At 43.4% G+C, this 144,179-nt stretch overlaps 3 protein-coding genes and 1 long non-coding RNA gene across 8 annotated transcripts; 2 read left to right on the forward strand and 2 right to left on the reverse strand.

The window, feature by feature from the left end:
* Positions 1–21,954: 21,954 nt before the first annotated feature.
* Positions 21,955–25,349, reverse strand: OXSM (3-oxoacyl-ACP synthase, mitochondrial). Its single transcript, XM_019953604.2, has 3 exons — positions 25,256–25,349; positions 23,584–24,592; positions 21,955–22,393 (listed from the first exon to the last, which is right to left on the reverse strand). Exons 2-3 carry the CDS (start codon positions 24,561–24,563, stop codon positions 21,991–21,993), a joined length of 1,383 nt encoding a protein of 460 aa, XP_019809163.2. The 5' UTR covers positions 24,564–24,592; positions 25,256–25,349; the 3' UTR covers positions 21,955–21,990.
* A 3,867-nt stretch (positions 25,350–29,216) lies between these two features.
* Positions 29,217–35,215, reverse strand: LOC139180141 (uncharacterized). Its single transcript, XR_011564449.1, has 2 exons — positions 30,136–35,215; positions 29,217–29,442 (listed from the first exon to the last, which is right to left on the reverse strand). It is a non-coding gene; the product is annotated as an uncharacterized lncRNA (long non-coding RNA).
* A 248-nt stretch (positions 35,216–35,463) lies between these two features.
* Positions 35,464–93,909, forward strand: NGLY1 (N-glycanase 1). Of its 5 annotated transcripts, none has more exons than XM_019953481.2 (12): positions 35,464–35,642; positions 43,467–43,581; positions 49,293–49,538; positions 64,645–64,810; positions 72,742–72,964; positions 76,070–76,191; positions 77,337–77,482; positions 79,138–79,248; positions 81,380–81,544; positions 87,050–87,235; positions 92,433–92,610; positions 92,990–93,909. In XM_019953481.2, exons 1-12 carry the CDS (start codon positions 35,503–35,505, stop codon positions 93,163–93,165), a joined length of 1,974 nt encoding a protein of 657 aa, XP_019809040.2. In that variant the 5' UTR covers positions 35,464–35,502; the 3' UTR covers positions 93,166–93,909. The 5 variants fall into 5 exon arrangements, with proteins under 5 accessions (XP_019809040.2, XP_019809042.2, XP_070637634.1 ...); XM_070781532.1 differs by lacking the exon at positions 35,464–35,642 and adding an exon at positions 36,371–37,054; XM_070781531.1 differs by lacking the exon at positions 35,464–35,642 and adding an exon at positions 37,374–40,851.
* Positions 93,910–113,736: 19,827 nt separating this feature from the next.
* Positions 113,737–115,695, forward strand: LOC139180167 (uncharacterized). The gene is made up of 2 exons (XM_070781621.1): positions 113,737–114,099; positions 115,002–115,695. Exons 1-2 carry the CDS (start codon positions 113,737–113,739, stop codon positions 115,362–115,364), a joined length of 726 nt encoding a protein of 241 aa, XP_070637722.1. The 3' UTR covers positions 115,365–115,695.
* Positions 115,696–144,179: the final 28,484 nt, after the last annotated feature.

Consider the following 144,179-nt stretch of genomic DNA (forward strand, 5'->3'; position numbering starts at 1 on the left):
GGGGGAGATCATGAGAGAGGAGTAATCAAGGACCTCACCTTGGAGCTGGCACTAAACTTGACCTGAACTCAGGAAAATGGGGCAGGCAGGGATTCAGATAAAGGGCGAGTGAAAGGAAACCTAAAGCACGTCTGTCTTTATAACACCTATATAAAGGTGTGTAACACTTTTTCCCAAGGCAGTCCCCTCTTGCCAGGAAGTCTAAGGAAGAGGCAGCGGTTCAAGACTTCAGCTGGGATGAGAATTCGCCCAGAACTCTTGGTCTCTCTCCTGTTCCAATTTCTTTTTATTCATTGAACAGATGTCTACTGAGTTCCTATTATGTGTCAGGACTGTTCTAGGTGCTAGAGATAAAGCAGTGAGCAAAATGCAAACATTGTTGCCCTCACATTCTTCATAGAAATATTTCTTTTCTCCGCTTAATGAGTCACTTAAAAAAGAGACGATCATATGAGTTGCGTTCTTCAGTGACCAAGCTCCAGGACTCCAGAAGAAATCCAAAACATCACCTGAAATCTTTAAGGGAAAGGCTTTCTGTTTGTGAAACCTACCAGTAAGAGTGAATACACAAAAACGGCCTGGATTCTTCATGTTCTCATTGGCCCTACAGAGAGGCTTGATGGAAGCTGAGCCCCTGGTAAGCCAAAATGACTGATGCATTTATTCAGTGCTTATCTATGCTAGACTCTGAGGTCACGAAAAAAAATAACAGCTCTGCCCTCCAGGAGGGATGGGAGGTGAACTGTGAATGGAACAGTACAAGTCCACCACATCCGAGAAAACTTTTCCAAGTAGATTAATAGATTTATCAGTGTAAATCGAAGCAGTGTGAGGCATCCTGCTGTATCTCTTGTTTAGCACAGATTTCACTTGTGACACAGTCCCCATTCTTTGGACAGGCTAAAACCAGCACTCCAATAACAATAGTACACAAAAAATTAACTAATGAAACACATCCACAAAAGTGAAGGGGAATCTAGTAGCATTCAGCTATGAGCAGAAAAACATTGATAACAAAACACTAAACCACAGAAAATCTACAGTGGAATTGTAGATTAACTGCAAAGATGGAAAGTTCCCCTGATACCTTCATAGACTGATAATTTCTTCAAATCCCAAAGATCATGGCCTTAATTATGTTTGATAACTGCAAAAGTCTGCCACACTTACAGCTTCACATTTTTCTCTTTATATTGTATTTCAGGGCTTGTCAACTACAAGTTGGCACTTGCCATGGGCACTTGCCATCTCCCTCTGATTTGCAAGGATTTACAAGGATTAAATCATGAGCCGCTGCAGTCATGCAGTCAAAGCCACTGACCTTCAACACCCTCTGAAAGGAACTCAAGGTGGAGAACAGAAATGAGGCAATCGGTGCTCTGGGGAAAATGGGCATAACAGGCCTTCAGATAGTTATTTTCAGGAGAAGATTTTAGGAGCCCAATTCTTGCATCTCCTCTCATCTAGAAAAGCACTAAACTCCTTCATGGTGACATTTGCTCCTCAGGACTGACAGAAACCTTCCGCAAAAAAAGTGTGTGTTTCAATGCATGTACCGCCCCCCCCCCACTTCACCAAAATCACATGCATACTGCTCTTCCCTCCTGCATCTGCGGAGCAGTTTCTCAGAGCTATCTGAGGTGCTCTCTCCCAGGCCACAGTCTTCTTTTTGCCCCCAATGAAACTCAACTCACAACTCTTACATTGTGCATTTTCTTTAAGTCGGCATGCTGATATAAAATAGGGAAGAGAAAAGCAGAGCTTTGATATCAGGCCTCTTACCTTTTTGATCTCAATCCCAATATAACATATTTCTAGAAATACACAATAGTGCATAATAGGCTTCTCTATCTTGGATTGGTATTGCTGTACATTAGCTATCATTGCAAAATTATTGTCTCCTACATGGAGACTAAAATTCCAGACAACGGTTACTGACAAATTTCTCTACAGTTCACTGATTCCTCAAAGAGAATGGATTTTCTACCCAGCTACAATTAATTATCATTGTTACAGAAATCAGAATGCATCAGACAGCTTGAACAGAAAACCCTGCAAGCTTCCCTTTCCATTGTATTATATCAGTAATTACATTCTCCAAAACCAATTTGTATCCTAGAATCTTTCTAAAGAAATAGCTACCCACTATATAAGCTAACTGTGGAAAAGTCAGGCACGAAAAAAATCTCCTGAACTGTGGGGAATGCAGTTTTGGGCAACAAGAGACAGCATCAGCAAACAGCAAATGTTTTATCACCTCCTGTTCGTTCCAAGAATGTGGAGGATCTGGGAAAGCGATGCTGTGGTACCAGGTAGCCCAAGATGGGACGATCCAGGGTGTTTAAGTTAGTACTTCTGCCTAACACGCCACCCAAAACTTGATGCCTTAAAACAGCAGCCATAACAACAAAGTCCTACTGTAGAGCACAGAGAACTATGTTCAATATCCTATGATAAACCATCATGGAAAAGAATACCAAAAAAAAAAAAAAGAATATATAGAGTTATATATATAACTATGTATATTTATATATATAAAGAATATATATATACCTGAATCACTTTGCTGTGCAGCAGAAACTAACACATTGTAAACAACTATACTTCAATTAAAAACCAACATCTGTGTATTATTCCCATCTGAGCACACTCCTGTCTGCCGCCAGCTGGCGGGCCGGCTGTGCCCTGGCTGACTGGTAGTGGCTTCAGCAGAGACTCTGCTCCACGTGGTCTTCTCATCTTGCAGCCCGCTAGCCTGGGCTTGTTCTCATGCTGGTGGCAAAGTGAGAACAGAAGCATGCAAAGCCCATGATGACTGGGATTGGCCGAAGCAAGCCACCAGCCAACCCAGATTCCAGGGACAGGGAAACGGACCCCACCTTCAGAAGAGAAGATCCTCAGAGTCACTGGCAAAGGGCTACAATACAGGGATAGAAAATTATGCAAGTGTCTTGGCCGGAAGTCTAACATCCCTGGGAAACCCCGGGTAGCCTCCTTAGATATTACATTTCGACCTAGCACATCCTTGGGCAGCCATCCTTCCCGAGACTTTATCTTACGGTGACCCCATCTTGCAGTTGCTCAGTTGCAGTTACCCTCTAAAGGGCAAGTCAGAAGAGTCAGGGCAAGAGGGGAAGAGGAAGACACTGCCTGTGTCTTCAGGGCTTTACCACCTCTCCACTCGCACCAGCAACACATCCAAACCCGTGCTCTGGCCCTCTGACGGGCGGAGCAAGCTTCCCTGTCCCTCAGCTTTGGGACGGCAGTGTGCCTTGCTTTGGCTGATGAGATGAGCCGCCAGCAAAGACTGAACACGTGCTTATGCATTATGCTTATACTATCGTGCTTGAGTCTTTGCCATGAGAAAAGCATACCCTGGGTAGACACTGCCCCTTCAGCATGGAGCAGACCAGCCCAGATCACCCAGAGTGTAGGAGCCAAAAACAAACGTTTGTAGTTGCATGAAACTGAAATTGACTGAGTTATTGACAAACTGAACTGAGTAGAGAAGTTGATTTACAATGTTGTGCCAGTCTCTGCTGTATAACAATGTGGCTCAGTTATACACATATAAACATTGTTTTTTTAATATTCTTTTCCATTTTGGTTTATCCCAAGAGATTGGATGTGGGTCCCTGTGCTATACAGTAGGACCTTGTCCATCCATTCTCAATGGAAGAGTTTGCATTCACCACCTTCATGAAAAGACCCACCATTATTAAATCTACCACTTTCCACGGGGTTGCAAAGAGTGGGGCACAACTGAACATCACTTTCACTTTTTTATTTAAAAAAATAATAGAAGAAATGAAGACGACAAGGAGGAAAACAGGAATTCTGAAGGCAAGAAACCAGCAAAGAGGTGATGAAATCACCATCTTTAATCTGGGTTTATTCAACACATGAATTTTCTGGAAAGAAGTCATACAGAGTTGTTTTTGCTCACTGAACATTGCAAGCATTAAACCAACAGCATCTTTTCTATCTCTGTGTGTGTATGTGTGTGTGTGCATGTACTTCTTATTTTAATGGTTAAGTGCTGCTTGTGACTAATCATTAAGAGAGAACTTTCTATCATTTTCATAAGCATAACGGGTTACACTGGTGTTTGTTAAAGATCTGTCCCATTTTCCCCCATCTGTGAAATAGAGACTAATATGCTAAGATGCCTCAGGGGTTTTATTTTCTGGGGATTTTTTTCCCCTAAAGAATAATGGAAAAGATAATTGAAAAAATTTAAGGAAATACAAAGTGTTATAAACACTAAATAATAATTACTTGGAAGAATTGAAATGAGAATTGCTTTGCCAAGAATCTTGAGTAAGATTATAGCTCCATTATTTGCAAGGAACAGCTAATGAGAATCCTCATTAAAATTTCTAATTTTCTACTGACCGACTCTTTACCAGGTCGAAATTATTAGCAAATCTCTATCAAGCATCATGAAACAAAGATATTCAGGGCAAGCAGCTTAATTTCCTTTTGGGATACAGTTGACCAGGGTTGTCAGAAGTCACATAGCCATTGCAGAAAGACACAGTACTTCCAGTTAGAGAGGAAAAGGATCATTCCCAGCAGATAAGGCTCCACAAAGATACTAGGGTGGGACGTCTAGTTAGTTAGTTGGAATGCTAACTGATGTGATATCTACCACTCCAGAAGACTCACTGCTGATTCACTCATGTATACCAGTAATTATAATGACAATAATAATTGCTACTATTTATTCAGCAGCAAGTATATGCCAGGAACTTTAAACTATCATATCCTTGATACTTAGCATGTATACTTCTTTGTGTATAAAAGATGCCAATAAATGCTCCAAAAATGAATGAATATTTATAAGTACTGTTGGCGCCTCAGCTCCTTCTTATGGACAGGAAACAAATAATTTGGGTGGTAAATGACAGAGCCACTTTTTTGAATCCAAAGCCTGTTCTCTCCCCATTACATCTCACTTCCTCTCCCATGTGGACAGGAAGAGCAGAACGGCAATAAACAGAATCCTTGCTCTTTAGACATTTCCCATCTCAACCAGGTGGAGACATTAGCTGCCACATCCTGAGTCAGGCTGAGTCCGTCCGGCAGGCGAGGTGGGAGGCCACAGCCCAGCACGGGTGACTTTCTCCAGCCCCAGCTCCAGTGCCTCTGAGGCTGTGCCCTCCAGAAATCAGTGTGAGAAAAGGTACCCAGGTGCTTCCAAGGTCCAGCCCGTAGGGCTCCCGACATCACCCCTGCCCTATCTCTTCTCATGTCCCCCACCCCGCCAAAGGACTGACCTGCCCCTGGTAATCAAACAGGGCCCTGTTACCCCACAGCAGGAAAACACCTGGGCAAGTCTGGGCCTCCAGGATCCCTTCCTTTTCCTGTTCAATTCTCCTCTTATCTACCAGGCAGAACACCCCCACCCCCCATCATCCCCACCCCATCCCACTCAGCGCACCAGGTGCTGCTCTAGTGGTAACTAAGAATCATGAGCATAAAGTTTGAAGCCAGAAATCCTGGCTCTGCCATTTACTGACTTTCAGAATGTCACAAAGTCATCTAAGGCTTCATTTCCTCATCTATAAAGTGGGGGCCAATCTAAACATTTTTAGAAAGTACTTAAAGGCAGGCCTTTCAAATCTCACCAAAGGTGGCATTAATCCAGGTACTTCGGATGGGCTGTCAAAACAAGTTTGGGTGAAGAAGAATTATTTTTTTTTTTAATTTAATTGAAGTGTAGTTGATTTACGACATTGTGTTAATTTCTTCTGTACAGCAATTGCTAGTCCCTCAGTTGTCTCTGAGTCTTTGTGACCCCGTGGACTAGAGCCCACCAGGCTTCTCTGTCCGTGGGATTTCCCAGGCAAGAACACTAGAGTAGGTTGCCTTCCTCTTCTCCAGGGGATCTTCCTGACCCAGGGATCGAACCCTGGTCTCCTGCATTGCAGGCAGATTCTTTACCATCTGAGCCACCAGGGGAGGCCCTGTACAGCAAAGTGACTCCGTTATCATATGATCATATACATTCTTTTTCATATTCTTTTCCATTATGGCTTATCACAGGATACTGCATATAGTTCCCTGTGCTATAGAGTAGGACCTTGTTCATCCACTCTGGGTATAATGGTTTGTATTTGCTAACCACCCTTTCCCCACTTCGCGCCCCCTTGCCCACCAGAAGCCTGTTCTCTCTGTCTGTGAGTCTGTTTCTGTTCTGCAGACACGTTTACTTGTGCCATGTCAGGTTCCACATATAAAGGAGAGCGTACATTTGTCTCTCCCTGCCCGGTTCTGCAGACACGTTTACTTGTGCCATGTCAGATCCCACATATAAAGGAGAGCATACATTTGTCTCTCCCTGCCCGTCTCATTTCATGTAGTCTGATCATCTCTAGGTCCATCCATGTGCTGCGTGTAACAGCATTTAATTCCTTTTGGTGGCTGACAAGTATTCCATGGTCTGTATGCACCGCATAAGAAGAGTGGTTTTATGTGAAGGGTGTTCTCTATGGCCATAGACCCACAGACCCTAGGACGCGGCCTGACTCCCCCCACATTAGCCCGGAACTGGAGCTTTGAAAGAGGTCGGTGAAAGGAAAGTGCAGAGGGCAAGGGTTCTTGTTTGGTCCACTGATGTGTCCTAAGGACCTGACGCAGTTGGTGCTTAATAAATACCTGTTGAATGAACGAATGGAGAAACTGCCATAAATGACTAAATTTAGAGCAATTCCACCCCCCGGGGAAGGAATGACCTAGTGGCTTAAAGCAGTGATGTAGGTGTCTCTTGGATTTTATTTCCAGCTCTCATCCTGCAGGTTATGGCCAGGAGCTGAGTTTTCCTAGGCCTGATTTTCATCATCTGAAGATGCATACTGTTAGCACCTATTTTCTTAAGGGTTGTTTGAAGGATTAAATGAGACAAGACTGGAAAACATTTAATACAGTGCCAGGCACACAGATGAATTGCCAAGAGGAAGAAAAGGAAAAAAAAAAAAAAAATGGGGAGTGGATGGTCACATGAGCCAGAGGTCCTTTGGCTCATGGAATGCACTTACGTTCTCTTTATAGGGATAACTGACAGAAATTCAGCCATCCATCCAGCAAGTGTCTTCTAGGCAGTTTCTCTGTGCCAGACATTGACCGAGACACACGGGATGCTTCAGTGAACAAAACAAAAGACCATCAGGAAACTTACCTTCTGGAGGAACAAATACGTAAGCAATGGACAAGTAAATGATAAGGTACATGAGCAGGCAACTAAATACCTTAGAAAATTAAAAAGAGGAGCAGGGTGAGAATGATCAGTAGTGTGGGGGCAGGAGGTAGAGTGCAGTATTTAAGAGTGGTTAGGCTGCGGGTTCTTGAGAAGGTGATGTTTGAGCAAAGGCTTGAAGAAGGTAAGAGAATTGGTCATGTGGGAGTCTGGGAGAAGAGCACTACCGGCAAAAAGAACATCCAGAGCAAAGGCCCTGTGAAGGGATATGACAGGTGCATTTAAAAACCTGCAAAAGAAGCAACCTAAGTGTCTGAAAACACTTGACTAGATGAGGAAGTGTGGTGCATATATATACAATGGAATACTGGGGGAAAAAGAGTGAAAGTGTTAGTTGCGCAGTTGTGTCTGACTCTTTGCAACCCTATGGACTGTAGCCTGCCGGCTCCTCTGTCCATGGGATTTCCCAAGCAAGAATACTGGAGAGAGTAGCCATTCCCCTCCCCAGGGGGTTTTCCCATCCCAGGGATTGAACCCTGCTCTCCTGCATTACTCTTGCCTGGAAAATCCCATGGATGGAGGAGCCTGGTGGGCTGCAGTCCATGGGGTCGCTAAGAGTCAGACACAACTGAGCGACTTCACTTTCACTTTTCACTTTCATGCATTGGAGACGGAAATGGCAACCCACTCCAGTGTTCTTGCCTGGAGAATCCCAGGGACGGGGGAGCCTGGTGGGGTGCCGTCTGTGGGGTCGCACAGAGTCGGACACGACTGAAGCGACTTCGCACCAGCAACAGCAGCTCCTGCATTGCAGGTAGATTCTTTACCATCTGAGCCACCATCAACAGGATAAAGGATCAAGAAGATATGGTACATATATACAATGGAACACTACTCAACTGCAAAAAAGAAATAATGCCATTTGCAGCATATGGATGGACCTGGAGGTTATCATACCAAGGGAAGTAAGTCAGAAAGAGAAAAACAAATGTCATATGATATGGCTTACATGTGGAATCTAAAAATATGGTACAAATGAACTGATTGACAAAACAGAAATAGTCACAGATACATAGAAAACAAACTTATGATACCAAGGGGGAAGAGGAAAAGGCATAAATTAGGATTGGGGACTGACATATACACACTACTATATATAAAACAGAATAACAAGGACCTACTGTACAGCACAGGGAACTCACTCAATAACCAGTAATACCCCACATAGGAAAAGAATCTGTAAACGAGTGGATATATGGATGTGGATGCGTGCTTCACTTTGTTGTCCACCTGAAACTAACACAACAGTGTAAATCAATTATATCCCACTAAAAATTAATTTAAAATAATAATAAAGATCTGCCAAGCACGAAAATAAGGCTGGAGTAGAGTGAGGTGAAGTGGTGCAGATTATTTAGAAGCTTTTAAACCATTGCAAGGACTTCAATACTTATTCTGAAAGGGTTTGAGCAAAGGAGTTGTGTAAATGGCTTAGGTTTTATAAGGGTTATTCTGGCTGTTGGGTTTGAGAACAGGCGGCAGGGACTCAAGGAGAGAATCAGGGAGACTTACTACAAGGGCCGCTACGGTGACATGGACAGGAGAGGGCAGTGGCGTGGGCCAGGGTGGTGGAGCCTGGGAGAGGACAGAATGTGGACAGATCCAGGTGTGTCTCAAGGTTATCAGAATGGGCAGGAGCCTGCAAGGTGCGGCCAGGAAGAAAGAAGCAAAGCAAAAAGGAACATGATTCAAAAAGGCGTCTTATCTTTATAGTCTGGGACTGATGAACCTTAATAGGGCAAGAAGAGGAGAAGAAAGGGCACTTATGGGAAAACAAGTGACTTCTAGGAAAGATAAATGGCCCCCCCAGGAGAACAGATGATAGGTATGGTTTTGTGACAATGTCTGTGTAGATATGGCTCCAACTTCTCGGATGAGTGATGAGTCCGTCTTCCCTAGTTATACATTCCTGGAACTTTTACTACCGTTGAGTTCTTCTGAGAGTCTCTGCTCTTAGGCAGATAAAAAGAGTTCAGGGGAAAAAGAAGTTTATTCTCAAATGACTTCATTTCAAAATAATATTTATGTCTCAGTGGCATATTCTGAACGCTGCCACTGTGTTCTGCTACCTTTATTTTAGAGATACATACTGGAATATTTCAAAGTAAAATATATGAATGTAATCTGTTTCAAAATAATCAAGAAAAAGTAAGAGAAGTGAATGGGCATTGGGTAAGACAAGATTGCTCGTAAATGGGTAACTGCTGATGAATGCATGGGGGTTATTATATTTCTCTCCGAATATTTTTAAAATTTTTAAATTTTTCCATCATAAAAAGTACAGAAGGACTACCCTGATAGTCCAGTGGTTAAGCCTCCACGCTTCCATTGCAGTGGGGCTCAGATTTGATCCCTGGGATAAGATCCCACAAGCCTCATGGTGCAGCAAAAAAGAAAAAAAAAAACAAAGCAAAGAAGCAAAACAAAAAGGAAACAAAATAAAGCACAATAGTACGTATGATTTTTAATTAACTGCTATTATTGAGCACATATTCCAGGCACCGTGCTAGCCACATTACATTTATTACCTCTTTAATCTTCCCAACGACCCTGAGAAGTAGGTTCTATCATTATTCCCATTTTATAGATGAGAAGCACAAGATACATTGCCAAGAACACAGAGGCCATCAGAGGTCAGAACTGCTGGTGTCTGAACCCTCCTACGCCGGCTCCAAAGCCTATTCTCCCAAAATTCTAGACGAGTTACTTATTGGATCCACGCGGCTTACCAATCTGGGAACTCTATTCTCATCTACAAAGCCTCTTTCCTAGTTAATATGCTGCTCTGGTGATATCTTACTGGGGGGTCACCTCCTGGGTCTTTGTATTCTACATTATTATTCATTCCTTTTTCTCACCCACAATATAAAAATTAAGCTTAGTTAAATCCTTCTCTATCTGAATGCATTTTTTATCAACCTTCTCTTTCTGCTTTAGTCCAAAATATAACAATAACAAGAAATCTTTTTGAGGAGAAGAAAAAGACCCAATGGCTTGTATAAAACATGAGCATTTGAGTCCTGTTAATCTCCAGCATACAATTTTAACTCGGCAGGGATAGATTCAGGTCAGGAGCCAGTATTTTTAAGCATCACTGTGTACAAAGGATTTTACATCAGCAGTATTAGCATAATCTTTAAACAGACATCAGAAAACAAAACCAAAACTACAAGGAACCTTGAGAGGTCATCTCATGCCCCGCTGCTCTAGGAAGGGGTGGGCCTGAGCCAGCCAACAGGGGCAGCTTTCTAACCTTTCGTCTCTTCAGAAGGAATGTTTTAAGGTTCTTTGTTAATGCTTTATGGTTTACACTGCTTATTTTAGGGGAATTAATATCTGGATATGGCATTTTTTACCTTGACAAAGCTTTTCTCCTATTTACTAACAGGTCACATGGATGACACTATAATAGTAACTGTAATTATAATAGTATTAATAAACCTATATAGATATAGAAATATGAAATCCAAATCAATTGAATTCTCTGGACTTAGCAACCAAGCTCCTAGAGAATTCATTAATATGGAAAAGCCCACATTCATCTCTCAACAAAACAGCCACTCTCTGTATAGAGCAGGCAGTTAATATATTGATAACTTTATTTGAGGCTCAAAACCATTGTTGCATAGATAATATTACTGACTCTGAAACCAAGCAGCACCCTGTGGGGCCCTCCTGGGTACAAAAGCTCCTCTGTGTGCCCATTTGTTGTTTATAGAAAAAGGCTTTAGTCTCTTAGACCTTCCCTAAGCTCCAAAGAAAAGGCAGGTGCAGTTACTAATTACGGAAGTATGAGATTCAAGAAGGAAAAGAAAGCAGGTAAAGACGAAAAAGAATGACAACACTACAGTGATGAAACAGCCCTGCGTTCCTCCTCAAGAAAAGTACACAACGATCTGATGCATACTGATGTTTCTGAACTGTGGTGCCGGAGAAGACTCTTGAGAGTCCCTTGGACTGCAAGGAGATCCAACCAGTCCATCCTAAAGGAGATCAGTCCTGGGTGTTCATTGGAAGGACTGATGCTGGAGCTGAAAATCCAATACTTTTGCCACCTGTTGCAAAGAACTGACTCATTGGAAAATATCCTGATGCTGGGAAAGATTGACGGCAGGAGGAGAAGGGGATGACAGAGGATGAGATGGTTGGATGACATCACCGACTCAATGGACATGAATTTCAGCAAGCTCTGGGAGTTGGTGATGGACAGGGAGGCCTGGCATGCTGCAGTCCATGGGGTTGCAAAGACTGAGCGACTGAACTGATGCGTATCTCTGAGTAGTTCTGCAGGAACTAAGACTTCCCCCCAACCCAGGTGGAGGATGGTCACTATAGCCTGAGCACAAGCACAAGAGCCCAGATTGGCTGGAACCAGAATGCTGATGATTAAGATTCCTGAAACATCACCCTGTCACCTCCCACAAACCAATCAGAAGAAAGTCAGGCACCCTTCAGCCCGCCCCTCAAAGGCTGCCTTTAAAAGCCTTCTCCTGAAGCCCATCAGGGAGTCTGGGCCCTTTGAGCATGAGCTGCCCATACTCTCTGCTAGGTGCCCTGCAATAAACACTGTCTTTTTTCTTCCACCACAATCCAGTGTCAGTAAATTGGCTTTGCTGCGAGGCAGAAAATGGACCCAAGTTTGTTCCAGTAACAACTCCAATTTATGGATAAGAAAAAGGAGGGTTTTTTCCTCCTTTTTCTTAAATAACAATTTAAACCAATCAGAGGATGGTTGATGAGCCATCAGAGGCTCATCAATCATGACCTGATTGATCACAAAAACAGCAACTCCCCTCCCACACCTGACCTTTAAAAATGCTTTCCTGAAACCCAACAGGAAGTTTGGGCTTCCAGAGAACTAGCTGTCCCTGGATGCCTTGTCTAATGCCCTGCAATAGAGACTGTACTTTCCTTCACCAGAGCCTGGTGTCAGCAGATTGGCTTTAACTGGGCACTCAGGCAGGTGGACCCAAGTTCAGTAACATCGTGAGGATGAAACTAGAAGACGTTAAGAAAAGTACTTGAAATACTCCCCCACATACTACCTAAGCATTGTTTGTTGTTGTTCAGGCACCAAGTCATGTCCAGCCCCGTGACCCCATGGACTGCAGCACTCCAGGCTTCCCTGTCCCCCACCATCTCCCGGAGTTTGCCCACGTTCATGTTCATTGAATCAGCGATGCCATGCAGCCGTCTCATCCTCTGTCACATCAGCTACTGCTATTACAATTATTGTTACTCTTCTAGTCCCCAAATTCAGCTTTCTAAATTTATGCTGCAAAGTTTCTGGATCCCCTACTGGCACAGAAAGACTAGCTGGCTAAACATCTCTGAAAATGTACTTCCTTGAAGACTTAGAGCAGGAATTATGCAACTACAGCCCACTGACCAAATCTGCCTCCCCATTTCCAACTCCCGAGCCAGGTCACGCCCTGCCACGGCCGCTTGCTTAAGTATTGTTTATAGCTGCCTTTGCACTAGAAGGGCAGAACTGAGAAGCAGCAACTGAGACCATATGGCCCATAAAGCCAAAAATATTAACTCTCCAGCTCTTTACAGAAAAAAACTGGCTGAATCACAAGCTAAAGTCATTTTTGTTCAAAACAACATAATTAGGCTTTTAAAATTCAAGGTACACTGCTTTCATGCAATTCTAAAGAAATTACCAAGATATCCATGACCCTCCTTGGTCCCAGAGATCAAAGCTGAGCCTCAAATAACTAGACAGAGAAAAGCATTACAGCCTCTGCTAACCACAGCCAAGAGTTCCACCCCCTGTACTTACTGGTGACGGTAAAAACAGCTCTCTTGGTTTTTCCAAGGTCATGAACAAACTGCTCTTCATTGCTGTCTTCCTGAAACAGATATTTTAAGTCACTATCAGCGCTAAGTCACTGTTTGTATTGGTGTGTGTGTGTGTGTGTGCGCTGACATGCGTGTGCCGCGTGCTTGGCTGGATTCTGGGAATATGATTTTTGTTCCCAAGAACAATAAGATTTCTTTTCTCAAAAAGTTTACATTCTAACAGAGGGATTTAAAAGCTCAGAAAAAAATATTTCTAAAAGGAGATCATTTCTAATAGTGATAAGAGATATGAAGGAAAAAAAATTGCTCTGGGATGGAGAGAGATAGGGGGTCTCCTTACAATTGGGCGCTAGGGAAGACTCCTTCAGGAAGAGGCGTTTTGCTGAAACCTGAGTGACAGGAGGAAGCCAATTTGCACACACATGAAAAAGGACAGAGCAGAGCAAAGACAGCGGCGGAAAGGAGCTTGATACGCCTGAGGAAGAAAAAGAACACAGTTTGGCTTGCAAGTAAGCAGTACCAGGTGGGCCAGGGCGGGGCCCGCGTCTGCCTTTCATCACTATCAGGTGGGCAGCCACAGGCAAGCCGAGAAAAGACATGATCTGATTTACATCAGAAAAAGATCAATTCCGTCAACAGTGACTAAAATTGTGGCAGGCCCTTTTGGGGCCCCAGAACGAGCTACTATCTAACACTCAGAAATTAATTTTCTGAGGAGGCACACATGCTGACAAAGCAAGAAAGTATATTGGGAAAGGGCACCCAGGTAGAGAGGGTAGGGGAGCCCAGGAGAACCCAGGAGAGGGTAGGGGAGCCCAGGAGAACCCAGGAGAGGGTAGGGGAGCCCAGGAGAACCCAGGAGAGGGTAGGGGAGCCCAGGAGAACCCAGGAGAGGGTAGGGGAGCCCAGGAGAACTGCCCTGCCACGTGGCTCGCAGTTGCAGGTTTAATAGTGATGGTTTAGTTTCTGGGTTGTCTCTGGCCAGTCATCTTGCTTGGTCCATATTTGTTCTGACTCAGGGTCCTTCCTGGTGGCGAGTGCTTCTCTCAGCCAAGGTGGACCCCAGCGCAAAGGATTCTGGGAGGTTGGCAGGACATATTATGGGTTGGCATCTTCTCCCTGCTTTTGTTCCCTCTGAATCCTCCCAGGAGCAGCACCATGCGTCTTGTTGGGGCCTTCTGTTGGGAGACAACTCATGCAAGGGGCCATCATCATGCCTGAGCAAGGCACTTAGTTTCAATCAACAATTCCCTAACAAAATGGACGGTGCTTGGGAAGCAATGAAAAGTGGAGGCAGGAAGACCAGAGATTTGCCTCTTGCAGACACTCGGGGAGACTGTCAGCTGTAGTGGAGGTGAAGGGCAGCGCTGTGCAGGGGATATTTGGAGAACACCGTAAGTTAAGCTTTGGAAGGAGGGGCTGTGGGAAAGCAAACAGGGTAAGATGAGTGCTTCCAACCAGTCTTACGGGTTTTCTGAGACCCACTCGTTTGTTCATTCAACAAATGTTTATCGGGAACACACATTGTGCCAGGTACTGTTCTAGACACCAGGGATCATAGCAGCAAAATTAGCAGCAAAAATCCCTACTCTGGGGACTTTCTTGGTGGTCCAGTGGTTAGGAATCTGCACATCAACTGCCATTGGCCCAGGTTCGATCCCTGGTCAGGTAACTAAGATCACGTATGCCAAGCAGCACAGCCAAAAAAAAAAAAAAAAAATCCTACTCTGATGGAATTTATACTCTAGGAGGGAATAGAAAATTCAGAGTATTAGAGGGGAAGACTTTGGGAAGGAAGACAAAGGGAATCATTTACCAAATCCTTCAATTCACCCATTCTGTCTCCTAAACATTCCTTGCAGTGGTTCAAGCTGAAAACAGATGGCAGCTGCATTAAAGCCGTATTCAGGGTGTTAATCAAATAGGAGGCTGTTAGACTGATATGGCTCCAATGTCCTGGCAGCCTGAGTCAGCAAACCAAAATCTAAGGCTGAAATGCCTCAAGGTTATTAAAGCTAAACTAAGGACAGCCAATCACATTCACCCAGCTGAGCTTTAAGCTATATCCAACCAGTAGGTCCCTGCCTTGCTTCCTACAAGCCAGTCTCTGAGCTCCAGCTGGTGAAGCTGCCTCAACACAGTTTGGTGCTGGCTGATTTGAATAAAAAAATGTCCAAATAAACTCTTAAAATATTTGAAATGCCTAAGTTTATCTTTCAACACGGAGCATACCCGAAAGACACTGAGAGGGGACACCCCCCACTGGGCAGATCTGCAAACAACGCCTCTGGTCCTTCACTTTGGACAGAAGTGAGACTGTATCAGTATTCCTGGACAGTAGCCAAAGGTCTGGGCTTTAGTCAGGGGTCTGGAACGAAAAAATCTGGAAGATCAGAGATGAGATGATCTGGAGTGGAAGCACGCAGAGGCACACACAGACCCTCCGTGGAGAGGACGGACTTGCGTGTCACACGTTCACACCCACGAGAAACACTCACATGATACGCGGGTTGTGCATCCACTGAACAACCCAGGAGACAAAACGACTCGGTCAGCTGACGCTGTCAGCCATTGTCACTGGCCACCCAGAACTTAAAAGGTGCGTGACGGAATAAGTCATCGTGCCAGCGATGGGGGCCATAGACAGCCCAGCACTGTGGACTCCCACTGACCAAGGTGGATCAGCTGCCGCTGCCTCTGTGTGTCCCAGCAAGCTGCAAAGGGAGAGCCTGTGGCCCATCCTCACAGGTGTCGGGACTTCCCTCGTGGTCCAGTGGTTAAAACTTAGCGCTGTCTACAGACGGCACATGGGTTTGATCCTTGATCAGGGAACTAAGATCCCACATGTCGTGCAGCATGGCCGGAAAAAAAGGCAGCGTCACAGGTGAGGATTCCAATTCCAGGCGTGGGTTTGCCTTTCCCGCCAGCTCGGCGGTCTGCGGGTCCCCAGGCACGGGACCCCTGACAACGCAGCTCCTGAGCGCTGGCTTAAAAACTCAGGAGATCCCCGGAGGATATCTGAAGCTGGCCCCCCAAACACTGAAGGCAAGGAAGAACCAAAGCCAGGCAGGTAGGTGGCAGATTTAATAAGCAAGGAAACTTACACAGGAGGACTGGCTTGGGCCAGTCCAGGAGGCATCTCCACCCTCCCAGCAGATCTTAACGTTCATACAGAGCCCTTACCCAGTTCAGTTGGGTGTTCCGTCCAGAAGTCTCAACACCTCGTTGCTCTCTCTCCAGGCTGCGTCCTTGAAAATGGGACTGTGGGAAAGGAGGGCGGAAGGTACAGTTCAAGGTTGGGGAGGGACTGAGGAGCCTCCGATTGCCTGGGGCCAGCTCAAGGGTCAGTCCAAGGTCGCGTCTTCTTTAAAACGTCCCTCCACACTCCAGGCCTCCCCACTGGCTCCTCCAATCACACTTGCACCCTTGCTCCCTACAACGGGCTCTGAGAAGTCAGCAAGCCTTTCACCAGCATCAACATGGCTTGTGGCTTGTTTGGCAGCAATAGGCACACGAAGAGAAAGCAGAGATCAGAACGATTCCCAAATTAAGTAACATCTCCCCATCAAGAGCCGCATGACCCAAACCACGGATTTACCAAAGTTCCCTTGGCTGGGGGTGGATCACTCAGGGTGTTTGCTTGTGTCTCCATGTGACTTTAACAAAGAAGACATACTCACAGATCCATCAGGTGTGAACATGCAACATCGTGTTTAGACAACAAACACACAGGCGCCTCCTTGTGAAGCAAGCAGAGAGAACCCTCCCAGGCCATTTTAACTTGGAGGACGGCTTTTCTCCCTAGAGGCATTTCGGTGTACAGGGAGGGCTGGCTTTGCCAGCTATTCAAGGCTTGCTGGGTGAACTGGGGGAGGGCTTCTACGTGGGCTAAAATAGCATCCAGGCCAATGGAGGGATGAAGGTGGTGGCCAGGTGATGGTACCAGCAGAAAAGAGAACAGACCCGCCTGTCCTCGAGGAGCAGGAGTTGGGCAGCTTTAGGACCTGACCTGGTTGAGCACACCACACATGCTGGCTGGGAGAGGCAGCCCTGTCAGGTGTGAGATGGACTGGGGTGGGGTCCACCAGACCAGGACCCCTCTCTCAGTGGGTGCACAGTCCACTCCAGGCATACTGCATTTCCACAGGCAGCTGGCAGCACCACAAGGGGTCCGGCGGAGACTGAGCAGTTCCCCCGGAGTAGGAAGCTACCCTCCTACCTAGGTGGGACGTCCCACTGCAGCTTCCCGTGGACGCCACCTGTCCCGGGCGTGGGGGCTTGGTGCTCCCAGCAGCACAGCACATTGCCCCGCGATGAGAAGCAGGGCACTGCTGTCTGCTGACACTTCAATACTTCATGGGGTTGCGATTTTTGGCAGGGCCCCCAGGCTGGCCTAGGGGGCAACAGTCCCTGCCGGTTGATCACTCAAGTGCATAAAGTCTGGGACAGCTTCTTAGTCCACCCAGGCAGGCTGGTTGGACCTGTTAGTGATTTAATCTGCTGCCTGCAGGTTTGAGGGCAGAGGGAACCTCCTTTGAACACCATGCTCCTTTGCTAGTCTCACACATCCCAGCCTTTGACATGTGACCCCCATCACTGTTTGACGAGGGAGTCAGTTCATGGCGCTCTGCTTCTCTGATCAACAGAGGGTGGCGGCCTGGTTCATGTGGTGATGGGAAAGCTTGAGTTAGGCCAGAAGCAGTGTCCACGCAAATCAAAGCATATTTAGAACCCTCACTTAGTTGATATGATCCGGTTGCTGACCCGTCGTTGGTGGGGAACTCCTGGGGGTGGCCCTGGACTCCTCTGGCAGCTGCCGTGGGCACTGTTTAGAACAGGAGGTGCTGCTGCTGCATTAACCAACTCACTGTATTCAAGGGCAATGCAGGGTCCTGGCAACACGTCACCCCATCCAGGTGCTGCGGCGGATGCCCTTCCTGTGCATCCCACCTACTGATGATTCTACTGAAGGGCCAGTAACCAGGGCTGGTACCTAGACTGGGGCATCAGCCTCCTGATCGCCAGGGGTGTCAGCGCCTCATGAGTGGGGACATGGAAGACAAGTGAGGTGCCCAGTCTCCTGCAGGGGGGACGCAGACGTCTCTCCATACATCCTGACCACACCAGGGGTTATTCATGAAAATCCACTTTCGGGTCCCTGTTGGCTAAGCCATCAGGTTACTCCCTTGAGAACAGCCCGGCTGTCAGGACAAAGGGCAAATGGCCAAGGCTCAGGAGGGACCACCAGCTCAATGCTGGCTTCAGCCCTCAGCTGCTACAGTTCAGCCCCTTGACAAGAACAGATTCTTATTGAATTTATGCAAATAACTGTATTGCCATGAAAATAAGACTACTCATTCTAAAATTTTCTCAGTTCTGGAGAAATAAAGTAGGGAGAAAAAGATAAATGTTTCATCTTTGATCCCAAGGGTATAAGTCAGCAAACTGCTGGTAGTTTAAAAGACAAATGGTTTTCTTAAATCTGGAGAAAACAAAACACTAAAGAATCAACAATGTTTCCAATAAAGGGTTATAAAAATTTTAGTCACCCTCAGCAGTTTTCCGTCAGAACTCTGTGAATCCGTATTCTGTTCAGTGGTGTGATCTTAGTTCTCAGAAAGCTATGACGTGAAGTGAAAGTGAAAGTCACTCAGTGGTGTCCTACTCTTTAGGACCCCATGGACTATACAGTCCATGGAATTCTCCAGGCCAGAATACTGGAGTGGGTAGCCTTTCCCTTCTCCAGGGGATCTTCCCAACCCAGGGATCAAACCCAGGTATCCTGCACTGCAGGCGGATTCTTTACCAGCTGAGCCATAAGGGAAGTCCAAGAATATTGGAATGGGTAGCCTATCCCAACTCCAGGGGATCTTCCCGACCCAGGAATTGAACTGGTGTCTCCTGCAATGCAGGCGGATTCTTTACCATCTGAGCTATCAGGGAAGCCCTTTGGAAAGCTATACTTTTCCACAAACCTTGAAGAAATGCTTCAAGATTCTTCTTAAAGGAACACTTTTGCAAAAGCATCAGAGCATGACAAATGTCCGTAAATGACAGAAGGACTTTAAAATGGCCACGGATGAAGATCTGATGAGAGTTCATTATGGCACAATTGGCAAGGAAATCTGGTCACCTCTGTGATTTGCATCCTCCTGACGACCTCCTCCGACACTGAGCAGGGGCCCTGCTTTGCAGCAAAGACAGGCCGTGGGCAGAGGCCAAGGGCATGGGACCCCTGGGTTGTGCGACACACCCTGCCCCGCAGAAGCAGCCGGCCTCCCAGAAGGCCAGACTGCCTTCCAAAGGGACCCTAGATCACCAGCTTAGAGGCAGCTCCCGAAGGGATGTGGCGCCCAGCCTCAGGATGCAGCGTATGCTTAAATCAAAGACTTCTCTCTCTCTCTTTAGTTGCTAACTCGTGTCCGACTCTTGGGACCCCATGGACTGTAGCCCACCAGGCTCCTCTGTCCATGGGATTCTCTAGGCAACAATACTGGAGTGGGTTGCCGTTTCCTTCTACAGGGGACCTTCCCAGCCCAGGAATCAAACCTGGGTCTCCTGTATTGCAGGTAGATTCTTTACCAACTGAACGATGAGGAATTCTGTATGGGGCTAAGTCCCCAGTAAGAAAAACACCTGGGTACAGAAAGGGGCATGGGGAACAGGAGTGACCCACTCACCATCAGTCCCACTGATCTAATCAGGATGAGGAAGTGCATGCTTTCCATCCTTGCCACCCTGAGCTCTGCAGGGTTAAAGCTCTGAGCTCCAAAGGAGACACACTCTCTGGCCAGGGCACACAGCCAGTGTATTATTAGAGCCAGGACACTCTGGCCTCCCAGTGCCCCAGGGACCAGAAAGGCAGCATACTGGCCGTGGGATTTGACCCCGACCAGCTATGAGAGGCGATGCTTCTTCACAGTGGGACGGGGAGACAAGGATGCAACCCCAGTGGTCCACTTGGGTACCTCCTGGTGCCCCCAGGCTTCCTGATGCCAGGGCTCTCTGACCCCGCAGCAACTGTTGTCTGAGAAAGATGTGTGGTGGGACTGCCAAGGGCTGGCTTCCAGGAGTAAAGGTTTGAGCCACCAGGCAAGCCGCCAAGTCCTGCCAAGAGAATGGCTGAGGGCGAGGGGAATTTAGAAAGAACAGTGGCTTAGGGAGAGGGTGGCTCCTGACCAGGGTGCGCCAGAAACAGACGCGGGGCCAGGGGCTGCTGCTGATCCCACTGACTGTCCTCTTCCGAATTTTCCTGCAGAAAGGGCTGCCCCATAAACCAGCTGGGAGTAGACGCCTGCGGTACAAGGGGTGCAGCATAGCAGCCACGAGACATGCGCAGTCAGGAACCAAGGAGCATTCATTCTATAGGAGTACACGTATATAAAATTCTAGAAAAGGCAAATCTTATCTACAGTGATCGTAAGCTCTTCTGGAGGTAGGGCGACTGACTGTGAAGGGGCACGGGGAGATTTTTAGAGTGATGGAAATGCTCTATGCTCTTTTATCTTAAATCCTCAAGATTCTCTTTATTGTTTTGGGCTGTGCTGCATGGCTTGCAGAATCTTGTTTCCCCAACCAGGGATGGAACCCACGCCCTGTGCAGCTGAAGTGTGGGGTCCTAACAACTGGACCACCAGGGAATTCCTGGAAACGCCCTACATTCTGATTGAGGTGGCAGTTCCACAAGTGGAACTATTTTTATCAAACTTATTTGACTGTACACTTGAAATGGGTGCAATTTACTGCATGTAAATTATGCCTCAATTTACAGGCTTGGGCCACCGCCTCAGCACAAGGTTGTCAGCCAGCAAAGCCACAACCCATGTGAGCTACAAAATCATTGCTGTTTCCCCTGCACCTTGCAAATTGCCTACAAGAATCTCTCAGGGCCAGCCCTGACCAAACATAAGGGAAAGTGAATTCTGGGAAATGTATTCCTATTTCAGCCTGGCCAGCTTGACAGCTTAGAGAACCATCATAACACTCCAAACATTCAATGGCTTCCAAATACTCTCAGTGCTTTAACAAAACTTAAAAGCTTCTGGGACTTCCCTGGTGGTCCAGTGGCTAAGACACTATGCTCCCAATACAGGGGGCCGAGGTTCAACCCCTGCTCAGGGAACTAGATCACATGCTGCGGCTAAGATCTCACATGCTGTAACGAAGACCCATTGCAGCCAAATAAATAAATAAAGTGTATATATATATATATATAAAATGTATATGAAAGAACAAAATATATAATATAATTTATAATACATATGAAAGAAGAACAATATTATTTTTAAAAGTGAATTTTGTGACCTGATTTCCACCAGACCTGACTTTCCCTCCTGCCCGCTTCTCAGGTTACATGTATTGACATTCAGTGCTGGTGTCTTTCTAGATCTCCCAGTCTTTCCACACTATCCTTGGTGGCCAGTACACAAAACCGCATCCGCAGCTGGCTCCTAATAAACATCAACTGGACGAACTGTGTGCCAGTGAGAATTACGACTGAGGCTCAGTGCACGAATATGGCTGGAGATGGGCACATAGGCGATAAAGTGCTACGGCAAAGGCCGGCGGGAAGGGAACACACGCGGCCCGTTAGCATCTCCCTTCTGTGCTCCCGGCCTCCCAGGAAACCCGTGGCAGTGCCGAGATATTTTTGGTTGTCACCGCTGGGGAAGGAGGGGTCACTGGAATCTAGGGAGCGGGGACGCGGAAGCTGTAAAGCATCGTATGATGTACAGGACAGCTCCCCTTTCCCCAGCAAAGAAGTACCCTGCACAAAACATCCACAGTGCCAAGGCTGAGAAACCCAGATAAGAATAAAGGGTGCCTGGGTATCATTATACAAAAATATGCATTTATATAAATGTATTATTTCTCAATGAAGTTTACAACAGTTAAAAACATCAATATTTAATTACAAGTGATTTGTCCTACATGCCAGCAATACAAAGTGTTGCATTAGTACCGCCGAAACCAAAGGAATTGGTGAGTGCAATTCGTCTGTTCTCAGCTTTCCATTCCTGTGCCTTGAGTGGCACGTAATTGAGATCAAAGTGCGGCTCTGTGCAGTCCAGGTTTAGAGTAGGCGGCAGTTTCCGATGGTAACAAGCCAGGGCAGTAAAGGCGGCCTCAGCTGCCCCGGCAGCCCCCAGGAGGTGCCCTGTGGCTCCCTTGGTGGAGGAGACCGCAAGGGCGTGTGCGTGGTCTTTGAAAAGCTGTTTGATGGCTTTGTTTTCAGCAGCATCTCCCAAAGGCGTGGAAGTAGCATGTGCATTGATGTAGGATACCTCTTCAGGTTGGATGCCTGCATCTTTCACAGCAGCGGCCATGCATCTAATAAATAAGAAAAAAGCAGTTGAACTCATCAGAACAACGCTTCATTTTAACAAGCCCATCATCTGTGGGCTTCTCCAGTGGTTCAGTGGTAAAGAACCCACCAGCCAACGCAGAAGACATGGGTTCAATCCCTGGGTTGGGAAGATGCCCTGGAGAAGGAAAATGGCAACCCACTTCAGTATTCTTGCCTAGAGAATCCCCATGGACAGAGGAGCCTGGAGGGCTACAGTCCATGGGGTCACAAAGAGTAAGACATGACTGAGCGACTGAACACACACTCATTGTCCATAGGACTACAGATAATGGCTACAGAAATATCCAAGTACACTGGATGAAAAGAACCCTTTTCGTTCCCATAACAGAACAGCATCTTGGATTACCACGTGTACTAGAATGCCATCTGCATGGGAATACCAAGGCACCCCCAGTACCCTGGACTGATTCATCACTGTGACATAAACATATAAGCCTATGGATTTTATAATCTCTAATAAAACATATTTCCATTTTATTTGAACTGTCCTTTTTTCCTGGAGGAAAAAGCCATGTAGACTCAGCCTCAGAATAATTTTTCTTTGGGGAATTTCTTATCAGTGGGGTATGCATACAGAGTTAAAATAAGGAGAAAAGATTTATAACTATGATTTAATTTTTTCTTTCACATTTAAATGTAAAACTTTGCATATTTCCCAATAATCTAAAAAAAAAAAATCCACACAAAAATGTGCCATTATCTTAATGCTTCAAATATCTTTCAAAACCTTCTTATTCAGGCCATAAGAATTCTAAGTGAATGAAGAAGTACAAAGCCAAACCTCCAAACAGACAAATTTTAAAATAAAATATTTCAAAAAAATAAATAAAACATTTCTCTGGGAAAACCTTTGAAAATCTCATGGATGTTAACACTTTTTTCAGTTCTGGGTGCCTCGATTTCCTTAAGAGAAGGAAATATAAGAGTATAATCTGAAGTGTGATGAAGGGCTTCGACCATCTCCTCATCCAGCTGGCTGCTACGCTTGACATTTCCAGTACCAGCAACTACTCAATAAAACTCAAAAGGATATTCAAACGTTTTCAAATATTTCAAACACGGTCAAACACCAAGGCCAGATACTACCATTTCCCCTAAGTTGAGCCTCCAACAGTCTTAGCTGAAGAAACGGGAACAAACGAGCAGTCTTTACCTGAAGGCACCCTCTCCTCCAGGGTCGGGGGCGGTTATGTGGCCGGCATCCCCGGAGAGTCCGTAGCCCACAATCTCTGCGTAGACCCGGGCCCCTCTGCGGAGCGCATGCCTGTGTTCTTCCAAGACCAGCACTGCCGCGCCTTCTCCCATTACAAACCCGTCCCTCTGGGGGTGAAACGGTCGACAGGCGGACTTCGGATCCGTGTTTGTGCTCAGAGCCCGGGCTCTGGCGAACCCAGCAAGGGACAGGGGGCTGATGCAAGAGTCCGTCCCCCCGGCCACCATCACGTCCGCATCTCCGTGGGCTACGAACCTGAACGAGTCTCCCACCGCATGAGCCCCGGTGGTGCAGGCCGTGGAGACCGCGTGGTTGGGGCCCTTAAGCTTATGGCGGATGCTGACTTGGCCTGATGCCATGTTGACCAGAATCTTAGGGACGAAGAATGGGCTGACTTTACTGTAACCTTTGGTCTGAAACGTCAAAGCGGTTTCGGAAATCACTTCGAGAGGAACCATTCCCATGCCGATTGCGACGCCTGTAGCTGCCTGGTCAGCTTCTGATTGAGGGTGCCAGCCCGCATCTTTTAAGGCTAACTCAGCGGCAGCGATGGCCATCACCGTGGGAGGAGACATGGACTTGGTATCTGACTTGGGCACAAAGTTTTGCTCGTTGAACTGCCCTTCATCACAACCTCTTGGCACGTAAGCAGCAACGCTGCAAGGGATGCTCTGGTACTCGTCGCCAACCAGGGAGACGATTCCACTCTCTCCCCGGACAAGGCGGTCCCACACCAGCTGAGTTCCAACGCCAAGAGGGGTCACTAAACCGATGCCAGTGATGACGACCCGCCGACGCAATCCCGGTGCTGGTGCGGTTGCCAAAAACCGCCTTTCATTTACTAATCGCTGGCATGATCTTGCATGTATCAGATGACATTTGGTAATCCTTAGGAAAATTTGCAAGCCGTCGGACAGCATGGTTGAAATTCAGAGGCTCAGCACCTTTCCTGGAACAGAACACAACACGCCCAACAGGTATATTCACTGTGGTTTAGAACACCTTAAAAGGTCTAAGAAAACAACATCCAGGGTGTGGTTTTCAGGCGTTCGGTTGTGAGCTGTTAAGGAAACTTAGGGAAAATAACGTTACTTCATTTTAATTTATACTTATTATCGAACCACTGTTTGGACGCAGCCCTTTTCAGACTCCAATTACCCTAAGATATTCGAAGACAAAGGGGTGAAACGACAATTCATTCGAATCACAGAAACAGAACTTGACTATGAAACACATACGGGCACTCCTGGCCTGATACGGCTGCGGAAAGCATCCTTTTTCAGGATGGCCGAGACCGTATTACATTTAATGCTTCTGGTATTAACGGAGTAAAACACATTTCGGGGCGTAGTCTTCGAAGTAGGGGTGAGAGGACTTTTTGGATCCTCAACACGGAGAGAACCAGGATTTCTGCGACCGCGAAGGTCAAGGGCGAGGGGAGGCCGGGGACAAGGGACGGTGGCCAACTACCAGCACCGCCCCAGACACCCGGGGAGGGCGTGGAGAGAGGAACAGACAGCAGCCCCGGGTCCTCCACGCCGCTCTCCGCACCCGCCCCCGACCCGACGGGGCGCCGGAGCGCGAAAGCCAAAGAGGGGCGAGCGGCCACTACCTGCACCTGGTGCGGCCCGCGCAGCCGCGGTCCCCAGAGCCCGGCGGGCGATGCGCACGCGCACAGGCACGTCCGGGCTCGCTGGCGCACGCGCACAGGCACGTCCGCGAGAGCGCGCACGCATGAACGCGAGGGCGCGCGCGCCCGCTGGGCCGAGCGCCCTTCCCCCGCGTCCCCTTGGCGGAGGTCAGACCTTCCTGGAGGCGGATCCCGGCTCCGGGCTTTAGGCCACCTCGGCCGCTCCAAGATAAGCTGGAACGCTGGCGAAACGCAAGGAGAGAGCCCGTCAAGAGGGGATTTTTTTTTTCTCCCCTAATAATGCCCAAATAGTCTTCTGTTGTGGGGAAAAGGGGCACCGTCAGAATTCTGCTAGACTCCTAGGGAAGAGTTAAAGACGTTCCTGTGTCTTTCCAGTAATTTCTGGATCGCCCACAGCTGTTTGTAGTAGCAAAACAGGCCGAAATAAAATGCCCAACAGCAGGAAGTCGGCTGTGAGTTTTGTTGTTCAGTGGCTACATCCTGTCCGACTCTGCGACCCCATGGAGCACAAAGCTGTGGTACATCTAAATGCTCTGCGGCCACTTAAAATAATTGTGTGTGTGACTATTAATGTAGGGCTCCCCGGGTGGCTCGGTGGTAATGAAAGGCTTGCAGGTGCAGGAGACAACGGGGTTCCATCCCTGGAGATGGAAATGGGGCAACCCACTCCGGTGTTCTTGCCTGGGAAATCCCAGGGACAGAGGAGTCTGGACAGCTACAGTCCATGGAGTCGCTAAAAATGGACTTATTTATTAATGTGGAAAGCCATTGATACTTTGTTAGAAGATCCAAGTCGTAGCTTGTGGTTTTACTTTTTAAAGGGGATTTTTTTTGGGGGGGGGGGGTTGTCTGCAAAGTATGTACAGTAATGGTGATGTCCCTCCCACACACACCTTTTTTTCCCAGCGGTGCAGAGACTTGAGGAATCTTAGTTCCCCCTCCAGGGGTGGAACCCAGGACCACCCGCAGTGGAAGCGCTGAGCCCCACTGGACCTCCAGGGAATTTCCTCTCACCCTTATTTTTGCTTAGTTTTGTTTCCTATCTTGTCTACAGTATTCAAATAAGCCTTTCTAATAATAAACTTATGTTTACTTTTACAATGTATTTTCAGATCTTGGAGACAGGAATAGAACAAAGAAAAATGTAGACATTTATTTCTAAGTCTTCGAAAAATTCAGCAACTTATTTGCTCAGAGCTGACTGAATTTATCAAGGGAAAAATAACATGAGTGTATTTTTTAAAATGCAAGAAGTCAGCAAGGTAGTATTTAATGGAAGAGCAAACTCATTGGAAAGGACTCCGATGCTGGGAAAGATTGAAGGCAAAAGGGGAAGGGGGTAGACAGAGGATGAGATGGTTGGATGGAATCATCGACTCAATGGACATGCATTTGCGCAAACTCTGGGAGATAGTGAAGGACAGAGGAGCCTGGTGTGTTGCAGTCCACAGGGTGGCAAAGAGTCAGACCTGACTTAGGGACTGAACAACTACAGCTCATGTGCTGTCCCAGGTGAGTTTTGTGTCCTTTTTCCTTTTTTAGTTTTTGGTCCTGCTGGGCAGCTTGCAGGATCTTAGTTCTCCAACTAGGGATTGAATCTGCACCCTCATCCCTTAGCAATGAAAGCATGGGGACCTAACCACTGGACTGCCACTGAATTCCCTGTCCTTTTCTCTCCTTTAGATAAAGGGTTGACTATATACCTGTCAGCATATTTGTATCTTTCTGGGCAATGTCTCTTGAAGCATTTTTTTTCCAAGTAGAGTGCTTTGCCGTCTTTCCTAGCTCTAGAGGATTTGGGAGAAACTTAGCTTTTCCTGGTTAGTAATGGATTTAAATGTGTCTGGAAATACACTTTTTCTAAAATTGTTCCCTAATATGACCTTGAGTCATCCTTGATCCAAGGCCTAGTCCATCACTTCTTAGTACAACCTTCTTTCAATGATAGTAGAGTTACTTTAAGAGAAATTAAAACAAACATGTGGTTATAAAATACAACTAAATGAGTGAGAAGTACCCAAATTTGCTCTCTCCTCTCTTCATTGATACACAGTTTTCGAGTCACAGTGTGAAAAGACCTAAAATATATTTTATGAAGCCAAACTCATATGTAACATACAGTTTTAACACGCTGTTCTTTTTTCTTTCATACATCACAAAATTATCTTGGATAACAAGTGACAAGTTGATTAAAATATTGTAGAAAAGTAAAGCCACTGATAAGTCATTTCATTTTCATTTCTCCTTCTGATCTTCCCTTTGGTCTGGAAAGGGGTGAGAAGTTTTATGATATTCTAATAGCTGTCTATGGTTTAGTACCATGCGTGCGCATGTGCTTAGTCACTCAGTCGTGTCTGACTCTTTGCGACCCCATGGACTGTAGCCCACCAGGCTCCTCTGTCCATGGGGATTCTCCAGGCAGGCATACTGGAGTGGGTTGCCATTCCCTACTCCTCAGGATCTTCCCAACCCAGGGATCAAACCCAGGTCTCCCTGCATTGCAGGTGGATTTTTTACCATTTGAGTCATCAGGGAAGCCCTTTAGTACCATATTCCTTGCCAAAATACATTGGTATTTTATCTAAAATAAAAAACTTCAAAATGGCCCCACTTACCATAGTCTCTTGTTCAGCCATAGATTTACTTAAATTTTTGTGATTTGGTTCAAAACTGTATTTTGAGGTATAGTTCCCGTTCTCTGTTAAAACATTTCCACCCAAGATGACTGTTCTCTTGCTCTGCTCAACTAGAGTCTGCTTCACCTACATCTGTTCACATGACTGACCTTCCTACATACTTGCCCCAGCCCCAGTGAGTGATTGTTCTAATCTTTAGATCGGAACCCCCCTAACGTGACAGTTCTTCGAAGGGGCCGTGAGGGGTGTGCCCCTCTGCTTGCTTCTCCTGGTAACCTATGAGCTAGCCGGATGTCAACGTGGGCCCCCTCCCACCGGAAGCAAAGACCCCTGCCATGGTCCTGCCCACCTGCCCACCGTCTGCAGCACACATGTAAGATCCCTCCGTCCATTAAACCATTGATGTCTCTGGGCTCTTTTTTCAGTCTTGAAGTAAGTACAGGATTTACAGGCCTACAGGGTGCAGACCAACATCCAGCAAAACTGAGCTAACTTCTAGATGGACTTCAGCTTCTCTTTTTGCTTGTACGTTCTTTTCTTCAACATTTCTGCCTAACCTGAGCCAGAAACTGGCGTATGAAAATGAATAGGGTATGGTTCCTGCTTTCAAGAAGTTCATTGTCTAGTAGAATGAAATACCTGTGAAGACAAATATGTGCAAAGTACTGAAACAGGTGCTATAATAGAAGAATATAACAGAATTATAATAATATGAAAGAGACAATATAATACTATGGGTCAATACCACCTTCCAAAGTCAAGAAAGTCTTCCAAAAAGTTGACCTTTGAACTGCATCTTGAAGATGCGTAAATGTCTAGTAATCTTGGTGGGAAAGGGCATCGTGCCGGGCAGAACAGAACAAATTCTGAGACCTGGTGTCTTCTACACGTGCTGGTAGTAGTTCAGTGTGGCCAACACTGGATTTGAGGTTGGGACAAAGCAGCAGGGAAAGTCTGAGAGTGAAGAATGGGCTGATGGGAACAAGTCTTGGGTTTTGTGCAAAAGACTTCGGATTACTCCTGTAGGTCAGAGATGGTATGTGGGCAGCCCCAGTCTGCAACCTGTGGTCTGCAGCCTTCTTTTATTGACTCTAAATTCCTCTAGGAAGGAAATGGTACACTCTCTCATTCCCTACCCCAGGCCCTCTGCTTCTTTTTGTCTTGAACAAAGCCAGTTACATTCAAATTTCTTGCCTAATTCCTGATATCACTTGACTGTAGAGAGTGTGCTGAATTGCTAAAATTTGGTCTTTGTACACTAGTGCTGGATTAAATCTCAGACAAGATTCTGAGTGAAACAAAAATAGCTTTATTGCTTGGCCGGGCAAAGGGGGTCATAGCGGGCAAATGCCCTCAAGGCTGTGTGTCCTGCCCTAGAAGGCGTAGTGAGGAATCATGGTGTTCAAGGATCAGGGCATGGTCAGCTTGTGGACGTCCTTCTGAATGGCTGGTGGAGAGGTAATCCGGAGTCAGCATCATCAGCCTTCTGGTTCCAACTGGTCTGGGGTCTACCTGCTTGTGGGCAGCATGCAATTAACTTCTCCACCTGGTGGGGGTTTCAGAATCTGCAAAACAGCTCACAGGCCAAGACTCAGAATATTATCTATAGTCCTTGAGAAAGAACTAAAGGTCCTTGACTTTGTTTAATGGCCAAAGTATTGTTTTGTCCTGCTTGACTGATTCCCTTTGACTAAAGTCTTTCTACAGACAGAAGGCAGGCGGAGGACATGGGTGGGGGGGTCTGTTCCCGGAAGTCTTTATAAGGGTCTTGCTTAGTTACATGTGGGCAAGGGGTAGCCATGGAAGACTTCTCAGTGAAGAATAACATGATCAGAGGGGTGATTTAGAAAGAGCATCATTGCAGTATGTGCAGGGGAGTTGGAGGATGTGGGAATGGCCTTGGGGAAGAGAGTGCAGACTGGTGGGGCCTGAACAAGGGCAATGGTGAGGAGGAGAGATTGCTAGGATGCTGTCCTTAAGTGTGTGTGTATTTGGTGGGGGGCGGGGGGGGGGGATGGTGATCTCCCATAGCTGGGATGTTCGCCCCTTCCTCACTCCATTAACCTCCAAATTTAAGGGTTCTGTTCAAATTCTTCCTCTTCCATGAAATTTCAACAACAGTGGAATTTTCCTTCCTCTAAATGAATACTTCTCAAACTTTACTGGGCACCTGAAAGGCTTACTGCACAGATTGCTGGGTCTCACCTGTAAAGATGGGGCTTGAGAGCTTCCCAGGAGGCTCAGTGGTAAAGAATCCGACTGCCAATTCAGGAGACGGGTTCAATCCCTGGTCCAGGAAGATCGCACATGCCCCGAGCAACTCAGCCTGTGTGCCACAACTACTGAGCTTGTGCTCTAGACCCCATGAGCCGCAACTGCTGAGACCCGAGCACCCTCGAGCTGTGCTCTGCAACAAGAAAAGCGCTGCAAGGAGAAGGCTGCACCACACAGTGAGGGAGGAGCCCCCACTTGCCACAGCTAGAGAGAAGCCTGCACAGCAGTGAAGACCCAGCACAGCCGAAAATAAATAAAATTATATATAAAAAAAAAAAAAAGATGGGGCTTGCGAACATCCTGATGAATTCCCTGGTGATGCTGCTGCCGGTCCAACCAGTGAGCCGACTCACAGGGACTCCCGTGAAGCCAGCGGGCCCGTGCTCATCCCCACTGCCTCTGTGCAGCACAGCAAGCACCTTTAGTAGCCACTGCATAACTATTTGGTGAGTGAATGAATTACGGAATGAATGAATAAACACATGCGTATGCAGATGCCACTTTGTACATTTCTTACCGTGGTTTTTTCACAGTGGCTCTTTTTGTTTCATCAACTAAACGGCTATCTGTGTATAAGGTATTATTATTAATTTTGTCCTTCCTACTAGATTAAAGGTTTCTTATGTCATTCATCTCAGGCTGCTTTGCAGAGTGCGTGCTCGATAAATAGTAATTGGTTATATACATGATACGATCATACAATAGTGAATCATCACATACTCCTGAAAGGCTTCAACCCCTCTCCTTGCCATTGGCCTTCATTTAGGTCAACATTTTCATTTTTTATGACAAAACCTGTCCCAGGGAAATTTTAGTGAGTCGTATCTTTATTTCATCTAAGAATAGTGCCACCATATGTCATTTGTCTTCTAAAGATGGTGTTCTTAATAAAGCCGGAATCCTAAAAGGAAATTCATTACTCTGAAGCAAAAAAAAAAAAAAAATCAAGTGAACGGAAAGTTCAAACCTGATTTAATACTAGAATATCCTTTTATGTGTTTGAAGCAGTGGTGGGTATAAAGAGATTAAGAGTAGCTTAATATCTTCGATTTTTCTACAGGAAATTGAAAAATCAAAATATTTTCACCTTACGAAAGTAGAAGAAGCAGACAAGGAAAAGAATGAGTCAAGTCCCTTATAGTAAATTCCTTAATAGCTCCATAAATGGTATCCTAGAGAGATTTTAGTTACTCAAAGTAAAGGGTAATTGGGAAGGAGTAAAATTTCAGATGAATTAAAATAAACAATAACTCAGTGAATTACCTTGAAATGAGGATTTTTATGACGTTATGGACTGTATGATATTATAATAGCATTAATTTTGTAGCACTGGTTTTCACACTACGATTGCATGTTTCCCACAGAAGCACCCCCAAGACCAACACCTGTCAAGGGAAAAGCTGAGTTGCTAATACTCTATTCGTCCCCACACCACATATGCATTCCTGCTTCAATCCTAGAGTGCCTCCACTTCGGTGTTTTATATATACTAGGTTTTCTCTTAAGATTTTATTTGGGGGAAAAAAAAAAAGATGTTCTAGATCTTTAAAAAAAATCCTGACTATTAGATAGTATATGGTAACCTTATATGATTATTATAGAATAAATACGTTGATGGAAAAAGAAACTCCAGGGGAATACAGTTTGTGATGGAGATAGCTAATCACAACCCCAACCCCCACCCCCATCCTCCCTGCTTGAGGGTTGTGGGTGCTCCCTGTCCAGCTAAGGACTACATTTCCCAGCCTCCCAACCTCCCCAACTCCGGCGGACTTTTACCTGGTCAGGGCTTCCTTTTTACCAGTGATACAGTAAAGAAAACGCTGTTTGTCATTTCTGGGCTCGTGAAGCAGATATGCCTTCTTTGTGCCCAGCCACTAAGTAAATGCAGAAGTCTCTGAGGCCATATAGCAGTAGTTAACAAACCACAAGCTAAATCCAGAAGGGTGCTTGTTTTTGTAAACGGTTTCATTGGAACATAGCTACACCCATTCATTCTAAAGTACAGTTGACCCTTGAACAACATGGGTTTGAACTGCCTGGGTTCACTTAATATATGGATTTTTTAAAATATTAAATGCTACAGTGCTACATGGTCTGCTGTTGGTTAAATCCTCAAATTCAAAACCACTCAATACAATCTACGAGCTACAGTGGAACCTCACATATATACAGAGGAAGTTATTCACAGAATTTGACTGCCAGGGAGTGTTGGTGACCATAACAGCCCATGCTGTTCACCCTAACACCCCATGTTAGGGGTGTTAAGAGCAAACTACTGTTTGCTGCAGAGACAGAGTAGTTAAACAGTTGAAACAGAGATGGTATGGCCAGAAAGCCTTAAACATTTACTAAATGGCAACCCATTCCAGTATTCTTGCCTGGAAAATTCCATGGACAGAGGAGCCTGGCAGGGCACAGTCCGTGAGCATGGGATTGCAAAGAGTCAGACACAACTGAGCAACGGAGCATGCATGCACATGGCCCTTTATAAAAAATGTTTGTTGATCTCTATGCTATGGGATAAAGGAGCCTGGGGCCCTGAATCATTACACGGAGGAACTGACAAATGAGAACTGCACTATTAAACTGTTGTGTGAACAAGAAAGATATTTATGTTAAATCATGGAAATCTTTAGTTACAGTAGCTAACAACAAATTATCAGTTAAACACACTATGCTTGGAACCTGGTCCAAGAATATTATATTTATTAATATATAAATATTATATTTATTAAATCTTCTCACACATATCTGGCAATTGAACAATAATTGAAGTAGATAGTATAGCTCAGGGCCTTGCTCAGAGATACTGGAAGAAAATTTCAAAAAGCAAACTGAAGATAAGGCATCAAGAAAATTTAAAGCAACTAACTTAGACAAAAACTAACCTATTTAAAATCTATCATCAAGAAATAATATTTGTTGAGGTTTGGAAAGGAGTTTCTGCAAAGAAAGGAGGCATTGGTAAAGCACATTTTCAAAGGCATGGAGAGGCAAAGCATGGATTAAAGAGGTTAGGATCCATCTTCTAAAAGGAATAGAGGACACTCATCACAGCCTTTACCTGCACACCAAAGTCACAAATCGATCCATGCCCTTACTATATGGTATGCATAACTTGCTGTCTCCCCTTTCCCCTCTATCCTATTGTCATTATTGGGTCTGTGTTTTATTTTGGTCAATAGAGTCCCCCACCTACAACCTGCACTTTTGAAAAACACTTCTTTACAGAAGCACAATACTATCTGGGCTGGGAATGATGCAAGAGATTTTCAATCATTTATCTAGTTCTAAAAGGAATCCATAGAGGGGAATCCCAGCAGAGTTCATAGCCATGCCTTTGGTTTTGAAAACTGTTTGCTCCTTCCTCCTGGGGTCTTTCATCCCCATTTATTTAGGAAGGCCTGACAACCTACAGATGACACCACCCTTATGGCAGAAAGTGAAGAGGAACTAAAAAGCCTCTTGATGAAAGTGAAAGTGGAGAGTGAAAAAGTTGGCTTAAAGCTCAACATTCAGAAAACGAAGATCATGGCATCCAGTCCCATCACTTCATGGGAAATAGATAGGGAAACAGTGGAAACAGAGTCAGACTTTATTTTTCTGGGCTCCAAAATCACTACAGATGGTGACTGCAGCCATGAAATTACAAGACGCTTACTCCTTGGAAGGAAAGTTATGACCAACCTAGATAGCATATTCAAAAGCAGAGACATTACTTTGCCAACAAAGGTCCATCTAGTCAAGGCTATGGTTTTTCCAGTGGTCATGTATGGATGTGAGAGTTGGACTGTGAAGAAGGCTGAGCACTGAAGAATTGATGCTTTTGAACTGTGGTGTTGGAGAAGACTCTTGAGAGTCCCTTGGACTGCAAGGAGATCCAACCAGTCCATTCTGAAGGAGATCAGCCCTGGGATTTCTTTGGAAGGAATGATGCTAAAGCTGAAACTCCAGTCCTTTGGCCACCTCATGCGAAGAGTTGACTCATTGGAAAAGACTCTGATGCTTGGAGGGATTGGGGGCAAGAGGAGAAGGGGACGACAGAGGATGAGATGGCTGGATGGCATCACTGACTCGATGGACGTGAGTCTGAGTGAACTCCGGGAGTTGGTGATGGACAGGGAGGCCTGGCGTGCTGTGATTCATGGGGTCGCAAAGAATCGGACGCGACTGAGCGACTGATCTCTGATCTCTGACAACCTGTGAGGAGGAAGCTGTAAGATATTTTCATTTGGGAAAAAGCTGGCGGTTGGAGTACAGTTTCCCCACCATCTTGGCTGGATCTATTGAGGCCAGCCTTGGGACACAGAGGAACCCAGGTTTCTGCCATGTACCAGCCAGCACCCTCTAGCCCTGCCCAAAGCCCGCAGCCCCGTGTACCAGCCCTTCCACCCCACCCCTGGCCCAGACTACTGAGTCAATTTCCCAGGCAGGTTGATAAGAGGCTTTCTCTGTCTCCTTTCATACTTTAATGAGACTCTGTTACACAAAAGCTCTTGAGTGATCAAGCCTGGTCCCTGGTCCATGGTCCCGAAGCTAAGTCTTCTTCGGAGATGACGAATCCGACATGTTCACTGGAAACTATCACTACCAGACTGCTACTGCTGCTGCGAAGTCACTCAGTCCTGTCCGACTCTTTGCGACCCCATAGACTGGGAGGACCCCATAGACTGTATCCTGCCAGGCTCCTCTGCTCATGGGATTCTCCAGGCAAGAGTACTGGAGTGGGTTGCCGTTTCCTCCTCCAGGGAATCTTCCCAACCCAGGGATCGAAGTCGCGTCTCCTGTACGGCAGGCGGATTGTTTACAGCTGAGCCACTAGGGACGCCCAATACCCCTGGGCAAAGCTCCTCGTTCTAGAGGATCAAGACACCGTCCCCGTCTGGTGGAAGCTCCTTGAGTCCTGACCACCAGGTTTCTCTCTCCGTCCAAAACCTCAAAGCTCCCAAACAGCCCCCAGCAGGCGGGGACAAGGCCCCCGCCCCGGCTAGACGACCCAGTCCCTGGAGACCAGTCCCCGCTCTGGAGACCAGATCCCCTCTCCCCGCCCCGCCCCGCCCCGCCCCATCTCCCCGCCCCGCCCCGCCCCGCCCCGCCCCGCCCCGCCCCATCTCCCCGCCTCTCCCCGCTCCTCCCCCCGCCCTCCCCCAGCCCTCCTCTCCCCGCCCCGCCCCCCGCCCCGCCCCCCGCCCGTCGGGCAGGCCGCGGGCGCGGCGCGCCGGGGCGCCTGCTCAGAGCGCGCGCGGCGCGGGGCGGGAGCGGGTGGCGCGGGGCGGGGCTCGGCCGCGTTCGAGCATGGCGGCGGCAGCGGCGGCGGCCCTGGGCGGCTCTGCCGGGTCCGCGTCCCCGGCCGTGGCCGAGCTCTGTCAGAACACCCCGGAGACGTTCCTGGAGGCGTCCAGGTTGCTGCTCACCTACGCGGACAACATCCTTAGGTGCGGGCCATGGGGGGACGCGGACGGCAGGGGGGGCGCGGCGCCCGCTCGGCCCGGGCTCGGGGGCGGCCGGCCGGTGGTGCCGGGGACGGGGGCAGGGTCGCCGGTGTCGGGCCCCCCAGGACGGAGACCCGGCCTGCCCAGCCCCGCCCGAGGGGAGGCGGCGTCCCGACCTGACCTGGCGTCGCGTGGGGCGGGGACGGGAGACGCGCCCGGAGCTCCGGCCGTTGAACCGTCTTCTGAGTCCGGACAGAAGCGGCCACAGGCGTCTCACGCCCCCCGGGCGCCTTCAGCTGCCACGGGCGGCTGAGAAGTAAGTCCGGGGCGCGCCGTTCTCCGGCCGGCGTCGGGTCCGCCAGGGCAGTCCTGGCCGGGGGCGCTTTGTTCACCCCCAGACCCTCGAGGGACCTCGCGGCTTGGGGGCGTCGGGAAGTGGAGTTTGGACGACTTCCCTCGGCTCCTAGCTCCCACGACGTGGTGCCCAGAGGGACCTGAGGTGGGGGTGGGAGACGGACCTGAGGTGAGGGGGGCAGAGGGCACCTGAGGAGGGGGACAGAGGGGGACCTGAGGTGAGGGGCAGAGGGCACCTGAGGAGAGGGACAGAGGGGGACCTGAGGTGAGGGGCAGAGGGCACCTGAGGAGGGGGGCAGAAGGGACCTGAGGAGGGGGGCAGAGGGCACCTGAGGTGAGGGGCAGAGGGTTACCTGTGAAGGCTCTGCCTGCCGTCCCCCCCTCCCCCTCTTTTCCCTCTCCCCCTTCTCCCCCTTGGATCTTCCCGACCCAGGGGTCGAATCGGGGTCTCCCGCATTGCGGGCGGAGTTTTTACCAGCTGAGCCACCATGGAAGCTCTTCATACAGGTAACCTTAATAACTTTACAAGTGAATCGAAGGAACAACACATGGAGCCCTTGTCCTGAGCCAGGTGCTCCGAGGGGTGCAGTGTGCACAGCGGCACGATTGTGACCTATGTGGGGGCTGTCTCCCTCCTCTGTGACACCTTCTCGGCTCGCCTTCCCTACCCCAGGAGGTCGAACAGTTCTTCAGAGCTCAAGGCTGGTGCCGGAGGACTCTGCCCTGAGTGAGCCCGAGGCAGTGTTCTCCAGAGCCCATGCCCCGCAGGGACCTCCCGCCTGGGGAGCCACCCAGCTGTTCAAACCCCGTTATTGGGAACAGGGAGTTGGCCTTACAATAAGGATTCACTTCTGCTTTCAACCCAGTGAAACCACAGATGCTGAGATCAAGGTGTTGTGAGGAATGAAATCCTTTTGCATCACAGTCATCACTACGAATGTTTACCAAAGTCATAGAAGAAATTTGTCATGCTGTTCGTGCATGTTAGATCTTTACCGTGGCTTATGTTTTCTATCTTAAAAAATGTTTGTCTAAAAAAAGAAGTTAGAAGTTGAACTCATGTAAGTGGAGATGGTGTGAAAAACGACCTGTTCTAGTTTGTCTTAAGTAGTAATATTAGTTCCCTCATATTCTTATAGTTCAAACTCCTTTCGTCTTGGTGGGGCTGACCCACATTTTCTTCCCCTTCCAAGTCCATTTACTAGCTTACTTGTTAACAGAAAAGCCCCAGACTTCTTCTTGAGCCCTTAGCCTTTCTACACTGCAGATATGCTAGAGAACAGAGGAGACCACAGTTTTCTGTTTTGATGCTTTAGGAAATCCTTTAACCTTAGAGATAAGGGGGTGTGGGGGGGGGGGTTGTCTTGATATCCCTTACACCTACCTCACGGTAGTTATAGTATTTTATAGGGTGAATGCTGAATTGAGAATTTCATTTGAAGTTTGTTTTTAAATAGCAATATTTGTCACTGCACACAGGTGAAAATAATACTTTGGGTTAAATTTTAAATTTCTGCTTCAGATGATGCTTATCCTGTTCCCCAACTAAGAGTCTTAAAGTTCGTGAAATTATAGAATGAAGTATATGCTAATTTGCATGCACAATATACCATGGGTTAGAACCTTTTTTTTTTCCAGTTCATTAACTTCTTGATAAAAATCCACTGTCTTCAGTATCTACCTTTCAAAAATCTGTAATAGTTTTACTGACATTCCACGTGGGCTCCCTGGAAAATTGGCTTCATTTATTCTTTAAAAAAAACATTTTATTTCCCACTAATTTCCTTTGCGAACTGCACACAGTTACTGGCTATGAACTGCACTGGGTATGATTGGGAAGGGCTAAGAATGGAAAGTGGTTTCTTCCTTCAAAGAAAACATGTCTAGGAGAAAGACACAGATACAGAAAATAGCCATAGCATAATACCTGGAGGACAATTCGAGGATGATGTTTAAAAGCTTACATATTTATATGAGAGGAGATAGCAGGGACCTGATGTGGAACGGTTTTGAGAAGAAAGGTTTGATAAGATGACATATATTTGACGTGATAGGCAACAGAAAGCACTTGTAGTTTCTAGACTCAGAGCATAATGAGAGATTCATGTAGAATGATGATGTAAGAAGACGTGGGCATGGGTTTCACGTTTGAAGTTATTGCAGTCAGCATGTGCGTAACTGGATGAATGGAGAGGGAACTGTAGGCAGGGGTTGGCAATCCTTGATGACTGAGTGCCAGGGGTACAGCTGGTAATGGGAGGAGACAGAACGCCTGAAATAACTTCAGATTTCTCATCTGGGTTACCACTGACACCTGGAGAAACTGAGCCAGGCAGTTAACAGAGAATGGATGAGTTTGTTGGCAGCTGTATGGTGGAGAGTGTTTGTAATCAAACCAGTGAGTGGGTTTACGTCCCAGTCAGCCGTTTCCTAGAAATGTGATTATAGGCAGTTTATGTAAACTCTGGGTATCAATTTCCTCATGTTTAACAACTTATTGACCAGAAATGTATTAATACATCTTGTTACCATTAATACATCTTGTACCAAATACAATTTGTTACCCAGATGTTATTGACCAGAGTGTTTCAGTACTCAACTACATAAATCATTGGCCACCGGTCTTAGTTTCTACAAAAATCCCCTGGTCAATAATGTGTTAACAGAAAAGAACAACACTTAAATTATAAAACTGTCACAGAAGTTAGAAATAAATAAAGGACATGGCACACATGTTTGTTTCTCTTATTCAGGTTTTCATGTTAAGCTGGGTTACGTGCACATGTTTCCCATGTTGTCAGCTACAGAGATTGGTAAAGTTAGAGCCAGAGATGGTTCCCAGATGATTCTGAAGGCAGAGAGATGTTTTTGAAATTCTTCATGTACATCAGAATAACAGTTTTTCAGAAGGACTAAGAAATAGTGTTTCAAATGACCTACAAAATCACTTCTGTGATCAGTGATAAAAATACAAGATTATAGAATTCACTCATGTACTAAGTTTCCATTTGTGAGAAGTCTTTCTGGGATTGTGCATTCCAAAGAAAAAGACAAGTAAATTGCTCAGATCAGATCAGTCACTCAGTTGTGTCCGACTCTTTGTGACCCCATGAATTGCAGCACGCCAGGCCTCCCTGTCCATCACCAACTCCCGGAGTTCACTCAGACTCACGTCCATCAAGTCAGTGATGCCATCCAGCCATCTCATCCTCTGTCGTCCCCTTCTCCTCTTGCCCCCAATCCCTCCCACCTATACTTAATTCCTAGCATTTCAGAAATTCTGAAGTAGAAACATTTATGTTTTCCTTTTCTGAGAAAAGGAAAGTTGTGACTCAGCGGGAGGCTTTTTGCTAGTACATCTTAAAATCTTAGAAATATGGTTGATTATGACTTTTAGGGTGAAAAGCAGGGCTTTTTCTAACTATACAGTTGTAAGTTGTTGTTCAGTTGCTGAGTCAGCAGGCTCCTCTGTCCTCCATTATCTCCCAGAGTTTGCTCAAATTCATGACCACTGAGTTGGTGATGCTATCTAACCATCTCATCCTCTGCTGCCCTCTTCTGCTCCTGCCTTCAGTCTTTCCCAGCATCAGGGTCTTTTCCAATGAGTAGGCTCTTGCATCAGGTGGCCAAAGTATTGGAGCTTCAGCATCAGTCTTTCCAATGAGTATTCCTGGTCGGTTTCTTTTAGGATTGACTGGTTTGATCTTGGACTCCAAGGGACTCTCAAGGGTCTTCTCCAGCATTGATTCTTTGGCACTCAGCCTTCTTTATGGTCCAGCATCCATAAGTGACTACTGGAAAAACCATAGCTTTGACTGTATGGACCTTTATTGTCAAAGAGATGTCACTGCTTTTTAATACACTGGCTAGGTTTGTCATAGCATTCCTTCTGAGGAGCAAACATCTTTGAATTTCATGGCTGCAGTCACTGTCCACAGTGATTTTGGAGCCCAAGAAAATAAAATCTGTCTGTTTCCACTTTTTCTTCTTCTGTCTTCCATGAAGTGATGGGACCAGATGCCATGATCTTAGTTTTTTTTTTAATGTTGAATTTCAGGACAGCTTTTTCACTCTCCTCTTTCATCCTCATCAAGAGGCTCTTTAGTTTCTCTTTGTTTTCTGCCGTTAGTGGTGTCATCTGCAGGTCTGAGGTTATTGATACTTCTCCCAGCAATCTTGATTCCAGCTTGTGAGTCATCCAGCCCGACATCTCGCATGAAGTTATCTGCATATAAGTTAAATAAGCAGGGTGACAATATACGGCCTTGACAATATACGTACTCCTTTCCTAATTTTGAACTAGTCCATTGTTCCATGTCCAGTACTGTTGCTTTTTGAACTGTGTGCAGCGGACCACGTTTTGTGAGAACTTTTCACTATGACCTCTCTGTCTTGGGTGGCTCTGCACGGCATGACTCAACTTCATTGAGTTATGTAAGATCCTTTGCCATGACAAGGCTGTGTGATACATGAAGGGGTCAGTTGTAAATACAAAGACTAATTTTTATATAGATGAAACAATTTGGTAATACCTGTGGGTAAGACAACTCACAAGATACCAAAATGTGTTCAGAGTGATGGTTGAGTGAGATTCAGGAAATTTTGCTGCCCTTTGAAGCCCCATCTCTTCAACAGCATCATCTAGCAACCAGAAGAAACCTCAAGCTAAGGTGCAAAGTAATTGCTAAACAAGCAAGATATATACTGGAAGTCATAGAAAAAATTAATGCTCAGCAGAGATAGGAAGAAAAACATCAAAGAGTTACAGCACAGAAAACTTGAGAAAAATCTGCAGAGAATTAATGGAAGATCAGACAAAGCTGAAGGTGATCCTTAGAGCTGCTTTAGACACCACAGGGTAAGGAGAGTAGTAATGAGCTCAAGGAGAGTGGCTGCACAAGGCTTAAACTGTGAAGCTAGAGTCTAGGCATGTGTGTGTCTGTGTGTGTGTGGTGCTTTTCCAAAGGCAGGAAATGGGAGCTGATGGATTTGAGGGCTTAAGAGGTTGACTTTCACATCAGTCTATACTCACGACTATAGCTGGTCTGCTCGACACGTTTTAAAAGAGGAAGACAGGATTTGGGTAACTGGACGTTATTGCCATTTTTTTGTTTGCAATATGCATTGAATGAGAAAAACAGATGAATAGTATGTGAGGTTCAAAGATAGTGTACAAAGACAGGAAATTGCCTATTAGATGCTAGAGAGGAAAATCTAAAATATACAAAGCCCATATCAAAGATGCTGCATCGACAGTTACTTTGAAACACATCAAAATAATAAGCTGTATCAGAACAGCTCGTGTAAGTTTTATAAGAATTTTTAAACACTAGTGGAAAGGGGAAGAAAAATTAGAAAAGTAAGCGCAGTAAAAGACTTTGATTATGTAGAAATCTGGGAACTGTTGGGAAAAAGTAGATAAGAGCTCTGGCACTTGCACCAGTAGACTGTACCATCCTGGTGGTACTGCTTTGTTTATCACCCTGTGGGACGTGTTGAGAATCATGAAAAGATGCCTCATTTATCTGTAACCAGCTTTGATAAAGGTAGGGTTATGCTGTCATTTAATGTTTACAATGTAAGAAAGAGTGGCACACTTGTGACATAGTGTAGCAGAGAAGCCAGGGGTGCTCAGCGTTTTGCTGTGTCCAGGCAGCCCCCACAACAAAGGCCAAAGGTCAGTATTGCCAAGATTTAGAAACTCTGATCTAATACACAGAATAAAATAGTAAGGCACCTGTCTCTCCTTGTGTTTCTGTCATTTTATGGCAGTGACCATTTTATGACCTTCAGTGAAGAACAGTGCTTTTGTTTTTAATTTCCAATCCTTTGTGGACCTATAACTTCTGTAAAATACAATGAAAATTTCATGGCAGTGTCAAGTTACTATAATAATAGTAATTGAATGCTCTCAATTTCTGTATTCCTCATGGATGAATAACAAAGAATAGATTAGCACCAATCTGGACACTTTAAAGAACACTATTTTAGAGCTTTTGTCTCTGAATATTCTGTAATAAACTTGTGCAGTTTTTGAAATTAAGGAAAAGAGGTTTAAAAAAAGTTTCATGTGTTTATGACAGTTTTTTAGCAACAGGAGCTGCTCGATGGAAAAAAATGTGAAATAGGTTGAAACTTCCACAATTAAAAATCCCTATCTTGGCTTTGTTTTTATATCACAGTATCTAGAGAACATGTATAAGTTTAGGACTAAGGTGGCTGGTTATCTGCTAGCATTTGTCCACCCTGCCATTCCAGACCCCAGACTGATGGCCTCAGGACTTCCTCTGTGGACACCTGACACAGCCACAGAAACCGTAGTGTCGTGCTGATGGAAGCCACTGCCATTGGACTTCCCTGGTGGCTCAAGACGGTTAAGAGTCTGCGAGCAGTGCAGGGGACCTGGATTTGATCCCTGGGTCAGGAAGATCCCCTGGAGAAGGGAATGGCAACCCATCCCAGTATTCTTGTCTGAAGAATTCCATGAATGGAAAATACAACCCATGCGATCACATAGAGTCGGCAACCCATGTGATCACACAGAGTCGGACATGACTGAGTGAATAACACTTTAAGTTTCACCATTTTTAAGGATGTCACTGTCAGATATGAAACCTACTTATCCTAAATTATGTTCAGAAGGCCTTTTTGAGTATAATACCATGGTTGTCTGTAACTTTTTTTTTTTTAATAATCTCTGGTTTATCAAGATTATTAAAAATCTCAAAAATATTTCATGTGCTTATCTCACCCCATGTGTAATATTCAAAATCTTAATTATTGTGAAAGAAATTGATATCTTCATTTTATATCATTACCATACGTATTGTGACAAAAAAATATATCTTGAGCTGAAACAAGACTTGTAGTAAAAACAACCATTGGCCTAAGGAAGGAAGAAAAGTCAAATGACTGTTAAGTTATAACTAGGTTCTTGTTTGTCAGAAGTAAAGTCTTTAAGGAACTTTGGTTCATTTTTATGTAACTTCTTAGTTTCTTGTATTCATTCATTTCATAAGCATTTGTTAATTTTTAATAAACTATAAATTATTAATACCATCTACGTGTCAGGTTAAGTTATCCTTGATGATTGAGATCTATCAGAACAAAACAGGCAAAACTTGCTGCCCGTGTCTGGAGCTTACTTGAGTTTTTTTCTTAGCAGTCCCAAAACTCATAAAGGTCTCTAATTTTAACAGCACAGAAATAGAAAGTTGTATGTATGTTCCCTCCTGGCAGCATTAATATGATCAGCTGTGAAGGTAAACAGTGATACTGTGCTAAATGTGCCCTGAGGGAAGAATCACCAGATCAGGGTGTCCTTCCACACCGGCTGTCTGTAACGTCTCTGTAAAGTCAGGCTCTCTCCTGCCTTGAGGGAATATAGCCAGTATAAAACGTAGAAAGAATATAAAAACATGGTGAAAATTATAAATTGTTATATATAATCAGACTTTTTTTTTTTTAAATCAGAAACCCTAATGATGAAAAATATAGATCTATCCGGATTGGAAACACAACTTTTTCTACTCGACTCTTGCCTGTCAGAGGAGCTGTTGAATGTTTATTCGAAATGGGATTTGAAGAGGTAAGTGTGTTCATGGCTTTCTCTGCAGTTTATGTACAGAGCATTCATTGTAGTGTTGACCAGTGATTTCTAAACAAGATAATGTTTTTTAATTGATTCGTTCAGGAAAGCTGTGGAACTAGTTATTTCTTCACTTATTGGACATTGAAAAATCGCAGTAAATATACTTTAAAATCACAGTAAAATATAACTGCTCTCCCATGGGGAGAATTCTTACCATCTCCGTCCTTTAGGGAGGTCAGACGTGCAACCCAAGGACTAAATTCTGGCTCATCTTAGACTTTTAGCCAAAATCTGCTATGTGAGCACAGAAGAATGGCCTCCGACCCCCTGTCTCCAGGAAGAAATGAAAAGGGTAAAAACAGAAAGGTCGAGTTTAGCTGCCACACATAAGGGTTCTCTTCTGTGACAGAAGAGAAGACTCTCAAGAGTTTTGTGTTTGTTTTTATTTTTAGGTCAGACAAAAAGTTTGGTGTTTCCATCTTGTGGAGTCTGTGGCATAGTTTAATTTTATGACACAGGAAAGGAGCTGTCCAGATGATGAGCTTTCTGTGTGTACGCCTGTGCTTAGCCATTTCTAGTTTATGGAGTACTGAAAGACATCAGACCTGGATCTAAAGACTGAGTGGTCAGTAGCAGTCAGGGCTGGCAAGGCTGTGGCCGCTGTTCAGGAGGTACACTCACTGAGTGGCCCTGGGTGCACTTGCCTCCCCACCTCTCTGCTTCCCTTCCCCCGTCAGCTTCAGGCCTTAGGAATCCAGTGGTGAAGAGGTAACAGATCCCATCTCACTTGGAGCTTGAATTCCAATAAGGCAGACAGACAGATGTGAAAACATATGAAGTACGTCTTGAAAAGACATCATAAGCCACCGTAGGTGGGGGCAGCCATGTAAGGAAGAGTGGTCGGCAAAGCCCCGGAGATCACGTTTGAGCTGCTGAGTGAGGAGAAGCAGTTCAGGTCTCTGACGCTCTCGGGTGAGGGCTTTCTGGTCGCAGAGAGTGGCCTGTGCAGAGGACTTCTGGCAGGTGTAGCTTTGCCACAGAGGCAGGCAGAGGTGTGGGCATGGAGTTTGGGGAACTGTGGTAAAAACGACTTGGTGACAAGTGGGATGGGAAGCCAGTGAAAGGTTTTAAGCAGGGAAGAATATTTTTAAAGACTGCTCTAGCCATTGTACAGAGAATATTCTGAATGTTCTGCATGAGGGTGAGGGCTGAGCTCCGGGGCCAGGTAGAAAGCTTATTGTTTTTGTCTGCCTGAGAAATGGCAGTGGTTTGTGTGAGTTCTGCGAGGGCGGGCTTTCTGTCTGTGGTGTGCTCTGGCTCCTGGGGAAGGACCAGTACACATAGGTACTCAGTAAACATTTGTTGGATTAAAGACCGACAGCAATGGGAGTGAGGGAGTGGAAGGATCCAGGATTTGTTTTTTGAAGCAGAGTCTGTGGGACTTGCTGATAAATTAGATGTGGAGTATGAGGGAAAGGAAGAAGTCAGGGTGACATCTAGGTTTTGGTTTGAGCAACTGAGTGGATGGGAGTTCCATTCACTGAGACAGAAAAGTCTGGAGGGTAGCAGGTATCAGAGGAAGAAAAACTACTAGCTGTCTTTTAGATAGTTGTAACTGGTACACTGTTAAATATTCAAGTAGAGGTGTCAGAGAGTGAAGAAGGCTATGGTGATTGCAAAGGAGAGGGCCAGGGTAGTGTCAATTATTGTGTCATCTGCTTGTAGCTGCTCACAGGCATCTGAACATAAAGAAGTTAAAAGTATAGACAGGGAAAATTGAGAAAATAGCTGATTTTGTTCAAGGAAATGCAAATTTTTGAGTCAAATGACAGGAAAATTAAGTAAATGATTCTTGGGTGGGGAAGATCCCCTGGAGAAGGGATAGGCTACCCACTCCAGTATGCTTGGGCTTTCCTGGTGGCTCAGTTGATAAAGAATCTGTCTGTGGACAAAGGATTAATTTCCAAAATATACAAGCAACTCATACAACTCAGTACCAGAAAAACAACCCAATCAAAAAATGGGAAAAAGACTCAGACACACATTTCTCCAAAGAATACATAAAGATGGCTAACAAACACATGAAAAGATGCTCAGCATCACTCATTATTAGAGAAATGCAAATCAAAACTACAATGAGATATCACCTCACACCAGTCAGAATGGCCATTATCAAAAAGTCTACAAACAATAAATGCTGGAGAGGGTGTGGAGAAAGGGAGTCCTCTTGCACTGTTGGTGGGAATGTGAATTGATACAGCCTATATGGAAGACGGTGTGGAGATTCCTTAAAAAGCAGTAATAAAACCACCATATGACCGAGCAATCCCACTCCTAGGCATATACCCTGAGGAAACCAAAATTGAAAGAGACACTGTATTCCATTGTTCAATGTATTCCATTGTTCATTGCAGCACTATTTACAATAGCTAGAACATGGAAGCAACCTCAATGTCCATTGACAGATGAATGGATAAAGAAGTTGTGGTACATATACACAATGGAATATTACTCAGCCATAAAAAGGAACACATTTGAGTCAGTTCTAATGAGGTGGATGAATCTAGAACCTATTATACAAAGTGAAGTAAGTCAGAGAAAGATAAATGTCATATAATCACAAATTATATGATATATATAAATCATAAATATTATAATGCATATATATGGAATCTAGAAAAATGGTAAGAATTTATTTACGGGGCAGCAGTGGAGAAATAGACATAGAGAATAGACTTAGGGACATGGGGAGAGGGGAGGAGAGAGTGGGATGATGGAAAGAGTAACATGGAAACTTACATTACCATATGTAAAAGAGATAGCCAATGGGAATTTGCTGTTTGGCTCAGGACACCCGAACAGGGGCTCTGTATTAACCTAGAGGGGTGGAATGGGGAGGAAGATGGGAAGGAGGTTCAAAGGGAAGGAGATACACGTATACCTATGGCTGATTCCTGTTGAGGTTTGACATAAAACAGCAAAATTCTGTAAAGCATTTATCCTTCAATAAAAGTAAATTAATTAAAAAAAAAAAAAGAATCTGCCTGGGATGTGGGAGACCTGGGTTCGATCCTTGGGTTGGGAAGATCCCCTGGAGAAGGGAAAGCCTACCCACTCCAGTATTCCTGCCTGGAGAATTCCATGGACTGTATAGTCCATGGGGTCGCAAAGAGTAGGACATGACTGAGCGACTTTCACTTTCAAGTAAATGACAACTGGAGACTACTAGTTAAAGTTTATTGTTAAAGAGTCAGTGGAATCAGATTTATCTTTCAGCAGATATTTGAGTTCCAGGAGAGGTGGCCAGCTGTTGCAATTGCCTGGGAATGTACTGGTTTCAGCAGTGAAATCCCACACTGCAGACAACCCCTCCACCCCAGGCAGACTTGTTGTAGTTTGGTTATACCGGTGCCAGGTGACAGCCAGGTTGAGAGTTGGAGTAGTATTCGACACAAATGGAATCACAATCTCAGAAAAGGTTATCGTGTTTTCAGACTAATTTATATTTAGAGTTACTGGCTGGCTTTGGACTTCACACTTCAGGACCTGTAGAAGTAAATGTTTTATCAGTGTTAGCCAGTAGAACTGAAACTGAACTTTGCTTCCAGAAAGAGACTTGGTGGGCTTCGAGGTGCAGTGGGAATCCAAGACCTATCCTGAAATTTTCAGACTATTCTGTTTTATGAAAATTCTGAGGAGGAGGTGGAGAAAGACTGGGATTCACAGGATGGGTGACCCATTAGGCCAGCTTAGTGGAGTGGTTCTCACCAGGAGCCGTACCCACCCCCAGGGAGGAGTGGGCATCGTAGTTTTAGTTGTCTGGGTGACTGGAAGATGTCACCAGCATTTATTGGGCAGGGACTGGGTTGACTTACACCCAGCAGTGAGAATCATCTCAGCAAGAATGCATTGAGAAACATAGATTTTGTCAAATATTGGAATCCTGGTTGGTTTCTTAAAATGTTGTTTGATCTCATGCATTAAGCCTATAGTTTTGTCCTTTTGTGAAAATGCAGTGCTGTTGATTAAACTTTTTGGTACGGACACTTCGTTCATAATCACACATTCTTTCAGGACTGGTCCTTAGAAGATGGAAGGGACAGCCTCCCCCCCACTGTATTAGGGGGGCCTCTCTGAGCTGTTGACCAGGCAGACTGCTGCCTGTGGGGCTCCCTGTTACCTGTCCATGGTGTCGTCTGCTTTCCTCTGTGTTGCCTGCTTACCATGTGAGATCAGAGGCCTCCTTGTTTGGTTTTAAACCAGGCGTCTGGTTTCTCTTTCTAGACCTTGTCATAGGTAGTAGGTGGTTCCTTTCTCATGTTGGAAAATCCAGCATGTTCCATTTTGTGCCAGTCATCGTGTGTGTGATCATGGCAACAGTCATTAATACTTTGCTCTACCCTTCCAACTGTTTGTACAAGCTTGTGGGATTTGATCTCTGTTCAGTCTCGGATGGAGGTAGTTACAGCGTAGCAATTACGGTTATGTGAATCCTTTCATTGAGGTTATTCAGAACATCAAGCAGGTTATTTAACTTCTGAGCCTTCATATTTTCATATGAAAAGCGGGGCTAAACCTAGTACCTACCTTTCAAGGTGGCTATAAGAATTCTTTAGGTAATGTGTGCACAGTACCTAGAAAGACATAAATGCAATAAATGATAGTAATCTTTTTTAATGGCTGTTTTGGGTAATATATGGAGATCGCTGACCTCTCTTGGCTTTTTAAAAAGGATTCACTTGGGATTGATCTTCATGTCGTTATCGACTAAGGTCTTGGTCAGTTGATTCCTGTAGATCCGCCATCAGTAGGGAAATATAGTCATTCTCAATTGTGGAGTTTAATTTAAATGCTCAGGATCTGCAGGTTGGTCTGCTGCACTTTATAACTGTTTTCTCCCATTTGCAGTTGGGGGAATTACTGTTTTAATACTGTTGGTTCTCAACACCTTAAACCTCGATTGAATAAATTCTCATTTTACTTTTTGTTTTTGTTTTGTAATTTGCCGACTGTTGTACATTGTGAGCTTTGTTGTAATGTTTATTGTACTTTAGAGCACTCTGTATTATGTGAATTCATTAACTGAATCACTTCTTAAAGAATTGGATTTTTTTGTTTGTTTGGTTGGTTGGTTTGTATCACCTTTGTATTACTAAATAGCAATCTGTAGTTTTGAAATGACCATCAGGGTGTAATTTTTGTTACCTTGGAAGAATTAGTGGACCCCATAGACTTCTAATCATGCAGCTATTCTTAAAGACTTGAGAAGATTCAAAGGTTGGTATAGAACTTGGTATTGGTTTTATGTGACCAGTGGTCATTTTGAATGGCCGTATCTATAGTATCATTATCTTGTAGGAAATTTCATGGAGAATAGTTTTATCAAATCCTGTTACAGAGAAGATAGAAATGTGCTTTTTTTTTTGCAGTTTTTAGGAGGCTTTCTGACTTACTACAGTATTCCTAAAAGATGGAATGTTTTTAAAGATCTTTTGAACCAATAAGATAGGCTAAACATTTGATGCTAAAAAAGAGACAGATTTTCTTAATTTTCTGGTATACCTTTTCCTGTAATTTTTTTTAAAAAGTGCCATAATGGTACAAAGAGAATGATTGTTAAAGTATGATAGTATTGGCTATAGAGACTATAAAGTATCTATAGTATTGGCTCCATTTCATATATATTTTCCTAATTTTTTGAACTACAGGGAGAAACACATCTTATCTTTCCTAAAAAAGCTTCAGTGGAGCAGCTGCAAAAAATCCGTGACCTGATTGCCATAGAGAGAAGTAGCAGATTGGATGGATCAGAGAAGAGCCATAAAACAGAATTATCTCAGCACCTTGCAGCCAGCTCCCAGCTTCCTACAGCACCATCTTCACACCCTGATGGGGTGACCCAGCCTCCAGGGAACAGTGAAGGGCAGGCACCCAGACCCCCCGTGGCTCCAATGGTAATGTTAGAGTTAACCCTTCCTTGACTTGTTCTTTTCAAAGTGTTGAAACAGCAGAAGCTTTACTTAGATGACTTCATTTAATAGGAAATTATCCTACTTACAAAAATCCTTTTTAATAAAGGTCCTTAAGCATTCTACTCGTAAATTTTCACTGTCAGAAAAATTGTCATGGTTTTTCTGTAGTACTTTTGTCAGTAGCCAGCTTAAACTCATGTCCTGTTTTAATTTTGTAAAACACCTTGTCACTTTCCTCAGTACAATAGAACCTTACATATGCAGTCAGTTGTTAAATCTCTTTTGCTCCGGCTGAATAATTCCAGAGCCTTTAACCTCATTTCCCTGGTATTCAGGTAATGGCAGTCACCCCTCAGTGTGGGCTAGGAGTGTCCTAAGCTTGTCTCTGAAAAATAAAGAATAAAGGTGGTAGGGGCCGACAGAGAAAGAGACAGGGTAGAGACTCTTTTTATATAATTCCTGATGAGTGGTTTCCCAACTTTTTTTTCCAAGAAGATAACTCTTCTAAAGCATATTCTTTTATGCCTCAGTTGACTTAGGTTAACCTTTAAGTCTTTATAATATTTTCCCCTCTCATTAGCATCACAGCTAATATTTATTTATAATAATAAACATAACTTTGTTGATGAATGCTTCCAAGAAATGGTTACTGTGTAGTATTGAATTAACTAGTAATGATATTAAGTGGTTGTGGGAGTCAGGTGATATGGCATGTGTGAAAGCTTAATAAACTGTGAAGGGCTTAAAAATTTGCCCTTGGTAACAATGCTGCTGCTGCTAAGTCATTTCAGTCGTGTCCAACTCTGTGCGACCCCATAGATGGCAGCCCACCAGGTTCCCCCGTCCCTGGGATTCTCCAGGCAAGAACACTGGAGTGGGTTGCCGTTTCCTTCTCCAATGCATGAAGGTGAAAAGCGAAAGGGAAGTCGCTCAGTCGTATCCAACTCTCAGCGACCCCATGGACTGCAGCCTACCAGCCTCCGCAGTCCCTGGGATTCTCCATGCAAGAACACTGGAGTGGGGTGCCATTTCCTTCTCCAATGCATGAGAGTGAAAAGTGAAAGTGAAGTCTCTCAGTCGTGTCTGACTCTCAGCGACCCCATGGACTGCAGCCCACCAGGGGCCGCTCTCCAGTCATGGTGCAGGGGCTGCTCATCGCGGTGGTTTCTCACGAGGAGCAGTAGCTCTCGGGTGCACGGGCTTCAGTAGTTGTGGCACACGGATCTTCCCAGACCAGGGATCAAACCCATGTCTTTGGCATTAGCAGGCAGATTCTTTACCACTGAGCTGCCAGAAAAGCCCTAGAATGAGTCTTGTTTTTTATAGATCCTAGTTCTGTGGATCGCTGAAACACAGTATTTTTAAAAGTATTTTGTTACTTAAGCTCTATCACTGTTAATGGCTCTACTACAGAATTTGATAGTTATGTTCTCCTGCCTTTCTCATTTTGAGTGTGGATATTAACTGAATTAAAACAGACCAAGTCAAATAGCAGGAGAGAGATTAACAAAGGATTTAACTGCATATAAACTAGATATGTGCTGGGCACTGGTGAGCTTCTTAACTAATAGAATATTTCTCTGGTTGAAACTGTTATCAAGTAAAAATTTTGAAATATAAGGCGACGTGATAGTCACTAATGTTGTAAGATGTAAAATACTGGAGTATATTGGTGCTCAATGTCAGTAGTTTACTTAGAAACTTATTTCGCTGCTTTTTCTGGATATTTTATGTAAATGGAAGTATGCACTGTGTATTCTTCTGCCTCAGGCTTCTTTTAGTTTGTTTTTGAAGTTGATCCATATTGCAGGCTGTGTCAGTATTTTCTTCCTGTTTATTGCTGAATAGTATTCTCTGGAGAGCATTTGGGTTTGCCCTGTTTCCCTTGTTAGTGGGCAGTACTGCTGCAAATGGCCACAGACCAGGCTTCATGTAGACATACGTTTTCACTTCTCTTGTATAGATTCCTAGAAGTGAAGCCATTGAGTTATATCCCAACTTTTATGTTTAATGTTTTAAGAAAGTGCAAGCTGTTTTCCAGATCTATTACAGCGTTTTACATTCTTACCAGCAGAGTGTGAAGGTTCTAATTTGTCAGTGTTCTCACTGATACTTGTTAATGTCTTTTTTAGTCTCCCCTGGTGGCTCAGTGGTAAAGAATCCACCTGCCAGCGGAGGAGACTTGGGTTTGATCCCTGGGTCAGGAAGATCTCTTGGAGTAGGAAATTGGAACCGGCTCCATTGTTCTTGCCTGAGAAATCTCATGGACAGACACGTGGCATGTTCTTTATCCATTCCTCCATTGATGGGCATTTAGGTTCTACATCTTGGCTGTTGTAAATAGTGCTGCAGTGAACACTGGGGTGTTTGTGTCTTTTTGAATTATGGTTTTCTTCAGACGTATACTCAAGAGCAAGATTGCTGGGTCTTATAGTAGTTCTATTTTTAATATTTTTAAAGACTGTGTATGCCATTCTCCTGGAGAAGGAAATGGCAACCCACTCCAGTATCTTGGCTGGAGAATTCCATGGACAGAGGAGCCTGGCGGGCTACAGTCCATGGGGTTGCAGAGTCAGGCACGACTGAGAGACCATCACTAACTCACTCATGCTGTTCTCCACAGTGTGTGCACCAATTTACATGCCCACAGACAGGCTAGGAGGGTTCCTTTTTCTCCACATTTGTTCTTTGCCGACTTTGACGATGGCCATTCTGACCAGCGTGAGGTGATACCTCATTTTTAGTTTTGATTTGCAGTTCTCTAATAATTAGCATTCTTGAGCATGTTTTCATGTGCTTTCTGGATATCTGTATGTTTTCTTTGGAGAAATGTCTATTTAGGTCTTCTGCCTGTTTTTTAATTGGGTTGTGTGTGTGGTGTTTTTTTTTTTTTATCTACACGAGTTGTTTATATATTTTAGAGATTAATCTTTTACTGGGCTTTTCCTTTACAAATACATTCTTCCATTCAGTAAGTGTTGTCTTTTCATCTTGTTTATGGTTTTCTTTTCTGTGCAAGAGCTTTTAAGTTTAATTAGGTCTCATTTGTTTGTTTTTTTAAAATTTTCATTAGTATGTGGATCCAAGAAGACATTTGCTACAGTTTCTGTCAAAGGATGTTCTGTGTTTTCCTCTAAGAGTTTTATAGTGTCACTCTAAATTGAGGTCTTCAATCCATTTTGAGTTTATTTTTGTGAATGGTGTTACAAAACGTTCTTGTTTCATTCTTTTATGTGCAGCTCTCCATTTCCCAGCACTGCTTATTGAGGAACGTGTCTTTTCTTCTTTGTATTTTATCCTGTGGCTTTGTTTCTGAGCGTTCTCTCCTGTTCCATTGGTCTGTATTTCTGTTTTTGTGCCAGGACCATACTGTCTTGATTAGTGTCACTTTGTAGTATAGTCAGAACCTGTGGCGGATTCATTTCGATATTTGGCAAAACTAATACAATATTGTAAAGTTTAAAAATAAAATTAAAAAAAATAAAAAAAAAAGAAAGAAATCAGGGACCTGATTCCTCCAGCTCCATTTTTCTTCCTCAAGATTGCTTTGGCTATTTGGGGTCATTGTGTTTCCTTATAAATTAAAATTTTCTTTGTTCTCGTACTATGAAAACTTCCATTGGTAATTTGATAGGGATTAGGTTGAATCTGTAGATTGCTTTGAGTAGTTATTTTAATAGTATTGATTCTTCCAATCCAAGAACATAGTATATCTTTCTATGTCATCTTCAATTTTTTTTTAAGCATCTTATAGTTTGCTGAATATAGGACTTTTGCCTCCTTAGGTAGGTTTATTTCTTGGTATTTTATTCTTTTAGATACAATGGTAAATGGGATTGTTTCCTTAATTTCTCCTTCTGATCTTCTGTTGTTAGTGTATAGAAATGTGTAGATTTCTATGTATCCATTTTGTATCCTGCAACTTTACCAAATTCATTGATGAAATCTGGTCGTTTTCTGGTAGCATCTTTAGGATTTTCTATGTGTAGTAGTATTTCATCTGCCAACAGTGACTTTTCCTGTCGAAGTTTTCCTCCTACTTTCCCAACTTTGGTTTCCTTTATTTCTTTTTCTTCTCTGATTGCTGTGGCTAGGACTTCCAAAGCTTTGTTGAGTAACAGTGGCAAGAGTAGACACCCTTGTCTTGTTCCTGATGTTAGAGGAAATGCTTTCAGACTTTCACCGTCGAGTATAACGTTAGCTGTAGGTTTGTCATATATGGCCTTTTTTATGTTGAGACATGTTCCCTGTACACTCACTTTCTGGAGATTTTATCTTAATGTTGAATCTTTGCAAAAGCTTTTTCTGCATCTCTTGAGATGATCATATGGTTTTTATTCAGTTTCTTATTGTGATGTATCCTACTGATTAATTTCCAGATATTGAAAAATCTTTGCATCCCTGGAATAAATCCCACTTGATCATGTTGTATAATCCTTTTAATGTGTTGTTGGGTTCAGATTGCTAGTATTTTGATGATTTTTGCATCTGTGTTTGTTCATAGTGATGTCGGCCTTTAATGTGTGTGTGTGTGTGTGTGTATGTGATCTTTGGTTTTGGTAATCAGGGTGATGGTGGCCTTATAGAATGCATTTGGAAGTATTCCTTCCTCTGCAATTTTTTGGAATAGTTTTAGAAGAATAGGTATTAACTCTTTTCTAAATGTTTGATAGAATTCTCCTGTGACGCCATCTGGTCCTGAATTTTTGTTGGGAGTTTTTTAATCACAGTTTCAGTTTCGGTACTTGTGATTGGTCTGTTAATATTTTCTGTCTCTTCCTAGTTCAGTCTTGGGAGATTGTACCTTTTAAAGGATCTGTTCATTTATTCCAGGTTGTCCATTTTATTTGCATATAGTAGTCTCTTATGATCCTTTGTATTTCAGTGGTATCTGTTGTAACTTTTTTCATTTCTGATTTTTTTATTTGAGTCCTCTCCCTTTTTTTCTTGATGAGTCTGGATAAAGGTTTATAAATTTTGTTTGTCTTTTCAAAGAACCATTGGTCTTTTCTATTGTTTGTTTCTATTTCATTTATTTCTGCTCTGATCTTTATGCTTTGTTTCCTCCTAGTAACTTTGGGTTTTGTTTGTTCTTCTAGTTGATTTAGGTGTAAGCTTAAGAGATTTGAGATTTTTCTTGTTCCCTGAATAAGATTATATTGCTATAAAGTTCCCTCTTAGAACTGCTTTTGCTGCGTCCCAAAGGTTTTGGATCATTATGCTTTTGTTTTCATTTGTCTTTAAATATTTTTAATTTCCTCTTTGATTTCTTCAGTGACCCTTTGGCTATAACCCATTGGGTTATTTAGTAGCATATTACTTACTCTCCACAAATGGTACCCCACTCCAGCACTCTTGCCTGGAAAACCCCATGGACGGAGGAGCCTGGTGGGCTGCAGTCCATGGGGTCGCTAAGAATCGGACACGACTGAGCAACTTCACTTTCGCTTTTCACTTTCATGCATTGGAGAAGGAAATGGCAACCCACTCCAGTGTTCTTGCCTGGAGAATCCCAGGGACGGGGGAGCCTGGTGGGCTGCTGTCTATGGGGTCTCACAGAGTCGGACACAACTGAAGCGACTTAGCAGCACATGTTTGTATTATTTACAGTGTTTTTCTTGTAGTTTATTTCTAATCTCATAGCATTGTGATCAGAAAAGATGCTTGATATGATTTCAATTTTCTTAAATTTACTAAGATTCTCTTTGTGGCCCAGCCTGTGATTTGTCCTGGAGAATGTTTTATGTGCACTTGAATGTGTATTCTGCTTTTTCGTGGAATGCTCTATAAACATCCATTAAGTGTGGTTGAATGTGTCATTTAAGACCTGTGTTTCCTTGTTGATTTTCTGTCTGGATGATCTGTTGATTGATGAGACTGGGGCGTTAAGAGTCTCCCACTGTTACTGTGTTGCTGTCAGTTTCTCCTTTCATGGCTATAAGCATTTGCCTTATATAATGAGGTGCTCCTGTGTTGGGTGCATATATATATTTATAATTGTTCTGTCTTCTTCTTTGATCTGTTGATTTTTGTATGCTGTCCTTCTTTATCTCTTCTAACAATCTTTATTTTAAAGTCTATTTTGTCCAATATGAATATTGCTGCTTCAGTTTTCTTTTGATTTCCATTTGCATGGAATATCTTTTTCCATCCTCTCACTTTCAGTCTATATGTGTCCCTACATCTGAGGTGGGTTTCTTGTAAACAGCGTATATGCCAGATCTTATTTTTGTATCCATTCAACCAGTCTGTGTCTTTTCATTAGAGCATATAGTCTATTTGCATTTAAGGTAATTTAGTATATTCTTACTGCCATTTTGCTAATTGTTCTGCATTTGTTTTTGTAGGCTTTTTAACTTCTTTTCCTTTTATGTTCTCTTGTGGTTTGATGACTAACCTTTAGTGTTGTGTTGGGTTATTTATTCTTTGTTGTGTGTGTCTATCATGTATTTTCGGTTTTCAGTTACCGTGGGGTTTTGATATAGCATTCTATATATATGAACAAGATTGTTGTAAGTTGCTCATCTTTGAATTTCAGATGTGTTTTGTGTTCTCCTCCTCTCAAAATTATTAGTTTCAGTATCATGTATGTGGGTGTTGTGTGTGTGTGGTGGGGCAAGGGGGGTGATTTCCGATCTTGACTGTATGTTTGCCTTTACTGGTGAGGTTTTTCACTGATCATTTTCTTGTTTCTAGTTGTGGCCTTCTCTTTTCTGCTTAGAGAAGTTCCTTTAGCATTTTAGCAAAGGTAGTCTGGTGATGCTGAATTCTCTTAGCTTTTGCTTGTTTGTAAAACTTTTGATTTCTCCATCAAATCTGAACAAGAGCCTTGCTGAGTAGAGTCTTCTTGGCTGTAGGTTCTTCCCTTTTAGCACTTTAAATATAGGGTGCCACTCCCTTCTGGCCTGTGGAGTTTCTCCTGAGAAATCAGCTGATAACCTTATGGGAGTTCTTTTGTATGCTATTTGTTGCTTTTCCCTGGTTGCTTTTTAATTTTTGTAAATTGCCTGACTGCGTCTCAGCATGCTCCTCCTCAGCTTTCTCCTGCTTGGGACTCTCTGAGCTCCTTGACTAGGTGACTGTTTCCTTTCCCACGTGAGGGATGTTTTCAACTATTCTCTCTTCACACATTTTCTCAGGTCCTTTCTCTCTCCTCCTCCTTGGGTCCCTATAATGAGAATGTTGGTGCGTTTAATGTCCCAGGGGTCTCTTAGACTGTCCTTACTTTCTTTCATTCCTTTTTCTTCATTTTCCTCTGTGGCAGTGATTTCCCCCATTCCGTCTTCCAGCTCACTTACTCATTCTTCTGCCTCAGTTATTCTGCTATTGATTCCTTCCAGTGTATTTTTTCATTTCAGTCAGCATGTTGTCCATGACTGTCGTTTGTTCTTTAGTTCTTCTAGGTCATTGTTAAACATGTTTTATATCTTCTTGATCTGTGCCTTTATTCTTTGTCTGAGGTCTTGGGTCATCTTAAGTATCATTACCCTGAATTATTTTTGAGGCAGATTGTCTGTCTCTGCCTCACTTAGTTGTTGTTCTGGGGTTTTATCTTGTTTCTTCTTCTGGAATATATTTCTGTGCCATCTCATTTTGTCTAACTTTGTTTATTTGTGGTCTCTGTTACTCAAGCTGCAGGATTGTAATTCTTCTTGTTTCTGGTGCGTGAGTTTGGTCCAGGGGCTTGTGCAGCCTTCTTGGTGGGATGGACTGGAGACTGCCCAGTGGTGAGTGGAGCTAGGTCTTTGCCTTCTGGTGGACAGAGCTTGTGTCTAGGGCTGTGTGTATTTAGCGGCAGCTGTGGGCTCAGGCAGTCTGTCTGCTGAGGGATGGGGCTGCTTGTTTGGCTTGTGGTGCCCCAGCACTGGAGCCTGCAGCCTGCTCGGTGAGGCCAGGTCTTGGTGTTGTAATGGCTGCCTTCCGGAGAGCTCACGTCAGATGAATATTCGCCAGTACTTCCGCCACCAGTGTCCTTGCCTCCACAGTAAGCCAGAGTTGACCCCCACCTCCCTAGGAGACCTTCCTAAACCAGCAGGTAGGTCTGGCCAAAGCTCCTGTAGAGTCACTGCTTTGCCCCAGATCCCAGGGCACATGAGACCTTGTGTGCCCTCCAGGAGTGGAGTCTGTGCCCCCCAGTCCTGTGAAGCTTCTGCACTCAAGCCCTGCTGACGTTCAAAGCCAGATGCTCTGGGGGGCTCCTCCTTCCAAGGCCAAACTCCTAGGCTGAGGAGCGTGACATGGGGCTCAGGACTCTCATTCCTGTGGGGGAACCTCTGCAATGTAATTATTTTCCAGTGTGTGGGTGCCCCCCACCCCGGGGAGTATGGGATTTGATTATATTGTGAAAGCGTCCCTCCTGCCATCGCGTTTTGGCATTTTCTTTGTTTTTGGAAGTAGAATATCTTTTTTCGTAGGTTCCAGTTTGCTTTATCGATGGTTGTTCAGCAGTTGTGATTTGGTGTTTTCGTGAGAGGGAATAAGCCCACGTCTTTCTTTGCCACCTTTTGTTCTCTCTCTTCTGTTTATATTTTTAAATTGACACCAATTCTGTTTATTATATTCAAAACCCTTCCCTAATATCCACATCAGAGTTGGATTTGTTGCACCTTGAGGATGTTGAAGAGTTAAGTCAGACTTGGAAAAGCTTGAAGTTCATGCCTAAGACAGTGGGAGCCCACAGAGAAGCGCAGCCTCCTGGCTGACCCACTGGCTTCTTCCCCTGGCTGTGCACCTATGAGTTAATTGATTTATTTTTTTTTTAAGACTAATGTTTATACCTTTTTAAAATTTTATTTATTTTTGGCTGCACTGGGTCTTTGTTGCCGCACGCAGTCTTTCTCTGCTGATGGGAAAAGGGCCACTCTTCATTGCGGTGTGCAAGCTTTGCGTTGCGGTGTGCTAGCTTTGCGTTGCGGTGGCTTCTCTTGTTGCGGTGCTCAAGCTTAGTAGCCCTGCAGCACGTGGAATCTTGCTGAACCAAGGCCTGAACTGGCTTCCCCCGCATTGCCAGGTGAACTCGTAACCTCCGGACCACCAAGGGAGTCCCATTTAGTTGATTTTTAAACTAATTGAATCTCGTAAGACAACTTCTTAGTTGTCTTATATGCAGTCTTTTTAAGAGAAGAAATCTCTGCTCCTGTTTCCTATTTGGACAGAGGATTTAAATGTTCAGTTTATTATTAACCATTCTTAAGAGTAAACTACATCTACATACCTTTCAATAGGCAGTTGTTGAAATTATGACACATCTTTAAATTGACATTCTTCATGTCCATTAAAAATGGTGATGTGGTATATTTTGACATGAAGATTATTACTGTGTAGGAAAAAAGGTAAAGAACTCCAAAATTAAACAATATATGTGAATATTTCTGTTTTTCTTGTTAAAAATGCTCATACATAAATATTTTTAAAAGTTCCGGAAAGCTGTACACAGTCTGATATTTTGAGTAGTGAAATTTTAATGATTTCTTGTTATTTATACCATTCAGTATTTCCTGAAATTTTTTTTGCAATATTTATTAATGTTAAATATAGAATAAAGTGGTTTTTGTAAGAAATTTCTCTTTAAGTCACAAATTGATTTTAGATATCATTAAAAATGTATTAAACAGAACTTCTATATTTAAAAAACAGGTTCTAAATGTAAAAGCTGTGGAAGCAGAGGGTTGTAAAAAGGCAGAAAGAGGACTAATGGGCTTGGGAAGCCTGTCCTTTACTGAAAAAGTAAACTTGCTGATCCAGCTTCCTCAGCCTTTATCGTGTGGTTTGACAGAAATACACATCGTACTTGTTTTCTTAGAGAGTCTTAAAGGTCTCTCATCAGAAACCAAATAATTGAAATCCAAGTGTGATTAGTGAAGGAAAAAATCTTTTTAATCTAAAACAGAGATTTCACATTTTAAACTCTCATTTGTACTCCAAATAACTTTAACCGTTAAGCAATTAACTATTGCCTTATGTACATGGTTACCCAGCTGCTATAATTGCCATACAATGAGCAAACTTCTATTTTTATGACTTAGTTTTTTTTGGCATTGTGCCAAAGAAATAAGGCAAGAAAATAACCTTTATTGTTCAAGATCGTTTGCATGCCATTAAATACCACAGTGAAGGGGGTAATTTCCACAGCGAAAAATACTAAATTGAAAATAAAAATTCTTTGGCTGAGTTCTTACCTTCCCAGCAAATGAAACTCTATGCTTGTGGGCAAAAAAAAAAAATACAACTATAAAGGCCTCATCTTTATAGGAATTCTTTCAAATGGAAATGGAAAGCAATTATTCTCCAATGAAAAATAAATAAAATAAGAATGGACACATTCCGTTTGCCTCTGGATCAGTTCTGGTAAGATGCACTCTTGCCTGCTGTGAGTGCCCTGGGTTTCCCGCCCTTAGGTCTGCCCCAGCTCTGCCTCGTCTGCTGATGGAGTAAGTGTGCCTGCTGCTGCTGGAGGCCAGTCCTCCTCTGTGCCTGTGTTCCTCTCCTCTGCTCTCTGTGGGGTCACAGGTGGGCTGTGCAGTTGTGACTTGCCCCTTTTCTTGGCGATTCTTCTCAGTGGCTTTGAAACCTTGCTTTAGGCCGGTTTTCATCCAAGTTTGGACCATTGTTAGAATAGCCTGGGTATGCAGTATAGGCAAACCCCAGACTAGCTGAACCAGGAGAGAGGGAACTTGGAAACCTGCATTCTTCACAAACAGGTCAGTGGTTACAAGCATTTCCTGTAAGCTCTTAGACACAAGTCAACACACAAGTATCGCTAGATCCTGCCTTCGTGTATTTCTCATTTCCTCTTCACTGCAAGTTTCAGGGAGAGTCCCCAGTATCCACCCTTGTCTTTACTCCTCATGTTTGTCTAGCAGGTTTCCACACTTTATGTGCCCCTTCAGCAAAATATTTCTGAGCTTGTCTTCTCAATATATATTTATTTGTTTCTAAATTGTATACTTACATTAGTGTGCCATTGTACTGGATACATTGTAAAGCAGTGTACAGAGGCAGCAGAGGATGAGATGGTTAGATAGCACCACGGACTCAATGGACACAAACCTGAGCAAACTCTGGGAGATAGCAGAGGACAGAGGAGCCTGGCGGGCTACAGTCCATGGCACCTCAGAGCTGGACACGACTTAGCGATTGAGCGACACAAAAGAGGAGATAGGAAATAAGTAGTATTTTTAATTTAAAAAAATGATTTAACACTATCATTCAACTAATGTAGACCTAAGTCTGTATTTTAAATGCTCTTTTGACAATTTTGAATTTGGGAGGCTCACTTTATCAGATCTGAGTAGATTGTGATCTTTTTTCACATTAAAGTTTGGCTCTTGAAGGGGCTCATACTGAAAAAAAGACGCATTAGCCCTACCGTTTCTTCTTGTACACACTCCACACGTTCTTACATAAGTACTAGCCTTATTGCTTTGAAATCCTTTTTAAGTCTTTAGGTCTTTGAAATCCTTTTTAAGTCAGGTTGAGGGTTAATTTAGTAAAAACTACGTAATATAATCTGCAAAGCCACTGAACCGGGCGCATTTGAACCGCAGAAGCTTGTAGTGCGATGAGAGCAAAAGTGGGAGTGGACGTGCCCCTGGTACCTCCACCTTGTGGGGCTTTCTTCCCTCGGGACGGCTTCTGTGGCTGGAGAGGGGCCACCACTGATCCACATGCTCAGTGTTATAATAACTTAGTTTAATTTGGGGGCACAAATGGTATAAATAGCAGTTGTAATATTTTCTGTCTGTATTCCAGCAGACCACTTTGTACAGCTCCTGGCCCATGTTGGGACACCACTTAAACCACTGAGTCTCCTACACTTTATCTTCCTTATTAACACTGTTGAAGAACTTATTACTGAGATCATCTCTGATCTCCATGCCCCTAAATGTAGTGGACTTTTTGGGTTCATTTTTACTTGACCATTCATAGTTTTAAGCTCAATTGACCATTTCTTGGTTTTTTTCTCCTCTTGTAAGTGGTTCGACCATTGACCCAGTGACTGCACGGTTCAGTCATTGAGACCTGTTGATTCTACTTCCTCCATGATTCTGAATACATCCTTTTCTACCACCTCAGTCCCCTACTGGTTCAAGCCTCTGCTCCCTCTGAGCTCAGCAGTGGTTCCACAGTGGGTCTCCTAAGACCTGCTTTCTCCCCACCTCAGCTGGAAGCTTGGAGAACATGAAGCTGGCCGTTTTACTCCCTTGCTCCTTAGGTCTCAGATAACTTTCTGTACAGTGGGAAGAGACAGGGAAGACCTGGCTGCTACCCAGCCCAGCTGCCTGCTTGGTGCGCTGCGCTCTAGACACCCTGACTGATCCCCCACTTTGCATGCTTCCTAGCTACCTACCTGCACGTTATCCCCTCTTCACAGGAATGGTCTTCTCCCTTCCCTGGTCACCAGCTGCTTCTCATCCTTCATATTTTATTACAGTATCACTTCTCCAGGGAAGTCTCATTAGAGCCCCTGTCAGGCAGTTACACTGTCCCCTATGTTTGCTTTATAGCTCTTCCCATACATATGAATAAACTAGCCGTTACATCCCCCGTATCTAACAGATCATAAAGACTCTTTAAATATTTGAGTAAATTGGCATTGTTGTAGCAATATTTGTTTCTGTGTCCATAGACTCGTTAGCCTGTGAGGATAATGCCCTTGTCTGGCTTGGCCTCCATTATTTTTCTATCATCTAATACATTTACACACAAACACAAAATTTGTTGACTTACTGTGAAGATTCTGTCGTTATTTGTTCAGTGCCTTTCCCCCTTAGACCATAGAGTGATTGTCTGTTTTGTGCACACATGCCCAGTGCTTCCGGAGAAGGCAATGGCACCCCACTTCAGCACTCTTGCCTGGAAAATCCCATGGACGGAGGAGCCTGGTGGGCTGCAGTCCATGGGGTCGTGAAGAGTCGGACATGACTGAGCGACTTCACTTTCACTTTTCACTTTCATGCATTGGAGAAGGACATGGCAACCCACTCCAGTGTTCTTGCCTGGAGAATCCCAGGGACAGAGGAGCCTGGTAGGAGGCCGTCTATGGGGTCACGCAGAGTCGGACACGACTGAAGCGACTTAGCAGCGGCAGCCCAGTGCTTCGTATACTGACATTATAGTCAGTATTTGGTATTTTTAAAATTAGTCTATTTCTGCCTTTTTCTATACACGTTTAATCCATTCCTATTTATGGTAATTCTAATATATTTGAACTTAATTCTGACATTTTGTGTTTTGTATGTCCTTGTTTTTTCTTTTTTCTTCTATTTTTGTTTAAATGGATCAAGTTTTATTCCATTATGTTCCCTCCAAAAGTTAGAAAGTTAAATATCCTCTTTTAGTCTTCTGATTATTGTCTTAAAATTTTTAATGCAAATACTATTTTATATTTTTCTAGCATCTGTTCCCATCCCTGCCACCTTTCTTATGTGATTTTGCTTTTTAATTATTTATTTATAACAAACAGAACTTAAGTTTTACTAGTTTGTTTAGTTTTTATTTAACTCACTTCTGCTTCTTTTATCCTGGGTTCTACTCTGTGGTGTTCTATTTATTTACTTTGGTTCTATTATGTTTTGGGGACACAGTAACTTTTGTAATAATTTTTTAAAATAGGATTTGGGAGTGATGTATTTTCTGCATTGTTACAGATCAGAAAATACGTTGTTTTGCTCTTATTTGTAATTAGTTTACCTGGGTATGCGTTGTATGTTCTCATTTTCCCTCAGTATTTCAGAGATTTTGCTTCACTGTTGCCAGTGAGATGTCTGATATCATTGAAGGCTTTTAGTATTTGGTTTTTATCTTTACTATTGTTATAAAATGTCACTCACTATTAGTTTAGTCTTTGTTCACCCCCCTCCCCATTCATACTGGCTCTTTCTTTAACCCTCAGAAATTTCCCATTATTTCTTTGAGAAGTGTTTCTCTTCCATTTTTTTCTACTCTAGTTTCTAGATATTTCCTGTTAGCTGGATTTGGGAAGTCTGAGTTTATCCTTGGTGTCTTTGTCCTTTTGTACCGTATTGTCAGAAAACCCTCTTCTCAGCCTTCTAATTGATTGATCACATAACTGTGTTTGTTTTGCTGTTTGACACACCGTCTGTGCTTTCTTCATTTCAGTGTTTAAATTTTTAGTTTCCAAGATCTGTAGGTGTCTTTCTGTGACTCGAGTGTGCTCGTAACTTCTGAAGGTAGACGTCTTTTCGGCTCTTCTGCATTTGCTGCCCTTGCTGCAGCGTTCCTTCTTCCCAGTGCACCGTCTCAGCAGTGCTGGTTGTTGTGGGCTCACGGGAGCTAAGAGCTCTTGCTAGCCTGTTGGTGAGCACTGCGTCTGGTACTGACGACTAAGGGGGAGAGCAGGACGTGCCACCAGGTGGGCTGTGCCAGACCAGCACGGGTTCTGAGCTGGGACGCCTCTTTCCTTTTATAAATCTGTCCACCCTCACAGCTCAGAGATTCGCCTTTTCTGTGGAGAAGGAATGACCACAATGTTGAGCTGTCCCTGCTGCAGAGCCTGGCAGACTGCCTAACACTTACTCCAAGACCTCTTCCTGCTCTGTGAAGCCTCCCGCCCATCCCTCCTCAGGATTATTTTGAGAACTTTGTTTAGTTTTATAACCACTTTCTCTAGACGGCATATTGTCAATGTTTGTTCCTTTTGTCCATTTGTACCTGTCTTCTTTCAGGAATTTCTCAAAATTCCTGATCCCTTGAGATTAGTCCTTCTTAGCTAATGCTGTATAAAGGAAAAAAAAAGATATTTGTCGGGACTTGAAGTAGAAAGAGCGGTCAGAAGCACTGCTCAGAGTGCTGTCTTGATCCAAGCTGTGGTCAAGAGTTCAACATATCCCTGTTTAAATACATCCTCGGTAACATCTATTCAGATGAAAATATAGACATATCTTAGACTGTGATACAGATGTGGCTGTCTTCTAGTACTAATTTTATAAAGGTTTTTGGTATAATTATTATATTTCAGTGAATCCATACATTCCTTTATCTATGAACTCATAGAAGCAATATTTTTTATTATATTATTTTTATAGCATATGAAGAAAAGCTAATTTCATTGTTTTCTTTCTGTTAGGTTGCTGACAATTCAGTCATTCTAAAAGTTCTTCGGTCCAACATTCAGCATGTACTGGTATATGAGAACCTTGCTCTCCAGGAGAAAGCACTGGCTTGTATTCCAGTCCAAGAACTGAAAAGGAGATCACAAGAAAAGTTGTCTAGAGCCAGAAAATTGGATAAAGGTAATGGCTTTACATAACCATTCATTGCTAAATATGCATCATTACTAAATCAACAAAAATGCTGAAATGGTGCCCTTTACTGTATATATTGTAAATAAGTAACCCAGTTCTATTTGGATTTTTAAGAAGTACAACAGTGATATAATTTTTTATTGCATATACCTCATGTACACTGCAGATGGTGATTGCAGCCATGAAATTAAAAGACGCTTACTCCTTGGAAGGAAAGTTATGACCAACCTAGATAGCATATTCAAAAGCAGAGACATTACGTTGCCAACAAAGGTCTGTCTAGTCAAGGCTATGGTTTTTCCAGTGGTAATGTATGGATGTGAGAGTTGGACTGTGAAGAAGGCTGAGCGCTGAAGAATTGATGCTTTTGAACTGTGGTGTTGGAGAAGACTCTTGAGAGTCCCTTGGACGGCAAGGAGATCCAACCAGTCCATTCTGAAGGAGATCAGCCCTGGGATTTCTTTGGAGGGAATGATGCTAAAGCTGAGACTCCAGTACTTTGGCCCCCTCATGCGAAGAGTTGACTCATTGGAAAAGACTGATGCTGGGATGGATTGGGGGCAGGAGGAGAAGGGGATGACAGAGGATGAGATGGCTGGATGGCATCACTGACTCGATGGGCATGAGTCTGAGTGAACTCCGGGAGTAGGTGATGGACAGGGAGGCCTGGCATGCTGCGATTCATGGGGTCGCAAAGAGTCGGACACTACTGAGCAACTGAACTGAACTGAACATCCACACATCTGTTACAATTTTTTAATTCAAATAATGTATTTTTAGTTTAATCATTGGCATGTGATTTTTTTAAAGATATAATGTCACTGGAACTTTAGTCCATGCGATATGTGATGGCATTATTAGTGAATTTTAATGTGAATCTGAGAAAAAGCTTATTCAGAATGAATTTATGTGATTCGACCACTGACTCCCCTTTAACTGGCAGTTACTGCTATAGCGTATGCATGTAGAAGCCGGTTGCCTGGGTATAGATTGAGCTCCACCTCTCACCTTGCATCACTGAGCAAGGAATTTCATCTCCCTGCTGGTTTCTTCATTCGATAATAGGAATGATAATTCTCAAAATAGCTAGACTAGTGCATGTGCGTGGCTCAGAGCAGTGCCCGCCACATTCATCAGCCAGTAGTTGTTTTCATGAATAGTCTTAGGATTTTAAATTTTGTTGTTAAGTTTTTCCAATTTCAGCATTTTTACTTTGAATTTTTATATAATTGTTTTTTTCTGTGAACTCATTTCCTAATACTATATTTTCTAGGGGTGTTCTGTAATATTCTTTTGGTGGTTGATCTGCTATGCAATAAACATTTTTTTTTTCTCAGTTTAAAAAACTGTTATTTTACATTGAAGTAGAGTTGATTTATAATGTTGTATTACTTTCAGGTATCCAGCAAGGTGGCTCAGTTATATATGCATGTATGTCTACTCTTTTAGATTATTTTCCTATTTATATTATTGCACAGTATAGAGTTCCATGTGCTGTACAGTAGGTCTTTATTTATCTATTTTATATACAGTGGTGTGTACATGTATAAATTCTGAGTTTCTAATTCATCTCTCCCTTACCTCCACAAGCAGTATACAGCTTTCTGTGTAGTGCAGGTAAGTTTAACAGAGTGTCTCAATTCTTCTTCCCATCCCTTGAGACCCTACTGTCCTTCATTTCATTGAACTAGACACTGTAGTCACCCAGCAGACTAAGAGTGAGGAAAATGACAGATTTTATGTTGCCTTCCTTCATTCATTCTTTGGACACTCTCCCAGTATGCAGGCCTGAGTTTTCTTCTTTCTGAAGACCAACCTCTTCTACTGTTTCTTTCAGGGCAGGTATTCTGGAGGTGAAGCCCCTCAGTTTTTCTCTGCCTGGGAAGGTCTCTATTTCTCCTTCACTGTTGAAGGATGATATCACTGGGGTGTAGAATTCTGGTTGGTGGGGTTTCTTCCTTTCTGTCAACGACACTTGATTCTCTCTGCTGTTGCCTGCTTGTGTGTGATGAGAAGTCGCCTGGAATTTCTGTCTCTATACTCGGAACCCTCACCAACCCCATCCCCAGCTTCATGCAGGGTTCTCTGTCCATTGTTCACTTTCTTCAGTTTGAGTATGATATACCTGGATGTTATGTTTTGGTATTTATCCTACTTGGTGTTTCCTGAGTATCCCAGATCTGTGTTTTGATGTCTCATTAATCTTGGAAGATTCTCGGCCATTATTACTTCAAATGTCTCTTCTGCTCCTTTCTGTCTCTCTTTTCCTTCTGATACTCCAAAATAGGGTATCCTGTTATACTCTTACTTATCAACTATTTCCACTTTTGCTTGATGTGCTAGGCCATTATGAAAATTCTCCCACCGTAATTGCATGTTCTGGGTGTTTTGTTCCTTTGTTTTCATTCTCTTTCTCTTTGACTCTCAGATTCTGGCAACTTGTCTTCAGGGTCAGTAATCTATCCTTGGCTGTGTCCAGTCTGCTGATGAGCCCATGAACGGCATTATCTCTTAACAGTTTTTGCTTTCTTCCCATCCTTCTGCTTACACTGTGCATCTGTTCTTACATGTGGTCTCCCTTCTCATTAGAGCCCCAAGCATGTTAATCATAATTATTTTCAATTCTCTTATTCCAAAATCTGTGCTGTATGTAAGTGGTCCTGATGCCTGTTTTGTCTCTTCAGACTTTTTTCTTGCGTTTTAGCCTGCTTTGTAATTTTTTGTTAAAAGTTGAGTATAATGTGTTGGGTAATGGGAACTGAAGTGAAGAGGCCTTTTGTGGAAGGCTTACGTGTCCACTCAACTCGTTTAACTACACTGTTTAATGCTTGGTGTGAGTGTCGGGGCCTTCAGGTTCCTCTGGTGTGCTTGGGGCCCTCTGTGGTCTCCAGGCTCCCTGAGGACTCCTCCTGAGCTCATCTCCCTCCTGCAGATGGCTTCTTGTAATCGTGCCCTGTTGCTGTACTGGGATTCTGTTGGTGGCGAGACATGGGAGAGGAGCATCCTACAGCCTTAGGGCTAAGTCTCGGTGTTGTAGGGACCTGTGTTCAGGGGCCTGGGTCACCCCCACAGTGAGACAGGAAGGCCAGAGGGGCCTAGAGTCAGGGAAGTCTGGGGCTTTGACATGAGTAGGGCAGAAGGAACACAACAGGTAGTGTGCATTGGTATTGTGAAAATCAGAAGAGACTGGGCTTTTGTCTTTTAAAGTTTATGAAAGATACATTGGATTTACAACCTGAGATCCCAAAAGCCATGTGAAGGTAGGGAAGAGGGGCTTTGCTGGAGGTGCAGGGAGCAGTGTGCACGGGGCAGCGGCGTGAGGCATCATGGGGAAGGGTGCATGGCATGGTCTGCTTGTGTCGGGTTTGGGGAGACATATGAGGTGGGCCAAGACCATGTTTTGTTTGACATTGAATTTCAGACAGAGCAGAGCATACTGAGTTTACATTTTTAATCTTTCAAAAAAGAATTAGAGGTAAAATGAAACAAAGGACTTGTAATGAGGTTTTGAAGTAGAGAATAAGAACCAAGGAAATTTGAAGGATGAATGCATCTTAGAAGGCTAATGCTATGGTGTTAGTATGATTGAACTTAGAGCAGAAGTACTAAATAACCTGTTCACTAGGCAGGAAGAAGTAAGATGACTTCTCAGGGAAGTCAGATGTTCTTAATGACTTAAGTCAGAGGGTTAGGCACTGAAGCATTAAGCAAGGGAAAGACACAGGGTGCCCTTCAGGAAAATCAGCCTAGCAATCACTTGTAAGATAAAGAGAATCAAGAGGGTACAGGAGAGAAGAATTCAAGCACACTAGAAACAGAATTTCCCTAAGAGGAGTAAGAAGGCACGCAGGGGGTGCGACTGCAAGGGAAGCGGTGGGTGTGTGAGTTGCTGGGGTGCTTGCGGGTGATCGGATGTGGAGTCGGGGGCATGGAAGGAAAATGTGCAAGAGGACCACCTCTCTCTGAATTGCAGTCAGTGTGGGCAGGCTTTGAAAGGAGGTGAGGGGTCTGCGTTCAGGCCCCTGCTGGACATCAGCTGGGCCCCCACATGAAAATGGAGGCCTGGAGCTGTTTTGGAAGTCACACCTTGACCTACACTTCACAGTGACAGGTGAAGCCATGCAAGTGAGTGAGATCGCCCAGGTTGAAAAGACAAGGCAGCAGGGAGAAGGGGGGCATTGCAGAGGTTCTAGAAAGAAAGGTAGCATTGGAGGGTATTTACATTTAAATTAATTTATATTAAATGACCATTAAACATTGAGTTCTTCAGTTGCATTCAATACATTTCAAGTACTCAGAAGCCATCATTAGTAGCAACCCTACTGGATGGTGTAGGTATGAATTATTTCCATTATTACCAAAAGTTCTGTCAGATGGTTGCTGTTCTGACCTGTCTGAGCTCTTAACCTGCACAGACAGGACTCCACTTGGAATTCTGTGAGTCATAGTTAAGGATCTTGCAAAACCAGGGAGCACTGACCCTCTTTGTGTGATGTGCATGCTCCTAGCTGGGAAGCTGCACTGTATCCCAGGAGGACAGACTCGGAAGCAAAAGTGTACTATGTTCCTTACCTCCTCCCATCCTGTGTGCTGAACAGTGATGCTCAGTTAGACTATGAGACTTGTTAGCTCAGTTTCTGTGGTTTATTCCAGTATTTACTGAGCACCTACTGTGTAGCAAGCTCAGCTGCTGAAGAGACGGTAAACAAAGTCCCTGCAGTAGTGGATGAGAAAGCCAGAGACAACTCCTCAGATCTGGCAGGTGGTGAGTCGTGCTGGGGAGACAGGCCAGGAAGACGGAAGAGAGCGCACGCAGGGTGCTCTTGGGGGAGGGTCGTCAGGAAAGCTTCCCTTGAAGCAACAATTTGTTTTCTGGTGGAGGCCCTGCCAGCTGCACGGGCTCCCTGAGAGGGGGTGAGCGTGCTGTGCTCAGGGGCTGCAGAAGGGAGATGTGGCTGCAGCAGAAGGAGCACGACCAAACAGGGAGACAAAGAGGATCTGTTAGCTTCCTCCTGTGGCTGCTGGCGCAAGTTATCACACACTTGGTTCCTTAAAACAGCAGAAGTGTACTGTCTCACAGTTGTGAAAGCCAGAAACCCATCAGCTGCATCCCTCGGCCAAAATCAGGATATTGGCAGGGCCACGCTCCCTGGAGGCCCTCAGGAGATTCTTCCCTGCCTCTGCCAGCCTCTGGTGGCCGCCTGCAGTCTTTGGTTTGTGGCTGCATCACTCCCGTCTCAAAGACCAACATCTTCAAATCCTCCTCCTCTGTAAAGTCTCCCACTGCTTCCCTCTTGAAAGGATACATGTGATGCATTGAAGGTCCATATTTAGTAACCTGGGGAATCTCCTTGCCTCAGAGTCCTTAACTTCATCATATCTACAGAGGCTTTCTTTCTTTTTTTTCCTTCATGGTGACATTCACAGGCTCAGGGGTTAGAATGTATATGTCTTTAGGGGGCCATTTTCAGCCTCCACGTGGGCCAGCTGCAAAAATAAGAGACTTTGGGTTGTATTCTGAATGAGATGGAAAATCATTAGAGGGTTTCAAATGACATGAGCTGTCTTGTGTTTTTAAAAAGATCACTTTGCTGTAGGGACTCAATGGAGAAGCAGGATGGCAGTGCTGTTTTTCCAAAAGTTCATTTTTGGAAATGAACATTCACCAGTATCTCTTCGTTGAGAAGTCTTCATATTGTACAGGAAAAGCTAAGCTCTTCTTGCCAGTCAGTCTACCCTCCTACTCCACACTTAACAGCTGTTATCATGTGATGTGTTTCTTTTCATATCTTTTTCTGTTTATATACATCCATAGGTAGTTATATATAAAAGTAAACAGTTTATATTGGCGAGTTTACGTGAAGTGTGTCATCGCTCATGTTCAGCTCCCTGGGGTTTTTCTCACATGTCTTGGAGGCCACCTGCCCTTCCCTTAGTGCTCTGCAGTGTGCGCGCGTTGCCACTCATACTGTGTCCCAGTGTCCCACGGACGGACGTTGAGAGGGGGACCAGTTTCCTCTATTCTTGAGGCTTCCAGGGAAAATCCTTGGAAAGCATGCCTGCCTACCTGAAGGAATGTTTCCCCGGGATGGGTGTAAAAGTATCCAGGGCATGTGCTGCTTCTGTACTACAGTGGGTCCCTGGCAAACAGGCTGTCTTCCAACCTGTAACAGAAGGGTCTGGGGGTGTTCGTTTCCACTTAATGAAATAATTGAACTTTCGTATGGACTTTGCTAAGTTTTCTAATGATTTTGTGAATATTCTTCCTGATTTGTAGACATTCTTTATACATTCTGGATACTTTTCTTTGTTAGATGCCATTACATTTTGTTCTCAGTATTGTTTAATTTCATTACTGTACCTTTTGAAATTGAAAAGTTATCAATTTTAATGTGAGAAAATTATTTTTACAGTTGTATTTTGTTTTTAACCCCAAAGTTGTAAACATAAACTTCTTCTTTTATAATATTCTTTCTGTGTATGGTGCTTATATATATGTGTTAGAAGGAATGGAGGAAGAATCTGATATCTGGACAGCTGCTTGTCCCAATACAATTTGTCTAACAGTCCTTCCTCTTATAATTGCTTTAAAGGCTAGCTTTATTAAATACTGTGCATCACTTAGAAATCTGTCTTTCAGGACTCTTTCTTTTATTTCATTCATCTGTCTGTTCTTTACCAATATCACAGTATTTTATTTAGAATTTTTTAATGTGTCTTGAAGTACTATAGACAAATTTATCTTAAGAGTTGTGTTGACTATTTTGTGCATTTCCTCTTTCTTATGAGTTTCTTGCAGTTAGCCTGTCAAATTTTATGAAAAATTATTTTTTCATAAAAATAATTTTATGAAATTTGTGAATTTCATAATTTTATAAATTTTGTGTGTTGGGATTTCATTAAAGTACGGGTTGATTTGTAGAGAATTAACAACTTGAGGATATTTTTTTCCCACTCAAGAACATAATATGTTTTGGCTTTTTAATTAATTAATCTCTGTAGTTTTTTCTTTAAAATTTTTTTATAATTTTGAAATATATAAAATATAAATACAAGAATAGAGTATAATAGATTCAATACCTGTGCCCAGCATCAGATTTTATTAGATCTTAGTATTATGCCATATATTTCCTTCATATATGTGTTTTTTGACTATTTAATAATAAAACATTAAAGACAGGAATGAGAGACCCATCTGTGTCTCCCAGATTCTTTTCCTCTCTCCTTTCCTTCTTCCCAGAGATAACACTGCCTTGAATGTGGTTAGAGACCCTTTTATTTGATACAGTGGATATAATATGGTATATCATGTTTACTTGCAGCATTGTTGTAAATATTGTAAACATGGTTGTGCTTTTATGTGTTTTGTGGTAACTATTCTCAGATGAATTAAATTGTACAATTGAAGCACTAATAGTAGAAAAGCTAATAGGATGATTTTTAGTATGTCCAGAATTCTGTGATTTCTGCCTGTAATTTTGTGATTGTTTCATATTTACTTGTGTTTATGTCTGATAACAGACAGGTTTAATGCAGTCATTTAAAAATGTTTTTCAAAATCAGACTTCTGTTTTAGAGCGGGTGGTAAAGTAGGAAAGGATAGCTTTATTACTTTACTAGGCAACAGGGGGACACAGTGGGCTTCTGGGAAAAATTGTATCCCCAAAGTCAGACTTACTTTCTTACTTTCCGTGGCTGTGCTGAGTGCGGTGTCGGTCAGAGGATGCGGTGCTCAAGCCCAACGGCTTGAGTGTGCCTCACGGTGCTCTCACGACTCTGTCTGCATCCTCCCGTGAAGACCTTTTAGATCGTCTTCTGTTTTCATTTATTTCAGCTTCATATTTGAGAATAAAATGTATGTGGGTGCTTTTATTTTTTTTCTGCTTTAGGTCTTACTCAGTTCTGTTCTAACTTTTCAGGTACTAATGTAAGTGAAGAGGATTTTCTTTTGCTGGAGCTTTTACACTGGTTTAAGGAAGAATTTTTTCACTGGGTAAACGACATTGTGTGCAGTAAGTGTGGTGGCCAGACTAAGTCCAGAGGTGAGTCATTACTCCCCAGTGAAGAGGAGCTGAAGTGGGGTGCGAACAGAGTAGAAGACCACTACTGTGACGCATGCCAGCTCAGCAACCGATTCCCACGGTGAGTGTCCGCTAACAGTGAAGTCAGAGCAGTCCCTCATGGAATGGTTAGAAGAGAATTTTATTAAACCAACTTCTAATCTTCACTTTTGTTATTAGAAGTATATTCCTCCAGAACAGGGGTCGGCTAGCTGTGGCTGACAAGCTCAGTCCAGCCCACGTCCTGCTTTTGTAAATGAGGTTTTATTGGAGCACATCCGTGCTGCTTTGCTAACTCATGGTCTGTAACTGTTCTCATGTTACAGTGGTAGAGTGGAATACTGGCCACAGAGGCCGTATGGCCTCCACAGTCTAGAATATTTGCTGTCTTGCTTTTTATGGGAAAAGCTTGTTGACTCTTGAATTCAGTATTTTCCTAGCAGTTTAATGCTGTAAATTGCGAGTTTTTCTTCTTTTAATACATAAATTTTAACTTTCTGATAACAATAATAATAATACTGATAGCACATAAAAATAATGCTAAAAGATTAGACTAATACTAATCCTTGTGATGGTAAATACAGTGCTGCACTTAAATCATCAGATGGTAATATGGAAGGTGAAAGTATAAAGACTGTCCTGTTTTATATTATTTTTTAAAATAGTTTCATTTTTTGAAACTAATTTTATTTTTCCTTTTTAATGTTTACTGTCATGATGTTGTTAATTGAAGCATGCTCAGCGTATGTTACATTATTTTCAGGTATACAGCATAATGATTTGACATCTGTAGACATTGTGCAATGATCAAAGTAAATCTAGTTACTTTTGGTTGTTACACAGTTAAAATTTTTTCTTTGTCATGAGATCTTTTAAGATTTATTTTTTAGCAATTGATGGGTGAATGGATAAAGAAGATGTGGTGTTATATATACACCGTGCAGTTCTAGTCAGTGGTAAGAAAAGAATAAAATCTTGCCATTTGCAACAGTGTGATGGACCTTGAGGGTGTTATACCAAGGAAATAAGTCACACAGAGAAAAACATGTACCACATGATTTCACCTGTGTGTGGAATCTAAGACCAGAGCAAATAAACACACAAAGCAAAGCTAATCGACACAGAGAAAAAAGATGGGTGGTTGCCAGAGGGGAGGAGGGTTGACGGGTGGGAAGGACATGAAGGGGATCAAGCATAACATCCAGAAATAAACCAGAGCGGTCCTGGGGCGTGATGCACAGCGCGGTGACTGTAGACTGCTATGGTATCTCGTCGGACTTTATTTTTAATAAAGACGTTTGGTGCCTCCCCTGCCAACCTAACCTACCCTCATATCTCTTGGTTTTAAACTAAAGGAAATGGAGCTTTTCTGTTAACTTTTTCCATCCTTTAATATACAAGTCTCTTATTAGATATTCTTAATTGATAATACTTATAAAATTTGGTTGTGTCATTAGGTAAGAAAAGATAGCAAGTTTTTCTTTTTTTTAAGCAAGTTTTTTAAATACCTGATTTTAGGGGCCTCAGTACTCAGTTCTGTCGTAAGGGAGAATAAGTGCTGTGATATACAGAGTCCAAGATAAAGAGAATCCAGTATCCAATAATTATCTGTAATTAACACCAGTTGTTTCTTCATTCAGCATATATGTGCACAGGTACTTGCAAAGATCTGAAGATAAAAATATATATCATCATACGTAGATTGTCCTCATAAACTCTAGGCTGTGGGTGTGGACTGATAGTGCATGGGGTGGGGCAGAGGCTACGGAGTACAAAGGTACTGTGTTTACACCTTGTCCTTTTCCCTGCGAATCGTGCACTGGGCGGGCTGTTCTCTGTGTAGGGTTGGGAGGATGGACACTACTCATTAGAGACTGTGACCTTTCACCTTGACACAGTGGTGTTGAGGCGTGGAGGCACAGGACACCCTAATTCTGCTGCTGTTACTTCCTCATGTAAATAGACCACTTGTTTCAGTAACTACATTACCTAAATTATAAATTCATTTAACGTAGCGCAAGCCAGAGCATCTGCTTGATTGAAGACAAGCTTGTCACTGCCGAGCCAGTGCATTTGTGAAGCTGTGTCCTTTCTGCCTGAGCTCATGGCCAACATTTCTGCTCAGCTGGGCACTTTCCCTGTGTAGCTTTATTAGCCCCAAATATAATATGCAAAATTTGATGTTCTTCAGCTTTATGGTAATTTTAGAACTGGAGTAACTGTTTTTGTCTTTGTCCGCACTGTGCGGTTTGCAGGGTCATAGTTCCCTGACCAAAGATTAAACTTGAGCCCCAGCAGTGAAAGCACCCAGCCCTGACCGCTGGACCATCAGGGAAGTCCCTGGAGTAACTTTTTAAAGAATGTGGAAAATACATTTCAAAAAACCACTTCCAAATTAGCAAGCACCTTCAAGTGAATTGGAAAAATAAAAGTGTAATCCAAATGATCATTAGAAAGAAAAATAGTGTTTTAAGTATTAGTAAAATTGAGGTCAGCTAAGCTTTCAAATCTTTATTAAGCAGTTTATGTTGTTTAAGTACAATGAACTAATTATACCACTTGTTAGGCTAACACTTATGCTTAAAGCAGATTTCACAGAGAGTCTCTGCCTGTCCAAAGCCTGCCTGTCCTGCAAGGCCCAGTTCAGATGCAGTCTCTCCTCCCTGAACCCTGTCCCATAACACCGATTCTGACCTGTTGTATGGCTTGTATCATGTCCTGTCATGTACTAAAATTATCTGTGTTCTGTCCTTTGCTCTCTTAGAACCGTAAGCTCCTGAAGGCTGTGCCAGTGTTTAGTCATTTTTCACCCGGGATTCTAGCACAGTGCCTCACACATTCTAGACTCTGTAATCGTTCTTTAAGAATATGAAGTTAAGAAAGATTACTGTTTAGCACAAAGGTGACATCCCTCGTGATTCAGACAGGAAAGGATCTGCCAGCAATTCAGGAGACTCCTGTTCAGTCCCTGGGTGGGGAAGATCCCCTGGAGGAGGAAATGGCTACCCACTCCAGTGTTCTTGCCTAGAGAATCCCATGGACAGGGGAGCCTGGCGGGCTACAGTCCACGGGGTCACAGAGAGTCAGACATGACTGAGGGACTAGCACTTTCTTTCAATGTAAATTCTTTAGAATTCTTGGTTTTGATAATGAATGAGCACTTTTTGTTGTTGTTACTTTAAACCAGGTATAATAATCCTGAGAAGCTTCTGGAGACGAGACGTGGACGGTGCGGGGAGTGGGCCAACTGCTTCACGCTGTGCTGCCGAGCCCTGGGCTTTGAAGCCCGCTACGTCTGGGATTACACAGGTGCGTAGTGTGGTGGGGGGCCCCGAGGCTGGGGTGCACACTCCTGCCTTGTAGTCTGAGGCTCCGCTTGCTTTCTGTAAGATAACAGGTTTTTTTATGGGGAGCACGGATCTTTTTTTTTTTAATGGCTAGTACTTTGCATCATAAATATTCTGTAACAATTTGTAGATATCATGCCATTTTTAGTCATGCTGTTTCTCTTTGGATAAGAACATGTGCAATAATGTTCTGTAGAAATTCTTTATTTTTGTAGGGATTATAAGATTTAGTAATTTTAACTCAGTATACAATAAAAATATAATAAAAGCCATGTGAGATTTATATTGTCTTTATTTACTTATAACTTGTATCACTTACATGTTCTTAGATTTTTTTCACTTGTGTTTTTCTATTGTTTTCTTAGGGTAAAATGAAAGCTTCACTTAATAGTTACTTGGTTTGTTTTTTTTTTTACAATCAAATAGAGATCATGAATAACCAGACATCCACTGTTAGATCTCTGCTGGTCTACAGTTCCAAAGTGGAATTAACTCCTTCACATTAGCAAACTGTGTGTATTAGCCCCATGGTTTTTGTTTTTTGCTTTTTTAAATTTTAATACTCATGGGCATAATTTCCAAAAAGTACCATGGGCTGCTCAATTGCTATGTGTACTTTTTTTTTAAAGAATGATGTATTGTTGCTTAGTGGAAATTTTATTGATCATTTGTTAATATTTATTTATCGTCTGTACCGCCAGAATGCAGGATCCTAGTCCCCTGACCAGGGGCACCATGTGCCCCCTGCAGTGGGAGCATGGAGTCCTAACCACTGAGCCACCAGGGAAGTCTCAGCTCCATGGTTTTGATGCTATTGTTCAGCCTGTTTGCCCCTTTTAGAGGTTTAGCTCACATGATTTCTAACCAAACCTAACACTGACTTTACTGAAGTAGAGTTTCCAAGACATTTTCCAAAATTTCAGAGAGAAATTAGAACAACCATTCTAGAGTCTTGCATACCACAGAATGGTCAGGCTTAGTCATTAAAGTTCAGTGTTGCTTGTTGCTGTGTGGTTCTCTTCTTGGGCACCAAAGGTCCTTCTGGTTTTATACACTGAACTTTTGTTTCCTCCCTCGCTGCCTCTCGCCCGCCCGTCACATGTGTAGACCATGTCTGGACGGAGGTGTACTCACCATCACAGCAGCGCTGGCTGCACTGCGACTCGTGCGAGGACGTCTGTGACAAGCCCCTGCTCTACGAGGTCGGCTGGGGCAAGAAGCTCTCCTACATCATAGCATTCTCTAAGGACGAGGTAGGACATGGGGGGAAGAAATGCGTCCTAAGAATAAAATTAGTTTGCTCTTCTGACAGCTTTTGAAGGTATAATGGACATAGACTAAGCAGCATATATTTGAAGTGTACAATTCAGTAAGCGTTGCCCTACGTCCACACCCCTGAGATAACCTTTGCAGTGGAGTCGTGAGGACACCCGTCATCCCTGCAGTGTCCCTGTTGCTTCGTCTTCCCTCATCCTTGCCCCTCTCCCTGCAGTCCCCTACAGCTACTTTCTGAGACCATAGATGAATCTGCATTTCTGGAGTTGTGTATAAGTGGAATCATATTTACTCTCTTTGATGGGGGGTGCTTTTATCTTACTCATCATAACTATCTTGATATTCCTCTATGTGTTTTCATGTATCAATAGTTTATCCTTTTGCTGAGCAGTATTCCACTGTATGAATGTACCATGCTTTGTTTATCCATTTGCCTATTGATGGACATTTGGGTTTTTTCCAGTTTTTTACTATTTCTAGTGCAGCCGCTATTGTCTTTATATGACAATATAAAGACACAAGTCTTTGAATGAGCATAGCTTTCTTTTCTCTTTGGTAAATGCCTACAAGTGGAATGACTGAATCACATGGTAGGTGACTTTAACTTTTTAAGAAGTTAGCTCAACTATTTTCCAAAGCCATTTTATATTCTCACCAGCACTATGTGAGGATTCCCAGTGTCTCCATACTCTTGCTAGCAGTATGGTCTGACTTTCTTGTTGGCTCTTTTAATAGATGTGCAGTGATTTCATTTGCATTTCCTCAAGGACGAATACTGAGCAGCTTTTTATGGACTTATTTGTCATCCATTTCTCCTCTTTGCCCGTTTTTTTTTTTTAATTGAGTGGTTCATTTTCTTATTCTTGGGTTTTGAGAGTTCTTCATATATTCTGAATACAAGTCCTTTTTCAAATATGTGCTTTGCAAAGATTTTCTCCCTGTCTGGCTTGTCTTTTTACTTCTATTAATGATTTTTAAAGAGAAAAAATTGATAAAGTTCAGTTCATCGATTTGTTCTTCTGTGGATCTTGCTTTTTGATGTTACATGTAAGAGATGTTTGCCTATCCCAAGCCACAAGGATTTTCTCCTAAGTTTTCTCCTAAGTTCTAGAAGTTTTATGCTTTTAGTTTTACATTTGTGTCTGTGATCCATTTTGGGTTAACTTTTATGTATAGTCCAGGGTGTGAATTGAAATTCATTATTTTGCAAATGGATAATGAATTGTTGTAGCACCATTTGCACCATTTGTTGAAAAAGATTATTTTGTCTACTGAATTATCTTTGCACCTTTGCCAAGAAACAGTTCTATAATGTATATATATTTGCCATTTAGATATTCAGTACAATAAAATGGAGTTTTTATTTTTTGAATTTTATCAGATCAGCTTTGTAGATAAATTCTGATAGCTAATTGTTGGGAAAATTTTATCTCCTAATCACAGTCTTCCTTGTTTGTGTACCAGTTAGAATATGAATAAAAAGCATATTTGATTTTTTTCTACAGATTAAAAATTTTAATGAAAAGATTAGCATTTAAAAATTTCTATTTAAGAATTGCATGCATTCTAGGTGTTTAGCAAATTAATGTTGATGGTTGTAATCTTATTAAATATTTGTGTCTTGTAATTCGAGGTGGTTGATGTCACTTGGCGATATTCTTGTAAACATGAAGAGGTAATCTCTAGAAGAACTGAAATTAAAGAGGAAGTACTTCGAGAAACTATTAATGGACTTAATAAGCAGGTATGTGATGGGTGTTGTCAGTTTTGAGAAGACATTTGAAATTTTTTATATAATCAAGAATAGCCAATTTTTAACCCATTGCAGTTCTTTAAGTAGTATGCAAACAAAAATATTTAAATATGTTAAATGTCTTTTTTTCATTAAAAATTTTGAGGACTCATTTTAAATATTGTGGGTGTGTGTTTTTTGGGGGGTTTTGGGTTTTTTTTTTTTTTTTGCCTTAAATTGCCAAATTTCAAAGTGAAAAAAAAATTCAATATATGTAATACTTGACATAAATATTCTGCCTTGGACGTCCCTGGAGGTCCAGTGGTTGAAGACTCTGTTAATGCAGAGGGCAGCGCCTCGATGCCCATGTTCCCTGGTCAGGGAGCTGAGATCCCACGTGCTGCCAGGGGTGACCAAATAAGTGAAAGTCTTTACCAATTCTCCTCTTTAAAAAAAAATACATATATACATATATATATAGCCTTATTTTTCTAAGTGTCTCTTGAATATTATTACATGCAATTGCCCTTACATGTATCTACATGGAGAAGTTTCTGAAAGAAGGCACAGGAAATTGTTGACTGTGCTTATTTCTGAGGAGAACTAGGGGTCCAAAAGGGGAGTCTCAGCTTGGGTTTTATACTCCTTTTGTGCACTGAAATTTTTTTTACTATTCCCTGGTGGCTCAGAGGTTACAGAGACCTGGGTTTGATCCCTGGGTGGGGAAGATCCCCTGGAGAAGGAAATGGTAACCCACTCCAGTATTCTTGCCTGGAGAATCCCATGGACGGAGGAGCCTGGTGGGCTACAGTCCACAGGGTCACAAAGAGTCAGACACGACTGAGTGAATTCAGCTATTAAGTCAGCCAGCCATATATATGTGTATTATTAATTTTTTTCATGATTTAAAAAACAACTAAATTTGCATCTGGCAGGCAGTTAGAACAGGGCAGATCACCTTACAGTGCTTGAGATCCAAGGTGAGTCTCCTCCTACTTGGACTTCTGCCATACCCTAGTGTGCAGCCTTTCCGAGTGCCTCAGCTGAAACCCCGGGGTGTTTGCTGGAGCGTGGGAAGGGCCTGGACTCAGAGACCGCCCTCCAGCACTGGCGGGCCTGCTGCATCTGTGCCCGGCGTCCCAGTGCACCTGCCTGCTGGAAGCGTGGCTCCCCGTGCCGCTTGGTTGGTAGGTGGCAGGTGCCTGGCAGGGAGTTCAGTTCGCCTCAGTTTGCTTCTTCCCTTGGGCCACCATGGTAGCTTTCTGTTGCATTCAAACAGGTGCCATGTGTGTGTGTGGTCCCCTGCTTTCTTCATCTTCTCACCAGACAGCTGGTCTTACTCAGAACCTTCTGCCTCTGTTTAAAATCTGGGCCAATAGCAGACATGGAAGGGCTTCCCAGGTGGCGCAGTGGTAAAGAGTCCATTTGCCAGTGCAGGAGATGGCAAGAAACCATGGGTTCGATCCCTGGATCAGAAAGATCCCCTGGAGCAGGAAATGGCAACCCGCTCTAGTGTTCTTGCCTAGGAAATCCCTTGGACAGAGGATCCTGGTGGGCTATGGTCTGCTGCTGCTGCTGCTAAGTCGCTTCAGTTGTGTCCGACTCTATGCGACCCCATAGACGGCAGCCCACCAGGCTCTGCCGTCCCTGGGATTCTCCAGGCAAGAACACTGGAGTGGGTTGCCATTTCCTTCTCCAATGCATGAAAGTGAAAAGTGAAAATGAAGTTGCTCGGTCGTGTCCGACTCTTTGCAACCCCATGGACTGTAGCCCACCAGGCTCCTCCATCCATGGGATTTTCCAGGCAAGAGTACTGGAGTGGGGTGCCATCTCCTTCTCCAGGGCTACAGTCTATGAGGTCACAAAGAGTAGGACACGACTGAGCACCCACACATGCACACATACGCAAAGGGTGTGGAAAATTGGATATGGGTGCTAAATGATTTCTCAACATGAAAGTTAGAAAATCATCTTAACTTTCCACAGTGTCGTTTTTATTTTCCAAATAATTGTATGTATGAAAATAAAGTTGGTTAGTCAGACATTGTTAAAATTCAAATGTGTTAATTATAGTCCTGCTTACAGATGGACCCCTGCATTCTCTTAATCTTTAATGATTTTTTTTTTTAAACCTGAATTACAGAGGCAAGTATCTTTGTCAGAAAACAGAAAGAAAGAACTTCTCCAGAGGATTGTTGTGGAACTTGTTGAATTCATCTCTCCCAGAAGCCCTCAGCCTGGAGAGCTTGGAGGGAGGACGTCTGGGTCCTTGGCCTGGAGACTCGCCCGAGGCGAAGCGGGCCCAGAGGTATCTGCTTCACTGCAGCCCGACGACCGCCTCACTGTCCCACTTCCTGTCCCGCGCCCTTTTCATGCACAAAACCCGCTGACCACTGCCTTTCAATGAACTTTGCAGAGTAATCATTACAAAGTGTAAACATTTGAAGAGAGCTAATAATGGATTGATGTAGTATAATTACACACAGGAGTTAGCAAAACAGTTAAATTGGGACTTTTCTATTGTTACTTTATGTAAATTTCTAGTGCAGTTATAACTTTTACTGAAGTACATGAAAATGCATGAATTATAAGTGCACAGCTTAACAGATTTTCACAAACTGTTAAACACATAACCACTAACCAGAATGAGAAGTAACGACTAGTCACCACCTTTCACCCCTAGGAGTGACCTTTATCCCGGTTTCTAACATCAGGGACTAGTTTTGCCTGTTATTCTGCCTTATGTAAATGGAATCATACAGGATGTACTCTTCTGTGGGCGGTTTCTTCCTCTTACGCTATTTAGTGAGATCATAGTTGCTGCTGTATGTTTATAGTACATTTACTCTCACTGCTGTACAGCATCCCACTGTGTGGATATTCTGTAACTTATCCACGTCACTATAGGGTATTTAGTTTGTTTCTCAATTTTGGTGTAAAATTGTGGTACTGTGCTGTTTACAGTAATATCCAAGATATGGAAGCGGCCTAAGTGTCCATCAGCAGATGAATGGATAAAGAAGATGTGTTGTATTTATACAATGGAATAGTATTCAGCCATTAAAAAATAATGAAATAGTGCCATTTGCAGCAACAATTAATGGATGTACAGATTATCATATTAACTCAGAGACAGATATTATATGATATCACTTATATGAGGTATCTGAAAAGTAATACAAATGAATCTGTTTACAAAATAGAAGCATACTTTGCACACATAGAAAACAACCTTCTGATTGCTCAAAGGGGAAAGGGGTGGGAGTATAAGTTAGGAGTGTGAGACTGAGAGAGGCACACTGCCGTATATAAAATAAATAAACGATAGAGCTCTCCTGTATAGCACAGAGAACTCTACTCAGTGTTTTGTAATAATCTATAATGGAAAATAATCTGAAAATAGACATCTGTGACCCTAGGGACTGTAGTCCACCAGGCTCTTCTATCCATGGGATTCTCCGGGCAAGAATACTGGAGTGGGTGGCCAAGCCCTCCTCTAGGGGATCTTCCTGACCCAGGGATCAACCCACATCTGCGTCTCCTGCATTGGAGACAGATTGTTTACTCACTGAGCCACCTGGGAAGCCCTGTATATGTATAATTGCACCACTTTGCCATACAGCTGAAAGTAACACAGTGTTGTCATCAACTACCCTTCGGTTTTTTAAGCGTTGCTGCTGTGAACACATGCAGACATGTCCTCGGTGAGCGTTGTGTGTCTCACCGTGGGTACACAACCGGGGGCAGAAGAGCTGGGTCGGAGTGTGAGGACCGGCGGCTTCCCAACCGCTTCACACTCTGCCCAGCAATAAGTGAGATTTTTTCACGTCTTTATCTGTGGTTCCCTGTCTTTTTCATGTTAGCATTTCTAGTGGTATATAGTATTATACTGTGATTTTTTTCCATAAGAAACTAATTTTCTCTGGAAATTGCGATGGTTTTCTGTTCTTTAATTTTATCTGTTTGTTACTGTGCTCTTCGTTGCTGTGCCTGGGCTTGCTCTGGTTGTGCCAAGCGGGAGCTGCTCTGTAGTTGTGGTGTTCGGGCTTCTCACTGCGGCGCCTTCTCTTGTGGAGCACAGGCTCTGGGGCTCACAGGCTTCGGTGGTGGTGGTGTACGGGCTAATTGTCCTGCAGCATATGGGATCTTCTCGGGTCAAGGATGGAGCCACTGTCCCTGCATTGCAAGGTGGATTCTTAACCACTGGACCACAAGGGAAACCCTGTAGTCTGATTATTATAATTTATTTTTTATCAAAGTTTAGTTGATTTACAATGTTGTGTTAGTTTCGGGTTTACAACAGAGTGATTCAGTTTTACATATATATCTTTTTTTCCCCCTGTTTTAAACTTTGCATTTTGATGCTGAATAATGACACTGAATGTCTGTCTTTAAACTTTCAGATATCATCTTTGTCAAGTCCTGTTCAGTGCTGTGAAAACTTTAAGTACAAGTGGGGAACACAATAGAAATCTGGGTCGTTCCGCTAGTGACAGTGTTCGTTTCTTACTACATTCTTGACCACATCTAGTTTTGGCTAGAAGTTGTTGGTGTGAGTACTATTACATAGTCAGACTTTCTGTAAATATTGTCAGTTAATCTCTCAAAATTAAGTGATGAACAATGGGAATATAACTCCTAGAGTTAGAGGCTAGCTGAAAGCATTATGCTCTGTAATGGACATTAAGAAAGTTCTTTGCCCTTAGGGAGCTTAAAGTTGACTCACTAGAAAGCATTTATTATAAACACCTAAGAAGATAAGTAATGAAAAATGCTTGAAAGGAAAATTACCAAACAGAGTTTTATATCTACTTTTTCCAAATTTGCCATTATTACACCTCATTTCTCTAATAAAGGAAGAGTGGTGAATTATCCCTAGTCAACATTGTTTACTTTTAAATTTATCTCATCATATTTAGCAGGCAGTTAGAAGTGGTGGTTCAGCCATAGAATAACGATCTGAATTCAACAGGTAACTCCAATCACTGCTGATGCAGTGCACATTACAAGTAGAAATCTAGATGAAGCCAATTTGAAAAGACCAATGTCATTCACAGCTGTGTTCAGTTTAAAATATGGGTATTTAGGTCTTCATTTCTTTTTCTTTTCACGGATGAGTGTGCTTCCTCTTGCATGGCATATAAGTTAATTAAACTTTAAAAATAGGAATTGGGCTATATGCCCAGATTGTTTTCCCTTTTGAAAAATTTAAAAATTTCTCAATTATGGAGTTCATTTTAGAGCTGAGAATTTTAAAAGTCATTTTTCTCTTTAGAAATAGATGTTTATTTTAAAAGTCAGTCCTAAAAAATTAGGGAACTATATATCTTGACATCAGCTGGACAAAGAAGGAAACATTAGTGATGTTTTCAGAAGGAGTTTTGTCTTAACCTTAAATTTTAAAGCATTTATGAAATATTAATGTTATAAATGATATATTCAGTAATATACATATTTTTCTTTTCCCTTTGTAATTAATTATTCTTTGGTAAAGTAGTAGATAATGCTACTTAAAATTTTTAATTCCATCTGGTTTATGGCAGTACTCTGAAATATCTTTGATAATGAAATATCTTTGATAAAGAAGAGAAGAATGGCGAAGTATTGTTACCTGCTAGTATACTAATTCATATTTAGAAAGTCACCTTCTAAAAATAATAAACTGATTTTATTTTTTACCTTATCCTTGTGGCAATAATAATCACAGGTTCTAGGGAATTATCTTCTTATTTATACATTTGTAAATACTTTCTAAGATATTTTATATTCTACTTACTAATCCTTGTACATTTGTTTTTTTTCTTTTTAGTTTTCCAGTTATTTTACTTACAATACCTACTTCCTTTTTTTTTTTTTTTTACTTTACAATATTGTATTGGTTTTGCCATACATCAACATGAATCCACCACAGGTGTACACATGTTCCCTGTCCTGAACCCCCCTCACGCCTCCCTCCCCATACCATCCCTCTGGGTCATCCCAGTGCACCAGCCCTGCGCATCCTGTCTCATGCATTGAACCTGGACTGGCGATTCGTTTCATATATGATATTATACATGTTTCAATGCCATTCTCCCAAATCATCCCACCCTCTCCCTCTCCCACAGAGTCCATAAGACTGTTCTATACATCTGTCTCTTTTGTTGTCTCGCATACAGGGTTATCATTACCATCTTTCTAAATTCCATATATATGTGTTAGTATACTGTATTGGTGTTTTTCTTTCTGACTGACTTCATTCTGTATAATAGGCTCCAGTTTCATCCACCTCATTAGAACTGATTGAAATGTATTCTTTTTAATGGCTGAGTAATACTCCATTGTGTATATGTACCACAGCTTTCTTATCCACTCATCTGCTGATGGACATCTAGGTTGCTTCCGTGTCCTGGCTATTATAAACAGTGCTGCGATGAACATTGGGGTACACGTGTCTCTTTCCCTTCTGGTTTCCTCAGTGTGTATGCCCAGCAGTGGGATTGCTGGATCATAAGGCAGTTCTATTTCCAGTTTTTTAAGAAATCTCCACACTGTTCTCCATAGTGGCTGTACTAGTTTGCCTTGTACATTTGAAGTTTTCACATTGGTTAATACCTGATACCCAGTGTTTAACCAAAAAAAAAAAAAAAAATGCGTTACCTACTATCTTGATTGATTAGTCAATGATTAGTTAAAAAGCAAGACATTGATTCAGACTAGAGCAGTGGTTCTCAGCAGTGGGTGATGTTACCTTCCAGGAGACTTTTGGCGGTGTTTGGGACATTTCTGGTGTTAGAACTGGGAGGGGTGGTCCCACTGGCCTCTCATGGGTGAGACCAGGGAGGCTGCTACACGGGCACCTCCCCATCCCGCCTCAAGGAGGACTGACCTGACCTGCAGGCACCTGTGCTCGTGTGTAAGGGAGAGGGGGCTTGGTGTCTGTGCCATGCAGACGCAGGGTAAATGTAGCATCTTTCTCAAACTAGATTCGCTCAGTGACTTCAGGAATTTAGGGGACTATTTTGCATTAAAAGAAACGATTTATTTTGTAAGAGAATGCAAAATTGCCTGCAATTTTAAGGTAAAAGCTTTTGTAGCAATTCACCCATGCAGAAGATCATTTCCAGCTATCCTGTCCTCGCTTCTAGCATCAGGAAAGGACACTGATGAAATTACCTTTGGCTGCGGCCTGGAGTGGGAAAAAGAGTCCCATAGCTGGAGAGTAGCAAGCACAGCCTTCCAGATGCACGTGTCAGGGCCCCGAGGCAGGAAGGAGCTGGCTTTGTAAGGAGCTAAAGGAGGAGGGGCACAGTGGGGGCGTGGAGGCAGCAGGGAAGAGGAGCGTGGGGTCTGGTGGGGGAGGTCGTGGAGGACGAGCCGTGTGCGGCCCTGGCCACCTTCGTAGGGGCTTAGAGTCTCTGTGCAGCAGGAGGTCAGTGCAGCGAGTTAGACAAGTAAGTGATGTGTCCCCGTTCACGTCCTTAGCAGTCGTTTTGATCCGTGTGGAGAGGTTGAGTTGAAAGCTAGGACTCAGCTGTAGGAGACGACTGCTGTGTCCAATTAAGTGGTGGTGGTGGGAGTGAATTCATGTTGATGCAGAGTCCCCGAAATGTAAGTCACAGCTGCAGTTTGTTTCTGGTTTGCTGCTTACTAATGTCTGTTGCTATGTCAGCACCACACTGATGATGTTTAGCCTGTAGGAGAATTTCCGAGTTTCCCGGCGGCACCACTGCGCTTCCCTGTTGCGGGGTCACGTGACCCTCTCCACAGCAGTACCTCTTTGTGCACCTGCTTTCCATTATGTTGAAAAACTAATTCTTCTTTTTTTTCCAAGAGTAAAGAAACCCTGTTCATCCCCTCTGAAAATGAGAAGATTTCTAAACAGCTCCACCTTTGCTATAACATTGTAAAAAATTATTATGTCCGAATTTCAAGTAATAACCAAACCATTTCTGGATGGGAGAATGGTGTGTGGAGAATGGAATCCATATTCAGAAAAGTTGAAACAGACTGGAACATGGTAACGTAATGCATGAAACTGTTTAAAATCTTAGTCATTCTTTAAACAAATAGAGATTGGCTTCATTTGTCACTTGGTCTTAATGTAAAAACTAATATGAGAATTATGTTTAGTTATCCTTAAACTTGTAAAAGAAGATCCTGCTCCCAATGTTTAATGAAAAGTCCATTAGAAATTTGTGTGTGCGTATCAAGAAAGTACCTGTTTTCATCAGAGGCCAAATTTAATTCTTTCGTGGCGGGGGCGGTGGCGGGGGGAAATGTGTACTAGCAACTCATGTAACTACTTTTTGGGTGAATATGTGGAGTATATTGTTACCCATTTCCTTTGTGGGTATGTATTGATTGCCTGCTACAAAGCAAGCTACTAGGTACCATAACATTTCGTTCAGAGTCCCAAGAGCTAACCATTCGACGTGCTTCCATTTCAAGGGATTGTGGCTGGTTGAGCAGCAAGATTGGTTTATTTCTTCTATTTCCTCTAAAATAATGGAAGAAATGGATGCTGGGACTGTGGTGATTCATTGTACCAATGTGTACATTGTTGTCACATGGTATCTGTAATAAGAAAGAGGCTTTGCTTTTAAACTACCCCCTCCCTTAGAAAAACTCACCAAAAATAAGTGCAGAGCTACTCACATGCCCTCCCTAGATCTGACACTATTACTGATAGATTTCATGGGAGTGAACGAGCTTATGGGCCTGTTTAACTTGCCAGGTGAGAGGTGTGAAGTTGTTCACTTGTGAGACACTCAAGTGGATGTAGCAGGAGAGTCACGGATGAGCAGCTGCTGGTGTTTTTGAGCATCAGCACCGTGCTTATCCTTGTGCTAGGCGTTCCCCAGCGTGCAGGCTCTTGGTCCTGACCCGCAAGCACCTGCTGTGCCCACTCGCAGTGCCCACAAGGACGCAAGCGCACTGGCATGGAAACTCCTGGAGGGAGACACACCCTGGTTGCAGGAGCCGGGCAGAGAGAGCTCCGTGGAGCGGGTGGCACTGGAGCCCAGCGCTGGGAGGAGAGGGGTGTGGCTAGACAGGAGCGGCCACGCGTCCAGACCTCTGAGTAGGTCTCATGGCCGGGGCGGGCTAGACGGGAGCGGCCGCGTGTCCAGACCTCTGAGTAGGTCTCACGGCCAGGCGGGTGTATTGTGTGGGAGAGCTTCTGAGTAAGGTAAATGAGATGTGAGGGCCATTACATGCAGACACGCCTACTCAAGTGTATGCCTTCATGTACTTTTACAAGGGGCCCTGTTTTGTTTTTTTTTTTTAAAGCTGAATGAATACATTTCCAGTTCTAAATGAAAAATGCTAGAATTGTAACTGTACGTGTAGAAACTGGTAATTCAGAAGCAATACGTTGCCTTTAAAAACGTGGGTTTTCCACCTGAACCCGTATTTTCGCTCTGTCCTATTTCCCCGCTAGGGACTCTGACTGCACCAGAAGCAGGACCCGTCTCCCCTACTCTTCCTCGCAGAGTCTCCTCGCGGGGGCCATGGCGGGGCATGTGCAGCGGTCGGTGGGTGTCAAGAAAAGGCCTTTCCCTCTCCCGGGAGCACAGAGACTCGCTGAATATACCATTCAGCCATGTCTGCATTTGAAAGGAACGTAAAAAGCTAGAGAGTTTACTAAGAGTTCACTTTTTAAGGGGCACTTTCTAGATGTTCTTAGATGCTCTGTATTTCTGAACAGTTTTATTCTCTTTGCCACTAGAGTCACGTTAGTACTTTTTGATGCATGACATGATGTCAGGAATTGATGCAGTCATTCAGAATCAGACGCTGTGCTCAGCGTTTAGGATCTAGTGGTGAATTTCGAGGCAGACCTGAAGCGAGGGTCCACTTGTGCCAGAGGAAGACACGCAGACTGGCTACGGAGACGAGCGAGGGAAGCGCCGTGTGAGACGGAGGAGCCGCCGGGTCCGGGGGCCTGGCAGGGGGAGGGAGGTCTGTGCCGGCCTTGGAGGCGGCAGCAGAGGAGCCTCTCAGAGCGCGACGTGAGCAACACTGTATGCAGACGCACCGACCTGAGAAACAGCCGCAGGCTCAGAGAAGGGGGTCGTGGGGAATATGGGGAAGGAAGGTCAGAGGGGTGAACGGTCAGGCCCCAGCGGCTTGGGTGCCCTTGCAGTTATGCAGTAGGAAACAACGCAGGCGTTCAGGCGAGGGAAGCCCATCATCACACTGGCCATCCAGAGGCTGCGAATGGAAGCATGGGAAGTGTGGACGAGACAGTGGGAACTGACGGTGTTCATGACAGACCTCAGCGAGAAAATGGAATAACCAGAAATAAGATTCCTGAGCAAGGGCAATGAACTCGCATTGGAGGAAGACTTGAAATACAGCTGCTCTGCTGGAGACGCAGGCATGACTGACTGCACGGTGAACTTAATTAGAGCTCGTTCAGCAGCCTCAGCAGAATGCTGATTTTTAAGAGCATGCTAGAGAACCACTTCAGACAAGAGCAGTACACACCAGACCTCCAGGAAACCAGAGCAGCGGGCTGACCAGCCTGGCATGTAGTCATCAGAAAATTGTTCCGTGAAGGTCTTCACAAGAATGGGAGATAGGGGAGGAAGCTGACTTGCATGTTGTTCTCAGTCTTGAGGGCAGTGGTCACAGCCACACCCTGCAGGACCGGTTCTGTCAGGGGTACCTCGTGAACAGCACGGCTTGTCCCCAGCCCAGCGATCTCGCCCCTCTTCACAGGTGGTCTTGTGCCTTCTGTCCTCACAGATGCTGGAGCGGGGCCAGGGCACCTCACCTATGAGTTTAAAAGGTAACACAGACCAGGCAGCAGTTACAAAAGTGCTTTTTTTCACCTTTAGAGCAAATAGTTGACTAAGAGGTTATAAAGTATTTTTTTCTTCTAAATAAATTATAATTATTAGTTCTGTTGGTTTTACACATAGACAGGACTACAATTGGAGGTTTATGTAAATCCTGTTGTTTTGATTAAGTTACTTAACTGAGTATACTCTATATAGTAATATCCTACTGCCTCTAAAAATGCTGAGTTAAATAAGTTGGCTAAAATGCTACAGATAGAATATATTGTGCAAAAAAGATGACATGAATTTTCAATAGAAATAGGACCTGTTTTATCTCCATGTGCTCTTCTTTAACCTAAGGGAACTTTTATTTGCTCACAGTGTGTTTAAAGGTTTATTTAAGAATTTAAGAATTCAATGATGAATTCTGTCTTCTAACTTTTTAGAGTCATTAAAAACTGATGCCTTTAGAACTGAAAAATGTGAGTCTTAGAAAAAGCAATTCTTAGACAGGTTCAATAGCTATGGGAAACCTTTGGTGACAGTTAAAACAGTTCTGGCCCAGACCCACCTGATACAATGAAGGCAGGTCTTAGGGGCAGCTCGAAATTTGAGATTAACCTGACTTGACTATCCTGTTTTATATGCCGACACTTTTATGTGGGGGCATTTGAAGCTACTGAGCTCTGAAAACACACAGGACGTAGAAGACACACAGAAGTAAGATCACTTTCCCCCAGTCTTTTCATTTCTTTCCACCACCTTTCTTCTAGTAACCCCTCTGTTTGGCTCATTATTTTCAGATGACCCCCTTTACTAACCTCTGCTTTGGAGGAGTAGTGAAGTCATGGATAACCCATACAGGCCCTGTCGTTCAGCAGAGGTGAACCCTCTGGCCCCCAGGAGCACAGGTGCAGCCCTGAGCTTAGGTCCCCTGCAGGGAGGCTGCGGTGGCCGCCCGCGGGCCGAGGTCCTGGAGTTGGACAGGCGGCAGCGCCCACACCCAGGTCTGCTCTGCAGAACAACAGTGGGGGGGGGGTGTGTTTCTGGTCTCAGGAGGTTAAGTCGTTTTCCTTGGAGACATTGTTTAATGATTTTATTATCACCACCTCGCTGATTCTGAGAACTCAGATTAGCTGACACATTTAACCTGAAAGAAAACTAACTATAGGTCACCGAGTAGAATGAAATATCAATAGCGTGCTGGCAGTGATTGACTTCTTACTTGACTGAAAACTAGAATAGTATGGAATTGGATGGCAGGTGTGTTTCTTGTGGTACTTCCAGCTGTTTGCCCCTGAGAAGTAGATTAGATGTTTCTGAAAGAGTGTATGTGTGTGTGCAGATTTCTGGTGCAAATAAATAGTGTTTATTAAACCCTGTAAATCCAGAACCTATGCCCTAGAGAGTAGTTTATGATTTGGTAAAGTTACATAATATAAGTACGTCTGAAATAGTTATACTTGGGTTACAGAGTATTGGCAGTTCAAGGTGGGATGAAATTCTGGAGGACCATGAAAGCCAAGAGTTTGGATGTAATGTAAGAGGCAGGCAGTTGGTGTGAGTTCTAGACCAGGCAACTGATATGAAGGAAGTGGGATTTAAAAAGCGTTAATTAGGCAGTTGCAGAAAAATGAGAGTAAAGTCATGACCATGTTGACAAGTGCCATATAATTGAGGAAAGAGGTTTTCGGTTTTTTCTTTCCCCCATGACTTATAATGCCCAGATTGTTGTGTGGGGAGTTTGGACACTGGGCATAAATGATTAAAGAGTCAGATTCTCAGGGGGTTGAGCCGGGGTGAGTGGACATCCGTTTTCGTATCAGCATTTGCAGAGTGTAGATGAACCTGTGAGAGCAGATGGACTGGAAGCTTCGATGAACCTGGACGCCTCCTCTAGCATGTTGACAGGGGAGCGTCCTGTTCAGAGAGGCATGAGAGGAGCGTGGACATGACCTTTTTAACCAGCACCATTACTTTAGCAGTGACTGAGGTATTTCTTGGTTTATAGGGTGTGGCCCATCTCATTCTAGGAAAGCTTATCTGAAAATCCAGGCTTAGAAAAGAAGATAAATTAAGGAATAATTGCATTTAAGAGGACTCTTCATTTTCATCCAGATTCATCATAAAGTTCATTTTAAATAGCTGGACTTAGTCACTTAAAAGAGAATATAATTCACCAAAATTTGGTTAGCGCACAGCCTTAGGGCTATACTAATTCATGCACCTATCATTCAAATATTATCTTCCATCCCTAGCAAGAGATGCTAGTAACATGAAAAATTGTTAGCAGTAAAAATCTTTGCAGTGGGGAAAAATGAGGTTTTTAATAACCAGTTGTTCATAGTACATGTGATGGACTCTGACGATCTGTGCTCTTACACTGTTTGATTATTTCTGACAGTCCCTTTTTCCCTTCCCTCTTTACAGGTGTATTTAGCCCGCAAGGAAGGATCATCTTACGCTTACATTTCCTGGAAGTTTGAATGTGGGTCAGTTGGCCTAAAAGTAGATAGTATTTCCATTCGGACAAGTAGTCAGACCTTTGAGACCGGGACAGTACAGTGGAAACTGAGATCTGATACCGCACAAGCGGAACTGACAGGCGGTAAGCATCTGACTGGAGAACTGATCATAAAGGGTGTGTTTAATGCTCTGAAGAGCAATTGTACTTATTTGAAATGTAGTTAAGGGTTTTTCTTACCCTGGAGTTATTCATACTACTACAGTTAAAAAAAAAATGTTTCATTTAAAACCTGTAGTTTAACCTCATTATAATAAAAGGCCTCATGTTTCTTATTGTAAAGCACAAATGGAAAGAGAAAAATCATTTATTTTTCAGAGGACACATTTCCTCCATAAAGAATAATTTGTATTTATTTTTTAAGGGTTGATTTTTACCTATAAGGTAGTTATATAAAATGCATTCAAAGCTATCTCTGTGTTCTTATCGAAAGCAAAGTGTTAATTTTTTTTTCCTCCAATAGATAAAACACTTCGCTCCTATCACGACTTTTCTGGGGCCACTGAAGTTACTCTGGAAGCAAAATTAAGCAGAGGAGATGGTGTTGTTGCTTGGCAACACACCCAGCTGTTTAGACAAAGCTTAAACGACCATGAAGAAAATTGTTTGGAGATAATTATAAAATTCAGTGACCTTTGAGAACCTGAACATTACAGAGAAGCTGGCAGTAATCGAGGACAGAGCTTGTTCTAAAGTAGTCTGTGGGTGCCGTGCATGCTTAGTTGGCAGTCTGCTCCCCTCTGGTAGCACATTTCCCTGTTGGCTATCCATCATGTAACCCTCATGAAAATATGTCTTTATACCATGGACCATAATGAAACCTCAAATTAAAAGCTCCCTTCCATATGTGACTCTGATTTGGAGTGAAATCTTAGTGCCCCACTATGAGAATTTAACTTAAAAATTGTAATTGTTGGCTTTAAAAGTAAAGTGAAGGTATTCATGACTAAATGCTATTCAGGATTATGATGAAATCTTCAGCTAATAATAGTAATTTGACAGTTTCTGATCAGCCTTTAATTTTTCCATAAGTAGCTGAAATAGATTTCCTAAGGTTTTAAATTTTTAATAAATGTGAACATGAATCCCATGTTATAATGCATGAAAATTTTTATGATTGTAAATATGTAGGCATTTAAGAAATAAATTATTTTGCGTTACATCTTTTTTAGTGGTTACTTTGGCTAAATAAAAATCTTAAGTATGCTAAACATTGAAAACCACTTGAATAGCCAAGAATTATGAAAACAACATTGCATAAATTCAAAGATATATTATAAATCCATGGTATGTGGGCACTTCTGAAAATGCTTTACTGTTGAGTTTATTTTTGAGTATTTTTATCTACCTCATTGAATAAAGTGTTTTTTCTTGACTTTGAAACTATGTAACTGTATTATTCAGTATCCATACGATATATCAAGAGTTTTCATGCTGTGCTGGGTGTAACTTCTCCAGTTAAACTGAGTAAACATGTGTGAAGTGTTTGTGTGCAAGAGTGCTGGGGGCGGTGAGAAAGATGACCCCTGCAGCCCCAACCCGCAGAGGCCTGTGTTGGCAGTCTGCAGAGGGGGTGCCCAGTTCTCCTGGCCAGAAAAGTACCTTCTCAGACTTTCTCCCCCTGTGTCGCCCATAACGCGTTTACAAGCATAAAATACCTACTGAAATTCTGAAACAATGGTATTATATTTTGTTTTTAATTGTAGTCAAACTCTGTTGAGGATCACTTTCTTGCTGAAAACTTACATTTAAAAGAAAAGTAGCTTGTACCTCTAAATTTATTAATATGTCTTGAATATTAGAAATTTTTCTGGAACTCTCAAACTGTGAAGTTAATCACAGATCATGGAGTGGCCAAATAGGTAAACTTGGGGAGACCTGACTCCCACCTATCTTGTGAAGTGTCTGGTTTCAGCACAGTAAGCATTTGGGTGGTAAATGGACCAAGACTCCTTGTGAGAAAAACTTGAGCAGGACAAGCAGTCTCATAAAGACGCTTGCTCCTTGAAAGAAAAGCTATGACAAACCTAGACAATACATTAAAAAGCAGAGACGTCACTTTGCCAACAAAGGTCCGTCTAGTCAAAGCTATGGTTTTTCCAGTAGGCATGTGTGGATGTGAGAGTTGGACCATAAAGAAAGCTGAGTGCTGAAGAATTGATGCTTTTGAACTGTGGTGTTGGGGAAGACTCTTGAGAGTCCCTTGGACTGCAAGGAGATCCAACCAGTCCATTCTAAAGGAAATCAGTCCTGAATATTCACTGGAAGGACTGGTGCTGAAGCTGAAACTCCAATCTTTGGCCACCTGATGCGAAGAACTGACTCCTTGGAAAAGACCCTGATGCTGGGAGGGATTGGGGGCAGGAGGAGAACGGGAAATTGGTCATCGGTGGTCTGACCAGCATCTTCTTGATTGTTTTAGGTACAGTTAGTTTTCACTTCCTGGGTTGATTTGTTCCCATTTCATTGAAACCAGTTCTCAAAACTGTGACAGCTTATGTCATGGACTAAAGCCTGGTGTGCTGCAGTCTGTGGGATCACAGACACGACTGAGCGACTGAACAACAACAATGTCATGGCTACAGTTGGTCATCATGCATTTAACTGCTTGCACCTGATGGGAGTTGCAGCATAAGACAGCTCACAGGAAATGGCCCAGAAAATTATCTGTTGCCCTTGGCGTTGGTGTGTTAGTCGCTCAGTCGTGTCTGACTCTTTGGGAACCTAGGGACTGTAGCCTGCCAGGCTCTTGTGTCCATGGGATTCTCCAGGCAAGTATACTGAAGTGGGTTGCCATCTCCTCCTCCAGGGGATCTCCCCTACCCAGGGATTGAACCTCGATCTCCCAAATTACATGCAGATTCTTTACTGTCTGAGCCACCAGGGAAGCTCCTTGGACTGCTTGTTGTGGAGGAAGGTCATTGCTGTGCTAGGAGGCCTCTTGAGCAGGTGTGGAGAGGAACCAGGGACTCCCTCCAGCCCCGTCCAGACTTCAGGGACGCCTCAGGAGAAGGAGTCACATAGTTGGACCTGCCAAGCTGAACCACTACTGAATTCCTAATGCACAGAGTGGTTTTTTTAAAATGTGTGTTTATAGAGCATGAGGTTGCTGTCATGGCCTGAATGTTTGTGTACCCTCCCCCAAATTCATGCATTGAAATCCTAACCCCCAAATGTGATGGTGTTAGGAGGTGGGGCCTTTGGGAGAGAATTAGGACATGAAGGTGGGACCTTCTTGAATGGGTTTCTTGCCCTTAGGAGAAGAGAGGGGAGAACCTCAAGAGAGGCCATCGGAAACCAGGAAGAGGGGAGGGCGTCCAGCAGGGACTCGGCTGGATCTCAGAGCTTCTAGCGCTGTGAGAGATGTGTGTTTGCTGCTGAAGCCTCCAGTCTATGCGATTTGTTACTGCGGCCCAAAGTAGACCAGTTAATTAAAACAGCGTTGCTCTTTTTGCCAATCTGATGGGTGAAAAATACCTAGTTTTAACTTCCATTTCCTTGATTACTGTGAGATTTCAGTTTATCTTGTTCATTAGCCAGGTTGGTTCCCTCTTTAAATGTTACCTACGTATACAGTCATCCCTCAGTATCCACAGGGGTTTGGTCTAGGACTGTCTACAGGTACCAAACCCAAGGATACTCCTCAGTTCCCTTATATAATATGCCATGGTATTTGTACACAACTTACACACATCCTCTTGTATACTTTAAATCATCTCTAGATTGCCTATAACGCCTAATACAATATAAACATGCTATGCAAATAGTTTCTGGTATGAGGCAGATTCAAGCTTTGTTTTTTTGGCACTTGCTGGAATTTTTTCAGAATTTTAAGAGTTTTTTTTTTTTTTTTTTTACTGAATGAAAGATTCTTTACATTTATGGTACTTTAAAATTTTCCAAAGTTTCACACAATGATTTCATATGATCCCGTAATAACCCTTCTTTTATTCCCTACCTCTCTATTGCCCCTACCTGCTTCTCTCTCCACTGGTAGCCACTAGTTTGTCCTCTGTATCTGTGAGTCTGTTTTTTGTTTGTTTGTTTGTTTTATTCACTAGTTTGTTGTATTTTTTATATTCTACTTAGAGGTGATATATGATAAATCTGTCTTCCTCTTTCTGATTTGCTTCACTTGGTATGATCACCTCTGGTCACGTCTATGTTGCTGCAAAAGACATTGTTTCATTCTTTTTTGTGACCAACACACCAGTGTGTATACGTACTGCGTCTTCTTCGTCCAGCCCTCTGCTGATGGACATTTAGGTTGCTTCCCTACCCTGGCTGTTGTGCACAGTGTTGCTGTGGACACTGGGGTGTCCTGGGGTGCTGTATCTTTTCGGATTATCCTTTTGTCTGAATATATGCCCATGGATGAGACTGCCAGATGATCTGGTAGTTCTATTTTAAGCTTTTTAAGAGACCTCCATATTGTTCTCCATGATGACTGCACCAACTTCCATTCCCACCAACTAAACCATGATTTCTGCCGTTACGGTCTGTGTGAGACAGTACTCTGCCGCTTCACTCTGTGTTTTTCTGCTGACTGGCGGCTGAGCACCTTTTTACATTTGTTGATCGTTTGAGCTCCCTGCTCTGCAGTTGCCTGTTGGGATAGTTTGCCCCCTTTTCAGTTGGATTCTTTGTCCTTTTCTTACTGATGCTTAGTTCTTTATATATTGGTACAGGAGTCGTCTGCCTGCTTTATATCTGTCTCCATCCATGATCCATCTTTTAAATAAATATGTTGATGATCCTTGTCCAGACAGAAACAACAGAGGGCCCTCTTCTCTACAGGATCTATTTAGGAAAATAACAACCTTTGACTGTACACCCTTTTATAAGCCCTCAAGCCAGTCTTAACTAGAAAAAGGGCTTTGTGGAAAGAACAGGAACAAAGCTATATCTGGTGGCAATAAAGAATAGTGTGTTGAATTCCTGATGTTCTTGAAATATAATACTGAATGAAATTCCATGTGTGATGGTGGTATGCTTACAATCGGAGAACATTTAGAGAGCTTAGAGAAGAACAAATGCTTGAAGGCATTCTCATGCTAAATTCTTTGGTGGAAAGAAAACCTGTCATCTGAAACGTAATGATATCCCTTACAGATGTGTAAAAACTAAAAAAAAAAAGGCAAAGAAGACCTTTGATCTTCACTTAATAAATATGGAACCATCAAAGCTCTTGTACTCCTCGTAAACTTAAATTTGTAACAGATTAAATGCCAAGGGAGAAGGATGGCAGGGAAACTGTAAAATGAATCACAAAGTAGCTGAATTAAAAAAGAGGCCAGCTGAGGAAATGTACACTGTAATTTCAACTGGATTCAAATCATTTCTCAGGATAAGGAGTGTCTGTACCAAATGGTCACACAATCAAGTCACACATCTTTGCCACTAAAGGGAAATTAAGGTATTTCTTCATTAATAAAATACTATTATCCTAAGAATGCCAGGTAGCAGAGAAGCTGCCCAAAGCGGGTGGTGCAGACCTGAGTACCATTTTTCCTTGTCCACGCCCGGTGGGAAGGGGCGGCTCCACTGAGGTGTCACGAGATGGCTGTGCTCCCCAGCCCACCAGCCAGCTGCGGCAGGTGCTGCCCCTCCCGCCCTCCTCCCCCTGGTCCGAGGGCACTCCCACCCAGCCCTACACCCCCAGGAGCCGCGGGAATGGCTTGCTAACCAACAGGCAATCAACTTGCTAACCAACTTGCTTGCTAACCAACAGGAAACCATCACTACTTTTAATACACATGCTCAGTAAGAGAATGGAAGTAGCCTACATTAGATTTCTCAGATTCTCCACATCATAATTCATAAATCAACATTTGAGGGAAAATTTTCATTTTGTTTTGTGAAAACAAGTTAATTATTTTTCTGAGAATGCAGTGTTGCCTTTCAGCCTCGTCTTCTGAAAATATAATTTTGATTTCACTGAAGAAGGAATTACATACGGATTATACTGTTTATGAAATAATTCCTATTTTAAACTGTTTGTGATGTATTACAATGGGAACATACAAATGGAAACAGGAAGAAAAGAAATGGCAAGTTGCATATTTGATATTCTGCTATTTCCCTTTTGTCTGGTGACACCTCACAGCACACAGGATCCTTCAGGCAGTGCTTCCCAGAGTGAGGGGTTAAATCTGCATTTAACCATCTGAGGTTAAATGCAGATTCCTGGGCCTTGTGCAGGAGATATTAAGTCAAAACACTGGGGTTAGGCCTAGAGAATTTGGTTTATTAACAAGTCCCTGATTCTTTTTTTTTAATTAAACTTACTTGAACTGGAGGATAATTACAATATTGTGATGGTTTTTTGCCACACATCAACTTGAATCAGCCACCAGTATACATGTGTCCCCCGCATCCTGAACCCTCCTCCCACTTCGCTCCCCACCCCATCCCTCTGGGTTGTCCCAGAGCACTGACTCTGGGTGCCCTGCTTCCTGCATTGAACTTGCACTGGTCGTGTATTTCACAGATGGTAATGCACATGTTTCAGTGCTGTTCTCTAAGTCATCCCACCCTCGTCTTCTCCCACTGAGTCCTAAAGTCTGCTCTTTACATCTGTGTCTCCTTCATGTAGGATCGTCAGTACCATCTTTCTAAATTCCATATATATGCATTAATATACAGTATTTGTCTTTCTCTTTCTGACTTATTTCACTCTGTATAATAGCCTCCAGTTTCATCTACCTCGTTTGAACTGACTCAAATGTGTTCCTTGTAATAGTTGAGTAATACTCCATTGTGTATATGTACCACAGCTTCCTTATCCATTCGTCTGCTGATGGACAGCCAGGTTGCTTCTGTGTCCTAGCTATTGTAAACAGTGCTGCAATGAACATTGGGGTACATGTGTCTCTTTCAATTCTGGTTTCCTTGGGGTGTATGACCAGCAGTGGGATTGCTGGGTCATTTGGGAGTTCTGTTCCCAGTTTTTTAAGGAATCTCCACACTGTTCTCCAAAAGGGCTGTAGTGGTTTGCATTCCCACCAACAGTGTAAGAGTGTTCCCTTTGCTCCACACCCTTTCCAGCATTTATTGTTTGTAGACTTTTTGATGATGGCCATTCTGACTGGTGTGAGATGATAGATACCTCATAGTGGTTGTGATTTGCATTTCTCTAATAATGAGTGATGTTGAGCATCTTTTCATGTGTTTATTAGCCATCTGTATGTCTCGGAAGAAATGTCTGTTTAGGTCCTTTGTCCACTTTTTGATTGGGTTGTTCATTATTCTGGTATTGAGTTACATGCACTGCTTGTCCATACCATTTCTATCCTTTATCAAGCCCATCTTTGCATGAAATGTTCCCTTGGTATCTCTAATTTTCTTGAAGAGATCTCTAGTCTTTCCCATTCTGTTGTTTTCCTCTATTTCTTTCAACTGATCGCTGAGGATGGGTTTCTTCTCTCTTCTTGCTATTCTTTGGAACTCTGCATTCAGATGCCACCTTATGCGAAGAGTTGACTCATTGGAAAAGACTCTGATGCCGGGAGGGATTGGGGGCAGGAGGAGAAGGGGATGACAGAGGATGAGATGGCCGGATGGCATCACTGACTCGATGGACGTGAGTCTGAGTGAACTCCAGGAGTTGGTGATGGATAGGGAGGCCTGACGTGCTGCAATTCATGGGGTCGCAAAGAGTCGGACATGACTGAGCGACTGAACTGAACTGAGCTGCTTGTATATTTTTGGAGAATAATTCTTTGTCAGTTGCTTCATTTGCTATTATTTTCTCCCATTCTGAAGGCTGTCTTTTCACCTTGCTTATAGTTTCCTTCATTGTGCAAAAGATTTTAAGTTTAATTATGTCCCATTCATTTATTTTTGCTTTTATTTCCATTAAAAATAAGACAAGAGTGCCCACTCTCAACTAATATTCAATATAGTTTTGGAAGTCCTAGCCACAGCAATCAGAGAAGAAAAAGAAATAAAAGGAATCCAGATTGGAAAGGAAGAAGTAAAACTCTCACTGTTTGCAGATTACATGATCCTCTACATAGAAAACCCTAAAAATGTCACCAGAAAATTACTAGAGCTAATCAATGAATATAGTAAAGTTGCAGGATATAAAATCCCTTGCATTCCTAGACACTAACAATAAAAAATCAGAAAGAGAAATTAAGGGGAAAATCCCATACACCATTGCAATGAAAAGAATAAAATAACTTAGGAATAAATTTACATAAAGAAACAAAAGACCTATGTATAGGAAACTATAAAACGCTGATGAAAGAAATAAAAGATGACACAAATAAATGGAGAAATATACCATGTTCTTGGATTGGAAGGATCAATATAGTGAAAATGAGTGTACTACCCAAAGCGATCTATAGATTCAACTCAATCCCTAGCAAACTACCAATGGTATTTTTCACAGAACTAGAACAAATAATTTCACAATTTGTATGGAAACACAAAAGACCTTGAATAGCCAAAGCAATCTTGAGAAAAATTGGAGGATTCCTGACTTCAGACTATACTACTAAGCTACAGTCATCAAAATAGTATGGTACTGGCACAAAGACAGAAATATAGGTCAATGGAACAAAACAGAAAATCCAGAGATAAATCCATGCATCTATGGACGCCTTATCTTTGACAAAGGAGGCAAAAAAAGTCCATGATTCTTAAATGGACAAACATTTGGTATCTTCTGTGCTAGCCTAATTCTCTCATTTTTATGAGGAAATTGAAGATCAGGGAGGTTTAAACATTAGTCCAGGACCACACAGCGAGTTAGCAGCTCCTCACCCAGTGCCTGGTGTTTGGAAGCCTCAGCTATTGCTAACCTGTCTCATTCTCATTTTTACCAGGATTTTACTGTTGTGATATTCTTTTGTTCTTTCCCTCACATTATTATGTACTAGCATCATTATCATTTGCATCATTATGTTCATTTTTTTTTAATTTAATAGAAAAGGAATTTGTTTTCTGGTTCTCTCAATTCTTAGAGCAGACCAAGGTTACCTCCAATGGGAGAGAGGAAAAAAGAGAGAGAAAGAAAAAAAACTGGTGTTCTAGATTAACTGAGGCTGCTTCTTTGCATCCTGTTTCACTTTGGACTCCCTGAAATTTGTCTTCTATCTCTCCGCTGTTCGGCAAGCCCCTTAATTCCAGGAACTACGTGCTATTCTTTTTTGTTACCCCAGCACCCAGAAGGGTTGGAGTCAGGCTGCAAGGATAAGCAGATAAACTCCAGAGTGAAAGGAACCCCAAGTGGGTTGTTCCAGCCTCTCCAGGGAACTGCTACTCTGCGGATATATTTAGCAGTTTTGCCCCAGGACACATACACATTTTGCACCCACTGTGCTGTGCATTCACTGAAGGTCTGCTTCTCCGCTCTTCTGTATCTTTACTAGTCTCCACATGGGTATCTTCCCATCCTCCCTTGGTCACCAGGGACTCGCTCTCAACCCGCATTCTAGTTCTTTTTCTGTTTGGATATATCAGCATACTCCACATTGGTTTTGTTACCCTAATCATTTCAACCAGTGCTGGTATTATTATTATTTAAATTAAAATCTGTGGTTGAAATAATCACTGGTGGTTTGGCAGCTAGCAGCACGTACCACATCCTAAAACTTTTTTTGTGTGTGTGGTGGTCAATCTTTATCCATCTTTCAGTCCTCTTTTACCAAAAAGATCCTTTACCCAAGCTCCATTTTGAGTCCTCTTTCTAATTTCACTATTCCCCTTTTATTTATTTATTTTTGGCTGTGCTGGGTCTTTGCTGCTAAGTGGGCTTTTCTTTAGTTGCAGCTACTAGTGTGAAGGCTACTCTATTTGTGGTGCGTGGGCTTCTCATTGCGGTGTCCTCTCTTGTGGAGCCACGGGCTCTAGGGCTTGAGGACTTCAATAGTTGCAGCACACGGGCTCAGTAGTTGCAGTTCCCAGGCTCTAGAGCACAGGCTCAGTAGTCGTGGGGACCAGGCTTAGTTGCCCTGCAGCCTGTGGGATCTTCCCGGATCAGGGATCAAACTGATGTCCCCTGCATTGCAAGGTGGACTCTCTGCTGCTGGACCACCAGGGAAGCCCTGTTATAGAACGGTGCATATCTCGTGGTCTCACTGATCAGCCTGGACCTATCTGACTCCCGTGGTTAGACTTCATGCTGACACCGCGGGAATGTCTGAGCTCCCCACCTCCAGCCACAGAGTTTCCTTTCCGTGCAGCCAGGCCATTTGCCCCCCTCAGACCCAGCCGAATCTGTACCAGGAATTATTTCAGGTACGGGAAATACAGCAACAAGAGAGCACTCTTGGACCTTGTGGCATTTGTATTTTGGAGAAGGAAGTAGCTTTTAAGCAAGATACGCACATACCTTTAGATAGGGATATGCAGACAAACAGATTTTTAAGTAGTGATAAATTCCAGTGAAAAAATATTATGTTACCAATACATAAAGTGAGTCTGATGCACCAAGAGTGACTTGCCTGTAATGAACCAAGCTGCCTCCCCAGCCGCCAAACTGAATGACCAACAGTTGGGTCTGTCTGTCCTGCCTGCCCTCACCTGCATCTGACAGGTGATGGTTACAGAGAACACACTACCGTCCATGACCATCTCTCACTGTAAGCAGTGAGTAACTGATTTTGTACAATTCCTTGAGCTGGCCACAAACATCCCCTGCATCTGTGTGTCCTTGGGATAAGCCCGACACACTTTTTCTTCATACAAAAAATTTCACTCCCCCGTGTATCATGTGAGTGATATTAACCGCGGCCCCCACGTGTGGAGGGACTGGCAGTTGGCTGAGTGGTACGGGAGTAAATGTTGATGAGGAAACGGCAGCAAAACAGCGCTTGTCAGCATCTTTACTTGGACCAAATCTGCACCTTTGCTTTGGTCTCACTATTTTCCAGTAGTCATGTATGGATGTAAGAGTTGGACCATAAAGAAAGCTGAGCACTGAAAAATCGATACTTTCAAACTGAGGTGTTGGAGAGACTCTTGAGAGTCCCTTGGACTGCAAGGAAATCCTACCAGTCCATCCTAAAGGAAATCAGTCCTGAATATTCATTGGAAGGACTGATGCTGAAGCTCTAATACTTTGGCCACCTGGCGAAGAACTGACTCACTGGAAAAGACCCTGATGCTGGGAAAGATTGAAGGCAGGAGGAGAAGGGGATGACAGAGGATGAGATGCTTGGATGGCATCGCTGATGCAATGGACATGAGTTTGAGTAAACTCTGGGAGTTGGTGATGGACAGGGAGGCCTGGTGTGCTGCAGTCCACGGGCTCGCAAAGAGTCGGACATGACTGAGTGACTGAACTGAACTGAACACTTAATACTTTGTCAGCCCCAGTGCAGCCACTCGATCACATAGTCATATAGGTTTAAGTAAGTTCCCCCTGAGTCTGTTTTATTGTGTGGCACACAGAGACATTCCAGCATCTCAAGAATGTGGTGAGAACTGGAGATATTTCCTGGAAAGTATTGGCATAGCACTTGGGTATACTAGGACCCAGGGCATGCCAGTGGTCAGGGTCATTGGTCTGCCCTCTCCCTAGAGAGCCAGGCCTGGCCAGGCTGTATATTCTTCGTGCATTTTGGCCTTGGCCACTCCCGCTCACATACCTTTCTCCTCTCCTTCATAATCTGGCTTCATGTTTGTCATCTTTTGTAAATTTGCAGTTCCTGTTTTCAAAAATGTAGCTAGAAAATGAGCAATATTGAAGATATGTAGTAGAATGCAGTATTATTTAATTGAAAGCAATTAAAATTGGGGATTTTTTCTTAAAAGTTTTTCTTATATGTTCACTATAGGAAAAAAAACTAAAATACAGATAAGCACAAATCACCTGTAACCCCATTGCTCAGAGATTATCACTTTTTAGATTTTGATATTTGTCTTTTCATACATAGGGATACACATTTTAAAGTTCATGTTATCTTTTTTTTTTTTCAAAAATAGAATTTCACTATACATCCTGTTTTGTAATGTAAATGTTTGTGAATCATAATGTGCTTTTCAATTTGTAATCATTTTATCACAGGCTTTTCTCTGGTTGTGGCAAGAGGGGGCTACTCTCTAGCTGCAGTGAACAGGCGTCTCATTGTGATGGCTCCTTTTGCTGCAGATGTTCCCAAGCACAGGGGCTTAGCTCCTCCACAGCATGTGGGATCTTCCCCGACCAAAGACTGAACCCATGTCTCCTGCATCAGCAGGCAGAGTCTTTACAGCTGAGCCACCAAAGAAGCCCTTTTCACTATTTTTTATGATTGCATAGTAATCAACTATACAAAGTCATTGTCATTTGAAGCACACCAATCTCTTGTTAGATTTTTAATGGTTTGATTAGTTTGTTGTTCCATTTTGATTCTTGTCAGGGTTTTTTTTTTTTTTTTAAGAGAAAGAGGTACATAAAAAAGAAAAGACAGCTCTTAGCAAATATTTCCCCCCAAAGATCAAGATACCTGGAACGTGTTCTGAAATGATGCAGATTCAGTCTAGTTTCCCATACTTTTAGTTGCATCTTAGTGATGGAACCAATTCATCGTGACCAACACAAAGCACTGAGTTCCCTCCTCGCTCCTATACATGGAGCGTGATAGTGGGAACTGAGGTGGCAGGACAGCGTTCAAGAACCTGCTCGGCTCCTCAGCACAGAACTAATACTTTAGGAGGAGAAAATACGTAAGCCTGGGTTTTATAAAGACCCTTTTGATTTACTCTAATATAAATTAAATCAGCCAGATTTTGTGGTTTGTGTCATTGCTACAGAGATGCTCTTTAAATTCAAATCTCAAATTTATTAACTATTTAAACACATGGGACATCAAGCATACCATTTCCCGATCTTCTGGTTTCCTACTTCCTTATCCTGTGCTTAAAAAAAAAAAATGCAATTTCCTTGCTTACTCTCATGTAATGTAAAGATGAACTGAGCGTGCTCACAACTGGAAAGGACTTCCATGATCTGTGGCTGATACAGTTGGCATTACAGGACACCAGTCATTCTGAAGAGGATGTGAGATGAAAACAGGATGAGGGATTCCCTGGCGGTCCAGTGGTTAGGAACCAACTCTTCCACTGCCGAGGGCATGACTTCAGTCCCTCGTCAGGAAACTAAGATCCCACGAGACATGTGACACAGCCAAAAAATTTAATAATAATTAACTTAAAATGGAAAACATCTCTTAAAAGACCATAAAAACTTAAATAAAAAAAAAACCATAAAATAAAATGGAGGCTGATGGTGGAGTACAGGCCAGGTAGTCCTGGAGCTGCAGACAACAAAGCACAGACATGGATGTTCCCATTCTTAGAATTCCAAGGTCCACAGGGAGCTAAACACTCTGGCTTCTGGGATCTACTTTAAAGAGAACAGCAGACTAACTCAGCAGTAGGCAAGAGAGGCGTAGCCCCAGTCTCCTGAGAAGCTGCCCACAGGGGCAAAGTTTGACTCTATTGACCGTCAACTGGCAAGATGTAGACAGTATTTGCCAACAAAGGTCCATCTAGTCAAGGCTATGGTTTTTTCCAGTAGTCATGTATGGATGTGAGAGCTGGACTATAAAAAAAGCTGAGCGCTAAAGAATTGATGCTTTTGAACTGTGGTGTCGGAGAGACTCTTGAGAGTCCCTTGGACAGCTAGGAGATCCAACTAGCCCACCCTAAAGGCAATCAGTCCTGAATATTCATTGGAAGGACTGATGCTGAAGCTGAAACTTCAATACTTGGCCACCTGATGTGAAGAACTGACTCATTGGAAAAGACCCTGATGCTGGGAAAGATTGAAGGCCAGAGGAGAAGGGGATGACAGAGGATGAGATGGTTGAATGGCATCACTGACTCAATGGACGTGAGTTTGAGTAAGCTCTGGGAGTTGGTGATGGACAGGGAGGCCTGGCATGATGCAGTCCATGGAGTCGCAAAGAGTCAGACACGACTGAGCAACTGAACTGAGCCAGTATTCATTGTAGAAGAAAGTAAGGTTTCCAAAGATACCTCTCAGCTTTCTGTAATTGGTGTTCTCCCTGACCTGCATTCATTCAGTTCAGTTCAGTCGCTCAGTCGTGTCCGACTCTTTGCGACCCCAGTCCTCCCAGTCCATCACCAGCTCCCGGAGTCCACCTAAACCCATGTCCATCGAGTCGGTGATGCCATCCAACCAACTCATCCTCTGTCGTCCCTTTCTCCTCCCACCTTCAATCTTTCCCAGCATAGGGGTCTTTTCAAATGAGTCAGCTCTTCGCATCAGGTGGCCAAAGTATTGGAGTTTCAGCTTCAACATCAGTCCTTCCTGCATTCATTAATGGAAGGTAAATGTGGGAAAGTGTGCCTCATCGATTGCTTCTTTCAAAACTAACGAATGCATAAATTATGGAAGGCATAAATTGGGAAGCAAGTCCACGTACTCCAGATTCTCAGTTAATCAAGTCAGTCCAGCAATCATTTAGGGCAGCAGTCCCCAGCTTTTTAGGCACCATGGACCAGTTTCACGGAAGAAAAGTTTTCTGCAGACTGGGGAAGGGGGATGGTTTCAGGATGATTTAAACACGTTACTTTTATTGTGCACTCTATTGTTACTACATGGTGGTATATAATAACAGAATTATATAACTCGTCATAATGTGCAGTTCACAGTGGGTTCCTACTCCTATGAGAATCTAATGCCGCCCCTGTTCTGACAGGGGGCAGGGCTCAGGCAGGAAGAACCGCGATGAGGAGCAGCTGTAAGTGCAGATGAAGCTTTGCTGGTTGGCCTACTGCAAACCTCCTCCTGTGCAGCCCACAGACCAGTACCAGTCCATGACCCAAGGGCTGGGGACCCCTGAATTAGAGCCACTATCATCTTAAACTGAAGGTATTCTGTCCAAACCCAAAATCCAACTCCTCATCTCTGGGTGGTTCCCTTTCCATATTTTTCCAATTTCTACCAATAATGCCACTTTATTATGAAACTTTATCAGGTCCTCCTTGTCGATTATTCCTGTAAAATGTCTCTCTCCCACTCATTTCTTTGTCTTCCCACAACAGGACCCAGGCACTCATCCCTTCCTCATTGGTTTTTGTGCCTCTGGTCTCCCTTTTCTAAGATATTCTGTATATCACTGCCTGCTAACACGATATGTGATCTTTCTAAATTATTCATTTCATCGGGTCAGCCCTTGATTTCCCACAGATTTAATTCCTGGCACACAGTAAGTTGTTTTTAAGAACTGTTGAAGGAACTCGATGACTGGTGAATGTGAGGTTTCAGTTCTATTTTAGCTTAAACATGTGATTCACTAAACTTGAACTAGTAACTGTAGAACTGCACTTCTTTTAGGTTTATTTTGCTTACAACTATTAAGTGAGGCATTGTAAAACAACCGCTGATGGTGAAATAAACTAAGGAGATGAAAGCGTTAAGGAAACATCTATCTTATGGAGTAATTTGAAGTCACAATCTAACTTTCACATCAAGAAAACTTGGGTCATTCACAATGTGTGTCTTAAGTTGAAGACACTGATCTTCATAATCCTCACTTGCAAATCAGCTTCATTAGTTTCTCCATCTCTATGTGTGCACAACCCTTCTTCCCATTCTTTTATTTTTAGATCCAGCCAACCTGCCCATCTTCTGTGAGCTGCTCATGAACAAGGCCATCCCTAAACAGAATTACAGCATCAGGGGTTTCGGCTTCTGCATAAGTGTTTGTAAATTACCTAAATTCATTGAACAAGTGGAGTTGAATGATTTTACTTCAAAAAGAAGTTTTACATGAAGTGTTCAGTGTTTAGGTTTGGGTTGCAAGTGCTTTCTCTTCTTCTGCATTCCCCCATCTTGGATTTGCAAAAGTTGTGACAATGTAACTTTCAACAAGGTTTCTAAGAACTTCAGATAAATCACAGAGCCCAGAATGATACATGTAATCCAAATTCACAGATTGAACAAAACCAATGAGTTGGTTAAAACAGTTCCTGCGGTGATTCTGGTATATCATCTCTTCTCATTTATCCCAGTTCTTTAGCAGAGTTATGTCTTAGAGCCCAAAGTATCAGCTGATAGGAGAGTTTGCTTTTCTCTCTCAGCTTAATTTTTATAAGTACTCCTGAAACTCCACAACTTGCTGATAAGTGACTGAAAATGAGGCAAACGAGGTAGATTCCCTAGGTCTCCTCTGGCGGCTTTGGATGAATGTGGATAATTAGCTCCTGAATGACTGGCTGCAATCTGCATATTTCTTTGGGTCATAGCTGGAAGGTCTTCAGCTCCCCTGACTGCACTCCACACTTTCTAATTGTGCGCTGGGGGTCAAGTTGCCCGTGTTCCAAGCAGACTGAGAAGAAATGTGGGGAGTTCTCTTATGTCTCACAGTTATTTAAAACCTGTACAGCTCTTCAGCTGTGGTAGGCTATTCTTGCCAGTAAGCTAAATTTAACATTCCTCTCAATGTGCTGCAATGAGGTTGCTACTATAAATTGCTGTTGTGTAGACTGCAACTTCAGAGAGCGGGTCTATGTGCAGAGGGCTCCAAGCCAACTTCTTGACAATCTTGCCTGCAGCCAGTGTGATAATACTAGGAATTACTTACTCTTCAGCACAAGACACACCTGTAGCAGAGTCTGAAAAGAGCCAACAACGACCTACGAGCCAGTCCCAGCTGACGTGGAAATCAGCAGGAATATATGACATAAAAGGTGAAAAATGCGGGCACTTCTTTGTATGCCTGATGGTCGGCATTATTTTAAAAATTGAAGGATTATTTTTATGTCGGAGCACTGTTTCCTTCTGAGGGCTTTTTGAACATTCAGTTTAGTATTATGAAGGTTTTGTTATTTGAATTAGGAAATGTCAAATGAGTATATATTGTAGATTTGATTCAGTCTGTACCATATAATGACAAGTCTTAAGTGTGGAAAATTGAAGCATATTTTACAGAGATTTTGGGGGAACATGCAAGGTTTTTTTTCCCTCTTTTAAAATGAATGAATGCTTCTGATATTCATAAGCACAAACTTTAGTTTACTGTTGGCCTGTGTTCCATAAGTCTGATTTGAGCAATCAGTTATAGTGGAAATGCCAAGGACTTGTAAAAAAAAAAGCCAAACCTGGTTAAAATTTGGTCTATTATTTCTTAGCTGGATAAAGTCCCTTAATCTTTGAGAGACTCGTTTTATATGTATGGGGGACGAACAATATCTCCCTGAGTTGTTATAAAGCTTAAAGGGAATATATGTAAAATGCAAAGCCTAGCACGTGAGACATAGTAAGTATTCAATTAAGTTCAGTAATAGATTAGCAGTAGTAGTTGTCAGAACTTAGAATTAATAGCAGGAAGGTAGGTTACTTCTGCTATGCATTAAAATGAGATTTTGTGGATCAGCCTAGAAATCCCATCTAATTTTAAAACCAAAGTGAACAAGATTTTCTTCTTAAATTAAGGTTCAATTCCAAGATACAAAGCTGTTTCAGACCAATTTTTAAAAAACTCTCATGAGGGAATTAGCCTTTGGGGGAAGAAGCTTGTAGTTTTACAAGCTAAAGAAGCTTGTTGATTAAAAGAAAGCCACTGAAAATACTGGCAGTATTCTTGACCTGAAAGCCAGACACCTGCCAGTATTTGAGAAGAAGCAAAACAGAGACAACTTGCACTCCTCTTTTCATGTCTCCAGAGCTTCTGAGTTCGTCAGTGTGTCCTTGGGGGCTCCCTCAGGGGTCAGCCCCACTTCACAGATGCAGAAACTGAAGGTCAAGCAGAATCACTTGCCTGAAGTCACACAATGAGTTAACAGCAAAGTGGAAACTAGAATTAGTCCATTCTAGTTACAGAAACACGTGCGGAGTGTGTGCCAATAGTGGGCATATGGCCACAAGGGCTCCTCCCCAGCCCCTCCTCCCATACCACACACCCTCTAAGCCTCCTTCTCCAAGATTACAACTGTCCCTTCTGTTTGGACCAAGTAGGGCTCCATCCCTGTCTTTGTCCGTTTGCCTCTATAACAAAACATCAGTTCCATAAAGCGGGTGGCTTGTAAACAAGTTATTGCTCACAGCCCTGGAGGCTGGAAGTCGGTGCAGCTGGGCCCAGAGAGGGCCCCCTTTCTGGGCTGCAGGCGTCTGGTGGTGTCCTCATGGGGAGGAGCTCTCTGGAGCCTCTTTCAGGAGTCCCTAATCCCTGCTATGAGTGCTCCACCCTGGAGACTGAAGCATCTCCCAACGGCCCCGCCCACTGAAACCATCACATCAGATTTCAACAAAATAACCTGGGGGTGGGGCACAAACATTCGGAGCATTGCACTCCCTTTAACCAGCGCTCATGTATCCTGAAGGTCTCAGAAAACAGGAGCGATTTCTTGTTACAAGGCAGAGAGGTGCTGGGAATTCGAGTCCCCATCATGCAGATTGGCATATTTGTGTTGTTGACCACACACTAGCTGACAGCTAACAAACTGTCAGTTGGGAACCTCTTGAAGAATCAGAAGTTAAAGTGTCTGATTTTCTACAATTCAGTAACATTCTATTGTTCTCTTCAAAAAGGCTTGCTAACTGTTTGGTTTTGTGGGTTTTAACATCTTTTTAAATTGAAGTTTAGTTGATGTTTACAAGTGTTTCAAACTTAAAAACACACACGCAAGAAAAACTCTCATCCCAGTTTTGGAGAGCTGTAGGGCAAGGCCAAAACAGACACAGACATATATCCGAACGGATGTGCAGGTTTCAAGAGCAGGGGCTTCACTTTTTTTCTCCCTCCTGCAGTGTTCACAACATTTTAAGAAGAGAATCTCTGATGAAATAAATTGAGGTATTGAGGTTTTCAAGATTCAGATCATGAGTGGATTTTATTACTTTCCTCCAAAGCGTAATATATTGCTGGGTTTCTCTTTCCAATATCTAAACAACTATTAGCTTTGTGGAACTGTGTTCTCTTGCCCAAAGAGGAAATTCTAATTAACTCAAAGCACTGTGATTCCACCTCTAAGCCATTTACAGACTGGGGGTTGTGCTACAGTTAGCTTTTTTTTTTTCTCAAGTCCTTTGTTAGCTTCATAAAACTTCTATGGATATGAATCTTAATAGATTTCAGCCTTGTTCTATTTTCACATTCCTGCTTGTCCTAGGGGAGTAGTATAGTGTGTTTAGTGCTGGTCTGGCATGCAGCTGGAAAAAGAATGTCAAGTTTATGGGAGAGGGGGGTGGGGTCCCTGCTTGTTTCTGCTGCCAGAAATGTGTGTCTTGCAACTCCTAGAGTTTGTGCAAGACATGATATGAAAGGAACTGAAACAGCAGAGGCTAGAGCCTCAGCACATGAAATGGGCAAGTTTGGGGAAGGATGTTAAGGGAGAGGATCTAGGCTCCGCAACCGGTAAGCCCTCTGACATCTTCCTTTCGTCCAGGCCCCTCCGCCTGCTCCAGGCGTTGCTTCCCTTCCCGCCCGGCCAAGCCTCTGGGCTGCGGCACTTCGGCTCCTGCCTCACTCACTCCACCACCCTCATCACTCAGTGGTCCGGTGCCCCCTGTGCCCCTGCGTGTTGTGAGTCAGGCGGGTGCCCTGTTATGCAGCCTCGTCCTGCCTGGCACGCTCTGCCTGGGCCCCTGCTGCGAGGCTGCACCCAGCGAACCTGTGCTGGCATGCTGCGGAGCTGGGCCTGCAAGCCAGATCTCTGTCCTGACTTCCAGTCCCATCTCCTCCCATTTAGTGCAAATACTCACTTAAATGTCCCAGGCGGAGTTCACCTATGTCTGTCTTAAATCTCCAGCTCTTTTGATGACTGCCAAGACCCTAAGGTCCTTGAGGGGGGCGGGAAGCAAAGAAATTGAAAGCCAAGAACCTAGAGTCTTTTGCCTCCCTTTCTCATCCAAAGCTAATCAGAGCTAGTGCATCAGAAGGCTGGCACTGTCTGCTCCGCTCTTCAGTAACCTGGTGATCTCAGTCACTCTGTGCAGAAGGTCAAGGCTTCAGGATGGGACACTTCATTTGTTCATGGTGTCAGCAATGATGCCAGATATGGGCCTGGAATATGAAGGGCTCCTTAGGTAAATAAGGACAGCTTGTGCTATTGTCTTCACATGCACCGCAAGATTGTAAACGTTTCTTGAATAACCAGTTTCCCTGGGGAATCCGCGTTCCTTCTAAACGTCTGTGCACTGCCCACCCCTCCTTCCGTGGGAGGAATTTGCATTTAGAGCATTATCTCAATGTATAACTTTTTAAAGGGGCTATAAAGAAGGCCATAGATTTCCTTTGGGATCAATATAAAGCCAACGTCACATTGCATAGGAAAAAAGCTTATGCCTCAGCTTCCCTGGTGGCTCAGATGGTAAAGAATCTGCGTGCAATGCAAATGTGGGTTTGGTCCCTGGGTTGGGAAGATCCCCTGGAGGAGGAAATGGCAAACCACTCCAGTATTCTTACCTGGAGAATTCCATGGACACAGGACCCTGGTGGGCTAGAGTCCATGGCATCGCAAAGAGTCGGACACGACTGAGCGATTAACATTTTCAACACTTTTTGGCCAGGAAAGAACTACGGGATTAGGAGTGATTAAATCTTACCCGAAGGGCTGAGTGTTGGGAAGGACTGAGTTGTGGAGCAGGTTCCAGGGGCCGTTGACGGCCTGGCCCTCAGCTCTCTCAAAAAGGACATGATGATTTGGGTTTTACTTCTTCAACCAACAAAAATGGTCAAAAACTTAAGGTGCCCATGTTGAAGTTTGGCGTCTCTGCAGGGATTTGTTCAAGTAGAAAGAGCAAGGAGCCAGGAGAGAGCTTGAGTTCCTCTGAGCCGTGTGATCTGAACCAGGTGACTCTGTTTTCCTGGCTTCAGTTTCCTGTGCTGTTAAATAATGATTCCTGTATTCCATGTAAAGTCATCTTGGATCTCTAATGAAACACTCAGGAAAGTCATGCTTGGGATAAATGTTTCTACAGCACAGACCGACCATATCTTTAAGACCTTGTGATTCTGATTCTAAGAATTACTGTATTTGGGGTTTTTTTAAATTTAATTTTTAATTGAAGGTTAATTGTTTACAGAATTTTGTTGTTTTCTGTCAAAGGGGGTATATGCACACCTATGGCTGACTCATGCTATATTTTTAAGAGCGATGCTTGGATTTGAAGTACTTTTATTGCTGGATGTGAAAAATTGATTTTAAATTAATAACTTCAGGATTATTGGCTGCGAGCTCCTAGTCTCCAGGCCCCCTTACACAGAATAATGGTATATGTGAAACTGGAGTGTTGTATCATGGGGGCCTATGTACCCTAAGGAGAGGAGGGGTGTGTCAGAGTCAGGAGGAGGGAAGGGCCTTCCACGGAGACGGGAACGGGCGGCGGGGCAGCTGGGCAGGGTGGCCGGGCTGGAGGCCCGTCAAGTCAGAGCAAGCCACTGGCACTCGAGACTCCGGCGGCTCCACCGCCCGGGGTGGACCTGCGGCGCCCCCGCAGCGTGCAGGACCCGCGCTCGGCTGCGCCGCTTCTCCAGACCCGCCGCCGCCCTCCCGCCGCCGCCCCGGCCTGCTTCGGGGCCGGGAACCTCCGCCTCCCCGCAGTCTACAGTTGTCCTCGCAGAGCTCACGGCCTCGCTTTCTTCAGGCTTCTACTCAAATGCCGGCTTATCGGTGGGACCTTTCCTAACCACCGCAACGTCAAGAGCACGCCTGCTCCCACTTCCTCGGCTCCTGGTCCCTTCTTTTCCCTTACCTGCCTTTCTGGTTCTCAAGCCCCTGCATGTATGCGAGCGAACTCGCTTCAGTCGTGTCCAACTCTGTGGGATCCTACGGACTGCGGCCCACCAGGTTTCTCTGTCCATGGGATTCTCCAGGCAAGAAGACTTCAGTGGGTTGCCCTGCTCTTCTCCAGGGGATCTTCCCGGCCCAGGGATTGAACCTGCGTCTCTTACGTCTCCTGCGTTGGCAGCAGGGTCTTTACCACTAGCACCTCCTGGGAAGCCCTCTCATGCCCCTGCCACCACCTAAGGTCTGACTGTTTATCAATCTGTCTGTCCTCCTCAGGTGAACATCAGATGCAGGGGAGAGGGGATACTTAACTATTATGGTATCATCAGCATTTAGAATTGGCCCATGGTAGATGCTCAATAATGGAGAAGGCAATGGCATCCCCACTCCAGTACTCCTGCCTGGAAAATCCCATGGACAGAGGAGCCTGGAAGGCTGCAGTCCATGGGGTCGCTAAGAGTTGGACACGACTGAGCGACTTCACTTTCACTTTTCACTTTCATGCATTGGAGAAGGAAATGGCAACCCACTCCAGTGTTCTTGCCTGGAGAGTCCCAGGGACGGGGGAGCCTGGTAGGCTGCCGTCTATGGGGTCACACAGAGTCGGACATGACTGAAGTGACTTAGCAGCAGCAGCAACAGATGCTCAATAAACCATTTTTTCCTTTTATTTTCTTAATTTTTATTGGAGTATAGTTGATTGATAACATTATGTTGGTTTCAGGTGTATAGAAAAGTGAATCAGTTATACATATACATATCTGCTCGATTCTTTTTCCACATAGGTCATTCCTGCCCCTAAAAAGGGCTCTAAAAAAGCTGTGACCAAGGCCCAGAAGAAGGACGGCAAGAAGCGCAAGCGCAGCTGCAAGGAGAGCTACTCCGTGTATGTGTACAAGGTGCTGAAGCAAGTCCATCTGGACACCGGCATCTCGTCCAAGGCCATGGGAATCATGAACTCCTTCGTCAACGACATTTTTGAGCGCATCGCTGGCGAGGCATCGCGCCTGGCGCATTACAACAAGCACTTGACTATCACATCCAGGGAGATTCAGACCACCGAGCGCTTGCTGCTACCTGGGGAGCTGGCCAAGCACACCGTGTCCGAGGGCACTAAGGCTGTCACCAAGTATACCAGCTCCAAGTAAATATGATATGCCTAGCCACTGTTAACGGAGAAGGCAATGGCACCCCACTCCAGAACTCTTGCCTGTAAAATCCCATGGATGGAGGGCCTGGTGGGCTGTAGTCCTCGGGGTCGCTAAGAGTCGGACACGACTGAGTGACTTCACTTTCACTTTCATTACTGTGTAGGCTCCCCTGATGGCTTGTTGTAAGAATCCACCTGACATTGCAGGAGACGTGGGTTTGATCCCTGGGTTGGGAAGATCCCCTGGAGAAGGAAATGGCAACCCACTCCAGTCTTCTTGCCTGGAGAATCCCATGGACAGAGGAACCTGGCGGGCTACAGTCCATGGGGTTGCAGAAGAGTCAAACACAACTTAGTGACTAAGCAACAGCAATACAGAGTATTGAGTAGAGCTCCCTGTGCTATGCAGTAAGTCCTTATCAGTTATCTCTTTTATATACAGTAGTGTGTATATGCGGAGAAGGCAATGGCACCCCACTCCAGTACTCTTGCCTGGAAAATCCCATGGACGGAGGAACATGGTAGGCTGCAGTCCATGGAGTTGCTAAGAGTCAGATAGGACTGAGTGACTTCACTTTCACTTTTCACTTTCATGCATTGGAGAAGGAAATGGCAACCCACTCCAGTGTTCTTGCCTGGAGAATCCCAGGGACGGGGGAGCCTGGTGGGCTGCCGTCTATGGGCTCGCACAGAGTCGGACACGACTGAAGCGATTTGGCGGCAGCAGCAGCAGCAGTGTGTATGTGTCAATCCCAACCCCCCAATTTTTCCCTCCCCCGCCTCTGGCCCAATAAGCCATTATTGAATGAAGAAAAGCAATGAGTCTGGGACTCCCAGAAACAGAGGTGTCTCAGTTCCATCAAAGAGGAGCCAAACACAAAGAGCTGCACACTGCAGGTTCCACAGGGAGGCCTGGGGGACAGACGGAGGTCTTTGGCATTTGGGGGGACTGGGGGGAGCGGGATTGGGGTACCGTCAGGGAGTGAGGAGTGAGAGGAGGCCAGAGCCAGGCCTGCGTCTCAGGGACACCAGTCCTGAGGCGCCTGTGATGGGGACAGACCCGTGAAGGGGACTTAGGAGGGGTAGTGACTGAGGCCAAAACAACCCGGCTGGGTGAGGGGAGCCTGGTGGCAGCCGGCAGGGGAGCCCTGGGAGCAGGACAGGCCGGCGCTGGTGGGTGAGGCTGGGTCCCTGGAGCAGGCTCCCTCGTGCCCTGAAGGGAGAAGCCGGGTGGCCGTGGGCTGAGGGGAGCCCGAGACCAGAGAAGAAGCCGGTGGTAGAGGACTGCGCTGAGGCAGGAACAGAAGCCTTCTTCAGTGAGATGGGAGATGAAAGGTGTCTGCTGATGGAGGGAGACCTGGAGGTGGGTGCAGACCCGGGGGCACAGACCGTGTGGGCAAGCCGCGTGGTATGCGGTTGGCACAGGTGGCGAGCAGGGGCAGAGGTGAGTCAGGCCCGAAGGGACCTAGGCTGGGGCGGTGGCGGAGGTCCGGCGCCTTCGGTCCCCCAACCCGGCATCACCAGCAAATCAAGGCAGAAGGGATGTTCTCCGGCTGGCGAGAGGGGAGAAGTCAGGGATGGATTTCCAAACAGAAGGTCAACTTTGGGGAAGGGGACGACATGGGTGCCCAGCGGTGGCCAAGACCACCTGGGACTGGAGACCACGTTTCTTTCTTTTTTTTTTTCTTTCTTTTTTAACTTACTTATTTTATACAGAACACTTCAGCAATCTGTGTGTCATCCTTGCCCAGGGCGGCGGGGGACCGGCTAGTCTTTGGATCGGTCCCGTTGAGTGCATTCGCTGCTGCCGAAGCGAGCCGAGACCGCGAGTCTCGAGCAGCCCGGGTGTTTCGTGTTTGGCCGGCCAATTTTCCGGGGCAGGGGGATCACCTAGGGATCTTGCTAAAAAGTGTGAACTCTGACTCATCAGGCCTGAGGTCTGCAGGCCCAGAAGCTCCGCGTGAGGCCGAGGCGGCGGGCTTCCCGTGGAAGGCGTTGGGGGATGTTCGCCCGCATCCAGCGGCCCAGGGCGCAGGGCGCCGGGCGCGGGGGCCTGGGGGTCGCCAGGTGGGCTCCGACAGAAGGGAGGGGAAGGCAGGCCGAGGCGAGGCGCTTCGGCCTGAGACGTTGGAGATGGACGCGAACACCACGGAAGGAGGCGCCTGAAGGGTGAGCGCGGCGGACCCAGAATCGGAGGTGAGTGCGCACCGGGCCTGCTTCTCGCTGGACCGGACCGGGTCCTGGGCGCCGGGGTGTAAGGGCATCCCCCCGGGGCCGGTACACGCGAAACGGGGAAGGAAAAATGCCAGCAGTTTACAGTGCCTTCTAAGCACACACGAGTTAAGCCAAGGGCATTAAAGTTCTTACCCTCTTTCTTCGTAATTAAACGTCTCTTCTTTTTCCTGTTTTTCTTGTTCCGGATTTTAAATGTCGAGAGATTTTACTTTCGGGTTAACACGTATACCCTGATGCTGGGAAAGATTGAGGCCAGGGGAAGGGGACGACAGAGGATGAGATGGTTGGATGGCATTACCAACTCAATGGACATGGGTTTGGGTGGACTCCGGAAGTTGGTGATGGACAGGGAGGCCTGGCGTGCTGCGGTCCATGGGGTCGCAAAGAGTCGGACACGACTGAGCGACTGAACTGAACTAACAGGTATACAGCCCTACATGGCACAGGAAGCTGGCTGGTCAACATGCTGAGGGAATTCCCTGGCCGTCCGGTGGATGGGACTCGGGGCTATCTCTGCGGTGGCTGATTTCAATCTCTGGTTTGGGAGCTAAGATGCCACAAGCCCTGGGGAGGCCAACAATAAAAACCAACAACAAACAAAAAACCCAAGTAGTGAAATACTTTTCTTCTGGGCAAGCACATGGACTTAAATGGCCCGTGACTTTATCATTCTTTACCAGGAAAACCTGTTACCATCATCGTCACATTATTTCACAGTTATTTTTCTTTAGGGCATCACTCACATGCCTAGAAACACAACTCTGGTAAAACACTGAAATGTGGCAAGCCCGTAAGTCTTAAGAATTACATTGTCCAATTATACTGTGTTTTTAATTATTTTTTGTTGACATATAGTTGATTTACAATGTTTTAAATTTCTGCTGTACAGCAAAGTGACTTAGTTATACACATATATACGTTCTTTTCTATATTTTCCGTTATGATTTATCCCAGGACATTGAACGTCGTTCCCAGTGTTACACAATAGGACCTTGCTGTTGATCATCCTCTAGAATAGTTTGCATCTGCTAATCCTAACCTCCCAGCGCTCCCCTCTCCTCCCCTCCTGCAGTCACAAGTCTGTGACAGGTTCGTCTGTGTCATATTTTAGGTTCCGTGTAAAAGTGAGATCATACGGTGTTTGTCTTTCTCTGACTGACTTAGCAGGAGCATCTCTAGGCCCATCCATGTTGCTGCACGTGGCACTATTTTGTTCTCTTTCGTGGTTGAGTAATATTTCATTATATATACATGCACCGTGTCTTTATGCATTCCTCTGTCCATGGACACTTAGGCTGTCTCCGTGTCTTGACTGCTGTGAATATAGGAGTGCGTGTCTTTTCTAATGATACTTTTTTTCCCAGTTATATGCCCAGAAGTGGGATTGCTGGAACACAGGGCAACTCTGCTTTCAGTTAGTTTTCTGAGGGACCTCCACACTGCTTTCCACAGTGGCTGCACAGATTTACATTCCCAGTTATACTGTTTTATATCAAGATCTCTTATATTTGAAGGATTCATTATTAACAATCTTTAGGACATGGTAGTGCATGATGGGAATACAAGGTCTAAAGTAGGGCCCCTCCCCTCAGTCTAATCAGAGACTAAGACACACACGTGTGTGTGGGCGTCTTAAAAGCAACATCAGGCAGTATGGTTAATTAAGTACCAGGATGAAAAAAATTTAAGAACTTGTAATAAAGGCACCTTGAAAGGAAGGTGCTTGCTCAGTCATGTCTGACTCTTGCGGCCCCATGGACTGTAGCCCACTCTGTCCATGGGGATTCTCCAGGCAGGACACTGGAGTGGATTGCCATGCCTTCCTCCAGGGCATCTTCCCAGCTCAGGGATTGAGCCCAGGTCTCCCACATTGCAGGCGTATTCTTTACCTTCTGAGCCAAGTCCAAGTAATTCAAAGCAAAAAGCAGTTACCAGATTTTTCTGCTTTAGAATCAATTTGAAGGTATGATTTCCAATTAGCATTAATCCTAACTCCGCCTTGATTGCTAGGTATTTTTCAAAACCTGAAACCAATATTAGCAGTTGTTACCAACCAAACTAAAACTGAACAATTTTAATTACTCCTTTAAAAGCGTGTATCATAAACTCTTTCAAGCATACACAAAAGCATAAAGAACAGTATACAAAATAACTATTCTCTCATACTCGCCAATCTTTATCCCAGTAGGTACTCAGTAAATGTTTGTTGAATGAATAAAGGATTCTCATTTATTATTAAATACCTTGTCTCCATATTTATTGTATCCTTGGAACCAAGAATGATGTTTTACATTTGTTTTCTTTTCCATAGTACCGTTCAATGATGCTTATGTGGTTGGTGTTCAGTCAGTACTTGTAGATTGGCTGATTATTTAAGGTCTAGCTCCCTATGTTTGTAGCTGCTTTTACACTTGAGCCCTAACTGTTAGCATTTTTTTTTCACTCGAAGCCAATTTTAACTTAATTGAAATGGTTTTAATTGTAACACTTTATTGATGAAGTACACCTCTAAAACTTGAAAGTGAGAGAAGCTGAAAATCATTTAAGCTATAGCTTTTACTGAATTTTATTATGACATCCTAACATCTTTTATTGCTGCCTTCTATTTTTAACGTTCGAATTAGCAATTTGTTTAAAGCCCTGATTTTTAATTACACTAAGAATAACTCAAAAGCTGATATTGCAAAATGTTTAAACACAGGTTTCTCTTGTAAGGGGAAAAGGAAGACTTGGCTTTTTCAGGGTCCTCTTGTGACTACTCCAGATGCCACAAAATCCCAGAAATTATTCCTATGCTGCCACATGCATTTATTTTCAGCTTCTTTCTCTGGTTTACTGTTTGCACATGGCTGGAAATCTCTGGGGTGATTCCTGACTCTCATCTCAGTCATCCTGTGTCCCAAAAAGGACGAGGGGTAGCAGGTTGACGCCAGCATCTTTTAAGCTCTCCCTGTGCTTCTTCACGGAGAAGGCAATGGCACCCCACTCCAGTACTCTTTGCCTGGAAAATCCCATGAACGGAGGAGCCTGGTGGGCTGCAGTCCATGGCGTTGCATAGAGTCGGACACGACTCAAGTGACTTAGCAGCAGTGCTTCTTCAAGGGGCTAAACTTGGATGAAGTGTTAACTGCTGCTATCTTAACTCCAGGTTTCTTGTTTGGGTTTCCCTCTCACAGTAGCTTTCCATTTCTGTTCCCATTTCCCCCTTTCTGCTGATCCTTCCATACCCCATCCCTGCTCCCACTCTTCCCCCCGCCCAAAGGGTCTCCATGGCTCCCATGATCCATCTCCCAGTCCAGAAACTTTGGGGTAACCTGGCTCACAGAATCACTACCCCTCCTCACTTAAGTCTCAGGGGATGTAGTCACCAAAGACACTGGAAATCATTATTTTGTTTCAAGTGTAAGGGGCTGTAGATCAGGGCTACTCAAAGGAAACTGTTCAGGAGATAAGCACACGCTTGGATAATCAATGCACACTTTCCTTTTGAGGAAAATCTTGCTACAATCTCATATTTTGGTGCAAGGTCAACTCTTCATGGACTAACAAAAGACAGTTCATGGAAAGCACAGTTCACTAACCACATCTGGAGTATTTGTGCTATAGATTATTTTGGGGGAAAAGCTTTATTGAGATATAGTCATATACCATAGGACTTCCTTGGTGGCTCAGACAGTAAAGAATCCACCTGCAGTGCGGGACACCTGGGTTCGATCCCTGGGTTAGGAAGATCCCTTGGAGGAAGGCAGGGATTCTTGCCTGGAGAATCTCACGAACAGAAGAGACTGGTAGGCTACAGTCCATGGGGCTGCAAAGAGTCAGGCGTGACTGAGCAACTAAGGATGCACAGTCATGTACCGTGAAGCTCATTTCAGCACGTAAGAAGTGACTCTCAGAGTCTGCAACTTTTACCACAATCAGTTTTGGAACATTTTCATCTTCATTGGGAACTTCAAAGAAACATGATGCTCCTTTAGCTGTCAACCACCTGCCCTTCCATCTCTTTCCCCAGCTAATCACTAATCGACTGTCTGTCACGGTATCCTTTTCTGGATATTTCATTTAAAGGGAATCACAGAACATGTGAACTGTGACTGGCTTCTCTCACTTAGCGTAATATTTTACAAGTCTCTCCATGTTGCCACATGCGTTAGTAGTTCATTCCTTTCATGGTCAAATTCCAGTGTCTAGATATAATTTGATTATTCACTTATCAATTGATGGACATGGTTTCCACCTTTTGGGTGTTATAAACAATGCCACTGTGAACATTCATACGCAAGCTTTTATATGGATGTATAGTTTCAGTTCTCTTGGGTATATGATTAGGAGTGGAATTGCAAAGTCAAATGATAATTCTGTTTAAATATTGAGAAGCTGTCAGATGGTTTTCCAAAGTGACTGAACCATTTTATGTTCCTATAGCTGAGTATGAGGATTCTGATTTCTCAGTATTCTGCCAGCACTTCTGTGACTTTTACGGTCATCTTCCTGGATGTGAAGTGGTACTGTGGTTTTGGTTTGTCTTTCCCTAATGACTGATAATGAGTATCTTTTCATGTGCTTATTGGCCATGTGTCTATATTCTTCAGAAAAATGTCAATCCAGATTTTTTTTTTTTTGCCCTCCTTAAAATTGGCTTATCCTTTTATTGGAATTATAAAAGTTCTTTATTCTGGCAACAAGTCCCTTATTAGCTCTGATTTGCAAATGTGTTCCCCTCTTTGGCTTTTCTTTTCACTGTCTTGATAGTGTCTTGTTGCACAGGAGTTGTTAATTTTGATGAAGTCTAATTTGCCTTTTTTTGTTAATGCTCAATCTTTTGGTGTTTCAGAATTCATTCCAAATTCAAGGCCATGAATATTTACCCTTATGTTTTTCTCTAATAGTTTATAGTTTTGACTCGGCATGTAGCTCTTTGATCCACTATTTAATTTTTGTACGTGGTGTAAAGTAAGGGTCCACCTCCAGTCTTTTGCATGCGGCTGTCCAGTGTTCCAGCGCCCTTTGTAGACAAGACTACTCTTTCCCTATTAAATGATCTTGGTACCCTTGTTGAAAAATCTCCTGACTATAGATACAGGATTTATTTCTGGATTTTCAACTGGATTCCACTGACCAATATGTTTATCCTTATGCCAGTTCCACACTGTCCTGATGAGTGTTGCTTTTGTAATAAGTTTTGAAATTGGGAATTTGGGGGTCTTCCAATTTTGTTCTTCTATTTCAAGATCGTTTTAGCCGTTTTAAGTCCTTTGAGTTTCCTATGAATTTTAGGATCAGCTTGTCAGTTTCTACAAAGAAACCAGCTGGGGTTCTGCTAAGGATTGCATTAAATCTGTAGATCAATTTGTGGATTATTGTCATTTTAATGTATTGTCTTCTAATCCTTGAATATGAGATGACTTTCCATTTATTTAGATCTTATTTGATTTCTTTCAACAATGTCTTATAGTTTTCAGAGTATAATTGGTAGTTCTTTGGTTAAACTTATTCCAAAATATTTTATTTTTGATGCTATTGTAAATGCAATTGTTAATTTCATTTTTGGATCATTCATTGTAGTTCTTACTCATTAGGGACACATAGAGGAAAAAATCAGCTATTGCAGGGAAAACTTAGCTGGTCGTCTGTGAACTAGCATTTCCTAAAAGAAATTGCTTGAGATTCTATGTAGAGAAAAAGTATTCCATGTCAAGTAGTCTTGGAAGATGTTTCCTGTTTGAAAGCTTCATGATCTCTGTGAACATATAGAATAATCTGAGAAATCAGGCAGAAGTTTTAAATCCTAAGGAAGCAAAGTCTTTTGTCTATTTGAAGTACTTAATCCTCAATGATTTTCAGACCCTTCTTAGGATGTGATGAGACAAGAATTTACATGGCCAGTGTCTTGAAAGACAAAGTTATGCTATTTCATAATTTTGCCTAGAGTAGACGTTGTCATGGTTGGTCATAATATTATAAAATGTACTGTTAGTGCTAGCGAAAATAGTTCTTTTTGAAAGTGACATTTAAATTCACCCAGTAATATGCTGTCTTGTTGAATTGCTTCCTCCTTGGATTGAGTATCATAAACGTTCATAATCAATACTGTGTAATGATAAGGATAGGGTATTCAAGACTGGAGAAAGGGGCCTCGGGGAGCTACTAGATTGGTAAGCTTTGGGGAGCTCTTGGATGATTAGCATACACAGTTCGGAGTTTAGGAAGGTAGGGAGTACAGACAACGCGGCCTGAGAGTTGGACATGCTCGTGTTAGAGCCTTAGCTCTGTGTGTGACCTGAGTGGTAGTGACCATGTGTGAAACTGAATCTCCGTTTTATCACTTAAAAAAATGGCCTTAAGAGCTGTATCACTTTATGCATAGTCCGGTACATACATAAGTCAAACGTAAAATGGCTTTGTTCTCTAAAGTAGGGCTAGATACATTTATATTCCACTTTGCATGTGCTTCACCTATAACCTTCAGATGTGTGTCTGATTTGAAGGGATGCTGGGGACTGAATTCCTGGAAAAGTTTAGGGCCTTGCTTCAAGACAGTGGACCCAAGCACTCCATCGACCTGAACTGCACTCCAGGCTGGCTGCAGGCCAGCTTCGTTCCTATTGTTGTTTTAAATTTTTCTTTATTTTGGCTGTGTGGGGCCTTTGTTGGTGCGCGGGCTTCTCGTTGCTGTGGCCTCTCTTCTTGAGGAGCACGGGCTCTGGGCCCGTGGACTCTGGAGTTGCGGCTCACAGGCTCCAGGGCACAGGCTCAGCAGCTGTGGTGCCCACGCAGGCTTAGTTGCTCTGCGGCACGTGGGATCTTCCTGGATCAGGGATTGAACCCGTCTCCTGCATTGGCAGGCAGATTCTCTACAGCTGAGCCCCCAGGAAGCCTTGCGGGCCAGCTTTGAATCAGGCAACTTACCTGGAGTGTTCCACCAACATTTTTTTCCATCTTCTTTCCCTCCAATTCATTCCCTCCTTCTCTCTGAAATATGTCTGTCCTGACAAAACCAACTTTCTGGAAAAGTAATATCTTTGTCTGAGCTGCTGTAACAAAATGCAAACAAACCAACAAACATCCGTCTCTTTAATTCTGCAAGCTGGTAAGTCCAGTACGATGGGACTGCCAGGCTTAGCGTCTAGCTGACCCTCTTCTGGGCTCCTGTGTCTTCGTGTGGTCAAAAGGGCCAGGGAGACCTCTGTGTCAGGCCTCCCCCTCCCTGCTGCCTTCATCTCCCTTAGCATCTAGCTTATTTCTGAGCAGCATCAAGTCATCTTGGAAATAACTACTCAGTCTCATTTTCCTTGTACTTACTGTTTCCTTCCATAATTCCAAATGCCTAATATACTGCACCAATGGCTGATACAAGAAAACTTGTACATTTTCTTTTATTAATAAACATATAATTTTAACATTATAATTAGTGTTACAGATTGTTCTCCCCTGGTTTGTGATTTCTTCAAGGGCAAGGCTGTACCGTATTCATGTTTCTCAGGCCTTTTTTAAAATAAGGGCATTAATCTCTGAGGGTAGGCCCTTGGGCTAAAAGCGTCCACAAGGCCCCACCTTCTAATACCACCACATTGGGCATTAGGATTCTAGTACGATGTTTGGGGGGAACACAAACATTCAAACAAAAATATGTGAAGTATCATCTAGTCAAGTTGCCTGTAGCAGTGATATTCAGCAATTTTTCTATCTTCTCTAAATATGGACCGAAAGACATTGTTTTCCATTAAGTTTTGCAACTTTGTCATGGAGGGCGGTGAGAAAGTATGGAATTCTGTTTTGAACAGATGACCCTTTCCTGATGCTTCTGGTTTTATTACGTTTGCCTGATGACTAATTCCACTACACCTCTTCTACTGGGCACTGAATCACCGGTTAACTTTCTGGGGAAGGAAAGCGCCAACTTTGGGGTTTTGATGCTTTTTTGGATTTAGATCTGGTCCTGTAGGAAGTTGGTGTGGAAAAGGAAAGAATCGCTAGTTGCAAGAGACGGAGTAGAGAGAGAGAACGTATCAACAGAATTCATGTCCGACACCAAAGCATAACAATGCGGAGGCTAGACTTGGTTTTTACCTTCTCCGAAATGATTTTTTTGTGCTGGAGATAACTCTCCAAGCATAACTGTTGACAGGATGACTGAATGATAGCAAGTTACTGGGGGCCATGGTAGTGCTTTTATTTTTAATTCTTGAGTTTGTTGCAATTTAAGTTTATTAGCAAATTATTTTGGGACTTGTTTTGAGCTGATTAATATTAAATGTAAAAAATCAGTCAAGGGGTAGAACAAGGGAATTTTGGAAATAAAAACAAATCAATTCAATAGAACTTCACCCAGTTCATGTAGAGGCCGTTGAGGGTTTGAAGGAATCTAGGTGGATCTTCCTCAGTAGAAGTGAATGAACAGTGAGCTCATTTAGGGCCTGAACAGCCTGAGCAAAGGTATCTGTCTTGTGTTCAACTCTCTCCAGTGGAAGAGGCTGGATGATGACATGATGTGAACCTATCATTTCCAGAAGCATGGCTTCTTCTTCCATGGTCTTTGAAGAGGACATTTTAATGAAAGGAAAATATACCAAAATAATATTTTAATAGCAAAGCACAATTAAAAAAAATGCTATTGGAGTATGGGCTTCCAGATGGCTCAGATGGTAAAGAATCTGCCTACCATGCAGGAGACCCATGTTTGATCCCCTGGAGGAGGGAATGGCTACCCACTCCAGTATTCTTGCCTGGAGAATACCATGGACAGAAGACCCTGGCGGGCGACAGTACATGGGATTGCAGAGTAGGACACGACTGAAAAACTATCGCTTAGACTTGTGGTTGATTTACAATGTTGTGTTAATTTCAGGTTCCAGCAAAGCACATCAGTTACACGTACACATACATACATTATTTTTCAGATTCTTTTCCCATTTAGGTTACTACAAAATATTGGGTGGAATTCCCTGTGCTATACTGGAGGTATACTTGTGCTAACCTCAAGTTTGTTTTCCGAGACTGTGAGCCTGTTTTGTAAATAAGTTCCTTTGTATCGTCTTTTTAGATTCCACATATAAGTGTTACATGTGATATTTGTCTTTGTCTGACTTATTTCACTGAGTATGATAATCTCTAGATTCATCCATGTTGCTGCAAATGGCATTATTTCATTCCTTTTTTATGGCTGAGTGTGTATGTATGTATGTGTATGTTGTTGCTGTTCATTTGCCAAGTCTTGTCTGACTCTTTGCAATCCCATGGACTGCAGCACGCCAGGCTCTCCTGTCCTTCACTATCTGCTGGAGTTTGCTCAGATTCATGTCCATTGAGTCAGTGATACTATCTAACTGTCTCATCCTCTACCACCCTCTTCTCCTTTTCCTTCAATCTTTTCCAGCATCAGTCTTTTCCAATGAGTTGGTTCTTCCCATCAGGTGGCCAGATATTGGAGCTTCAGTTTCAGCATCAGTCCTTCCATTGAATATTCAAGGTTGATTTCCTTTAGGATTGACTGGTTTGATCTCCTTGCAGTCCAAGGGACGCTCAAGAGTCTTCTCCAACACCGCAGTTCAGAAGCATCAATTCTTCGGTGCTCAGCCTTTTTTAAGATCCAACTCTCACATCCATGCCTGACTACTGGAAAAACCATAGCTTTGACTATACAGACCTTTGTCAGCAAAGTGATGTTTTTGCTTTTTAATGTGCTGTCTAGGTTTGTCATAGCTTTCCTTCCAAGGAGCAAGCGTCTTCCAATTTCATGACTGCCGTCAACATTCAAGGTGATTTTGGAGCCCAAGAAAATAAAACCTGTCACTGTTTCCACTTTTTTCCTTATTTGCCATGAAGTGATAGGACCAGATGCCATGATCTTAGTTTTTTGAATGTTGAATTTTAAGCCAGCTTTTTCACTCTCCCCTTTTACCTTCATTAAGAGGCTCTTTAGTTCCTCTTCACTTTCTGTCATTAGAGTGGTATCATCTTCATATCTGAGGTTGTTGATATTTCTCCTGCCAATCTTGATTCTAGCTGGTGGGTCATCCAGCCCAGCGTTTCTCATGATGTACTCTTGCATACAAGTTAAATAAGCAGGGTGACGATATACAGCCTTGATGTACTCCTTAAACTGTCAGTTGCTCCATGTCTGGTTCTAACTGTTGCTTCCTGACCTGTATACATGTTTCTCAGACAGGTCAAGTGGTCTGGTATTCCCATCTCTTTAAGAATTTTCCATAGTTTGTTGTGATCCACATAGTCGAAGGCTTTAGGGTAGTCAGTTAAGCGGAAGAAAATGTTTTCCTGGAATTCCCTTGTTTTTCCTATGAGCCAACAAATGTTGGCAGTTTGATCTCTGGTTCCTCTGCCTTTTCTAAATCCAGCTTGTACATCTAGAAGTTCTCGGTTCACTGAGAACCTATATTTAAAGCCTAGCTTGAAGGATTTTGAGCCTTACCTTGCTAGCATGTGAAATGAGCACGATTACACGACAGTTTGTACATTCTTTGGGACTGGAATGAAAACTGACCTTTGCCAGTCCTGTGGTCACTGCTGAGTTTTCCAAATTTGCTGACATGTTGAATGTGGCACTTAATAGCATCATCTTTTAGGATTTTTAATAGCTTAGCTGGAATTCATCACCTCCACTACCTTTGTTTGTAGTAATGCTTCCTAAGGCCCACTTGACTTCAGACTCCAAGATGTTAGGCTCTTGGTGAGTGATCACCATTGTGGTCATCTGAATCATTAAGACCTTTTTCGTATAAGTGAGTGAAGTCGCTCAGTCGTGTCTGACTCTTTGCGACCCTATGTACTGTGGCCTACCAGGCTCCTCTGTTCATGGGATTTTCTGGGCAAGAGTACTGGAGTGGATTGCCATTTCCTTCTCCAGGGCATCTTCCCAATCCAGGAATCAAACCCGGGTCTCCAGCATTGTAGGCAGACACTTTACCGTCTGAGCCACCAGGGAAGTCGGAGGTTAGACTTCAGAGACCTGAAGCCTTTTTGAATAGTTCTGTGTAATCTTGCCGCCTCTTCTTAATCTCTTCTGTTTCTCTTAGGTCCTTATATTTCTGTTCTTTACTGTGCCCATCCTTGCATGAAATGTTCCCTTGATATCTCCAGTTTTCATGACAACATTTCTAGTGTTTCCCATTCTATTTTTTTCCTCTACTTCTTTGCACTACTCATTTAAGAAGGCCTTCTTATCTCTCCTTTCTATTTTCTGGAAATCTGCATTCAGTTAGGTATGTCTTTCCCTTTCTCCCTTGCTTTTTGCTTCTCTTCTTTCCTCAGCTGCGTAAAGACTCCTCAGACAACCACTTTGCCTTCTTGAATTTCTTTTCCTTTGGGCTGGTTTTGGTCACTGCTTCCTGTACAATGTTATGAACCTCCGTCCATAGTTCTTAAGGCACTCTGTCTACCAGATCTAATCCCTGAATTTATTTGTCAGCTCTACTGTATAATCATGAGGAATTTGATTTAGGTCATACCTGAATGGACTAGTGGTTTTCCCTACTTTCTTCAATTTAAGCCTAAATTTTGCAATAAAGAGCTCATGATCTGAGCCACAGTCAGCTCCAGGTCTTATTTTTGCTGACTGTATAGAGCTTCTCCATCTTTGGCTGCAAAGAATATGATCAGTGTGATTTTAGTATTGACCATTTGGTGATGGCAACGTATAAAGTCAGTCTCTTGTGCAGTTGGAAAAGGGTGTTTGCTATGATCAGTGCATTCTCTTGGCAGAATGCTGTTAGCCTTTGACCTGCTTCATTTTGTACTCCAAGGCCAAACTTGTCTGTCATTTTGGGTCTCTCTTGACTTCCTACTTTTGCATTCCAATCCCCTATGATGAAAAAGAATCTTTTTTTTTTTTTGGTGTTAGTTCTAGAAGGTCTTGTAGGTCTTCATAGAAATGTTCAACTTCAGCTTATTCAGCATTAGTAGTTGGGGCATAGACTTGGACCGTTGTGATGCTGAGTGATTTGCCTTGGAAATGAACAGCAATCATTCTGTTTTTGAGACTGCATCCAAGCACTGCGTCTCAAACTCTCTTGACCATGATGGCTACTCCATTTCTTCTAAGGGATTCTTGCCCACAGTAGTAGATACAATGGTCATCTGAATTAAATTTTCCTGTTCCCATCCATTTTAGTTCACTGATTCCTAAGATGTCAGTGTTCACTCTTGCCATCTCCTGCTTGTTGTTCAGCCGCCCAGTCGTGTCCGACTCTTTGTAACACCATGAACTGCAGCACGCCAGGGCTCTCTGTCCCTCACCATCTCCTGAAGTTTGCCCAAGTTCATGTCCATTGCATTGATGATGCCATCCAGCCATCTCATCCTCTGATGCCCTCTTCTCCTTCTGCCTTCAGTCTTTCCCAGAATCAGGAACTTTTTCAATGAGTCAGTTGTTCGCATCAGATGACCAAAATACTGGAGTTTCAGCTTTAGCATCAGTCCTTCCAGTGAATATTCAGGGTTGATTTCCCTTAAGGCTGACTGGTTGGATCTCCTTGCAGTCCAAGGGACTCTCAGGAGTCTTCTCCAACACCCAAGTTTGAAGGCATCAATTCTTTGGCTCTCTGCCTTCTTTATGGTCCAGCTCTCACACGCATACATGACCACTGGGAAGACCATAACCTTGACCATCCCGACCTCTGTCGGCACGGTTTGGTGGGCCTTTGTCTGCTTTTCAACGCACTGTCTAGGTCTGCCATAGCTTTCCTGCCAAGATGCAAACGTCTTCTGATTTCATGGCTGCAGTCACCATCTGAGTGACTTTAGAGACAAGAGGAAATCTGTCAGTACTTCCACCTTCCCCCTCTCTTTGCCATGAAGTAATGGGGTCGGATAGCATGATCTTAGTTTTTTTTTTAATATTTAGTTTTAAGCTGGCTCTTTCACACTCCTCCTTCACCTTCATCAAGAAGCAAAGTTCCTTTTCGCTTTTAGAGTGGTATCATCTGCTTATCTGAGGTTGTCGATGTTTCTCCTGGTTGTAACTCACCCAGCCCAGCATTTCTCATGATGTGCTCAGCGTATAGATGAAATAAACAGGGTGACAGCAGACAGCCCTGTCGTACTTCTTTCTCAGTCTTGAACCAATCAGTTGTTCCATACAGGTTTCTTAATGGTTGCTTCTTGACCCATATGCAAGTTTCTTAGGAGACAGGTAAGATGGTCTGGTATTCCCATCTCTTTAAGAGCTTTCCACAGTTTATTATGATCCACAAAATCAGAGGCTTTGAGACAGTCAATGAAACAGAGGTAGATGTTTTTCTGGAATTCCCTAGCTTTCTCTATGACCCAGTGAATGCTGGCAATTTGATCTCTAGTTCTCTTCCTTTTCTAAACCCAGCTTGTACATCTGAAGTTCTTGGTTCGTATAATGCTGAAGCCTAGCATGCAAGATTTTAAACATGACCTTACTAGCATGAGAGGTGAGTGCAATTGTCCAATGGTTAGCACATTCTTTAGTACTACCCTTCTTGGGAATTGGGATGGGGATTGACCCTTTCCAGTCCTGTGGCCACTGCTGGCTCCTCCAGATTTGCTGACACAGTCAATGCAACACCTTGATGGCACCATCCTTTAGGGATTTGAATAGTTCTACTGGAATTCCATAGCAACCACTAGCTTTATTAACAGCAGTGCTTCCTAAGGCCCACTTGACTTCACTCTCCAGAATGGCTGGCTCTGGGTGGCTGAGCACACCATTGTAGTCATCCGGTTCATTTGGATCTTTTTTGTGCAGTTCTTTCCAGCTCTCCTTGATCTCTTCAGCATCTACTAGGTCTCTCCTGTTTATGGCCTTTATTGTTCCCATCTTTGGGCAAAATGTTCCCTTGATATCTCCAATCTTCTGAGGAGATCTCTAGTCTTTCCCCTTCGGTCGTCTTCTTCTAGTCTTATACACTGTTCATTTTAGAAGGCCTTCTCGTCTTTCTAGGCCATTCTTTGGAAATCTGCATTTAGTTGGATATACCTTTCCCTCTCTCCCTTGCTTTTTGCTTCTCTTCTTTCTTCAGCTGTTCATAAGGCCTCCTCAGATAACGTACTTTGCCTTCTTGCTTTTTTTTCCCTTTGGGATGGTTTTGTTTGCTGCCTCCTGTACAGCATGATGGACCTCTGTCCATAGTTCTTCAGGCCCACTGTTTACAAGTTCTAGTCCCTTGAATCTACTTGTTACCTTCAATTCATATTCATAGGGGATTTGATTTAAGTTGTACCTCGCTGGCCTAGTGGTTTTCCCCACTTTCTTTAGTTTAAGCCTGAATTTTGCTCTGAGAAGCTGATGATCTGAGCCACAGTCAGCTCCAGGTCTTTTTTTTTTGCTGACTGTATAGAGCTTCCATCTTTGGCTGCAAAGAATGTAATCAATATGATTCCGATATTGACCATTTGATGGTGTTCCATGTGTAAAGTCGTCTCTTGTGTTGTTGGAAAAGGGTATTTACTATGACCAGTGCATTCTCTTGGCAGAATTCAGTTAGCCTTTGCCCTGCTTCATTTTGTTTTCCAAAGCCATACTTGGCTGCTACTCCAGGTATCTCGTGACTTCCTCCTTTAGCATTGCAATCCCCAGTGATGAACAGAACATCTATTTTTTGGTGTTAGTTTTAGGAGGTCTTCTAGGTCTTCATGGTCTTCTGTGTGACCATGTCCAATTTACCTTGATTCATGGACCTAACATTCCAGGTTCCTATGCAATGCTGGTCTTTACCAAATTAGACTTTACTTTCACCACCAGACACACCCACAACTGGGGTTCGTTTCTGCTTAGGCCCAGCTGCTTCATTCTCTCTGGAGCTGTTAGCAAGTGCCCTCTGCCCATTGGACACCTTCCGACCTGGGGGGGCTCATCTCCCAGCATCATCTCTTTGCCTTATCATTCCTGGGGTTCCTGGGGTTCTTGCAGCAAGAATACTGGAGTGGTTTGCCATTCCTTCCTCCAGTGGACCATGTCTTGTCAGAATTCTCCACTATGACCCTTCCATCTTGGGTAGCCCTGCATGGCATGGTTCATAGCTTCATTGAGTTAGGCAAGCCCCTTCAGCATGACAAGGCTGTGATCCATGACAGATGTGTGTGTGTATCACATCTTCTGTGTCCATTTCTCTATGGATGGGCATTTAGGTTGCTTCCTTGTCTTGGCTCTTATAAATAGTGCTGCAGTGAACATTGAGGTGCATGCACCTTTTCAGATTATAGTTTTGTCCAGATACATGCCCAGGAGTGGGGCCATACGGTGGCTCTCTATTTAGTTTTTTAACAAATCTCTGTACTGTTCTCGATAGTGATTGTACCGATTTACAGTCCCACCAACAGTTTAAGACTTCTGTCCACACACGCCCTCTCCAGCATTTGCTGGCAAAACTCATCTTTGACATTACCAAAGCCAAGCACAAAATGGAGCTAGTCACACGTCTCTCTCCTGTTTAACTAAAATATTTGATTTTTGAGCCCTACTGGCAAACAATGGATGCTCTCATTCAGTGCTGCTGAAAGAAGTGAGTTGTATTCATTTTTTCAAAAACCAACAGTGTGGGCAAAGTATGCAACGTTTGGTATCAAGTTACAGAAAAAAAGGTTCTGTAAAATCATGAAGGGGTAAATGCAACTCACTGGTCCTATTTCTCAAATTAATTACTCTTACATTTGAATAATGGGAGGGCTAAAGGAAATGATGGAAATACTCAGGAGGAGTATCAAATCCAAATTCTTTACATTTTACAGATGAAGAAACCAGGCACCCCGAGAAATTACACTTTGAAACAAATGATTTAACCAACAAAACCTGTAAAATTGAGGCCAGGGAATTAAAAACAGCTGTGAAAAACATTTCACGGTTAGTTCCCGCAGCTCATTGAACAAACGAGATGTAACATGACCAAGTGAAGGTGAGAGATAGCTTAATTAAAGGGCAAGAAATGTGTGATAAGTTTCTGAGAGAAATGTACAACCAGGGTAATGGGCAACACGTTTCCAGTTTTTACTCCTCTGTATCAGGTGAAGCAGTCATCCCGTGGTTGTCAGGGGACAATCTGACATCTAGGTCGCTTCCATGTCTTGGCTATCGCAAATAACGCCACAATGAACATGAGGGTACATGTGTCTTTTTTGATTTATAATTTTGTCCTGATATATGCCCAGGCTTCTCAGGTGGTTCTCAGATGCTAGTGGTAAAGAACCCGCCTGCCAGTGCAGGAGACATGAAATGTGGGTTCAATTCCTGGGAAGATCCCCTGGAGGATGAATTGGCAGCCTACTCCAGTGTTCTTACCTGCAAAATCCCATGGACAGAGGAGTTGCCGGGCTAGTCTGTGGGGTCACAAAGAGTCGGACACGACTGAAGTGACTTAGCACAGATATATGCCCAGGAGTGGGATTGCTGGATCAGATGGGAGCTCTGTATTTAGCTTTTTAAGAATTTGAATTTTGACTTTCTGGAAAGGGTCAGCTCAGATGCTGTGGAGACTACTTCATCACCAGTGAAATAAGAAAGCAGTGACTTTCCGGATGGTGTCTTTAGGAGGGCAGATTTTAAAATGACGTCTCATACCTGGTGCTTGCCTGGACTTAGAATCACTGATAATTTTTTTGTTCTTAGAACTCTAATAGCAATCAGTATTTATTCATCATATTATTCTTCCATCAGGTAATTCATCAGAAGGAATATTTTCATTTTACAGGTATGAAAAGTAAACAAAACAGAAGCAGAGAATCTATAGCAACATATCATCTGTTAAGCTTTTGAGGACTTGGTTCATTGTTTTGCCAGAGGTCCGAAAATCCCCAGTAAGGGGGAAATTTTAAGGTCGCTGCTGTGAAGGAGCCATTATTTGTTAAAAAGAGGAGAACAAAAACCCCGACCTGCTTTATCTTATTTTTCTAGGGGGGAGAGAATTTGTTATAGTAGGCAAGTTAGCCTAATCTTAGAGATTAGATTTGGGTTCTGATTTCCTTTTCTGTAAGAGTAAGATAACTAATAATATTCAAACAGAAAGACTTCAGAAACTCCAAATGTAATCATGAGACTCCACTGCTCACAAAACCTTCATTGATTTCCCCCCACCTTGGACTGTATCGGAGCAGAGAGTAAAATCCGTGACGTGACCGCTGTGCCCTGCTTAGTCTAATCCAGGCGCTGTTTACCTTCTCTCATTTCCTCAGCTACCCCATGAGCCAGCATCAAGACAGGCCCACTCGTGCCGTGGCCAATCTTGAGTGTTCACTCATACTCCATTCTCAGAGCTCAGCATGTTTTTAAGCTTTTTATTTTGTATTGGCGCATAGTTGATTGGCAGTGTTGTGTTTTGGGGGTGCAGCAAAGTGATTCGGTTATGCATGTATCAATTCTTTCTCAAATTCTTCCCCCATTTAGGTGGTTTTATCATATTGAGAAGAGTCAACATGTTTTTAAGGGAGCCTCTCCCATCCCCCTACCTTGCTATGTTCACCACTGATTTCAAATGTCTTTCACATGCTTAGCTCAAGGTGCGCTTCATGCCTCTGGTTTTACTCCTGTATCTGTAGCACCTGGCGCCCCACCTTATACCTAGGAGGGGCTCAAGTATTTGTGGAATGGAAGGAAAGAACAGCTGAGTGCAATACTCAGTCAACATTAACAGCTGTTAATTAACAGATTGATTCTGAATTCGTTTCACTCTCCCTCTGTTGCTTGATCCGCCTTGTCTTCAGTCGCTCAGGGTTCTGAGGCGTCGGCCCAGCTCTGGGGACTAGCGGTTTGCTGCTGTGGGCGGTAGGAACTTTGTATGTGTCTGCACTCACTGCCATGAGGGCAGGTCTAGGACCCTGACCTTGGATCTGCTGCCGGCATACACTTGCTTAGCTTTCAGGGCACTTCATCATCATTGGATATATTAACTATGGCGATACTACCTCAGCTCTCTCTTTATAAAATTCATGAGGTTTCCTGTTTAAATGTTTATTGCAGATGACTTGTTCTGCTATGGGCACCTTTTAGAAAGCAGAAAGAATTTTAACTCCTGGTACTGTCTGGAAAAAACTGAAAGATGTTTGTGAGAACTGCTTTTATATTTATTTTACTCTCGACAATTAGTGATACTGTTCAGACAGTCTCCTTTAGAGTGGCTTCTAAAACAAGCTCTGGATAGTCAGCTTACAGTAGAGCTGAAGATTAAAATCACAAACTCTGTGACAGGAATGGACTGGGTTCCTAGCTCCCCTTTACTACTTAGAGCAGTGGGACTTCAGGCAACCAACCTTCCTAGCCTTGGTTTTCCCATCCTGTAAAAAGTAGTTTATAATAAATCACACCAAGTGTTTGGCGAATCCCTTTCACATCGTTGAAAATAACGTGATTATCCTATGCCAGTGGCTCTCACTGGTGGTGGGAGGGAAGTTTTGTCTCCCAGCAGACAATATGTCTGGAGATGTTTTTTTTTGTTTGTCATGATGGGGGTGAGTGGGTGGGTGGGGAGAGGTGGTTTTTTACTGGCTTCCAATGGGTGGAGGCTGGGAATGCTGGTAAACATTCCACAATGCATGGGACGGGTCTTTGTTTTTTCAATTTATTTTTATATTTTTATTTATTGGTGAAGGAAAGTGCAGTGTTTGTTTTCTGGCCATACAAGTAATCTGGGATAGTTGGTGTTTAAAAAGCCCAAACTCTGCCACAGGTTTCAGGGAAGGGTTTTTACTTACCAGCTCTATGACCTTGATTCTTTTACTTAATCTCACTGTATCTCAGTTACTTAATAAAATGATGGCAGCCTGTATGGAGAGATGTTTGGGGAAGAATGGATACATGTGTATGTATGGCTGAATCCCTTTGCTGTGCACCTGAAATTATTCCAACATTGTCAGTAGGCTGTGCTGTGCTTGGTCGCTTCAGTCGTGTCCGACTCTTTGTGACCCCATGGACTGTAGCCCGCCAGGCTCCTCTGCCAATGGGGCTTCTCCTGGCGAGAATACTGGAGTGGGTTGCCATGCCCTCCTCCAGGGGATCTTCCCAACTCGGAGATCAGACTCAGGTCTCCTGTGCTGCAGGTGGATTCTTTACCTTCTGAACTGGTGGCGGGGGGCAGGGGAGGTGGTTAATAGGCTATACTCCAGTATAAAATAAAAAGGATGGAGGTTTAAAGACCAGATGAGGGAAGGGGGTTACAGGGGTTAACATCATCAATCCTCGGGCTGTGGGAGACCTGGGGGCTGTGTGCTTGTGGTCATCAAGTAATTAAACATCTTCCACCTGGTGGGAGTTTTAGCATCTGTAAGACAACTCAGGAATGGGCATCAGATACTGTTATCCAGGTTCTTCAAGGAGGAGCTACAGCAGAGGACAGAGGGGAGGGGTCTGTCCTGGGAAGACCCTGTGGGGTCCGCTCGGTTATAGGACTGTTGAAATCCATGCCTCTGCCATCCCCTCTCCGGGCCCCTCTGCCCACTCCAGAGTATGGGGAGTCACCTCCAAAGTGAGGCAGTGCAGGAAGGGAGCTCGTTGTGAAGCCAGCATCAGGAGGCCATCTCTAGGGTGGAACTGAAACCACACGGCTCAGATGGGAACTGGAACCCTCTGTCTTTTTAATGAAAATCACACCTGGTCTCGGGTCTTAGTGCAGCTCGGGCGCCTTGTGTCTCATCGCAGGAAGAATGCAGTGAAAAACAAAAGTGATGGGGAAGAGGTGGGCTTATTTAGAGAGGTACATGTTCCGCAGACCGGGTGCAGTCTGGCTCAAAAGGTGAGAGCAGCCCCAGGGCGTGGGACCATCTGGGGAAGTGAGAGTGACCCTGGGAGAAACACCCCCAGAAAGTGTGGACTGGCTCAGAAGGTGGGGAGCAGGACGAACCTGTAAAGAATCATCCAGCCCAGGGACTTCCCTGGTGGTCCAGTGGTTAAGACTCCATGCTTCCAATGCAGGGGGTGCGGGTTTGAGCCCTGTTTCAGGGAACTAAGGGGCTTCCCTGGTGGCTCAGCTGGAAAAGAATCAGACTGCAATGCAAGAGACCTGGGTTCGATCCCTGGGTTGGGAAGATCCCTTGGAGAAAGAAAAGGCTACCCACTCCAGTATTCTGGCCTGGAGAATTCCATGGACTATACAGTCCATGGGGTTGCAAAGAGTCAGACATGACTGAGCAACTTTCAGGGAACTAGGATCCCATATGTTTTGTGATGCAGTAAAAAAATTTTTTAATTACCCAATCCAAAAAGTCCATAGTGCTCCTGGTTGAGTGCCTGCTTACAGTGAATGGTTAAATAATCTCTGCAGCTATTAAAAAAAACAAGAGGTCTATGCACAGACAGACATAGAAGGATTTCCAGGGGTCACCAAGTAAGTAAAGTCACTCAAAGGGATGTCTGTATTTATACTGTGATCTCTTAATCACTGCCTCTCTCCCGTTCACTTGTGTGTTTCCACATACATATGAAAAATGTGGAAGGGCAAACACCAATGTGTTAATTACCGATATCTAAGGGGGAAAGACATGTTAAGGAGTGTCTGTATTTCTTACTGGACACCCTTTTTACTGGATTTTTATAGCCAGAAGCTACTACCTTTATAATTTAGAAAATTCCTAGCTCATACTGTTCCTGTAAGAATTAAAGTAGATAATGAAAGTAAAATGTTAGTTATAGTGCCAATATATAGTAAGCCAATAATAGTTAAAATTATTGTTTATTAGGGCAATTCTATATTTCTTGAAAACTGAGGGAGTTTAAGAAGTGAATATGGTAGTTAAAAGGTTTCATTATTGATTTTCCAGAGCTTCACATGTGGCAGCAAATTCATTTTTTCTATCACAGAAATTTCCTTTTGTGCTTACTAAAAGAACTGTTCAGCCTTACATCATTTTGGGGGTACACATAGTAAAGCAACCATGAAGTGAATGGTGAGGGTACTCATGCTCAGGATACGAATCTTCCAAATCGGTGATCAACCCAGAGGCATCAGTGAGCCTGTCTTTCCCATATACTCTCATCCTTGTTTCTATCAAGTGTTGGTGATACAGTATTTGTAAATCTTATTTATTCTTTTGTGGTGCAGCTTGCAGGATTTTAGTTCCTCAAACCAGGAATTGAACCAAGCCCTTGGCCATGGAGGTGCCAAGTCCTAACCCCTGGGCTGCCAGGGAATTCCCCAAAGTAAACTTTTAAAATTCATTTAGCAAGGTATAAAATTAAAGTATGCACACTGGGATGAACTTTCAAAATGAACATAATCATGTACTCACCTTCTAGTTCAAAAAATAGAAATTACCAGCACCCAGAATCCTCCTACAGGCAGCCACATTCTGACTTCTGACATCACAGTTTAGTGTTGCCTGTTGCTAATCTTTACATAAAGGGAATCACACAGTGTGGATTCTTTGTTTGGCTTCTTTAGCTTAACGTCCATTTGTGACACATTCCTGGTGGGTGAGGCAGTGCTCATTATTATTGCTGGACAGTCTCCCACTGTGCACACATATGATAGATCTGGTATACCATTGGTTGTATCTGGTTTGGGGCTCCTACAGGTAGTGTTGCTTCGTACATTCTTGTGTGTATATGCATTTCTATTTGTATATAACCAGGAGTAGAACTTTCCGTTCATATTCTATATAAATGTTTAGCTTTGGTAGCTACAGTTTGGTAGTCGACTTTTCCGAAGCAGTTTTGCTAAGCTGTACGCTACTCACAATATGAGACTTTTTGTTGTTCCATATCCTCACCAACAGTTGATATTTCAGTGTTAGCCCGTCTGATAGGATGGAACTCCTTTTTAAGTTTTAAAGAACTCACTAGTACTTATTGTTATCCCCTTTAAAAAAAAGTATGTTTTTGAGTATTCACAAAAGGAGTGAATGATTGTCACCAAACTGTTAATAGTGATGGAAGTGTGGGGTCATTTTGTTGTTTGCTTTAATACTTGTTCTTTCTAAACTTGTAAAATAAACATGTTACAATAACAGAAATAATATAAAAAGTAGCTGCATTTCCGACAGTATTTTCATTGAAACAAAAATTCAACAATGTTACTAGATATCTCTGTAAATAGTTTCAAGGCTAAATTAGTTTGCCTTTGTTCCCAGCAGGGTTGCTCAGAGACCTACAGGGCTCATGTATCTGATGAATCTCTTATGCATGGGTACTACACAGCAGTGTGCATGGTTTCTGCGAGTTACAATTTCCAAAATATCCATGAATGGCTAGTATATGACAAACATTTGCAAAACTCTGGAATGGGAGATGAAAAAAATGTAATGCTTAAGAATTATTTGCCTTTTTTTTTTTTTTTTTAAGTTTTTGGTTGAGCCAGCTCTTCATTGCCATGCGCGGGCTCCCCTAGTTGGGGTGGGGGGCTACTCTCTGGTTTATGGCGCACGGCTTCTCATGGCGGTGGGCTTCTCGTTGTGGAGCACGGGCTCAAGTCACTCGGGCTTTGGTAGTTGCGGTACTTGGTCTCGGTAGTTGTGGCTCGTGAGCTTGGTTGCTCCAAGGCATGTGAAATCTTCTGGACCAGGGATCAAACTTGTGCCCCCTGCATTGGCAGGTGGATTCTTATCCACTGGACCACTGGGGAAATCCTATTTGCCTTTTTGTAATTTGTTCTTATCATAGATGGAGTGTCCACAAACAAGTCTTCCCTGGATGACTGAACACTCTTGAGAATTTTTAATACTGCTTAAAGTATCTTTTACTAACTTGGAAGTTCTCCAGCCTGTGAATCCAAGTCCAGCCCCTTGGTACTTCTGTATTTCCCTCCTTACATCTGAAAGTTAACTATTTGAGAGTCTTCTATGATTATAAGACTGGAGTTCTATTATAAGGTTTAAAATCATGTAGATGGAGAGATGTCCCAGGACTCACAGGTCCAAGATCTCAGGTGTTGCTTGATTCTTTGGACTGACTCCAAAAAGCAACTTAGTTTGTAACAAGGTGGGATAAAGCAGAATCAGGCTAGTTTCCAAAAGTGCTCATCAGTCACACAAATTGTGGATGCTTGTCACCATAGTTCAACAATAAAATGTAACAACTGAAGGGTTTTATCAAGGGCCAGATGTATTCACCAGTATTGCCAGCTTCCTAACACGTTGCCAAATAGGCTCTATTGCCAAGTATGTTAGCCAACTTGGCAGTGTGACCAAAGGGGGTGTGGTTTGAATTTCAGTTCCATCATTTATTCAGCTCTGTGGCTTTCTATGACATTTAATTTCCTCGACCGTGAAATAGGAATGCTAATAATTGCAAGAGTTCCAGAAAAACATCTATTTCTGCTTTAATGACTATGCCAAAGCCTTTGACTGTGTGGATCACAATAAACTGTGGAAAATTCTTCAAGAGATGGGAATACCAGACCACCTGACCTGCCTCTTGCAGGTCAGGAAGCAACAGTTAGAACTGGACATGGAACAACAGACTGGTTCCAAATAGGAAAAGGAGTACGTCAAGGCTGTATATCGTCACCCTGCTTATTTAACTTCTATGCAGAGTACATCATGAGAAACGCTGGTCTGGAAGAAGCACAAGCTGGAATCAAGATTGCTGGGAGAAATATCAATAACCTGAGATACACAGATGACACCACCCTTAAGGCAGAAAGTGAAGAGGAACTAAAAAGCCTCTTGATGAAAGTGAAAGAGGAGAGTGAAAAAGTTGGCTTAAAGCTCAACATTCAGAAAACGAAGATCATGGCATCTGGTCCCATCACTTCATGGGAAATAGATAGGGAAACAGTGTCAGACTTTATTTTTTGGGGCTCCAAAATCACTGCAGATGGTGATTGCAGCCATGAAATTAAAAGATGCTTACTCCTTGGCAGGAAAGTTATGACCAACCTAGATGGCATATTGAAAAGCAGAGACATTACTTTGCCAACAAAGGTTCATCTAGTCAAGGCTATGGTTTTTCCTGTGGTCATGTATGGATGTGAGAGTTGGACTGTGAAGAAGGCTGAGCGCCGAAGAATTGATGCTTTTGAACTGTGGTGTTGGAGAAGACTCTTGAGAACCCCCTAGACTGCAATGAGATCCAACCAGTCCATTCTGAAGGAGATCAGCCCTGGGTGTTCTTTGGAAGGAATGATGCTAAAGCTGAAACTCCAGTACTTTGGCCACCTCATGCGAAGAGTTGACTCATTGGAAAAGACTCTGATGCTGGGAGGGATTGGGGGCAGGAGGAGAAGGGGACGACAGAGGATGAGATGGCTGGATGGCATCACTGACTCGATGGACGTGAGTCTGAGTGAACTCCGGGAGTTAGTGATGGACAGGGAGGCCTGGCGTGCTGCGATTCATGGGGTCGCAAAGAGTCGGACACGACTGAGCGACTGAACTGAACTGAATAATTCTTTTTGGGTTGTTGAAAGTTAACTAACGTGTGAAAGTGCTGGCCCAGTACTGTCCTAAACGGATAACAGGGTTCGCCATAGCTGGGGTCTTCCTTCTTCATAAGATGAAGCATGAGCATTGGCTGGGCTGCAGCTGAGCTTCCATAAGCAGAACATACTCACTTTCTCCACTCAGTTTCAGTCAGTCTTCTGCCCCCACCCCCAGCTCTTTTTTCTGGTTCCATAATCTCACTTCTTTCCCTCTTTGACCATCCTGTTTTTCATTCCTAAAGTACAGCAATGCTTTAATCAATATTTTTAGAAAACATTTCTATTTATTTATTTGGCTGCAGTGGGTCTTAGCTGTGGCTCCTGGAATCATCAGTTTTGTTGTGGCATGTGAGATCTCTGGTTGCATCCTGTGAACTCAGAGTTGCTGCATGTGGGGTCTAGTCCCCAGACCAGGGATGGAACCCAGGCCCCCTAACTGATAAAATGTAAGCAACTTTCTCCTCTCTGGTATTCAACCAAGAACACTTAAAGAAACAAGACTTAAGGATCCAGGCCACGTGTCAGCATCATCGTAAGGTGGGTGAGATGTTTTGCTTTGAGGAACTTTTTGATATGCCTCAAATTCATTCCTTGAGAAGTTTTTTATTGAATACCTACCATGTGCCAGGCTTTCTAGGATTGGGTAGCTCTATGTAATGTACCATTTACTGATCAGACTGGTCTTTCAGTTTTTCCGAACAACATTTAACCCAGAAATATATTCCTTAAAGAGTTAGCATTCTTGGGTTTGCTTTGGGATTTTTCCACATTGAAACAGCACTCTCAAAGTGAAGAAGAAAGCTATTGGACAAAGGTATCAGTTATATAAGATATCTGGGTTAATCTGGGCTTAATTGTTTTAGAAATAGGGAACAGTTGCTTTTTGTTAACTGGTACACTAAACGGTAGAATGTTTTCAAAGTTCTGACTTTTAATTATCACCTTAGGTAACCTATAGGTATCTTTATTGTTCTGTTCCAGAAACCCCTCTAACTTTAGACAATTTTCCATCTTAGATTCTTCTGGTGTAGAAATTTCTCACATTTCCTTGCCCTGACCCCCGGCTGCCCGTGCTACCTCCATTACATTAAAAAAAAATACTATAGGATATTTTTAAATATATCCTATATATTAAAAAATATACTTTAGAACTTGACAACTCCAGCTTTAGAGTTCCTAGCTCTCCTGAAATGCAAATAGTTGATTTGGGAAAGCCACTGCTATCTCATTTCTTTAGATCCAAATCTTAGAAGCTTACTAAGTCACTGAATTTGATTCTCCAGAGGTTTCTAGTGTCAATACAACATAGTGATATACACACTAGGCTCACATCATGCCCTGTGGGTGAAGGTCAGGTGAGTGATGGCTTCCCCAAGATGGAGTGTGGGCTCCCATGGTGGCTCAGTGGTGAAGACTGCCTGCCAAGCAGGAGATGTGGGTTCAGTCCCTGGGTTGGGAAGATCCCCCAGAGAAGGAAGTGGTAACTCACTCCAGTATTCTTGCCTGAGAAATCCTATGGACAGAGGAACCTGGTTGGCTGTAGTCTATGGGGTCGCAAAAGAGTTGGACATGACTTAGCAACTGAATAACAACATAGATGGAGTTTGCTCAGAACAAAATGCTGTTTTGAAAGCCTGAACCTAATGTTATTCCCTTTCAGAGCCCAAGTACAGTCTTTTAAATGATATGCGAATCACATGCTAATTATATTTTTAATATTACACAATTTAGTAGAGTATTTAAGAGGTCTGATCTCTACCATCTAAAATAAGTGAAAATGTCCGTTCTGTCTGTTCAAGTAATTAAAGATGTCTATCACCAGAGGATCAGCATAGCTTGGCTTGGCCAAAACCAATCAAAATAAACTTCTTCAAAGCAAAAGGTCAGACAAAACGAACCTCCCAGAATTATTATAGGTAGAAATCGAAGACCGTTAGCCTTTATCTGTCTTCCCAGTGGTGGTAATACTCAGGAATGTGGTGGTCAGTAATGTCTTCCACCATCTCTAATCACCTGTTATCTTGGGTGCCTAAGTATCTTTTTAAAAATAAAAATATGCTAAGAATGCTTGGAGCAATTAGTCTCAGAATTAATAATCTTATTATAATATTTAGGATAGGAATGCTGAAACACAAATGGCTACACCGCTGGTAGCTTTCTTCCTTAACGTGAGCATATACTTCTCAAGAAATATAACAAAGTAAATTACATTGAAAACAATAGTCATTATCTAGAAAATCATTTATTGAGTATACTGA

Source organism: Bos indicus, chromosome 27 (genome assembly GCF_029378745.1).
Source record: "Bos indicus isolate NIAB-ARS_2022 breed Sahiwal x Tharparkar chromosome 27, NIAB-ARS_B.indTharparkar_mat_pri_1.0, whole genome shotgun sequence".
NCBI classification, from domain to species: domain Eukaryota; kingdom Metazoa; phylum Chordata; class Mammalia; order Artiodactyla; family Bovidae; genus Bos; species Bos indicus.

Coding starts and splice junctions, on each gene's coding strand:
- LOC139180167 (XM_070781621.1), top strand. CDS start 113,737: ATGTACCCTAAGGAGAGGAGGGGTGTGTCAGAGTCAGGAGGAGGGAAG. Junction 114,100..115,001: donor ACTCAAATGCCGGCTTATCG/GTGGGACCTTTC, acceptor TTTTCCACATAG/GTCATTCCTGCCCCTAAAAA.
- OXSM (XM_019953604.2), bottom strand. CDS start 24,563: ATGCTGTCCGACGGCTTGCAAATTTTCCTAAGGATTACCAAATGTCAT. Junction 22,394..23,583: donor GGAGGAGAGGGTGCCTTCAG/GTAAAGACTGCT, acceptor CTTATTTATTAG/ATGCATGGCCGCTGCTGTGA.
- NGLY1 (XM_019953481.2), top strand. CDS start 35,503: ATGGCGGCGGCAGCGGCGGCGGCCCTGGGCGGCTCTGCCGGGTCCGCG. Junction 76,192..77,336: donor CTACGTCTGGGATTACACAG/GTGCGTAGTGTG, acceptor TCACATGTGTAG/ACCATGTCTGGACGGAGGTG. Junction 77,483..79,137: donor TAGCATTCTCTAAGGACGAG/GTAGGACATGGG, acceptor TTGTAATTCGAG/GTGGTTGATGTCACTTGGCG.